Source organism: Sciurus vulgaris (genome assembly GCF_902686455.1).
Source record: "Sciurus vulgaris genome assembly, chromosome: 9".
NCBI classification, from domain to species: domain Eukaryota; kingdom Metazoa; phylum Chordata; class Mammalia; order Rodentia; family Sciuridae; genus Sciurus; species Sciurus vulgaris.
Window position 1 is genome coordinate 102,849,221 of NC_136469.1, and position 144,179 is coordinate 102,993,399.

General features: G+C 41.7%; 1 protein-coding gene across 4 annotated transcripts; it reads right to left on the reverse strand.

Annotated features, from left to right (window-relative positions):
- Positions 1-4,402: 4,402 nt before the first annotated feature.
- On the reverse strand, positions 4,403-83,966 carry KIT (KIT proto-oncogene, receptor tyrosine kinase). 4 transcript variants are annotated; one of them, XM_079153051.1, is made up of 21 exons: positions 83,809-83,966; positions 47,927-48,196; positions 44,831-45,112; positions 43,597-43,733; positions 38,862-39,030; positions 34,560-34,749; positions 32,397-32,512; positions 20,042-20,156; positions 18,196-18,377; positions 16,937-17,043; positions 16,719-16,845; positions 16,341-16,445; positions 16,146-16,256; positions 14,006-14,156; positions 12,027-12,118; positions 11,485-11,612; positions 10,309-10,431; positions 7,211-7,322; positions 6,993-7,092; positions 6,545-6,650; positions 4,403-5,396 (listed from the first exon to the last, which is right to left on the reverse strand). In XM_079153051.1, the coding sequence occupies exons 1-21, from the start codon at positions 83,870-83,872 to the stop codon at positions 5,268-5,270; spliced, it is 2,916 nt and encodes a 971-aa protein (XP_079009177.1). In that variant the 5' UTR covers positions 83,873-83,966; the 3' UTR covers positions 4,403-5,267. The 4 variants fall into 4 exon arrangements, with proteins under 4 accessions (XP_079009177.1, XP_079009175.1, XP_079009176.1 ...); XM_079153049.1 differs by having other exon boundaries at positions 18,184-18,377; XM_079153050.1 differs by having other exon boundaries at positions 38,862-39,033.
- Between the last annotated feature and the right edge of the window lie 60,213 nt (positions 83,967-144,179).

A 144,179-nucleotide genomic window follows, 5' to 3' on the forward strand; every position in this document is an offset into this window, starting at 1 on the left:
CTGGGATGGACGAGTGATGTCTCGCATGGACAGGGCAGTGGGAGGTGGCAGCATGAGACCAGGTATTTGACATCACTGAAATGCAGACTTGGATCTGGATACCAATTCTGGCTCTGTGTACTGCTAAGTCTTAATGAACTCTTGCAACCTCTTGGGCAATTTAATCTCAGCGTGTCTGGATAATTCAATATTTGAGCAAGTAAATGATACCAATGAAGCCAGTGACCCAAGAGCATCTGGGTATTTTGTTAATTAAGTCTGGATATAGTGGGGGTGGGAAAGAGCCAAAATAACTACAGTACACGGCAAAATCAATTGTAAGAGCAAAGGAACCACCAAGTATTGTGGGAATTCAGAGGCAACTTCCAATTGAGAGAATTTTGCTAGCTTTGAAAGACAGTTATTTAAGACAGCAGAAGTCAGAATGGAAGCAGAAGAGTGTGAGGCATACTTGCCGGTCAACAAGGGAAACCCAGAAAGAAGGTTGGAGCAAGAACACAGTCTTCGATTACGAGCTAAAATGCAGAATTTTAGTGAGAGCATAGAAAAAACTACAGCAAAAATCAAGATTCACAGCATTCTAGTGCAATGTTGTTTGCACATAGGAAAAAGACAATGACTAAATCAAATAGTAGATTGTAGAATTCTACTTGGTTATGCCAGTAAGGGAGTGCTGTGCTTTCTCTTTCCAATTTAATAAGCCTAATTTGCCATGATCAAAGTTACCATTTTTAAAATTTTTTACAGACTGCATTTTGATTCATTGTACACAAACGGGGAATATCATTGCATTTCTAGGGTTGTGCATGATGTAGATTCATACCATTCGTGTAATCATACATGTACATAGGGTAATGATGTCTCAGTCCACCATTTTTCATAACCCCCTCCCTCTCATTTCCCTCTATGTAATCTAAATTTCCTCTATTCTTCTCTCACCCCCCCATTCTACCTCCCCCATTATATATCATCATCCACTTATCAGAAAAAGCATTCAACCTTTGGTTTTTTGGGGACTGACTTATTTCACTCAGCATGATATTCTCCAATTCTATCCATTTATCGGCAAATGCCGTATTCTTCTTCTTTATGGCTGAATAATATTCCATTATGCATATACACCACAGTTTCTTTATCCATTCATCTGTTGAAGGACATCTAGATTAGTTCCACAATCTAGCTATTGTGAATTGAGCTGCTATAAACATTGTGTGTTACTGTAGTATGCTAATTTTAAGTCCTTTGAGTATAAACCAAGGAGTGGGAAAACTGGGTCAAAAGATGGGTCCATTCCAAGTTCTCTGAGGATTCTCCCCACTGCTTTCCAGAATGGCTGCACCAATTTGCAACTCTACCAGCAATGTACAAGTGTGACTTTCCCCCCACATCCATGCCAACATTTATTATTGTTTGTGTTCTTGATAATAGCCATTCTAATTGGAGTAAGATGAAATCTTAGAGTTGTCTTAATTTTCATTTGTCTAAAGCACTATTTATATACTAGGCACATGAACAAAGTGATCTTGACAGTTTGATATTAGCACCTCACGGTAGACATTACTATTATGGAACTGAGATTTCAAGAGCTAATCTGTCTGACATCACACAGCAGTAACGGTACAGACATGGCTGGAACCAGGATTTGAATAGTTTGAGCCTGGACATCAAGAGTCTGATAGTACTTTGCAATGAAAAGCTGGGTCAGTGAGTGAACAGTCCCAGACTCACTAAACTTATGGGCTTGTTGTATGCTTCTGACTCAAGATTTCATGCCCAAGAAAAAGACTGAATGACAGTGTAAACATCTGGAAAGAACTTCATTTTGTGATCAATTATCATTCATTCCTGTCTGCAATATAATGACAATTGTTTGACTGACATGTGGGTCAGTTTTCCACCGATTATTGATGTGTTCCTGGCTCCACAATCCCCTCCTGATTTGAAAAGTGGTGCTCATTAGTCACCTTTTACCCCTTCCCTTCAGGAGGCACTTTAGCAGCTGTGGATGTCACGATCGTAAAAGAAGTCAAGACTGATGGTGTTCATGTGCCTGCAACCCGTTCTTACAGGATTACATGGTCCAGGGTGGTCTTTTAAGCTTAAACTGGGAGAACTCTTATAGGTTCCAATGGTCTCAACAGTACCATCTGGCCCCACAGAATGGTCCAGTCACATGACAATGGCCAACTCAAGGCACCCACCTCTAAGTAAATGATGATTAAGATTTGGATATGAGGTGTCCCCCAAAAAGCTCATGTGTGAGGTAATGCAGGAAAGTTCAGAGGATTGATTATGAGAGCTATAACCTCATCAATGGGTTAATAATTTAAATGGGCTATTGGTTGGTAACTGTAGGCAGGTGGGGCATGGCTGGAGGAATAGGTCACTGGGGAGACATGGCCATGGGGAATTCTGTTTTCGCTCTGGTTCCTTTTGCCATGAGCTGAATACTTTTCCTCTGCCATGATGTTCTGCTTCTTCTTGGGCCCAGAGCAATGGAGCCACTCACTATTGAACTTCTAAAACTGTGAGGCCCAAATAAACCTTTCCTCCTCTAAATTTTCTTGCCATGTATTTTGGTCACAGTGATGAAAACCTAACACAGTGACATAACTTAACTCTGTTCCAGAAGCCAATAAGGACTGAGGTTTGAAAATGAATATCTCATGATGTCATAACTTGTCTTCAAAACCCAAGGCAAGCAGCATATGAAAGGCTTTCTCAGGATTCCTGATGTCGACCTGTATGTTACTTGACTGAGTTAATTCTTAGACCATCTCTTTGGAGGAAACTTGCCGGGTGCATTAGGTTGGATGTGAAATTGCTGTTATTTGACTGTTACTTTACTGATAAATGTGGTCATTTCCCATGAATCAACCTAATAATCATGGCTATGTGAAAAAATTCAAGATGTTTTCTACATTTGCTTTTCAATTTAAATACAGGCCCTAGGCGGTAGGAATAAAATGAAAAAAGGTAGCACGTACCAAAATTCTTAAATAAATGCCTATTCAATTTTCAATCACATAAGTCCTAGTGTGATCTGACCATCCTGCATGTGTTTAAATCCTCTGTCAGGCTGAATGCACTTTAAGAAATTAAAGAAAGAAATCATTTGATTCATATATTTACATTTTTATTAGAATTTTTCAGAACTGTCAACAATTGGACACATATCAGGAAATAAAACACATGAAACACCAACATCCATTAAACTTGCACCGCTTATGTATTTACACATAAAGTTACTGTATATATAAAAAATATTTTCAAGGACTCATGGGCTTGGGAATATTCAAGACATTATTGCTACATTTCCATATTTACAAAAAAAAGCCACAAAATAATTTCCAAACATTAAGCAACTGCAAAGAAACATCTGATGTAAAAAAAAAATTATAAAAATATAAACTTTCAAGAATATCCAAGACAAAACTCTTAATGAAGTGCCCTGAAGTACCTAGACATCTACAATTAACAACTACTTTTCTTACTATAATCAAAGTCAATGGGAACACAAAGGAAATGTCCAGACAAAATATGGCGAATGGCGACAATCTCTTACGTGACAACACAACCCCAAAACCTGTTAACTTTGGAAAGGTGCGAGAGCATAGAACTCCAGTGCAAATGGTCATTTCCAGCCTGATGGCCACACTTCTCTGAATGTAGTCTGAAGGCTGGACGAGGGGAACCGTGGACGTGAAGACCTGAACCTTGCAAGACAACACACCCATCTTGCCATGAACGCATTTAGCTCTTCTATGAGAGGGGGAAAGGTCGACTACAAGAATAGTATCCAGGTTATAGCCTAGAGGGTGAAATTTAAATACGTTTCAGTGAAACAGTAGCATTACATAATGTCTAAGCGACAGGTACAGTATGTCGAGTATGAACAGCAGAGTGCCTTACGTCGGGGTGGATTGCAAATAAACAGGTCCTTAAGCACCCTGCTTCTGATCAGCCTCTATGCCAGCTTCTGGCAAGCTACTCTAGACAACTTTGTACAGAGAAACAGGACCGATGAAGAAAGGCAAGTCATTCCTTGGGTACTGAAGGACCCTCTTGGACTCAGGGCAAAAATGCCCCCTTGTCTACACGCAAACACACAAGCACACGCATACACAGGTATGTAGATACTGGCCCGACGTCCAGGACGTGTCTGTAGAGGAGACTGAATCTTTTACTTCCTGCTACCTCAGAAGCCACACTAAGACAGCACTGCTCTCTCCCTCCTGCAGGAATCATGCTATGGCAAATCACTTTTCAAACAGCATCAAATCCATTGAGTACAATGCCATTCTGCAGCTAGGAGGCCTGTTCTGGAGATTAATCTGCAGAGCAAGTTCATCGGCTAAAAAGAGGTTTTGTTAAGACTGTGCTTGGCAGCTACATTCCCCCCCCCCCCCTTAACTAACAATCAAGCCAGTATTAACTGTTTCCTTCGAGCTTATATGGCTCTTAATCTATTTCTACACACAGTGGACACCACACCACACCAGGGTCGTATACAGACACTTAAACTCGTGGGTTCTCTCTCCAACGTGTGAATGTGTACAGCCGATAGATGAATATATACAAACGCTGGCTAGGGAGGAGGACTTGTCTCCAATTCAACTCCCTAATAGAAAACTCTATTTCAAAATCAGGTCAGTCATACAAAAGCTCATGTGGTGGTCCACAGCAGTGTCTTTATTCCTGTTTGGGGGGCGGGGGGCATTTTTCCATGGCCCAGGTCTTATTCTCAGCATGAAATACTATATTTCTCAAGCCCAGATGTTCCTGCTTGTGGCCTTTGTTCTAATGATGTTCTATTTTCTACCTAAAGGGTTTAGGCTGCAGTTTCTGATCCTGCATCTTATCGTTATGGATGGTTCCATAGGCCAAGTGTGACTATTTCTCTGTATTTAACAAACTATCAACCAGATTTTTGACCAGAATTAGAGAAGTATTGGGAAGAACTCTGGGCATCTAGCCCATTTCACCCTACCTTTCTTTAAATCGGATTTTCTTTGTTTATAGTAGGAGCTACTTTGCTATTGGGAATATATACAGTTCGAACCTTTGCAAAGGATGGTGGCTGATGACCCGAAAAAAAGAAAAAAAAAAAAAATCATCAGCCACTAAAGTGTGCTCATAGACAGGATGACAGTGGGGGCCCACTACCCTGGAAAAGGACGCAAGTAGAAGGAGAATAAAATAACCATCGTGGAAGCCAAAAGAATGGGGCTCGCTCCTGCAGGGCAGACCCCCTACGCTTGCTCTGCTCAGACATCTTCGTGCACAAGCAGGGGCTGGGTGGAAGAAGCACTGCTACCGACGGAATTGACCCTCACGGAATGGTCCACCACGGGGTGCTCTGGGTTGGGGTTGAAGTTTGCCAAATTGGAGTAAATCTGAGGAAAACAAGGCAATATAGCAGTCAATACAGCAGTCCCTGCCATGAACAAAGCAACCAAGGGCAGCTATGACTTCAAAGTCACCAGTAACAGACCAAGACTATTTAAAGGAGATGGTTTCCAAGAACTTGGTGGCTAATACCCAAATCATATTAACAAAACAAATAGGGGCTTCGATTTCCCCTCCTCTTTCCCAAGGAAATCATTTTACACAAGAAGTAGTGGAAGAACATAAGCAAGTCTAGCTCTTCTGATGGGAAACATCTGGGAACAAGCACTATCTAACCTATTAAAAAGGTTTACAAATCCCCATAGCCAACTGCGACCCGACTGCAGATGTAATTTGCTGAGAAGCCCATAGCTCTACCAGGGATCTTCTGTCAGGAATCAAAGCACTTGGGTGGAAAATGCTGTTTAATTTGAAATATGCTTTTGACACCCTGCAGAGCAAGCTTTAACCCAGAAGTATCACTGGCACGCTATTAGAAAAGATAGCTCCAAGCACAGAGCTCAGGGGAAAAAAAGCAGCTTCAAAAAAAACCTGGGTCAAATAAGAATCGCTAATTCTCCTTAAAAGGAGGAGAGGAAATAATGGATTTGAGTTTTTACCCCCTCTCCCAAAGTCACAGGGAGGGAGCTCCCAACTTCAAACAACTCTTCCTTCCTTCAATATGGCTTGTGGCATGACAGCTCTCCACCACTGTGGGCTATGTCTGCAATCACAAGCTGCTGCTTCTATGCCTTTATTCTAGTTGACATCACCCCAACCCTCCCCAAGGATGAATGGTCCGACATGAGAGGGAAACCATACTGATCTCGTGATCAACATCCGGCTGGAGAAGGAAGCACGGCAAATCTTTAAAGGAACTTCTACTTCCACAGTTCTGAGTACAGAGTCCTCTGCCCCTGTCCCCACCCCAGCCCCCGGCCCTGCCCCTCCTAGTCTCTCAACCTTCCCTGGCTCAGATCAGGGGGACTGGGCAGAAAGAACTGGTTTTCATTGTTTTCCTCATATTGCATGAAGTCCAGTTTCCAACTCAAGTCAAGGAGAGGTTGTGGGGAGGCTGGGCCTCAACCCCTGAACCTCAGGATGACATAGCTGGAACTGGGAGAACAGGGACTCTGCACCTGGCCAGTGGACTCACATGATTGGTGCTCTCTGAAATCTGCTTTTCAATGAGCTGAACGATCTGCTTGAACGTTGGCCTTTTCAGGGGATCAGCATCCCAACAAGTCTTCATTATGTCATACCTGCAAAACAAGGGACACTATCACTCCTGGATGCCCTTTACCTGTCTTCCAGGGTATGCCATATGACCACTTCTGTGAAAATCCCAGAGCTAACCCCCTGGACACAAGATGACATATGCAAACACTGTCTGTGTGAGATATTGTCAAAAATTCCCATATTTTGGGTGACAAGAGATTATGAAAAGAAACTACAGCAGTGACATTTGATCAGGGTGTCACAAAAGGAACCAAGTGACATTTCAAACTGTGCTAGTGTAAACCCTCAACATCTGAATTCCTGTCTCTAAAAAGAAAATGAAAAGGGGAAATATCATCTAAAAGGAAAAACTTCTTGACCCTTACATTTCAGCAGGGGCATGCTCAGGGCTGAGCATTCGAAAACCTTCCTTGATCATCTTGTAGAACTTGGAATCAACCGGCATTCCAGGGTAGGGGCTGCTTCCTGGAGCACAAACAGTTGGCAAATCACAATCATCAATACAAGTAAGCAGGACACTCATGAAATCCCAAGAAGATGCACTGAGTCTAATGATGGTGTTATTATCAAAGGCTGGTTTTACCTAAGGAGAAGAGCTCCCACAGGAAAATCCCATAGGACCAGACATCGCTTTCAAATGTGTACACACAGTTGAAGATGCTTTCAGGGGCCATCCACTTCACAGGCAGTCGGGCCTAGGAGGAAAGCACAACAGATTCAACCATGTTAATGAAGAAGCTCAAAAAAGCAGAAGAGGAAATACTCCTGCGGATGTTTCTCCCGAGGAAAGATGGGGATGAGAACCTGAGTACCATTGCATAAGCCCTTTGGCCTACATGACCTCAGATGATCCCCACAACCTGTGGAATGGGTGGCTCATGATCATATCATCCCCATTTTAAAGATGGGGACCTTGAGTCAGTACAGCACAGTGAGTGAGAGCACAGAAGTCAGACAGACAGGCATGGGTTCAAATCCTGCCTCCACCACTGGATTGCTCAGTTGCCCTTGAACATTTCCCTCACAATAATAGAAACATGGCTCCCCATAAGTAGGACTACATTTCCCAGACTGCTTTGCAACGACTTGTAGCCATGAGGCTTCCTTTTGGCCACTACATGATCAACTGTTGTGTGGTGATTTTAGAAAAGCCTCCTTAAATTACCGCGGGCCTCTTCCCTCTTCCTTCCAGTGTCACTTTCTCCACCCTGTCTTTTGGCTGTAATGGTTGGCTTTCTACCTAGTGGTTACCCTGGACGATGAAGATGGAGGGCTACACCCATGAATGGCCAAATGTAGAAAGAGAGAAGGATCGGTCCTGAGCATCTGGCCTGCAGTCTTCAGCTTTCTTTTGTTTTCTGTCATATGCAACCCAAACTATCCCTCACTAATACATTGGAAAAGTTATTTAAGTATTGAAAATTAAGCCTTAGAATCTCTTCTATAAAACAAAAAGAAATACTTCCAACTTTTTCCATGAATTGTCTTATGGTATAAAGAGATGATGTGGGTAAAAATGCGTAACCTTGTCTGACTCACTAATATTAAAAATAAAAATAAAAAAATTACCCAGCAGAGTGAGCACTCAATAGTGGCTTATGATGATTATGGCTATTCTAAGTTGGGGAGAGGCAGGTTCAGGGCTTAAATCCAACAGCTGGACTTCACATCCTGAATCCTCCCACTAACATCTAGCAAAATTTTCTATGACTGTTCCTCTCAGAGACTGGATTTCCGGATATTAATCTACCATAAAAAGCTAAATCAATCCTTCTCTTAATCCGTTTAGGATTGAAAACTGGGAAGATAGTTATTTCTAGTCTTAAAGTTATTTCAGTTGGCTAAAAAAAATTAAAAAATAAAAGACTTCTAATATCTCTCCCCAGATTTTGTGCTAAAGCTACAGAATGGGGCTCTTAACCTGAGATGGATAGTTACTTGAACTCAGGGGCCTATGTACCTAGAAGGTAAAAAAAAAAAAAAAAAAAAAAAAAAATTATATCCGATTTTCACTAACTTCTAAGTGAAGTCTAGCATTTTTTTAAAAAATTACAAATGAAGGCAGTAAAGCCCAGCAGCATTAGCAGTACCTGTGATTTGTCCACAAGCGTAATCACAGATATTTTCATATCCTTTTAGTGTTTACAAGAACTTCAAAACATTCACCACTTTGAAATTAGAGTAGTTTTAGAATATGTAGCTCTATGTGTATAACAGAAAACATATCCACTGATGTATCACAATTTACTTTTTAAAATTTGATAACTGAAATTCAGTGTAATGGCTTTCTTTGGTAATCTTCTGTACTTTATGTATTTAAAAGCGTATTCTAACAAGGGAGCTGTACACTTCACTAGACTCTGAAGGAGTCCATGGCATAAAAATGACTAAGAACTTCTAAAGTAATGGGAGAATTTTCAGAGAACTAGATATAGCAAGGAAATCTCAAATGACAATGACATAAATTTGAGGGGAGTAACATGTTGTGTTTCCTTGTTTTTAACTTACTTCATACATTATCTATACCGGGGAGCACGAGGAGAGCAATGTCAGTTATTGGTTAGTTAACTGACTCGGGCTGAAGTGTACAATCAAGAGGTCTGGTGGGACCTCACCCACCCCTGTCAATCATAATAACCAGCAATTAAGAAGCTGTGGCATAACTACTGTCACAATTACTTAGACTTAGTATTGAACCAGGAAGAAAAGTTGGTTTTCTGAGCTTTCCTAAGTGATGATGGCTGGCCTCTGGGGAGCTTTGTCAGAATGATGTGCTTGGGTCAGGGGATTAAACCCAGCCATACTTTTATAAAAATCAAGTCGAGCACAGCCTACCAACAGAGATGCTACAGTAATGAAGGAGAAATGTTACATTATGGTAAGGGACACAAAAATTTACCTCCAGGAATAAATCTGGACTTTGGAAACGGGCCTGGGAAAATAAGCATAGAAGAATATATATAAAGGAGGGTACGCTTTCCATACCAATGGGAGACAGCTCTGAAAATCAGGAGCTTAGATTTCAGCCTCTACTGACCAGTGTCATCTCAGATTTAAAAAAAAAAAAAATCACTTACTACTATGTACTGTGCCTTAGTTCCTCCAACTATTAAAAATGGAAAGACATCACATTCTAAGGGCATGGGTTCATTCTGAAGATATAATGAAAACTGGCAATGAAATAAAGTACTTTGAAAAATTTACTATGTTCTATAAACCAATTATTATTTATGAACCTACTTAATAGTCCTCTATTGATTATAAGATCCAACATTCTACACAGCTAATTCTGAACAGGATTTCAGATTGTAATCATTTTCACATAGCATGTCAATCTCTAAAAAAATTCTGCTGCTGTGACCTTCAGGTCTACATTTGCTACACTGGAGCAAAATCAAGTTCATTGCTATTCTCAGACTATAATGAAAATTAAGGTTATTTCTGTTTCCTTCACATGTCCCATAATTACACAATTAGAATTAGGAATTCTATTATCAAATGTTAGTAGTGTAATGTTCAACATTCCATGCAAATTTTGCTGAAGTACACTTAATTTGACTGCTAAAATGGATGATATTTCAAGGTAGAATTTGCATTATGAAAATCTTAGAAAACAATTTTTATTAAAACTTAAAACCAAAAATCCTTTGCAGGACCATCAGGCAGAGAATGGGTACTCACATTTCCTTTAACCACATAATTAGAATCATTCTTGATGTCTCTGGCTAGTCCAAAATCACAAATCTTTGTGATTCGACCATGAGTAAGGAGGATATTTCTGGCTGCCAAGTCTCTGTGAATACACTATTAGGTTGGGGGAGAAAAGAAAAACCATTAAAATTCATTTTAACTTTCAAAGAGTGAAAACTATTTTTGATACTAGAATGCTGCTTACATTATAAAACATCCAAAACTTTTGTTGTAAAGTATTTAGTGCACCAAAAATAAAAATCAAAATTATGCCTTGAATGTTCACATTTTTTATTCACATTATCAGCACCCTAATTACTATAATCACTTTCAAAACTAATTCTAATCAATGTCCCCCCCAGTACTGCTTTCATTCATAGGAAAATACATGGTAAGTAGTCAAGCTGTATCTTTTTTAAACTGAAAATTCATTTTGCATGCACCTTTTTGAATGTCCTCTCAACAACCTCCTAGAGTGTCTTTGCAAGTTCAATTTGAAAGATGTAAGGAATGGGGTCATTGTTTCAGCTATTCTATATCCTCTTTCAGTTTGATAAGTGTTTGGAAATGTTACCTGTGATACTTAAGGGTAGGAGTCATGACCTAATTCTCATCGGTCATTCTTATTTCTTAAGAGAATGTTTCTCACCCTTCCAGAATCCATGTTCCTTCTTTGGTTCCATCATTCTCTTCCCATCTCCATCTTTTCCAAATTTACTATTCTCTCTGACCTCTTATTCCTGATACCTCCTAAGCCACATATATAACATTGTGGGTCTACCTTCAATGAAACCCAATTATATGCTTCACCGAGCATAGCAACTATGAGGTACCTCCCCCTGCTTTTGCTGATATAATATTATCCTACTATTTTCTAGGAGCAAATCCTATATCCTAAAGCCAAAAGTTTTAAATGAATTCACTGCATATAAAAGAATATTCATGGAAAGCTCATTTAGACAGGTTTGCACTTTAAAGCTTATGAATTAGAACAGGAATTCCAAAGAGACAGCAGTTGGAACATGAAGAAACTAAATTTCCTCTGCATTTGGTTACCACACTTCAAAATGACACTCTGCATTCTAACTAGGGCTCTAAAATGCTCTCTTCTCAAAAGAAAGACAGAAAAAAAAAAGACTGACGCTTCCGAGAATCATTCCCACTTACATTCTTTGAGGCAAGGAAAGCCATGCCCTTTGCCACCTGGTAAGAAAAGCTCAGCAAGTCTTCCAGGTCGAGGGCAAGCTCATCATCTTCCATGATGGCAGGTGTCACCTCTCTTTCTATGTATGAGCCTGTTAGGAAGACAAGGATTTTCTCAGCAATTATAGACTTAAAGGTTGAGAACAGATAGTGGCAATGACAACACCAAAGTCTGGGGCCATCAGTGAGTGGATGTGAACTTGTAGGCAAATCACCTCCCCAGTATGGAGGAAAGATAGGTAGTGAATTACAAAGCCAATATTCAACAACCCTGGACGGGGTTACAAAATCCTTAGGATAGAAGATGGTGAAATCATTTAAAAAATCCTGTATATAGAGTAAGATGCTCAGATATGGAAATGCATGTTCTGTCCCCAGATACCCACTTATGAACTAGAACAGCACTGCCCGCTGGTTTTGCCACTACTGGCAATGATGTTATACTCCACAGTAGTATGACCTACCCTCTGCAAATAAAGTTGTTTGCTTTTGTGATAGGTACCCACCTATTCTTGCAGATCTCCTTTTGTCTGCTTTGGTTGGGACAACATAAGAAACTCCAGGCTTCATGTCCATGTACTCATTACTACTGTCATTGCTAGGAGAGACAAAGCACCGTCAGGTCATGACTGAACAGAGGGGGGAGCTTTTCTAGGGGAGCCATAGTGGGCAGGATTCCTCATTCATTTTGTTACATAATGGGCTGATTTTACTGGAGGAAAGCAACACAACACTTGAAGAGTAAAAATCATGTTCTCCAAGACCTAAGTTTTTAATCATCAATACAAGGGTACAATCCCCAGGAATTAGATGTCCTTTTGTGGGGACTTGACTTAGAAGTGTTCCATCTCTAGACCTGCTGGATTTAACAGGAAGCAGAGAGCCAAAAATATGATCTTATATTACTTCAAACTCTCTAAATTAGCACCCCCCCCCCCCCCGAGACACGATAAAGAACAAGAGCTTTGGAGACATGTTAGCGGGGAGATGGTTAACATATAGAGACTGATAGGAAAAGGTTTAAAAAAACCAAGTTTGGTTCAGATAAACACCAATAATTTGGATGATTTTCTGAACCATCTGGACCTCTTGAATCTGCAACATTTGGCTGGAGAGTCTTCAAGATTTCTAGTACTTCCTGCTTCTGATTAGCATAGAAACACCATGACAACAACCTCCTTCAGAGTGTGCTGGTGGCTCCAAACCCATATGGGATCCCAAAGCACAAAGAACATCACACAGGACTGAACAATTCAGGCCATTATTTCAGAAAGTTAAAAAATGTGTAAAGGATCAAGCTTTTAGAAATAAGGCGCAGTGGCTCATGTCTTCAAATAAAGAGAGCGTGCTCAGAAAAAACCAACGAAAGGTACTCTTACGGTATTTTTCTACCACTTAAGTTTACAGGACGGCAAACACAAAATAAAAAGCTTCACCTTTTCAACTCTAGCCATAGGTATAAAAAAATGGCTTTGAGGGGTACTCATCAATGAAAATATTTACCAAGGCCTGGTACCAGGTTCAGGAGGCGAAGTCTTACCATCTCAAAACATATGAGATAAAATATTTTATTTTCTTTGGGATTGAACCCAGGGCCTCTAAGGATGTGCTCTGTCATTGAGCTCTACCCCTAGACCCTGGAGTGAACTTTAAAAGGAGAGGTGAAATCCACACTTTGCTGTAGCAATACAAGGAAAGGGACTGGGCATGACTAGGATTGTCATTGGGCCCAGTGAATATAGATGTCTTGAGGGGAGGGTCTTAATAGTATTCAGAAAGGAAGAATTGGGGCGAGGGGGCAGTGGCAGTGCACGCTTCTACGCTGGTTACCAACAGATCCTGAGGTTCTTGGCACATCATTCAACTTCAGAATGGTGCTGCTGATGAAAGGGAAGAGAATGAGGTCCAGAACTTTTATAAATGTGCTCAAGCAGTTACGCTTCTTATAGCATGATGAATTAAGTGGGGAGTCAGTCAGATAGGGGTAATTCAGTGGTTGATGGCAAAAAGCCTTCACGTAGAGATGCATTCAGTGCTCTTTGCCTTCCTGTTAGAAGTTTTAAAGGACTTTACTATGACAACTTGACAGGTTCTAGCATTTTCCCTATAAACAGCCTTACACTGTAAAGATGCATACAGTACCAAGCTCAACAGTACAAATGGAAATACACAGGCAGGAACAGAACCATGAATAAAAGAAACAGGTACAGAAGCCACTCAGTTGTGTAGAATTTAGGCTTAGGGAAAAACCTAAAAAACGCATTAAAAAAAAAAAAATCAGCAAACACCTGTTTACCATGATTTGAATCCTCAGAAACACCATTTGAACTTCCTAAACAGTTCATCACATTTAAATAATTTAATAATTCTGATTTTGCACCTCCGAGTACCTGGTTTGTTTTTTAAAGAATCAGCCTTGATTGCAAACCCTAATGACCCACAAACTGCCTGTCCATAGCTGACTACTTATGCAAATCAGTCTTACCAGGAAGACTCCTTTGAATGTAGAAGATTCTTATAAAGTGCTGCGTCTACCTGATCTTCCTGCTTTGAACAAATAAACGAATCACGTTTTCTTCTCAAAAAATTCAAAAGATCACCATAGCAACAATATTCTGTAATGACCAGGGTGGGTCCTATAAGGATATAAGAAAAGATTAGAAACAGGTGATATATGATTTGATAATCCTGCCTCCTGTCAGAGTCTGACCATGGCCATGAACACCCAACTTCCATGGCTGAGCCTTCTTAGCCCCAATAAAATTCTATCTATTAACACGACTTATCAGGAAAGCAGGATACACGGACTGAAATGAAACAAGCAAGCCCCTTCCTACCTGAAATTCTAAGTGACAAGAGCGTCAGGAGCCAAGCAGGACTGCTGCTTTTGCAGATAGAAGTTACTGCTATCATGGAGCTTCCTACGTGAAGCCTTTGATTCATTTCTGTCTATGGCAGGGCTTCACTTACCCTCTGATACATTATTATGGAAATGAAGAGCCCAAACTGCAGCACAGTAGGAAAATCAACCACAAGGACCAGCCAGCTGAGATCAGACTGGAAAGTGGGTGAAAACCTGAAATGACCTGAGTTCTGAGCACAACTAGTAGGATAGAGTTTTGGTGTTATGGATGCTTAAAACTGCAGTACAGTTCTGAAGTTCAAAGGCAACTAATTACTTCATGTGGAAATTGTCTCAGGAACAATTCAAGATGCGGAGAAGCACCATTTGGGGGCTGTTTTAAGACAGTATCTAAAGCTATCAACCTTCCTGTAGATCTGTCCAGAGAACAGCTCATCCTACACTTGAGTTCCTTTAGACCAAAATGCCTTCTGCAAACATCATAGACTTCTCAGAGGCACCTCAATGAAGACTTCAGAATTGGAATTTTAATTTTAAAGAAGTGGCAAGCTTGCTTCTTTTGGTGTATATTTGAGAAATGGGAGGCTCGAGGGTCTATTCTAAATTTTGGTATGCACGTGAGCATTAACCCTTCATTGACTAAGCATGATCCAGCAATATATAAAGCTGGCAAGATAAGAAAAGCCTTCTGGTCAACATGAGATACTCAAAGGGTTACTATCAATGTAACATACATGACAATAACTGGTATATGTCCTGGACTATTCCTCCTCAGCCTGATAAAACTAAAATCTTTTTTAAAAAATTCATTTATTCATTCATCAATTTGGGTACTCATTTATCCTTGTGAAACAAATTCCCAAATATTTCTTTTTTTTTCACTCACATATAATATTCACACTATATGGAGTGTATTATAATTTGATACATGAATACAACATGTAGTGATCAGACCACGGTAATAATAAGCCAGATATGGGAAAGTAAATACCACATGTTCTCACTCATTTGTGGAAGCTAAAGAAGTTGATGGTTTAAAAACAGAGAGCAGGACAGAGGTCATTAGGGGCAGGGAGGAGGAGGGAGAGTAGAAAATGGGCAGCCAAATGCAGATGGAGGGAGAAGTGGTTCTAATGGCCAATAAGAATAATATTATGGCACTTCCAAATAAATGAATGGAATTGGAGAATATCTGCTAAGAGAAACAAGCCAATCCCAAAAAACCAAAGGCCGAATGTTTTCCCTAGTAAGTGGATGATGATATATAATGGGGGTAGGGGAGTGGGGAGTGAGAGAAAAATGGAGGAACCTTAGTTTACATAGAGGGAGATGAGAGGGAGGGGGTATGAAAAATGGTGGAATGAGACAGACATCATTACCCTACGTACATGTATGATTACACGAATGGTATGAATCTACATCATGCACAACCATAGTAATGAAATGATGCACCCCATTTGTGTACAATGAATCAAAACGCAGTCTGTAAAAAAATTTAAAAAAATAAATTGAAAAAAATAATACAGTGGGGCAACTATAGTCCACAGAGTGTAACTAGGGGAAGTCTGCAGGTTTCAACACATAAAAACGATAAAATCCATGTCCTAAGAATAAAACAAAACAAAATGTAGCAAGAGAAAAATAAAAATCTGGGTAAAAATCCTGCAAACAGTTTACGATCAAGTGTCATTAAAATCATGTTAAAATGTCTCTCACTTGATAACCTGACACACCATAAAAGGCAACTGGGACTCGGGCTCACCTCCGATGGTGCACGCTCCCAGGAGGTTCACGATGTTCATGTGGTTCCCGAGGTAGCTCAGGACCTTGAGTTCGGACATGAGGGCTTCCCGTTCCGTGAGGTGGGCACTTGCTAAAATCGGAAACATCTCGCTTCAGTAAACAACAAATTTGGCAAACTGGCATCGGGCGCTGGCAGTGCCCCGCGGGAACTTACGTTTAAGCATCTTCACAGCCACCGTCATGGCCGCATCCGACTTAATTAGGCCGTAGGCCGTGGCCTCCACCACCTTCCCAAAGGCGCCAGCACCCAAGGTCTTCCCTTCAGAAAGGAGGACGACAAGGTAAGTGGTGGCAGCGGGAAGAAAGGGACATTTGCAAATTTGCAAAATGGACACAGGAATTCGAAGACAAGTGTGCCCACACACGGGTCCCCACAGAGTTCTCTGTGCCACACCTACTCAGTTTCTGTGAAATATTACGGAGACACTTCTGGTTTCAGGTGAAATAAAACAAAGGAAGCCATTGAGTTCCCTAAAATAACTGTTACATGTACACAAAAGGGCTGCATGGAAAGCCCCTGCTTCATACTGACCAAAACTCAGCCTGTTTCTGGGAAACTCCCATTTGTGATCATAAGGAAGTTGTGTCGGGTCTATGTACACATAATTGTTTCCATTTATCTCCTCGACAACCTTCCACTGTACTTCATACATGGGTTTCTGCGGGGAGAAAGGGAAAGACATATCACCTTTTAATGATCAATGCCTCAGTTATTATAGCACTCAGGGGAGAGAACAAATCAATGGTTACCTGTAAATATTTGTAGGTTAGAATCATCACAATGATGCACATCATACCAGCTGTGATCACGAAACCAATCAGCAAGGGCGTGAACAACGTGTGGGGATGGGTTTGCTCTAAGGTGGAAGAGAAATGGGGATCATAAACTATTAGCCAGACAGGAGCACCTCACCTTCCCAGCTGACCCACCTCCTGTCTTACAGCCCATGCAGGGGACACAGCCATGAGTTTCAGATCCTCACCCTGGCCACATCAGACTCTCGCTATTCAAATGAATCGATAAAAATACAGGTTTAGCCAGTTTACTAAGAAGTTGAGATTTCTGCACCCCATGAATAATTTGATGTTGTTTTATCCATGAAAAGCAATATGTAAGTGGACTCTCTACTTCCAGTTGCTGCCTTGGACCACTTTAAAATGAAACTTCCTTTACAGGTGGCTTATATTTTCAACTTTTTGCTTTCTTGTCTTCTCCAAATTTTCTAAACTGTGTTTTTTGTGACCAAGAAAAAGTGTTTTACAAAGTGTCCTTTTCAGTTCTCTGTCTGAAAGAAATCAATAATGGAGAACAATGTAAGACTCTTTCCCTCATTACTCAAACCAGAGGAAACATAACTTTTTGGCACTACTCTTTGCCAACTCAAAAAAAAAAAAAAAAAAAATACCACTCCAAAAACCAAATCCTAAAATCTGAGGTTTCCAGTTTCTTTGTCTTCTTTTAACTTTATATGAATTCATCAATTTGTCTTCAAGCATTATTTAATTTATGTTAGAAGAGCTGGTCATCATGAGGCAATTGTGAAGAAATGGCTGGCTCACAAGATTATACGAAGGATCAAGTAAACATGATATAGTGTCTGGCAAAGTGTTGATTTATTTTAAATGAAATTTAAAATTTAAATTGCTCTAATTATGTTTGAGCATAAATATATTCCCCTATTTACTTTATAGCCCCTTCTAATGGAGACAATTATAAATATACAATTAGTAAGAGACAGGTATTCACACGCATGAGTGTGACACATGCACACACATAAAATATATACGATAAGGTGGATAAAATAACTCTGGTAAAAGCATAACCTTTATTAACAAGCTACTATGAGATGAAATTTGTCAGGTTTGATGACAGTATGGTGTGATGCAGGTATTATCAGAAATGACACGGTCAATGTTGGAATGGACTTAAAAAATCATGCTTGATATGGTAGACCGAGCCTAAATATCCCCTTAAATTGGATTAAAAAGAAATATACCTTTGTTGTTACCTTTAAATGCAAAGTTAAAATAGGCAGAACTCTTGCCCACATCGTTGTGAGCCTTACACTCCACTGTGCCGTTGTGCCGGAACGCACTAGAATCTATAGAGCTCTGAACCACGAGTTTTCCAAATGGCGGCACAGATGAGTTGTGAATCTGCACATCCACTGGTGGCACAGGAACAGAACATCTAGAGGCAAGAAAAACAACACAGGCTTATGCTGGGAGAACACACGGACACGTCAAACACCTTGCATCTGCCTTGTGTTTAAACAAAAGGATTCATCATCTGTAAAACTCCCTTTCATAGTCTTCAGAGTCTGAGGAGGGATGAGCACTTTTGTGGCCCAGGGAGATGGAAAGTACTGTAGAAGGGAAGAAAGAGGGAGCGGTTTTGGAGTTAGATGTGGGTTCAAATCCTGCCTTAAAAACGCCTATTCTGCTGGCTTCCCATGAGGAATATTTATTCTCCAGGACTCAGTTTCTGCAGCTGTAAAGATGATAACAACCCATCCTGGAGGGTTACTACAAGGTTAGAAATGAATTAGAGCAACTGCCATAGATCCTGGCAAACAACAACAGATCTTAGAAAGAAACAAATATTGAAAGGGTGTATGAGTGGCTGGAAAGGAGGAACAGAGAAGAGGAAAGCAAGAAATATCTAGAAAGACAAGGATAGGAAAGCCCTCAGAACTGCAGAAGCAAGGACCTGAGGTCAGGGTTTTACGTGGAGAAACACTATCCACCCTCTGGTGCTATTCCACCACCACTGGGCGGGAGCCTGCTCACAGTTAGACCCTGACTACACTATTTAAAATGCCCGGTCATTTCCCATTCCTTTCTTAACACTTACCTATGTTAGGTGTTTATCTTGTCCATTATCTCTCTCCACCCACTAGAATATAGACTCATAAACGAAGGGACCCCAGTAAGTTCTGTGCACTAGATTGGCACCACCTGGCACAGTTGGCTCTCCGTAAATATTTGCTGAATTGAAGGCAGCAATGACTGGGGTTGTTTCCACTGTGGGGATGCCTTCCAGGGACCCTGCACCTCTCTTATTATTGTCCCAAAGAAAATATTCCACTAAAGCTCATCCCCAAATGATAAGCCTAGGTAACCTCTTCTGACATGTTGTCATAAAGTGGTCTATTCCAGGAAAAATAAAATTTCCCCTCACATCCTAACTTATTCAGTTGTGATGTTAAACCGGGCTTTTAGAGCCAGAGCATAAAATAGCATTTGAAGGATAAAAACGGCAATGTTGACCCCATTTTCGCCTTCAGGTAGTGTGAAGGGACAATTTAAGGCTTAAGTGTGGACTGAGAGGGAGAAGCAGCACATTGCCAGATGTTCCCCTTTCAGGGGCTGGGCACCTAATCAAGGAGAAAACCTTCATAAAACCCGTCGCCTACAAATGCCATATGTATATTGTAATTGTGCGATCATTACTTTTTGGTAACTTGGCAATTAACTTCTGAGGTAATTTTTTCATGATAACTACAGTCACATTTACCACACACATTACCTCCTGTGTATAGAATGGAAATCTAATTACTCTGTCCTGGAAAATTGCTTTATCTACCTGCAGGCTAGAAATTGCATGATAAATCCAAAAAGATAACCACCAAAATAGAGAAGTCATTCAGTAATCATTTTTCAGCAAACAAAATTAATGTCTACAAGGAAAAATATAGCCATTATCCCCTCTAAACAGCCACTTGGATAGGGGGAAAAATAATCAAAACAAAGCATTTTTTCTTAAAATAAAAATCTGAACCCACATTTGATATTCAACTGAATTGTAGTCCTTCCCTTCTGCATTTTAATCAGTGCCCAAAATAATCATCTCACCTCTGCTCCGTTCCTGGACAAAAATACCAATCTATTGTGGGCTCTGGGAATCCTGCTGCCACACACTGGAGCATGCCATTCATGAGCCTGTCATAAGTCAGGATTTCTGGTTTTGCTGCAGGAAAAGAGAAGTGGCCATATGTCAGACTGCTGAAAAAAACCAGCAAGATATGCCCCCCTCTTTCTAATCCTTCAACCCTTTGGGGGGCTGCGAGGAGCCGAAGGGAACATGTTCAAAGGGAGAATCTGAATCAGTGAGTAGAAGCTACAGAGAAATGGACAGGAGGGTCCAGCCATGACTGTGCCCAGGCCCAGTAAGGACCATTCCCACCCGCCCTGCAGACATGGCGGTCTCCATGAAATCTCTGAAGCAGAGTTTGCAGGACCACCTGGCAGGTCTCTGCTTCCAGCCAGGGACAATCTGAAAGACGGCTTCTGGGCAGGACTCTAGGAGTCCCAACTGTTTTAAATGCAGAAATCCTGCTTAAAGGATTCTTGACAGTGGGATTTCAAGTTACTGTACCTGCCACAGGATTTCAAGTTATTATGGGAACTGGAATGGATGAGATTAGGAGTTGTTAACAGATACAGGATAACCCTACTCTCCTTTTAGGGGGCGAGAAAGGTGGTGCTGACAAAGAGTGGAAACGCCCTATTTATAAGGAAGAAAAAGCGTAGAAAGATAAAGTGTACTTTTAACTCCAAATCTTTATTTCGAATGCAAAATACAGAGAGAAAATTAGAAGAGAAAGCTAGCCCAAGAATTTTATTCAAACACATATCTAGAGTCTGGGTATAATCAGCAAAAATATAAATTGTACCAGCAGGAAGGCTCTAATTTGACACTTCTGTGTAACTACAATAATCAATGGATATTCAACAATTTCAAATTCTTGAAATTATTTCTGAAGTGAAAGGAAGATGAACTTATGCTTATTGGTTCTAAAGGCAATACGCTTGAAGGTGCCTAACCCTTTGAGAACAAGGCACCTCAACTGTGTTTGTCTTGAGGACATGGACGGTGCCCATCTGCACCCTTAAGAGGGTAGCACTGACTAGGCCAGATCTGAACACAGAACCATGAAGGCCAAGTGTGTGGTGTGGACAATCTGAATGTCAGCCCCCACTACCACCAGTTCTCTGCTCCCTATTAAGTTTCTGAATCTCCCTTCCAATTTCTGTTTCCTCGTGTGTAAAATGGGAATAATAGTGGTACCCACCTCACAGGGATGTTGAGACAAGACAAATGAGACTGTGCATACAAAGAACAAAGAATGACTCATAGAAAGGAGATGATGCATTCATTATTACTAATCCATCCTTTTCTAATCAAAGCACCTCCCCTCCTTGGCTAATCAAGTTTTCTACAGAGTAAGTTAACTGTGTCTGCCACTCTAAACACTCCCTTCAATGATCTGAAAATTGCTTCTTTAAGATGGTGAGATAATGTGTATGTGTTTTAACTAGGTGTATTGGGAATTCAATATTAATTATATTGCAACTGATAAAAGCAATAAATGTGCTGAGAAGACTGACAGATCAGAAGCTTAGCAAGTCTATCTCCCCAAAAGAAGGTAATACTGATAAAAGACAGCTTTGTAGAACAACCTCTCAGTTGCTCATCTCCTTGGAGGCAAAATGAGTTGGCAAGGATTGGAGTGTCCACATGCATGACACACCCACCTGTCACTCAGCCTGGTCCTGCTGATGGGCAGGCCATTTGGCAAATACACACAAAAGAACTACTCTCCAAAGCGATCTCAAGGTAGGAGCATCCTTGAGAGTTTGGATCCAATGCCAGCTTTCACAAATAGAGCAAGAAGACGAGCCATCATCTTGCAAAAGCATCCATCTGGCAAGTTTCATTTAATTATCATGGGCAACTGTGTGATCAGGCTGAAAAGTAGGACATAACACAAAAAAACCAGGGGGCTCTTAGGAGAATGCGACTTTGATGGAGACAACAGACATGCGGCGGGGTCTCTTCTGGACTTGGTTTAAGGGTCACCTCCTTTTCGAAACAACCTCCAACTCGCCAAAGCCAAGTTGGATGGTCTCTCTCCCCATTCCTGCACCAGACGCTTGCACAAGATCTTGGTCTGCTTCCTCCATCAGACTCCCACATTCTCAGGGGCAGGAACCACATCTTACTCGTTACACCTCTGATTCCTGGCCCAGGGACTGACCTCCCAGAGACACACACAGTAAGAGCAATTGCTGGAAACCACCCAAAGGTATTCAACTGTAGTCACGAGAAGGGACCTGGAAGAAGAGACTAATGGTGAACTCTTCTGGGCAGGGGAATTATTTCTACTCTTCTTTACAACAGACTGCTAAAACATAAGAACTCCTCACATATGCCTAGTCATGTGAATTTAAAAAAAAACAATTACACTGAGATTAATGATGTACAGGAAGCCCACATATAGATGGCAGAAGTAATTGGATAGGACTCAAATGGGAATCCAGTTCATAATACAGATCTACTTCCACCTACATTCATTTTGTCACTCATCCTACCTAATGCCTACAATGCCACAGGATAGACTTTCAGTGGAATTAAATATTAACTCAATAGAAAAAAAAGCTTTAAAAGTCTGAAAGGATACCTTAAAATGTTGACAATGATTATCTCTGTGTAGCAGGATATAGACAGTTTCTATTCTTTTGACTTATTTTCTAATTTTATTCTATAGTGAACATGTAGCCAAAAATGAACCTATAAAACATTTTTTAATTAAAAAATTGGAACAGCTCAAAATTACATAATCAATTAGATTTAGCTTGGTGACAAGTGCTCTAAGATCCAAGCCTCGTAGCATGACACCTGGTAGCAGTTATACAAGGGCCATGGCAGGTGATAGTGCGATCTGGCTGGCCTACTTGCTCCTGTATGCTGGTTAATTAGGTGGTTTTTTAAAGCTCCTATCCCAGGTGGATCATGACCTGAGGCTAGTTGAGCAGCTTTTGTCCTGTTAGGCCTCCCCGTGCTAAATCTTCAATGTGCATTAGACTTACTAAAAGAGGTTAAATGCAGATTCTTGGGTGCCGCCTCCAGACCTTCAGTAGGCTAAGGCTCTGACCCAGCCATGGGTTTTTTAAAAGAGCATCTTCAAGGAACCCTAACCAGGGCCAGGAACAGGGCGAGACAAGAGGAGAACGCCTGGTAAGGAATTGAGAAGGCACAGATCCCAAAGGTCTCCCCAAGTTGGCAACTGCCAGTGAGTGGCTCCTTAAATTCTACACCTCTCATCTCACCCTAGCCGTAGCCCTGTCCTGAGTGTTAGTGGTGTGACATCTCATTCTGAAAAAGCTTAATTACAAACTAGTCCAGTGTAGGCTGTAAACGGCAAGTTGCATTAGGAAAACGTCTAATGCATAAAGAATGAGCAAGGTAGAAATTTGATTCCTAAAAATGAAAATCTGGGCTCATCTGCATTTTGTAAATGCCTCAATGCACCGTGTAAGGCATTAAATATATATTTTGCCGTTAAAGATACATAACTCTCTGCAATTCTCCATGTTAAATCCGAGCTGTGGTTTCTTAGCTATTCTGCAATACCCAGTGTTCCAAATGACACATTCCCTAATTCCTCCCGAGTTGGAGGTTTAGATAAGCCTAAGAGGAGTATAAGTTACGTATTTCCAGTGGAGATTTAAAAAATAGCCTTTTCTCTTTTTCAGAGCATTGTGGACTTGAGTCATTCTGGTATCTTCGACAACAGCGATCAGCTTGTAGGCAGTTAACTACTGAGAGTTCTTTGCTTATGCAATTAAAGATCCTAAACATTCACTGGTTTACCCCACAGACTTCGTGATCTTAAAAAATATTCCTTTTTCCTACTATCAGGTCCATGTGGAAGGCAAGAACAAAATGAATTTTAAGAACATAGCACAGATACCAGGAGCTGGCAGCTGAGGGCTGGGTAGGGATGCTCACCCTGCGAAGTGGGGTGTGGGGAGGTCTCTTCTTCATTCATTTCCGTGTGGGGAAGCACTTTAAGTACAGCTCTTCTCTTGTCCAGTTCCACCTTAACCATCTCCTATTATACATGCACATTTGCTCTCACCAGATCATCAGCAAGACAAAGAACACAGACACAAGTCTCCAAATAATAAAAGACTAAATGAAGAGCGAGCTGAAGGACGAATTTCTGCTTCTACAATTCTAGGGCTGCTGGTGTTTAATGGCAATGCCGCAGTGCTTTTCAGAAATTTGTCACTATCCTGATTTTGGTCTGGCTGAAACCTACATTCCTGCCACAACACTGTTATAATAGAGGAATTTAAATCAGCTAAACTAGGAGTACAAAAATAACTCAAGCTAACTTTTTTACATACTAAAGGAAATATTAAACTGTTTAGAGAAAGTCCCCAGAATAGACTGCATTTCATACATTTTTAAGGATATCCAGAAATTGGTGTGTGGGCACTTTAACAAAAGTCCATTTAACAAACAAAGCAATTCAACTATGGTCTCCTGTACCCAGCTGTTTTTGAGAGAGTGGCTCTTGGAGGATTGCAAGTTCAAAGTCAGCTTCAGCAAATGAGCAAGGGCTAAGTAACTTAGCAAGACCCTGTGTCAGAATAAAAATCTAAAAAGTGCTGGGAATATGGCTCAGTGATTAGGTGCCCCTGGGTTTAATCTCCAGTACAAAAAAAAAAAAAGAAAGAAAGGAAGGAAGAAAGAAAGAAAAGAAGAGAAAGAGAAAAAGAAAAAGAAAAGAAGCAATGATCTCAAATAGGAGTCAGCCAACTTCCACCATTAAGGGTGAGGTGAGTGTGTTCAGGTCAGCTCTCTCTTGCACCAACTCAGCCCTGTGGCTGGAATATAAAAGTCGCTACAGACACTGCCTGAACAAACAGGCCTGGCCATGTTCCAATGAAACTTTACTTATGGACACTGAAGGATGAATTTTATTCAGGTCTCATGAAAGCTTGTGAGTTTTTCCCATTTCTTAAAAAAAAAAAATTAGTCAGTAGCCATCCGATACCAGGCATCAGGCTGAATCTGGCCTGCAGGCTTAGTCTGCCAATCCCTGTTCTAAACAAACACCAAAAAAATCTCCCCATCTCAAAATGAAGTTGAAAAATGATGACTCTCTACTCGGAGAAAGCCCTCCTGAGCCAGAATCATGGGATCCCACTGCCGTGTAACCCAGATTACCCAGGTACCCATAATAACACAACCCCTCGTGCTGCCAAGGAGTGCGGGCATGGGATCAAAGATATTTTTCTACTCTGTAAAAGTAGCTAATTCATTTTGCCACATAATTCAGAAGTGGAGGAGAAGGGTATTGACACAATGCCCATGGAAAAATTATGTATCTATTCTTGGATTAATTTAAATTTCCATTAAATTACAGGTAACCCCGCACACATTTATAAATGAAGGGGGCTAATTTGATATAAAAAGCACACCTGGCTCCACTGAAAAGGAAATTTCTACAGAGCAGAAGTCCCACAATATGAAAGTGGCTCCTCGTGCTCTCATGAGGAAAGTCCAAGGACAACTCAGCAGACTCTATGCAGTGACAAACCTAAGCCTGTTTCTCCACTTTTCTACCATATACATTAAAAAACAAATAAATAAGTAAAGCCACAAACTGGACAGCAAAGGACCTGAGAATCCGGGGGGCTACTTTCTTCTCTAAGAGGTTAGCTTTTAAACAGACCCCCCCCCCTCCCAATCAGCAACCCAACAAGACCAATTTTCTTAGGATATGAAGGAAAAGGAATGAGATCAGTGCTTGAGTAGGGCAAAACATTTAGTTTGTAGCTACTGGTGTTGAATTTCTTCACGATAGGAAAGAATGAAGTCCTCCGTTAAAAGTAGTTGTCGTGGGGCTGAGGCTCAGTGGTGGAGCATTTGCCTAGCATGTGTGAGACACTGGGTTTGATCCCAGCACCACATATAAACAAATAAAGGTATTGTGTCCATCTACAACTTAAAAAAAAAAAAAAAAAAAAAGGAGTTGCCATGTCTTTTTTCTTCCCCAATTTGAATGTCTAAAACCATTCTTGTATCCACAGAGATTTTTTTTTTTTCTTTTTTTTTTTTTTTGCTGTATTGGGGATTGAACTCAGGGCCTTGTGCTTGCAAGGCAAGCACTCTACCAGCTGAGCTATCTTCCCAGCCCCACAGAGATTTTTTTTATAAACAGAAATTAGTCACATCAGAAACAATGTTCATAATTCCTGACTTGAGAACAAAAATTCACTGCAAGTTCAAGAAGAGAAAAGAAAAACAGAGTTCAAACACTGTCTGACATCTCATATAAACACACATTACCTACAAAGAGATCACTGTGAAAAGACACGCAACTATTTTTCCATAAATTAGCTACCACACTAAGAAGATCTGAGAATTATTGTTTAAGTTAAAATGGTCCTAACTGTGCAGCTTTTGTACATATGTGGAAGACACAAGAGCATGAGAGATAATGACAGATGGTGACTTCACTAACTTCCAGGCACTTAGCAAGGTCACTCCTTCAAGATTAAACGAGATAATTATAAACGTTAAGCAATCGTCTGACAGGTTTCTTTTAAAAGTCAGTCACATCATTTCAGAAGCCCGCCTTACTCCATGATGTCTCCAAACCGCATCAGACACACACAAGAACCACAAAAAATCCTCACACTGAGACACCAAAAGGATGCGGTAGAAGGGCATTGTGTGTCATGGAAAGATATTCACAACATATCTGTAGTTCAACACCAAAAATTCAGGTTGTGAAGCAGTATGAGCTCATTTTTACCAAAAAGATAATAAAATGTAGATGCACTGAAAAAATATGTAACAAGGGATATTAAAGAATAAAATGTACATTAATTAGAAGTTAAGCTTAAAACTTGTTTTATTTTTGTTTGCTTCAATACATTTTTGTGTTTTTTTATGCTTCCTAATACTTTTCTAATAAGAAAAAATCATTTTGATTTAAAAACATATACCAATGTTCACCCAAACCAAGCTATGCTATGGTTCCGTGGTAGCCCCACAGTCTGTTCACAAAAGCAAGTAAGTAAGCCAGAGAGGAGTTCTACTAGCACCAGTCTTACTTAAAGGTTAAGAATTCTAATAATTTAATATAGGATTCTAATAGAATCTACCTAATGGGGGTAAACACTAAAAGGTAAAATCTCTCAAGGAGAAACCCAGAGAGAATGCGTTAACATTTTAAAATTTTAGTCTCTAACACAAGTATGGCTTGAACATCCATGTGTTTGGAAGATCTACTATTTTATAAAAATAAAAATAGAGGGATTAGGGTATAGTTCAGTGGTGGAGGGGCCTGGGTTTGATCCCTAGCACCAAAAAAATAAATAAAAAAAAATAAAAGAAATAGAAAGTTAAAAAGGGTTATGAGGTAGGAAGAGATACCCAGCTTCCAAAAGAGGTCAAGTTCTAGTAACTTTGCTCTGTTTTATGAGGATCTTCTCGAAGGGCATAGTGGTCCAAAGGCCCCAAATTGAGCAGTCCTTGAAGGTAAGCCGGCCATTAACGTTTCGGCTTGGGAAGCAGTCCCTGAGATTCCAGCCAGGTGGGCGACCCAGATGGCTGAAGGCTGGCAGGCAGTCCCAGGAATCTACATGGCTGGCTTGACAGGCCCACCTTCTCTTTTGGCAAATGGCGCCCTGGCCATGTGCTTTACTTGCGGATCATTGCGCTGCAGTGGCTTCTACCTAGAATTGGTTCCACCATCTGGAACCAGATTCAACCATGACCAAAAATACATAAACCCTGGAAGTGAGGTCCAAGGGGAACTCTCTCATCGAGAGACTTCATTCTGGGTGACTGACTGCTTTGGCTGATTTTGGTATACTGTAGGATCTATAAACAATCACCTAACACCAGGCAGGATGTTAATTATATGACACAGTGATTGAGAAATAATACGTTATTTAGCATGTCCTTAAATTGTATCTCAATCCCCCTTTAAACCACTCCATAAGTGGAATGACATCAGCGACTTCTGAGACTTAATGTGATGCAGTCCCGCGGTCCTTTGGGTTTCCAGTTTAGCTGACTGTAAAGCCAGCTCTTGTAAGCCCCGGATGAAAGCAGACCTTCGGTTCTCAATGTCGGCCTTCAGTCATCACCATCTGAGTTGGCAGTCTCCTCAACTGACTGGGGTTTAGCACTAACCAGTGTTCCTTCAAGCTTGGAGAGAGATCTCTTTGTGACCCTGAGATACCATTTAAATGCCACATAATTCAAAATACCAATTTGGAAATGCTATCAGATAATGCTTTGAAGTTTTTATTTTAAAGTTATAAGATCTCTTTTTTTTAAAAAAAATCACTCCAGAAGTTTAAAAAAATTGATGTATAATCATAATTTTTTTTCTATAATTACATATACTACTTTAGGACTCATATGAGTATTTGAGGTTAGAAGCCAAAATAAACTTACAAAACATTTGCTTCACTTTCTACCACTTGAGTCCACTATAAAGCTTGTTATTTATACAAGAAATTTGATGCAGAGGAGCCAATTAAGTTGACTTTAATATAAATTAAGATTGAAGTACAAACCTGGCCTTTTATTTGCCCTGGATCTGATTTAAAAAATCTTACTGTATGATATTTCTTGTAACCAAAGAGACTGTGGATTTCTAAATAAGTAGCACAGGCTAACTATAAAATCTTGATGTAGTTTTTTCTAACATCGATAGGAATTTGAGAAAGAGTAAAGCCTATTAAGTGCTTTGAGGTAAAGATTTAAAGTTTTTAGCATTCCATATTCCTCCTAATTTTCATTTGCAAAGTAAAGATTTAAAGTTTTTAGCATTCCATATTCCTCCTAATTTTCATTTGCAAAGGAAACAGATCACACTTTCACAAAAAGATATCATACATTTTAGAACTAGGAATTTGGTTCCAATATTCATCTTGGACAAGTGATTTTAAGAGTAATTACGGTAATGCAAATTCAATGCAAAGAATAACTGGCTTTTGTTTTACTTTGCTTTTTGAACTGGGGACTGAACCCAGGGGTACTTTACCACTGATCTACATCCCTAATCCTTCTTACTTTTTGAGACAGGGTCTCACTAAATTGCTTAGACTGGCTTTGAACTTGTGATCCTCCTGCCTCAACCTGTCCAGTCCCTGGGATTACAGGCATGAACCACCACACCTAGTTTGCTTTGTTTTTTAATGAAAACTCCCATCAGTTAATTTTCCATTGCAAGTTCTACTCAAAGATAGCAAATATATCCTAGCTCTTGGCCCTCAAAACCACCACGAGTGACATTGAGAGAGTTTACCAGGCCCATGTATATCATGGCTTGGTTAGAGAAATTTAAAACAGAATTAAAACATTCTCAAGCTTAACATGTTACGTATTTAATCATTTTCTTAACATGAATTATTTCAGTTCGGTAATTTAAAAGCCCTCCCCCCACCTCATATATACTTAATATATTAAAATCTATATAAGAAAATTTCAAAACAAATGTTTTTTTTCCCACCAACAAACATTTATTCATTTCAAATCAAGGATTTCCACTAACATTTCTCAACAGTGAATCTATTAAGCAATTATGCATCAGTGTCACTGAACAGCCTGAATTTCTGCAGTAACGCTGTGCATGTGTTATCTTGGTTTTTATTAATTCTAATGTTTGCAGAATGCAATTCCTTGTACCTTGGAGGCTAAGCTTATTTACAGAATAAGACATACAGTAGACCTACCTATGTAACGTCTCATCTAAAATGATGCCCAAATGGCTAAAAGTGTTCCAAGTTCTAAATTTTAAAACACATTTAGCTTTTGATTTCAAATAAAAAGTCCAATCTCATAACACTGTTAACTCTCTCTCTCTCTCTCTCTCTCTATATATATATATATATATATATATATTTTTTTTTTTAATCAAAAAAATTCACAAACAAATCAGCCAACCCTAAATGTAGAGTATTTGGGAAACGCCCCACCAGAGGGAGTTCACATTTGGAAGTCCAATATGCTAGCAAGTGAATGCCTTTAGTCAGCTTTGTGTCTGTAACAAGCTGACAGGAATGAAGAGACTTCCTGAAGAACTTAACCAGAGAGGGCAGAGCCTCCTTTGTTCTCATCTGTATCCCCAGGGTGATTCAGCAGGGTATTGGACACCCAGGCCCCAGAAGAGGAAAGGCCTCCTATGACCAGGGAGGGATTCTCTGGAAGGCTCAGGGCATATCTGATCTAGTTTCAGAGAGGTACAAGTTCATCAGAGAAAGTGATTTTAAAACTGATCTAGTCAGGTGGCAATTCAGCCTTGCAAGTAAAGTGGTAGCAATTCTGTCCTCCAGAAAAAAGTCAGAAATGTTCTGGGGTTACTATCTCAAGACCAAATGACAGATTGCTCTCTAGCAGATGGAAGCATGAAGAACACAGAAAGGAACCCATCTCAATGTCCCTCTGGCCTTGGTGCCAGGGAAAGGAGAAAGAACACAAAACAAAACTCCCAACTGCTGAGCTTCTCCATGAGAGTTCTGTGGGGCATGCCACACCCATGATCTGCTGTCTCTGGTTACCACAGGAGAAAGGAAGACCGAGAACATTTAGAAGTAGTGATTGGGCAAAGAAAATTTTTTTTATCTGTGGAATCTAATGAATAAAAAAGCTTATGCTTGTATTTTGTGTATCTCTGCTGTTTTATTTCACTTTTCTAGTCACTATTTTTACTGTATTTTGGAAGAAGTGAATTGGGAATTTGGGGGTGCAGAGCAATGAGTCACTTGCCATAGATGGGTTGAGAAGCTCTACTGCACTAGAGTGCTCCCCCCAAAAAAAGTTTTGAATGAACAGTATGCTTGTGAGAATACTGATTTGCCTACAGTCACCTCTTAGGTTAGTTGAATATTAAGATTTTTCAGCAGCAGATAATTTTGCCCCTGTGTGATATAGTAAGCTCCTTTGATTAACATCTGAATTAATCTAGAAACATTTGAACTGAGGGCCAATGAGATACCACATAATCAAAATTGTTCTGAGGAACTGAAATAATAATTAACATGTTTCCCTTGAAAAGGGCGAGTTCTGTGGTCAAACAAGTTTGGGATAATACACTCCACCCCAGAACCCCTCCAGGGGAGGCAGAATACACATCTGCACATTAAGGATTCTGGAGAGGCCCATAATTTTTTTTTTTTTAAATGTTGTTAATTATATGCATGTGACCTTCTTTATCTAAACCCAGATTAACATAGTATTAAGGAAACGCAATTTTGGAAATGCTGATATAGTAAGAAAATCTCTAGATTAGCAATCAAAAACCTGTCCAGAGTGTCACTCAGTACTCAGTAGCTGTTTTGTTCCGACATTTTTAAATGAATCGAGCTACCCACCCCATCTCCCAGGCTAAACTGCAGCACCACTTGACTTAATTATACAAAACACAGCAGGTAAGCTCCTTCAGGGCAAGGAAAGGGCTGGAAGCCTTTGTTTCCACAACCCCTCCTACAGCCCAACACACAGGAAGCACTCAGTCCAGTTGCTAAATTGTCTATAGGGAATGTTCTGTGGTCTAGCAATCCCTCAGACCCCAGAAGGGCCAATTCTGACATTCCTTTTCCTGGGCTACTCCCTGACTCTGGTGGGTATGGTATGGTATGGTAGGCACCAGTTCACCCTCCCCTGGGAATGCAAATTGAATCCCATGTAGAGTCAGGAGGAAGCCATGCACCTGGTAGAGGCTCCATCTGGGGCACACGCTCCCTTGGCCTGAACCCCTGTTCAGACATTTCTTGAAGATATGGCAGGTAGGAGGGGGTGGTGCCTCAGCAAGACAGTGTTGAGGTTCCCATGAACACAGTCGCCCTCCCTCAGAGACCACCTGCTTGCTACCTGCTCCCACAGGACCCACACATTACTCAGGAAGACCCCAGAGCTGGATCAATCAATACTGCATTGGTCTTAAGGGAGGACCATCTAAACACAAATCACATCAGAGCCTGGAAAGAGAAAGCTCTGCAACAAAGAAATCATGTCAGGGCTTGACGGCGTCTCTCTCCCACCTGACACCACAACCCAGCTCCCATTCAACATCTGGCTGCTATTCCAACAATCAATAATAACACGTTTTCCCTCGACTTGCTATTTTCAACTTGTATGGCTCCTGTTTACTTCAAAGGCAGCCCCCAGAGTTTGTGCCACTTGAACAAGGTCATGTGGTCAGTGAAAAGTAGGACAAGGAATTGGTTTTCTCTCCTAACCACCAAACCACGAGGTCTTTGTTAAGGTCAAAATTATCATGAAACATTATTTACATAGTACACAATGAGCTCAGTTCTGCAGCTGTTACAAACACGAGCCACAACATGCAATAAAAAATAAAAAGATAAGGAGCCCCCTTCTTGGACTTACTGTTCACATAAACATTAAATGTCATGGAAGCGTTGACATCAGAGTTGGACACAAGAAATGTGTACGTGCCTCCTTCCGTCCCTTTTAATCTGGTCAGGTGAAGTTCACTTACATATCTACAAGGGAAGGACAATAAATCAGTTCCTGGTTGGATGCCCACCTCCACCTCAGAGCGCATATCTTTTTCGGGTCTACCTGAGAACAGATGCCTGTTTGGGGTAAAATACAACTCATTTAATTCAGTATTAACAAAATCCACATTAATGAACACGTATACTTGACTTGGGACAAATGCCTGCTGTATGATAACACAGCACTGGAAAGGCCGTCTGAGCACCCAAGCAACCTCAGAGCCTGTGGCCTCTCTTTCTGTCCCTGGCTACTCTCCCAGCCATCTCTGCCCATGGTGCTTTCTCCAGTCTCCCATGGGTATCTTCAACTCACCTGCCCTGTTTGGCATTAACCCCACCCCCACATACCTGGCAAAACCTCAGATGGCTGGCATCTACCATCTTTATGCAGATGTGGCTGAGCCTTCCAGGCACCATCCACTCTACTGCCCAACCTTGATTCTTGCCACACTGTCATCTCCTGGTGCTCCTCCTGCCCCGCCAGACCTCATTTCCAGAATCTACTGTGATATTTGCTATTCCAGCTTCTGCTTTACTGGGGGGACACTAGATATGGTTGTGTAGACTGAACACTATACAATCCTCAGGCTAATTAACTGGCATGGGCTACCATGTGGACATATCACCCTGGGCTGTCCTGGACCAACTGGCCATCTGCAGTGGCCTTAATCAGACTCTCCTCTCACACAAAGGGTGACCTACTCAGAACCACTTGCTGCTGCTCACAACTTTCCAGTCTCTACCTCCAAGGCAGACTTCTCTGTCCGGCATCTTCCGCACAGAACTACTTCCAGGTCCCTACATCCCCTTTCTGTGGGTGCACCCAACGATGCCTAGGGCCTGCAACCTCTTCCTGGGGCCAGTCTCAAGCTCTTGAACCCACTGGGAGGCCAACAGGCTGGGGATATACAACTGCCCAGCATAGAGCTCCCTGAGGCCACCTGACCCACGTCCTTACTTGGCTCCTCCTCCAAGTCCTCAGCAGGTCTTTTGTTCCTTGCATGAGACCCCTGTATCTAGTTCTGTTTCTAGAGAACCTGTCCTAAGATACTTCCTACCTGGGTATTGCCAAGATTCGACTGTCAACCTCAAATTTAACAAACCCAAACTGACCTGGATTTTTCCCCAGAAAATTGACCTTCGTCCTCCTCTCCTTGCATAGTGTGGCCTCTCATCAGCCAACCTAAGAGCATCTTCAGGCCCTCCCTTCTTTTTCTTCCCACGCCATCTTCTGGACACCTCCCAAATCTATCTTCTTCCCTCCAACCCTCAGTCCACAGCCCAGGACCCTCTTACGTCTAGGAAAACACAACAACTCTACCCAGGCACTCTTTATTAGTCATTTGATCTTTGTCAAATTACTCCACCTCTTTGTACCCCAGCTTCCTCTTCCATAAAAATGGGGGAAATGAGAGTGTCTACTTATAAGGTTTGTGAAGACTAAAATTATCAAGTTAATAAATGTAAGGTACTTAGAACCTTGCCTGACCAAAAGAAAAAAACACAACAGGCACATACAACGTGAAGCATTATCATTGCTACTATTTTCATTATAATGTTTTGAAGATTAAATAAGAGGTCTTGATGTAAAAGCACTTGAGCTCACTACCTGGCCCAAACCTACTTAAAGATTCTTAGTTTCCTTAGAGTTTGAAGGAGTTGCGTAAAGGCATTAACTTTCCTCTTCCTCTGAAGAGTATTTATTTATTATATCCTGAAATTATTCTGGTCACTGTTTTGGGCTTTGCTGGGCTTCACTCAGAAGAGAGCTATGCTATGAGAGATACCTCTCCCCTTTTACAAATGAGAAGACCAGGTCAGAGGCCCTGCAGCGCATGCTCCAGACATAAGCAAAGTGGAATACCAGAGGACTCAGGAGGTCGCCCTGGACTTCCTTCCCTTGGACACCTCCAAACCCACCTTGTCCCTCTAACCTTAGTCCTGGGGTCTCTTCATACATTGAAGGTCACAGAAACAGGAGCTGGGAAGGACAGTGGAAGTGGGTGAGCCCCAGTCCAGGTCCTATTCTTACCTGATATTGCTTTCGTTCTCAGACTTGGGGTAATCTTCCCACTTGTTAGCGGTGGTCCTGTTCATGTATATCCACTGCTGGTGTTCTGGTTTGGGGAAGGCCTCATATTCAACAACCAGATCTACATTTTCTCCATCATTTACAAATATTGTAGAATTCATCATGGAGAAGATATTAATGAAGCCTCTATCTAATTATGATAGAATGAGACAAATCGTTATCCACCATTGTCCAAGAAGAAAACACAAGCCATCATAGAATTAAAAAGACTGGCTTCTGGAATTAACTAGCAATAAGCGAGACAATTTTAACTAGCCTTGGTCCATTTTACTTTACTCCTGTGAAACTGTTGTCTCAGGGTAAGAAGAAACATACACTGGAAATCCTGACTTCCCGAAGCAGTTCTTTAAAAGATCTGTCACCATCTGCAAAGGCTTCTTATTCCATTAGTCTCAATGATTTTTAGGTCAGTAGGTATTGGGGCTAAATACTTGGCCCAGACCCAGACCCTATAAATTTGTACATATGATAAAAAATACCATGATTGAAGAAAGAAAAAAGCCCTAATGTCTAAGAAAGATGATGAAAGAATGTCATTTTGTATTTGAAGAAAAATAAACTTAGGTCTCCTCAAATATCATACATCACTGATAAATCAAAGAACATTTTAATGAAGAATCAAAGCATCCTTTTAACTAAACCACAGTAATGATTCCTCTCAGACTTAGGAGGGTGTGGCAGGTTCTAGACTTTTGGGAAACAACAAAAACATCCTAAAAGACAAATTTGAACACATAAACATTTTTAAATGTCTATGTAGTAAAGTTAATTAAGGTAACAGGGAAAAGACATTAAAATACAGAAGGAAAAATGCTTGGCCAAACTAGTAATTAAAATACCATAGCACTTTTCCCTTATTAAAAATAGCAAAACTAATTTAAAATAAACTCAAGAATCTTGCGAGTGTGGCAAAAGTAGCACACTGACTCACACACTGTAAACTGGCACAGCTCTTTTAGAAAGCATTCAGCAATATAGATCTTTTAAAATTATCTATTTTTAAATCTAATCCTGTAATTTCCATTTGTGAAGTCTTCTTAAAGTGGGGTAGACAGACAGACACAAAAGAAGTGCTACTGATACTAGTTATAATAATTTTTGAAATGACAAAATAGAGAACTGGTTAAATAATGCAGCCTTAGAAATGGTTACATAAGAAAAAAGAACTTGAAAAAGAGCAATAAAATAATTGTCCATGTTATTTTTATAGTCACTATTTATGGACTGTTTATTATGTGCCAAGAGCTACCCTAAGTACTTTAGCAGACATTTTACTTAACAATCGTGCTGTTTAATCTGAAAATAATGCCAAGAACTGTAACCTCTAATTTATAGATAAAAAAATATAGATTTGGTAACTTCTAATTTATAGACAGAGTTGATGATAACCTCTAACTTATAGATGAAATAGATGGTTTATTTTTGGCTCAGGAGCTATGCAGCAGAGACTAGATTTGAACACAGGTCTGAAAGAAGTCGAGGCCAGTCTGACTACAGCATAGCCACTCTTATTTTAAGTGTGAGAATATAAATAAAATTGTATGTACTATTAAACTTTTTACATACCAAAATATTAGAACTACTTAAAAGATTTTGTTAAACTGCTATCAAGTTAATAGGATAATGTAAGAGATTTCATTTTATTCTTCTATTTACTTTTCAAAATTTAATTATAAAATTTAAAATCATTCATTAACTTTAGTGCTATCTGGGTAAATACACTGAGATATGCAAGAGGTTGTCACTGTCATTTTTACTGCTCTTTAGTTTCCTACAAGTTCAGAATAAAAAACACAAACTCTTCTTTGTTGTACCAATTTATAAAGGGTCTTTCAGGTAAGAATGGAAAATTATCCAAATAAAAACTGGAGAAAGATGGAAACCCTGACTTCATTCAGTTATTGAATTATAAATGATATACCTTGCTATTCTTTAAGCCAATTAAGGTTAATTTTATGGGACTAAAAGATTCATCTGCATGCTACATTAAATTTTTAGGTTCTCAAGGTCATAAATTCAAAAACAGTACACAATGTGCAAAATATTCAGATATTTCAGACAATATTTGCACTGAAATTATTTCTATCACGATGACCATATATAACATACTTTGTCCTCCTGAGCTTTCAGTGTGTTCAATATAGGGTTATGTCTTAAAAGTGAAACAGCTTCAAATATCCACAAAATGTTAAGAATGATTAAAACTTTACCTTGGTTGCTGTCACAAAAAGAATCAAAGAACTCCACTCGAATTGTTAGAACATCAAGTATAATCGTTTGCAAGTATTTATGCATTAAGAAATTGGTGATGCTTTAACATTTAATCAAGTGCAAACTCTATGCCTGATACTTCCATGAAACCTACTGCTGCTTTTCTTGTGCAGTGTGGGAGTTCACGGCTGTGTTTCTTAGAAGAGAAAATGTAGGTGGAACTGAAGTTAGGGTGCACTAGAAAGTTAACTAGTATAGCCCTCAACTCAAAACCAGGTCAGATTCAAGCTTCTCTAGCCACAAAACGAAAACAAAAAACCCATAACCATGTGGGATTATGGGTATGTTGATACGCTTCACAATAGTAACCTTTTTATTATCTGCATCTATTTTATATGTATCTATATTATATCCACATTATATGTATCCCTGTAACATCATGTATAATTTACTATATATAATTTAAGAAAATTATTTAAAAAACAAAAAAACACCCAGATCAGGATGGTCCCAAAGCCGCCTTCTCTTTACCATTCCACATTGGATCCCAATTCTATTCCCAATCCCTAAAAAATTACTTTTCTCTGTCTCTTCCTGTTCCCCTTCCACCATGATCCCTCCTGACACAATACAAAACCAGATTCAAATTTCACAGCCACAAGTCCTTCCAGTCACACATTTATAATTCTTGGAAATTGATGAATGGATTTTTAAAATCCGATTACATACAACAATATGCTCAAAACATCCTTACTAATTGCTTTCTGGAGCTGAAGCTGATATATCAACATACTCCCTAATCAACTTAGCAAATTAGTGCTTATGGAGTTTAATATTTTAAAAGCATAGCTTTCTATTCAAATTAATAAATGGTTCACAGTCACATTTAGGGACAAACTGGTATACTTTCTGTGTGCTAACTCTTCTATAATGGCAAGAAGTGTCTTTTCTGTATTCATTCTGGTGAGATACTTTCCACTAAAACATGGGCAGAAACACCAAAATCTTATGAGCTTATGATGGGGTGAATCAGAGCTCTATCACTGCTACATGAATTATTGAAGAAAATTTGGGGAGGGGGAGAAATATGGAAACAACTATTGCATTATTTCAAAATTGCTCATGATGATGAATTCCACACCCCACAAGTATTTAATTAAAGCCAAGCACTAAGAATATGATTGCATTAAGATAATTATTATTGTTCTCAGTAAATCAAAGTCACCAAGTAACTCTGGGGGTGGGGTGTATGCTAGGATGGAACTCAGGGTCTTCAGATGCTGGGCAAACGCTCTACCACTGACCTACATCCCCAGCCCCTAAACATCAAGCAACTTATTACGTTCTGCTCTCTTTAAGGAGATGCTTGGGAAACAAGTTTAGTGGGATTTCTAGAGCAGAGAGGACAAAGCTAAACCAACTGCGCATATCAGATAAGATGGGGTCAGGGCAGATGACCCTCTTCTAGTTGATTCTCTAGAACCAATGCCCCATGACCCAGTGGGCCTCCTTCCTGAAGGCTTATGCCATCCATCACCTTCAAGGTTGCTGACAGGCTGAGGTGAAGGGGAGCTCCAGGCAGGTGGTGCCCAACTCAGGCTGTACCACAAATGATCAAATGACAGGCAGAGGAACGCTACCGAAAGACTCAGAAATACTCCAGCCTCTGAGCATTTGTACTTTCTGATAAAAATAAAATCTACAGCCATTTCCAAACTCAAGTCATTCAGCAAAGACTAGAATTTTAGAAAAAGCTCAACTTATTCTTTGCCGGGGAAGGGAGGGTGGGTGGCACAGGGAATGACAGGTTTAAACTTCAGAGACAGACTTTTCTTCTGTGAAACTGGTGAAATTCACTTGTGTTGTAGTTGTAAGAGGCTACAGGGAGATTATTCATTCATTCATTCATTCAGTGATAATAAAATTCTAAGAATCTGTTCTTAGAATTCCATTTACATAAAAAGGAAACTATCTAGTAATTTCTTCTTTCACTATTGCCAGTAATTTATACATTCCCATAGAGATATTTACCTACTACTTTCAAGGTTGTTGTGACATTTGCTGATCCAAAAGTATTATTGGCATAACACATGAACATTCCAGAATCATTAACTCTTGCTGAGCTGATCGTCAACGTTTCCTGACGTTCATAATTGAAGTCACCCTGATGCCAGCTATTACGTTTTACCTGTGCTTTAGTCTGCTGGTTTCAGAAGGGGAGAAAAAAAAATCAAAGATTACCATATAATTTATATTCAGGATCTTTCCAAAATTAAAAATAGCAGCAATTAACTTCTTCATATTAGCATTCATTATACACTACTTAAGTAGGAATAATAAAGCATCATGACAAGACTGTCATTGGAACTCTTCACATCTTACAGGGTTATATTGAAAGATACTCATTATTAATGATTATGAAGAAACATGAAAATTCATTTCAAATTCCCTGCAGTATTAGAGTTTAAAAGTGACTATATAAGAACTATTACAGAATACTGATATTTCATAATGAGTCAGCATACTTATATCATATTAACATTTCCTGTTATCTTTTTCTGTTCTATTCCAATGATTGAAAGAAAAAACAATGGCATTAATAACATTCTAGTTTATTAACATTTATTATCTGCAGGAAAAAAAAATCAAAACGTGTACAACTAAGTTGGAAATTCATCCTGCAGTTCTTACCCAAAAGAATACTGGCAGGTACAGAAGATAGGTCTGAGAAACATAAGACACGAAGACCACGTGAGAGTCTTGAAGCATGAACTGGAGAGAAAGGGCTGTGAATTTACCCTTTTAGGATTATTATCTCACTCTTATTTGTCTACAGACAAGGAGACACTGAATGGATTTAAAATATCATGGAAAAACCATAGTAGAAACTACAGCAGCTCCTTGAAAAGATTAAAAAGAGTCAACTATCGCCAGGTGCGGTTGCGCACACCTGTAATCCCAGGAGCTCAGGAGGCTAAAGAAGGAGAATTCAAAGTCACTCTTGGCAACTTAGTGAGGCTCTAAGCAACTTGGTGAGACCCTGTCTCTAGATAAAATATAAAAGAAGGGTTGGGGATGTTGCTCTGTGGTTCAGCACCCTTGGATTCAATTCCTGGTACCAAAAAAAAAAAAAAAAAAAAAAAAAAAAAAGTGTCAATTACAGCTTTCTGTATTTTCCAAATTTTATGTCATGTGCACACATATTCCTCTTACAATGAAAATTCAAAAAACTGAAAAAAGAAAGTAAACAGGAGATGATATTGACATGAAATGAAATCAAGGGTGGTTCCCTAGCCAGGCTATGGCAGCCATAATAGAACACTGGACAGTGCTGCAAGTCAGGAGGATCCTTCCAGAAAATAGCCTGGCAGTACCCCTTGGAAAACTTCAGCAAATTTATCTCAAGGAAATAACAGATGTCAAAAGCTCCAAGATGCTGACTGCAGTTAAAACTCAAAAGAACCTAAATGACCTTTCAAATATGGGTAACAATAAAAATTATGACTATGTAGAAATGAGGATCTACTAGGATGCACAAAGAGATCTTTAATTGAAACTTAACCGTTTTAATTCTGTCTATATTTTCCAAAGGAAAATGTGATGTTTATTCAATCTGAGAAGTGGGTATGTGTGTTTATAAAATGAATAGTTTTTAAAAATTTTTCTAAAAGACAAATGTTTGTATTACTTAAAAAGCACAATTTGAATATACTTTAAAACTGCAGCCATATGTTGGTACATATGCATGCAGGAAGAGACAAAAGTAATATGAAGAAAATATATGGGCTATATTGCATTTTAAGGACTAGCCACCTGTGACTACTGTGTACTTGTAACATGGTAGACAAAACTGAATTATGCTTTGTGTATGTGTAAAACTTGTCCCAGATTTTGAGAACTGAGTATGAAAAAATAATGCAATATATTATTAATAACTTTTAATTATAGGATGAAATGATAACGTTTTAGATACACTGGGCCAAATAAGACATTTGATTAAAATGAATTTTAACTCTTTTTTTTTTTTTTTTTTTTTTTTTTTTGCGGTGCTGGGGATCGAACCCAGGGCCTCGTGCATGCAAGGCAAGCACTCTACCGACTGAGCTATCTCCCCAGCCCTCTTTTATTTCTTTTTGTAACATACCTACTTGAAAATTTGGAATTACTTGAGGCTCATAATACATTTTTATTACACAGCACTATACTCTACAAGCATGGGGTTGTGCCTATTTCTTTTTTAATTATACTTTTGAACTTTCTTCTTTAGTGCTAGATATTGAACCTAGAGCCTTGCATATACTAGGCAGGACCATACCTCCAGCCCAATTTGGAAATTTGTTTTACATTAATATTTAGCACACATAAAAGTTGACTGCTGATAGTAAATGGAAAGAAGAGAAATGTGCTTTGCTCTTAACTAAGCATGAGCTCCTCAGCAAGGCAAAGACACCACTAGTCCTAGCATTTCTTCCAAAGTGGCATGAAGAGACAAATTTATCTTTAAAGGCCTTTGCAGTTTAGAACACCATATAGATTTGAAATCGCCCCTTCTAAGAATTTCTTCTAAGAATTGGCAGAGTTTGGCCATTTCACTCCATCAGATCAATAACTAAAAAGATGCCACAGCAAAGTGAAGCCACATTTGCAAATGCCTTTCTCAAGTTCAAGTTCTAGATTGAACACACTAAGTTCTAGATTGAAAGAATCTTCTACCTGTTTCTTTCAAGGGCTTCAGAGTTCACAGTAGGAAGCCAAGCAGCAACACTGAATGGGTCAGTGCTCGATGGATAACTTGCAATATCCAGAAATCATAATTTAGGATACAGTCAAGCTCAGAATTGAAAGCAAGCAAAAATGCTAGAGTTTGGAAGGTTACCAAGATTAACAAGTGTTGAATAAACTCCAAGACTCTCTTATGCTTAAACAAATAATTTCAGCAACTTTAAACTATTTGTCCTAAATTTCATTGAGATAAACTTAATTCTAAAAGGTCAGGATCAAATATTATAGATTTTTGGAATAATTTGATAGTGCTAACAGCATTCCAAATTAAGCCAAAGGATATCAATCAAAGATTCATGGGTGAACCTTGGCAGACAGCCAGGAGCCCCATCTGCAAGTCACACATTACATATTGTTTGCATGTGATTTGGTTTTCTTTAACCCTTGGAGGTACACCCTGGGATTTCCCCAAGGAGCTCCCAACACTGAAGGCTTATCTACCAACGCCAGTGGATTAATTGGGAATGGCATGCAGGGCTCCTGGGAAAAATGGTTCTGAACAAAACCACCTGGGGCAATTTAATTTCTCATCTCAAAAAGGCTAATTTTCAAGTTACAGAGGCTCAAATGCACATACACACGGTCTAAATTGTTCTCTCATCTGACATCAAGGATTGTAGAAAGCCAATTAATACAGGATCAGGTTCTGTAAAGTTAGCCAAAAATCCATACATAAGCTATTATTTTTATTACATTATGTGATATGAAAACTAAAACTTGTTTCTCTGAGCCACTGGTTTGAAAGAACAAGTCTCTAATATAATCCATTGTCCAGGTCAATGGTAGGCTTTATTGAGCAAGATATCTATCACAGGTCTACATGAATACCATCAGAAAGTCTGCATTATGCTAATTACCATGGTTATGTTTTTGGCAAAGAATTCTTTAAACGGGCATGAAATTGCCAATGTTGAAAATAAGGCATGAGGAGGAGGGGGAGGAGAGAGGATAAAATATGGTGTTTCTTTTTTCCAATCTAATGCACACATGTGTAATGAGGAGAAACCACTGTGATGGTTAGTTAGCTAGATGGCCAAGATTACTCAAAAAATAGAAAGGAAAGAAAAAGCTACTGACAACGTGGTCAATGAGGATTTTAAAGCAGAATATTAGGGAAATTAAGACAGTTGAAAACCTTATTAGTAATATGAGTGATTAGGGATTAGAGGAAAACAACTTTAAATATATTGTCTGGAGATGTGGCTCAGTGGGAGAGACCTTGCCTAGCATGCATGAGGACTGGGTTCAAGCCCAGCACCACAAAAAAGCAACGAAACAAACAAAAACCTGGCTAAAATTTATGACATACCTAACACAATAACTGACATATAGCAGGCATTCAATATGCATCTGTTTAATGAATGAGAACCTAAACATGTCCAAATGTTTCAGATTAAAGGGAACCATTTTATTAATAGCAACTAAAACAAATAGAAAACCATTAGCAACTTCATCTCAGGTAATCAGCCTCAAAGGAGGAAATCAGACCCACACAAAAAGAAACCTGGCTCTCGAGTGATTAGGCCATTTTGTGGGTGAGCTTTCTGGTTCATATTTGAGACCATTTATTCTTTGAAACTATGGAAGGGAAACATTAGCAACTCCTATTTTAAGTAATCAGTCCTGCATAGTACAATAGCTTTAAATCAAGGTATTTATAAAGCTAACCACTCCTTTTCTTAAAAAAAAAAAAAAAAAAAAAAAATTCAAAAGTCAAAGAAACAACATTAATAATATGATACTGACGTTCTCTCCAAATAAATTTAGAATATGACTGTTACTTGTCACTAATAATAAATGTATATGCAGCAGTACATAAAGGGCAGATAAGCATCTGAACACACTCCCAGACAATTCCATGCCGGTGCATGCCGGTGGAGTCATGCCCAGGACACTCTTTTTTTTAAAAAAAAGAAAAAGAAAACCTTAACATCTCCCACACAGAACACTATATTGAGACGAATGAATGAAACAATTCACTCACCTGACTGTTGTCCTTCATCCACATTGAGCCCACAGAAGTGGACACATCTTTTATTGTGCATGTCACTGAAAACTCTTCCCCTTCCCTAAGAAGATAGTTTGTTTTGGACACAGACACAAGTGGTATAGCTTTGATGGCTGTAATAAAAAGAAATGTGGCCCTCAAATCAGCCTTTCTATTTTAGCATGAAATTTTAACTTGCCTTTTTTTTTCTCAAATGTGCACAGCTTTTTTGTTGTTGTTGTTATAATTTAAATTAAAAAATATGGCACTGACCTACCTATATTACATGCATATCTGAAGACATCAACAATTACATCATATATTCTTCAATAAATTCATTACTATTGAGTGAAAAACATAGGAATGTCTACTATGAGATTCTAATGCAACTGGAAAATGGTTTTTCAAAAGAGGAGCCCCCTGAGCATCGTACAGCACTTTTAATCTTGGCCTCTGACAAACTTCACGATTTCATGGGATGTGACTTACAAGTAATTATATTCTTTTAACCAAACAACATCTTTCCCACATATTATACAAATAATACCTTGCTTGCTTCTAAAAAAAAAAAAAAAAATCACGTTTTAAATAATCAAAGTTTCCTTCATTTCAAAGAGCATACTTTTTTAAAAGCATTAATAAGAACAACTCAACAGCTGAATCCCAACTAGTTTCGAATTAGGTAATCTCACATACAAAACCTAGAATATCTTCCAGCTTCTCAAATATTCTACAGAATGCCATAATAATAACAAAGTCCAGAGTCAACTGATACCTTCCTTCTCAGATCTGGAGTAGTTTGGGAATGCAGTAAAATTAATTGGCTAAAGAGAAAGTCAATTCACAATAGAAAAAAAATGAATCATTTGGAGGTTAATCTTTTTAAACAGTATAACTAAGTTTCCCACTAGGTTTCTCTTGGTATGAACACTCAGTGCAATTATATAGCTTTGGGATGACCTAAGCCCGTAGGTTTAATGACTATCCCAATGTGGTCTAAGTGCCAATCTATGGCAGACACACCATCTTAACTAGAAAATGTCACGGATGCGTCACTTAGGGCTGCCACTGTGAAGTGAGGTAGTCACAGCTGACATTAATTGGAAGCCGGGGGATCTAATGAAGGGCCCATGTCCTGATCACCTACACTATGGTGGAACAGTGAAAAGACAAGCCATCCTTAGGTGAACAGATTCTCAAGTGCCTAGAAAAATGAAGGAAGGCGCTATACCTGCCCTCACTTTCAGGATCAATCTATCCGACTGCACCAACTTGCCCTTCCAGGTGGCTGTGCAGCGGAAACAGAGTCGATGGTAGGCGCGCTTCACATTCCTGATTGTGATGCCAGCCTTGGGGTCAGGGACAAATATCAGGTCCTTGGGGAGAGGTTTCCCTTCACACTCCTTGAGGGAATAATCGGTCACCTCGGGGTCCGTCACTGGACAGCGGACCAGCGTATCATTGTCTTCTTTCCCATACAGGGGAAGGCCAACGAGGAAAAGCTTGTCAGGATCTATAAACATATCAAAAATTAGTATGAATTGTTGGTCACAGACTGAAAACATTCTTACAAGATCTAAAATGTTGGTTTTTGTGACAGCAATCCTTAGTGACCCCTTTTTCTGTGCAAACAAAAGCAAAATTTATTCAAACAGCACTAACAAGTAAGAGGCACTTAGGTTGGACCATGACATACTTCATCAATCTTCAAAATGTCTATGATTAGTACAACAGATCGAGCATCCCTTGCTTCGGACCAGGAGTGTTTCAGATTTCAGAGTTTTTTAGATTTTGGAATACGAGCAAAAGACTTTACCAGTTGAGCATTCCCAAAACAAAATACAAAAAATTTTGAGTGTCCCGTTGATGATCAAAAAGGTTCAGATTTCAGAGTATTTAGGATTTCAAATTTCCAGATAAGCGTTGACTCAACCTGTACCATTATCTGCATTTTATGGATAAGAAAACTCAGGTCTCTAGATAGCAACTCTCCTCAAGTGACACACCCTGGAAATTGCTGTGCAGAACTCAAAACCAAGTTGCCAAAATCTGAGTTCTTAAAATCCTGAGAATATTCCATTACAAGAGCTATTCCTTTCCTTCAACAGGTAATAGCCCGAGGAGCAGCAGCCAATAAATCAGTCAGGACTGGGGAAGGAAGGGCAGGGGAAGGTTCTCCCAAGCTGCCAGGTTTCAGAATGGTCCAGCTCCCAAAAAGGATCTAGAACTCTGGGCAGGCTATGCAGTCCAAATAACACATGGGCCTCAATATTCGTACTTCTCAAAAGAAGTGTGTAAACATAACTTCTGGAAGGTAAATAATTTCAAATGCACAAGTAGAGCTTACAAGTTTCATTACTGTCATTAAGATATTTTACTGCCCAGGCCAGGACATTTGTGAGCAGAAGGGGACACTGTTAATCATTCTGCCAGGACACAGGGGACAGTCGGGGAAGGGCTCCAGTAGCCAGGGACCTCACATAAGCAGAAACAAGTCTGTGTATTCTGTGGACACAATCCTGGCCACCCTGTACTCTGCAGATAAATGGGTAGATCAACAGATCACATTAAAAATAGGTTTTCAAGATGTTCTTTACATCTGCACACCAGGTGTCCCACAAAAATGAATTTGACATCTATTTTATCATTTAATTTTGAAGAAAAAAATTATTCAAAAAATGTCATGGTCACAACTATGATCTGAACTCAGCCGATTATTTTTCTGCCTACACTCTCTCTCGGTCATCAGCATCTAGCTCCTCCAACGATGCCCCACTTTTCTCCACTGCTGTGACATAGATAACTGAAGGATCCAATCATCTTCAATCTATAATTAAAGGCAGTTCTAAGTTATGGAGAATGACCTTCCTGTAAAGAAAGTGTGTGAGCCGTGTGGTGAGTGATTTGGCTAAGTCAGCATTTCCTCATATCCAGTTGTCTACTGGTCCTATTAATAAGTAGAACAATACTTCATTACCAGCTGGAACTTATGAGTACCTTCTCAAACATCACAGAAGAGCACATGGATTGGCTCAACAAGTATGGATCCGTATCCTGAAGCTTAGCTGTGGCTTCTCAGTAGACATTTCTTCTCAGCTCCCCACTCAGGAAAGGAGAGCTGATAAACTAAGCTGAGACATGGTCAATTTCCCAGCAATATTCCAAGCCAGCTTTATTATCTCTTGATGGAGCATGCCAGCATTTGTATAATTCTGTCTAACAATTCCCCAAGGAAGACAGAACTGATAATCTTATCCAAATACTGCAGTGAGAAACAGACTCTTCAGGTAGATCAGATTTCCCATCCATGACAAATGTATCCACTCTTTATCCACAATATCATGGATAAGGCCTTGTCCCTCAGGCCTGTTTTAAATGACAGTCCCAGTCTTGGTATGCCCAGGATCAGATCCAGGACTTTATTTCCCCTCCTGTAACTTGAGTTTGTCTCAACCTGCCCATAAATCTGTTTTTATACCAATCAAAAGATACAGCCCCACCCAGCAAACCTACTCTTAACAGGATAGTAAAAGTACAAATAGATGCATCACTGAATTCTTCACAGGAAAGGAGGTACAGAAACCCAACTGTCACCTTTCTTTTCCTTTTGCTAAGACATTATAATTTTTTAAAGGAACAACTTTACAAAGAACCTGTGACAGACAAGGGATGCTTAGTTGACCAAGTTGTTTTTCCAACACTTATTCTCTAGGAGTGGGCCAAATCTTTTGAAGTGCTGGTCTCAGCCTTAGAGGCCTTTGATTCCCCAAAGTGCTTTTACTAAATGATAGTATCTAGTATCTGAAGGCATTAAAATGTAGCTTTCCCAAAGGGTGTAATTTATTTTTCAGGGTTTACTTAGAGTATGGGGACAAATGGGCTAAACAATCTCATTAGGAAGAGTATCAAGCTTTGCAGATCTCCAGCTGGGGTCACATTCAAAGCCACCACGTATCAAGAAATGGGAGGAACCAGGGGAAAAAAAATATTTGTTTGAGGTTTTTGAGACCCAGCCAGCATATACCTAGGTGCAGTGGCTCATGCCTATAATCTCACTCCCAACTCGGGAACCTGAGGCAGGAGGTTTGCAAATTCCAGGCCACTCTGGGACCTTAGCAAGACCTTGTCTCAAAATTAAAAATAAAAAAAAAGGTTGGGGGAGCTGAGAGTGTAGCTCAATGGTAGAGGATACCTGGATTCAATCCCTAGTACGAGGAAAAAATATATCTTTTTTTTTAAGTACGGCTTAGTCATATATGTCATCTGAAATTAAGAACAGGATGTTAAGTTCCCTAAAATGAAGCATCAGAGAGAGCCAGGCATTTACCTTTAACAAACACATAAATGGAGCTGCTCAGGCCACCTCTGTTGATGCAGGTGTATTTGCCGGTGTTGGTGGCCTCGGCCTTCTCTCTGACCCATTCATTGTTCTTATTCTCACTCCTCTTATCCAGGGTCTCGAAGGTCCATTTGACAAACTCTGGATCGGTGCATAACAGCCTGATCCTGTCGCCAACGCTGACTATTAACTCTGATTGCGCTGGATCGATAGATGGTGGAGACAGTTCCCCTGGACTCACAGATGGTTGGGAAGAGCCTGCCAAGAAAAATAAGAATCATGTTGAGTATGATCTTCCTTGGCGAAATAAAACATTTCTTCCAATGCCGAGTTCCATCTTCTGTGCTCTCCACAATAAAAATAGGACAAAGCTGCCCTGCTATTTATGGCTAGAAAGGGAGTTCTGTCTAGAGGGTTTCTTAAGTTCATCTAGAAAGTTATTTTCTGCAACCCTCAATTAATCCTAAGGGTCACATTTGGTGTTCCAGCTTGCTGGATGCCACAGACTTCTTTGGGTTAAATACGCGACTGGGTCAGGTTTCCATTCTGATTAGTGGCCATTGCCATGGTGCTGACAGTCGGGTTAGAGACAACAAAAACAGTCTCACACTATGGTAATGAAAAGCCATCAGCAGATCACCCTTTTGGCAGAATGTACATGACAATGACATCTTTAGCTCTTCAGGCTTTGTGAATTCACTTATTTCTATATACCCTCTTACATGGCAACATTCACTAAAAGGAGAACTATTCAGAATCTCCAAACAAGGCAAAAAATGAGAATCCCATTTTTTAAAGTCAGACCATGGGAAGGTTGTGGGAGGTATTGGGTATGAACCTGATCAACCTAATGACTAGATATCCACTATCCAACCTAATGACAAATGTATCCACTCTTTATCCACAATATCATGGATAAGGCCTTGTCCCTCAGGCCTGTTTTAAATGACAGTCCCAGTCTTGGTATGCCCAGGACCAGATCCAGGACTTTATTTCCTGGCTTTAGGTTTCCTCGGGAGGAAACCCATCTAGTTTAATAAAGACGCAAACCTTAGAGTCTGAATATGAAACCTGAATCTTAGAAAATTTACAATAGACAATTCATTCATTCACGCATGCACGCATGCATCTATGTATTCGTATGTCTATTAATTAGGATCTGCAAAAGCGTCATGCTAAGTTGGGGAAAAGTACACGTCAGTGTGACACGTGGTCTTCACACACACTTCAGAGCTTAAAGAACAAACTGCTTAAGTGCCAGAGTAAGTAAAATACAGCTACAAGTTTAAGCTTTAAGATGAAGACAAAGGCCGGGTGTGGTGGTGCACACCTGTAATCCCAGCAGCTCCAGAGGCTGAGGCAGGAGGATTGTGGGTTCAACGTCAGCCTCAGCAACTTAACGAGGCCCTAAGCAACTCAAAGAAAAAAAAAGTGTGTGGGGGGGGGAGATAGCCCAGTTGGTAGAATGCTTGCCTCACAAGCACAAGGCCCTGGTTTCAAATCCCCAGCACCACCCAAAAAAAAACAAAGGACTAAGGATGTGGCTCAGTGGTTAAGCAACCCTGGGCTCAATCCATGGTACCAAAAAGTGGACTGGGCCCTGACTATATCAGAGGAGGCAAAGGAGGAGGAGGAGCTGGCTGGCAGTGAGGTTGGCACATGAGGCCTTTCAGGCTATAAGGAAACTGGCCTGGCTGGAAAACATGGTTTCTGTGGAGAGGGTGAGAGGTAAGGATAAGCAGGATGGAACCAGATCATCGAGAGCCTTGCACATCTGGGTGTGAGTACTTGGAATGACTCATTGTCGATTTTTCACCGGAAAGTGGCACGCGCAGCGAGATACCAGATCCAAGAAAAGAGCGAAAGTGACAAGAACCTACTGACAAATGAAAAATAAGAGGAGGAGAAGCAACCAGGGGAAGAACACGAGGTCACAGCTTATCATGATCATCTGCTGACAGGTGCAGAAGCAAAAGTCCCTGGGTGAGTGGGCTAGGGCAATACAAGTCAGAACTCCCTGGGGGCTTGCATCTCCTTCCCACCACGGCAGGAGTGGGGAGACAGGCACATGATCAGATGGGGACTGGGACGGGAGAACAGACGCCACCTGCACCTGCTAACAAGTGCATATATGGACTTCACTGCAGAGGGTGGCTTCCAACCTGAAGCTCAGATGATTGTGGCATAGAGAGGAGTTGTAGAGTTGAAAAAAAAAAGTTATCAGATTATCAAAGGAAACAAACAAACAAACAAAAACCCAAGCATCAATCTCTACCAACCAAGAGAGAGTAGGAAAGAACCATAAGAGATTTTCCAAAAGGAACCATGGCAAAGGAAGGAGAGAAGTTCCAGAGAAGTGGCATCAGAAAGTTTTAGGGCTGGGGGTTCCTCCCAGGCAGATGCCACAGCGAGGTTACAGGAAATGGGAAAAAAGTCCCCTGATTTGGTTACAAAGAGACCACAGGAAATACAAGAGTGCCCTGCAGCTGAGTGGGAATTTCTCTTGGCTCCAGGGCTGAAGTTGCAAAAGTAGACCTGGCTGTGGCCAAAGAAAGCCAAGAAGGTAAAGAGAGTAGGAGACCTACTCACATGTGAAAAGAGCAGGGACAGGGACCCACCAAAGGTGCTCCACAGAAAGGCCGACTGTCCCCGCAGGTGTGTGTACAGGTGACCAGTCTCCACTCCTGTTTGTTATCCTGACAAATACTTTACCCAGAGGCACAACCGTAGCCCCATTGTGTCAAGCAGAGGACACCCCAGATCAAAAGGCTCCCAAGCCACCGTGGTTTGCTGAAGGTAACAGTAAGGTCGATTATAATCATTAAATGTTATTAAGCACAAACAATGTGAGAGGTGCCACAGGGGACACCACCTGAGTGTGCAGGGCCTATGTCTACACAGAGCAGCCAGCTAAGGATGCGGGGTGTCTGGGATGATCTTCAGAGTTGCACAGAGCGGAGAAGAATGAAAATGGAGTGGACATGGTGCTGCACGCCTGTGATCCCAGCGGCTCGGGAGGCTGTGAGGCAGGAGGATCGAGAGATCAAAGCCAGCCTCAGCAATTTAGCGAGGCCCTAAGTAACTGAGACCCTGTCTCTAAATAAAATACAAAATAGGGCTGGGATGTGGCTCACTGGTCAAGTGCCGCAAGTTCAATCCCTGGTAACCTCCCCAGCAAAAAATGGGGCAGCAATAAATGCAGATGCTATTACTTCAATCAATTGTCCCTTTTTAAAAAGGAGGAGCTCTAAGTCAATACATCGGTATTAAATTATCAGTAGTAAATTCGATCCAACAACTCCAAAAGAATTTACACTACCATACACTTCAATCAGTTTGAACTTTTCATGAGTCCATGTTAAGGGCTTACAGAAATACATCTTAAATCAAGACGGCTGGCTTCTCTAGACTTTCCACGGCAAGGTCTGAGTCCTAGCTGTGGGACCTAAGGTGAGTCACTTGAACTCTCTGTCCAAGTTTTCACGCCTGGTGCACATAGAAAACAAGGATAAAAACACTCTCATTTCACAGAGGTCTTCTGAGAATCGACGAGGTGTGCCAGGAGCCTAAACAGGGTCAGCAAGTTTTTAGTAAGCAACCACGTGGAATATTTTAGCAGACTAAACAAAAGCACGGTCAAGGCAGGCACCCTGGTGGTGCCACCTACTAAGTGCGGGACCTGCAGGCAAGTCACTCAGTTCTGCCTCAGGCTCCTCACCTGCCAAGCGGGGACAGCATTTGTGAGGTTATAGTGCAGAGCACTTGGATCTGTCTTGGACACTCAGGAAACAACAAATGTCAGGCGCACTTATTGTGGAAAGAGAACTTCTTATCGCCCCTCCATGTCGGCCCCATCTTGCCCACTTCCTATTTAGGTGTACGGCTCCCACGGTGGCCCAGAGGGGCTCCTACCCGACTTCCCTCTGCAGCAGCACATCCCAGTCTTCCTTCCTCTGGAGTGTCCGTCACACATCCTGGGCCCCTTTCCATACTTGCTGTCCCGGCCCAGACAAGCCATGTGCCACCTCACAGGGAGAACACCCATCCTCAGTCACCTTCCTGCCACCCGACTCCACCTCCACCCACCTCATAGCCCGAGTCCTGTCAGCCCCAGACGCTCCCTTCTTAACCACTGTGCCCAGCCTCAAAGTTGACTGGCCTCCTGTAACTTGGAGCACTTTCCGGGGTTCCTTTCCAGCTGTTTTCCTCAACCCAGCTGGCCTGCCCCCAGGCTGACTGGCCAAGGATCCTGACAGCACTCTTCACTCCTTTGTCCTCTTCTGACCCTCTCTACCCCTAGGACACGCCTCTACCAGCCAGCTTCCGGTCACATGGAAAGCCCAGCTGAAGGTCAGGCTCTTGACAGGTGTACTTCCCTGACCCCTCCTGCTCAGGATAACCTGCCCTGACTCAATTCCACTGCGTGCTCGGCCCCATGACCTACTGGGCTTGCTCACCAGTGGGCTACATCCATATCTTACTCCTGCGCCCGATGCAAGGTCTCCGAGCCCACAGGTGAGCATCCAAACCGTACTCTCCCCTGGCACAGTCTCAAAAGCTTCCCCCACTTCAATTCCTGATCATATAAAAGACTGAAGGGAGGACAGGTTCCTGAACACCCAGTCCCTTTCACAGATGCCAGCGATCTGCTGCCCTGTCCCCAAAAGATGTCATATGTCAATTCTATGCATCACCAAGAAAAGAGCAGCTCATTTCATTGATTAAGTAGCTACAGACAAGTGCAAAACACAGGCCTACAAATGAGACCAGTGACTTGCTTTACTTCATTTTATAAAATAATTTAAAAATTAATAACCAACAAAGGCATTTGGGATTTTATTTTCAAAATAGATGATTTTTAAGTTCAACTCTTATTAGGGTGGGACTGTGGGTAATGTTTATTCTCTTGTTTCCAAACTATCTTGAATGTTGTTATAATGGCTTCACCAAAAAAAAAAAACCAGTACAGATTCACATTAAAGGAACATCTTTCAAAAAGGTATTATGACTGAGCTTTGAAACTACTCTGAAATGACACATTTTGAAGTGTGTCTGGTATACAGTAAGTTCTCAACAAATGTTTGTTGAATTGTGTTTTATCTACATCGGGACTTTTTGCAGTAGTAAATGTACTTCCTTAATTATGTTTGGCTAAAGTTGATATTAAGAACCGTTTTCTGTTCTCTCAACATATGTTAATTAACGAACCAAAAAGAAAATGATAGATGACAAAACTCAGCATTCTGGGGAACAACTCCTTTCATGAATACTAGGCTAGGAAATCCAGGTGCTATTCCTAAGTACTCATCCTGGGTACCTTGCTAAGTGCTGAGCCAAAAAGACAATACTTGCTTACAAAAACCATAAAGACAGTCCATCCACAAAGGAAGTACTTACGAGCCGCCAACAGTATCAGATTTTAACAACAGTACAAAGTAGAAGAAATATCACCACATCTTCTGCTCAAAGCTTCATAAGGTACTCTGGCTGTCTACACTGCTATTGGTATAAAATTTAACCACATCCAAAAGACTTGAAAACAGGGACTCAGACAGATACTTGTAAATCAATGTTCATAACAGTATTATTCATAATAGTCAAAAGGGGAAAACAATCGAACTGTTCATCAACAGATCAATGAATAAACAAAATGTGGCATATCCCTGCAATGGAATACTACTGAGCCATAAAAAGGAATGAAATGTGATACATATTACAACACAGAAGGACTGAAACCATTATGCCAAGTTAACTAAGCCAGGCCTAAAAGAACATGATTCTGCACAAACGAGGCACCTAGACTAGGATAACTCACAGAGACCGGAGGTAGAATTGAGGCCATCAGGAGCAAGAGGATGCCAAGTTAGTTTAATGAGTGGCATTTCTGTCTGGAATGATGAAAAAGTTCTAGAAGTAGCTAGAGTTGCACAACACTGTGAATAGAACCGATGTTACTGAACATTTAAAATGGCACATTTTATGTTATGTATATTTTATCTGAATTTTTTAAAAAACTACAATTTTTAAAAATTCAACAATTCAAGGCCCAGCTAGGGCCTAAACTTCACCAGCTGCCCTGCCTCTTTCTTATCTCTTCACTCTGACCTCCAGTTCGGCCTGGGAGTCCCCCTAAGGGTTATGTCAAATCTCATCATTGTGCATGGCCACACCTCTCCCACCTCACACACCTTTGGTGGAGCAGCAAGGGTGAAGCTCTTTTAACTCTGAGCCAAATGACCCGGTGGCTCTTGTTTTTAAGCCAGACTGATCAGGACCCAAAGCACTTAGAGCTCAGGCCGATTACCCTTATCTCTGCTCTGCTACTCACACCATCTGAGTCACTTGGTTTTAATCCCAAATCTGTTTATGGAAGTTGTGCTTGATGTATTATGAAGAAATGATATGTACAAAGTTCATCATATTATGAAAACTGATGCAAGATAAGTGTCTGCATATGTGGGCGGAGAGCTAATGATTCCTTGATAACGAAGAATGACTGTAAGAGGGGTTCCGTGAAAAAAGATCTGTTGAATTCAGTGGATGAAACCCTCGTAGAGAAGGGTTTCCGATTCACAGAAACCTAGGGGGACTCTGCATCCAGAAGTTTGCACAAGGACAACATTTAAAGAAATCAGAATTAGAAATTGCAGATCTTGCATCTTGGGTGTGGTATATGGCAAACATGGCAGCTGGGAACTCTCTTGGGACCTATCAATCAACCAAAGCTCAAAGAAGGCTTTGGCCCTCTATCTAAAGAAACGCCAGCTGTCCAGCTTTCATTTTTTAAGCAAAAATAAAATATTCAAGGCATACCTGAATTTTTTTTACAATGTGTCAATTAACGGACTAACTGAAAAGTCCAAACTGTAGTTCTGGACTGAGCCACAGTAGAGCGGAGGGACTTGCTGAGGGACCACAGGCGGGTCCTAGGCTCTGGAGTGAGTGGCGGTGGCCCAAGCTAAAGATCGAGGCCAGGTCTTTACATCCTTCACAAATGTCTACAGCTGTGAGGTCTGGATTTATAGCCGGGGCTAAAAGTAAGGAAGTCATTTCAAAACCTTTCCTCCTTTGAACACAAATATAAGGAACCAGGCAAAACAAGGGTGAGGAAGAAAACCCACGTGGAGAGGCCTATTCTGGTTTTAGGGAAGTAGAGCAGGAACTACTGTTGACCAAGGTAGAGAAGTTGGAGTTCAACTACTCCTGAGTTCATGTACTGTTTAACCACAATTCACAATAATAACAAATAAAAAAAAAAGCTAATGATGTGTATGTCATATTGTTTCTGACATACTTTTGTATCCCCATAGGAATACAGTGGATGAAAACCAAGATGGAAGGATTCTAGTAATTGCCCACAACACCCTGGAGGCTTTCAAAACAAAGAGATGATACTGGAAATAGAATAAAGATGGGAAGGGGGAATAGGAACTCGGTGAAATCCACCCCAGTCCTCAAAAACGCCCTTGCACGGGATCATCCACTCCAACTGAAGGAAAGCATTCATCCCAGGGCCCCGGAACAGTCCCCGTCCTAGTGGGGAGAGGTCTGTCCCTTACCCGCTCAAGTTTTTCCTGCAACACACACCAGTTGCATAATTGGAACGATTGCCGGAGACAGACAATGCGAATGAAATAGAAATATTAAGAGGTGACGAACATGTCACAGAACTCAAGGGAAGCAGCCATCCTGCTGCCAGAAGGACCGTGGAAGGCTCCAGGGGGCGAGGCCAGGAGAGCTGAGGCAGGGGCACTTTGCATGTGTGCTTGCGTGTGTATTCAAGCGGAGCGGCCAAGGTAGAATTCTCTAAGAATGAAGGGCGCAGCGATCCAGGAGAAAGCGGTCCCGAAGACCCCCTAGCCCCAGCCCCCATCGATGAACTTCCAGAATCCAAAGTAAGGTCTGCTTCTGAAGCATGATGCCTCAAGAGTGCCAGGCACACGGAAGATGCTCAGTAAGTGCACAGCCGAAGGAGGACTGCGGTAGGGAACGTAACCGCGCAGACGGGAAGGAGGGCTGACTAACCGCGGACTTATCTTGCTCGGCAGCGCTTCTCCAATCTAGGCTGTGAGCTCACGCCTTCTCTGGAAGGCCAATTCCACTTGGTGGCAGATCATACAAAGTAAGTGAAATCAAATGCACTTTCCAGGTGGGGAAACGTGCGCTTAAAAAAAAAAAAAAATTGGAACTACCTTACAACTACGAACTTCTAGGACCTCCCACAAGTTTGAAAATACCCCCATGTGCATCACACATGGATTCACTATTCTGCCATTTCCAAAGGATTTTCTGGATATGAGAGTGTTCAAGTCTATCTTAAATCCAGTAACACACAGACTAATATATACTTACCTGGGTAGAACTCATCATTGGATCTTTGTAGGTTTAGACATGAGATAAATAACAAGTAACTGATATAATCTGTCTTTTAAATGTTTCACTGCACTTTGGGACCTGAAAACACAATTATTTTGTACAATGCAAATTTCTGGTTAGCTTTTAAAAATTAAAGAATTTTTCTATCTGCATGCTAGGTTGTAGTACTCTACCTATCGGGTCCAGGATATTTAGTGATTGTACAAAATCCATTTCCATATTTGAGTCAGTTTAAGATTTCAAGTAGTAGCGAGACATTCTTTTGTAAAATGATCAGTCCTTTGAAAGTAGGTTTGAAATTCACAAAAGGCTTCTTTGCAGCATGATTTTTAAGAAAGCAGCTCCTTAAGTATATTTCAAGGTTGGTCTAAACATGATGAACCAATTCACAGAAGGGAACTCAAGGACAGAGAAATAAAACTAAATAAAGCAAAGCTCTGATGCCAGTAAATAATGGCAAACAAAGGTGGATCAGTAACAAACCCAACACTTCTGAAACATCTAGGTTGAAGAAGTGGTAACTACGCCCTGCCCTGTGGCCTGGGTGGGGCTGGGGGCTAAGAATACATAGCCCAGAGGGGGAGACAGACCACTGGATAATTACCATACAATGAAGCCATTGTAGGCAAAAACAGGACAGAGTACAGACATTCAGACTTAGGTTGGTATAGCTTCCAATTTTTCAACTTTTAAGATGGTGCAGTTAAAAACCATGCTTCAGATTTTGAATTTTGATCTTTCCCCAGGCTCACCAGTCTCTGGATATTCTCTCACATTGACTCAGTCACAGGAGGTCTTCCATATTACACTTTATTATCAAATAGGCTTTGTGTTAGATGACTTCCCCACTTATAAGCTCATGCAGTTTTCTAAGCACACTTAAGAGGCTAGGCTAAGCCAGGATGTTTAGTAGGTTCGGTGTATTAAATGCACTTGTGACTTCTAATATTTTCAACTTAGGATGGATTTGTCAGGACACAGCCCCATCATAAGTCAAAAAAGCATCCCCACTCAGGAGAACTGAGCTGGGAATCCAAGTGGGTGGGCAGGGGAAGAAGGGCTGGGAAAGAATTCCTAGAACTCTAACTGAAGAATATGTATGGCCTGCCAGACTGAGCGGTAGGAAAGAGGTTTATTAGACCAGGAGGGACACAAGAGCGAGTGTCACAGGAGAACCAGTGAAGTGAGTACAGAGCAGTCACAAAACCATAGAGAATTTCAGCAGCGCGGAGGGAGCAAGGGAAGACAGGACCACTGTGAGGCCTCCTGGGCTGTGGTACAGAGCTGAGTTCTGGGGAAGCAGGACTGGAGGGAGACAAGGTCTGCCAGAAGACAGGAGAAGAGCATAAATGAGTAATTGCAGGGACAGCAAGGTAGACAGTATTTACCGGTGAGTAGGGGCCTCCAGAGGGCCAGTCTTGGGCAGTGAAGAGCAAGGAGCAGGAAGGCACTCCAGTTTGGAGCTTCCACGATGGGAGATGGGGCCAAGAGATCAGACCTGGAAAAATGGATGTAGGAGCATCTGGATATGCGAGTGGCAGCTAAAAGTTCCTGAAAATTTGGGGTAGGGAGACGCCAGAGCCACACATATACTCTGGAATCTTCTAGCACACAGTGGGTAGTAACCTATGGCGTCCAGAGTCACCCAGGGAAGGAACGAAGTAGAAGGAACAGAGGTGGCACAGAAGGAAGTGGCAGAGGCCAAGGTGGCTACAGTAGGGAGAAAATGACAATTCAGCTGGTAACGAAGAACAAGTACAGTCCTCAGAAGATGGTGTAGAGGGCCTTCGAGATTGCCAATGGAACCTTAGAGGACATGGCAACAAGTGAGAAAGCAGGCAAGGACGGAGAACCAGCCCCCAAGTCTTCAAGGTGCAGCAGGCCACTGACGGAAAGGAGCAGGGGTCATCATTCCACTGACACCTCTCATTCTCAACCCCGGGAGCACGCTGCAATCACCAGCAGAGCCTAGCTACAAATGCTGGCATCCTAGCCTGACTGTGCTGAGCAAACCAGGCTCTCTAGGCACCAGGCTTGGGAGAAGGGAGGTGAGCTTGGCCCTGCAGCCGCAGGCTGGGGAGGCGGGAGCTTCAGGGGCCAGTGTCTGGGGAGGTGAAGAGGGGAAGGGAGAATTCTTGGGAGTCAATGACTATGAGGGACAGTGGCCAGTGGGAGAATGGAAGAGACTAGGTGTTCCCACTGGGTTCAGAAAGAGTTGGGAGAAAGAGTATCCAGAGAGGCAGGTGGCTTGGGAGAAGAAAGAAAGGAGGAATGGGGGGCAGGATCAGAGACAGAAGTGACTCAAACAGAAGGGTTCCTGAGCTGACCTGAGGCTCCTGGGCTGCTGCCTGACCTCAGGGGCTGTGAGATGCATGTGTTCATTTTGCTGGAAGTCACCAAAGGTAGGGAGAAAACACTATTATATGAGTCCCTTCCCATAGTATTTCAGAACTGCAGTGCGAAGGATCATGTGCATCTCACATTTCCAAGGGTATTTGAGGAAGTGGGGTTCCCAGGCTCCTCAATGCCGGAAGGGATGCACCACTGCAAAGAGAGGTGCCTGCTCTGATGAGGCAAGGTAAGGGCGCCCCATCCCACCTTCTGACCCTCTCCTCTGTGGGTGTTCAGCGGGTGGACCCACTGTGGTTTGGGCCCTTCCTGCCTCTGCTACTGAGAGCCGCTTCCTCCTCAGGGTCACACAGCTCCTCTATTATCTGCCTTAACCACATGAACAAACCCAGAACTAATAAATCACCTGTGCCGATCATACCTTTCCTGTAGCATTTGCATTTTCTGCTTTTCTGGTTCATTTTATGGTTCCTGGCAATCAGGCGACCTCATTCTCTACTACAAAGTATGTCCCCACTTGGGTTCCTCAACATGGCCTAGCTAGGAGCTCTCAATGGAACTCCCAACTCCTTCTTTCCACTGGGTCCCAACTCACAAGCGTGCCATCTGGTGGCCCCAAGAATATGCCCTTGAGCTGCTTCTGCTTCTTGAAAAACACAACCAAGATCAAAGAGATGTCAGATGTTCTGCTGCTTCTAAGGAAACTCACCAGGAGGACCAGGCTGCAGGGATTCAAGCTTCCACTGAGTGCTTTTTAAGTAACGGCATCTGCCAAAGCTTTTCTCAGGTTGGAGGACACGAGCGAAATGATTAAGTTTGGTGTTCACTAGACTGTATCTGTATATTTTAGAAAAAATGTGTAACTGCCTGTTTTTGCTTTCACATTCTTAGTGAAGGATGCAAATAGGGGGAAAATGTTGCCAGTGAGACAAATAAAAGTTCTGAGTTCTAAAGTCTTGAGCAAGTCAGCCTGGCTTTCCAGGCTTCCATTTCCTCATCTGAAAAATTAAAGAGGCAGTCTATAGACACCAAAAGTTCTAAAACTGAAAGACCTGCCACCAGATAGGTCATAGAAGAGTCAAGATATAGAAATTCCTTAAAAAGATCCAGGGCAGGACAAGGGAAGTACTCAAATTTTGTGGCAAGAGTAAATAGCAGTGATTCTTCTATGAGGTAAGTAACTGATCACCTACTTTGTTTTTAAATTACTGTTTGGACATAGAATAAGGACCTCTATATGGAATTTGGTTCTTGGCACTTATAATTTATAAAGTCAATAATATCCAGGGAGATGCCCATATCATTCCAGTCTCAAAAAAGGGTTCTTCTTAGCTAATTATTTTGTAGAATTTCTTCTAGATATGCTCACATTACCAGTACTGAAGGCTTTCATAAGACTACTTAATATATTCCCTGCTCACTCATCCTAAGAAAAATACAACCCAGGGTTTGAGGAAGCAGACTTCCCTTCCTGATCTTAGATAAAAATACCTCGAGAGGAAACCTCCCTAGGCCATTACCAAGTTGGTCTTTGGGGAGTTAGATAAGGTCTGGATTTGACAAGCATAGTGTGTGAGGATACATCCTTGAGCTGAAAGGAGGAACTTTCTCATTTCCAGTGGGTTTTTCCTGATAGTCCAGGGCAGCTCCTGTTGTAAATATGTAGACTTCCATGTTTTGAGTTCTGGAAAGCACTTGTTGAAATGTGCACCAGATAAGACGGCTAGAATCCAATAAACACCAGAGCAAGGCCCTTACCATCTGTGATGCTCACGGTGGGGTGGGGGTGGGGCACTCACTCCTTTCAACATTAACTTCCTTAACTTAAAGAACAACTAAGAACAAAGCAAAAGGGAACAGTACTCAAAGAGCGTGGCAAAAGGTCAGCCCCACTAGTAACAGGCCAGTTTGCCCTCTGAGGTGCATCAAGGACAAAGGAGGGGCTGGCCCCAAGCACATCCTCATGGATGCATGCTCCCGACAACTGGGTGCTGCCAACTCTCGCGAGATTCTGTGGTAGGCCCGGTCCAGAGCCCACTGCCTGCACTGCATGTTAGCACTGTCCTGGGCACCAAGCAGGTGCAGGGCACTCCGATGCTGACAGACTAATCCACCAACCCTTCCCTCCTATCAGGAAGTCTAGAATTCTGCAAAATGCCAATCCCTCTGGGCTTGGAGGGGAAAACTCTAGGAAATTAAAAAGTGAACACCCTGAACTTTTCTAATTCTTTGGCATCTAATTCTAAAGGTACCAAAGGCAACATCTAACTGAGGACCTAATTCAGTTATGTATATGTGTGTGTACATATAAAATGCATTTATACACACATATGGCAATGGGGCATTTGATAAATTTATTATGGCAAACTATTTTAACCATTTGTTAATTGTGCAGTTGAGTGGCAATAAGTACAGTTGTGTGACCATCGTTATTATCCATTTCCACGACATTTTATCATCCCAATCAGAAACACTATGCCCATTCTGTAATTCCTCCCTCTTACCCCTGGGTTACCATTTGTCCCCATGAATTCAATTTCTCTTGGTACCTCATATAAATGGAATCATTTTGCCATTTGTTGCTGTGCATCTCACTTATTTAATTCAGATAATGTGATCAAGGTTTCTCCATGTTGTATTATGTATCAGAACTTTCTTCCTCTTGAAGGCTGAATAATATTCCATTGCATTCATCCTGACAACTAGATCATTTCCCTGAAGCCTTTGTATTTTTGGTACTGGGGAGTGAATCCAGGGGTGCTTAACCACGGAGCCACATCCCCAACCCTATTTTGTATTTTATTTAGAGACCGGGTTCTCAATGAGTTACTTAGGGCCTCACTAAGTTGCTGAGGCTCGCTTTGAACTTGTAATCCTCCTGCCTCAGCTCCCTTAGCCACTGGGATTATAGGTGTGGGCCACCATGCCCGGCCCTGAGGCTATTTTTCAAACCCCATCTTCAACTATGATCTGCACTTCGGAACAGCCTTAGAGATTTTCTCTCTCTGAAAAATGCTGGGAATCACACTAATTTTCATCATAACAGGTAAATCAATATATTTTACTCCTGCATACCCTCTAAAATTCCACTTTGTCTTTAGAAATAAACTTAACTAAGATGTCATCTACATACAAAAAAATGTACCTATTTTAGGTGAAGAGTTTGATGCAGGTAACCACCACCACAAGCAAGGGCATAGAACATTTCCATAATTAGCGAAGTTCCCATGGGTTTCCTTGCAGTCAACAAACCCCCTCTTTAGCCAATATACTTGTGATTTCTATGATTATAGATTAGTCTTTTCTAGAATTTTCATACAAGTGGAAACATAATATATACTGTATTGTGTTTTAGCTTTTTCTACTCAACATAATGTAGTGTACTATTTTTTATTTGCCGGGTAGCATTCCATGATATGTCACAAGTTACTTATCTATTCACTGACTGATAAATATATGAATTATTTCCAGGTTGGAGCTATTATAAATAAAGGTGCCATAAATATTTTTGTGTAAGTCTTTGTGTGATATGTTTTCATTTATCTCTGATAAATACCTCGGGGTGAAATCGTTGGGTCTTATGCTCAGCATATGTTAAACCCTTCAAGATAACTCCAAACCTTTTAGGAAGGGTTGTACCATTTTACATTCTTAACAGCAATGTATGAGAGTAGCAGTACTTTTAATCCTAGGCACTCTAAGGAATGCATGGTGGTATCTCTCTTTTGTTTTAATTTATATTTCCCCAATGACTGATTATTTCTTCATATCTTTACTGATCATTCTATGTCTTCTGTAAAGTATCTATTCGCATCTTTTGTTCTGTTTTGTTTTTGTTATTAAGATGGGGTCTTGCTATGTCACCCAGGCTGGCCTTGAACCCCTGTGCTCAAGAGATCCTCCTGTACCAGGTTTCCAAATAGCTGAGTCTACAGGTGTATACCAATGTACCTGGTCTCTTTCCTAATTTTATAAAATTCCACTTTTAATGGGTTCGTCAGACCTTCACTCTATCCCACATTGAGTCAATATTTTTCCTTTTGCTTCCACTTTCAAAATTGTCATCATATAGCCACAGGGCTGGTTTAGGCCAGTAAAAACAAAAATACCAATAATTTTTCAGAAAGGAATTTTATCTGGGCCAGTTGCTGGCATTGATAACTGACTTCAGGCCAACCTGAATTGGTAGGGGAAGAACAGTTCACCTGCGGCTCTGGGAAACAGAAGCAGCAAATTCCCTCTCTTCATTTCAGAATACACGGAAACATTCAGGGAGCCCCTTTCAACTTGCCTTGGTGTTATCTTGCCAAAGAAGAGAATCTGTTTTCTAGGTGCTAGAGAGAGATTTCCCGGAAGACACTGCCTACGTTTTAGGGTCTGAGTTGAAACTTAAAGAGCTGAGGGGCTCACATGGGAGAAACTCAGAGCATCCCTCCCTGGCCCCAGGGGGAAGCAGGGAAGATGGCTCTCAGGTGCAGTGCTCTCAGAAAACCCAAGGCTGAGAGTTGTACAAAGGGTCTTAAAAGGAGCACAAAAAGGAGGAGCCCTCCTAGCAACTGACTCTCAAATGGCTCAGAAAGAATAATATGTATATAAGCAGACAAAGCAAATGTATCAAAATGTCAACAATTGTGTGGAGTCCTTTGTATATCTTGTAACTTTTAAGTTTGAAATTATCTCCAAAACAAAATCTTTGATGAATAAAGCAGATCCAGCTTGGTAACTTAATTCAGCTAAGTGCAGAGGCTGGAAATGATTCTGCTTCTCGAGCTTGGATGAGCAACTGAAGCAACTGGAATATAATGAAACAGGTGTGGGTTTGGAGCCAGACATGCTGGGATTCCAATCCAGGCAACTGTGAGGCTTTGGGGAAGTGAACTTGACCTCTCCAAGTCCATTGTGACATCTATAAATTGGGAGTAAAATGGTTCAGGATCATCTCTGAATAGTTCAATTCATCATTTCTAAATCCTTTAAGTACTTTACACTCCATAAACGTCCCTGTTGTTACCAGCACCACTGAGATTATTGCACGTAGCAGAAAAAGAGGCCAGAGGGTAAGGCCATGTGAAGTACCGGTGAAAGCATCAGAAAAACAGCCTCTGGGAGGTGTAAGGGGCAGGGAGGCAGAGGAGAGGAATGGGGTGTGTGGAATGAACTGAAGTGATGGAAAAATGGCATCTGATAATAAAATAATGGACACAGATAGCAAAACACAAAATTCTACAGCTTTATGCTACCGACACTCCTGGCCAGCTTAGCAGGTTGTATCTATTCTGACAATTCTTACAAAATCGTGTGCATGACATTTGTTCCCACACTTAAAGAGTTCCATTACACTGAATCAAGCGAGAGTTTATATAGGTATAAACACTCATATACTCATACTCATATAGAGTATGTTGAGCCCCCAATGTAAACATATGTGCATCCCAAAGAATTTGCAAAAATAAACAGACCACCAACCAGTTCCTGTAGCAAAAGCAAGATTCCCAAAGCACATGAACATCTTTACCCTCTAGGTCTTGAGATGCCTATCTTAAGAAAAATTTTTGAGTCTGCACTCTATGACAGTATTTTTTATAAATGACACAAAAGCATGTTATTGCCAATATTTACATTAAATATAAATTTCTTACTTTAGAGATGCCCACTTTGGAGCTGCTGCCTATGGAGGCAACTCCCAAACTTTCATCTTCTAGATAGGAAGGGAAGCCTTGCTTTAGCTAGGCCAAGGCAAACCGGGTTAACATAGGCGAAGGGGTCTGTCTCTATTAATGCTTCTGTGTGCGTGTATGGTACTGGGAATGGAACACAGGGGTGCTTAACCACCGAGCCACAACTCCAGCCCTTTTTCATATTTTATTTAGAGATAGGGTCTTGCTGAGTTGCTTAGGGCCTCACTAAGTTGGCGAGGCTGGCTTTGAACTCATGATCCTTCTATCTCAGCCTCCTGAGCCACTAGGATTACAGGGGCGTGGGGCGCGTGTCTGGTTACATCTCTATTCTTCCCTGGATTTGGAAGTGTGTGGGAATAAGCACAGCACCCCAACACTCACTTCTTTGAGGAAAGGAGGCAGTGGTTCCTGAAAGTCCCAGGAGAGATGGACAGCAGTCACATCCCTGAAAACGTCCCGTCGCCATCTTTACCATTCAGGCTGCTTGCTGGTTTCTGAGCCAGGTGTTAGGACCTTGTGACCATCTCTCCAAGAGTGAAGGATCTGTCCTTCTGTCATGGCCCTAGAATACTAATACTCAACAGCTTCCTTTCTGGGGTGCTCCACAGCCAGACCACTGTCCCCCTGCCAGGGACCCGCCTTTCCAGTGAAGGATTCCATGAGCCTTCCTAAAACTCATTAGGTGACACCTCTATCAAAACGACATTGACCAGGACCCATATTCTTAAAATAAAGGCGAGGATGACCCCTACTATTCATGCATCCCAAAACACACACTGAAGGCCTGCTCTGTGCTGGGCCCCAACAACAGTGAACAAAGCAAGGACTTCCCCACCCCCCATGCATGGAGTTTATATTTAGCTCCAGGGGGAGCCATAAACTAGTAATTATACAATTATATAATTACAATGCGATAAGTGTCAATAAGTCAGCAGCACAGTCAGAGCCGACCTGCCCTACCCACCCTGCAAGTCCAGGAGGACTGCTAAGGTCACTCAGGAGCTAGAGCTGAGGCACACAGGAGGCTAGGGAGAAGGGCAGTGCAGAAGAAGCTGGAACTTCTTTAAGGAGGCAAGGATGCTCTGAGAGCAAAGGATGAGGCAGGTGGTGGTGTGTGCAAAATGAAAACCGGTAGACTTCAGAGGGCACAATTTATTCCTAGGCAGACTCTGAAAGGTTTTGGTCAGAGTGGGTGACGATCACATACGTCCTTGTAAAATATCACCTCCAGAGGGGCCTTCCCATCCCCTCCCCCACTCCACACGTACACATTTCTGGAAGCCTCTGAGCTGGCCTATGGTACTGCAATTGTCTGTTTTCCTGTCTGGACTAACCGAAACTCCTATCTATCTTTCTTAGTCCGACAGAAAGAGAACTGAGAATTGTACCCTCGTCTGACCTTAAAGGAATTCAAGAGGCCAGGAGTCTGGCGCTGTGACAAAGTCCAGTAATTGTGACACCCTAGACCGGTGGTTCTCAAACATCAGGCTGAAGCAGACTTCTGCCAGGGGGCTTCTTAAAGGAGATTGCTGGGCTTGCTCCCAGCAATGCAGCAGGTCAGGGCAAGGGGTTTCTCTAGCAGGGGCCAGGAGCTTCTAACAAGGCTAGTCCAGGCACCTCCTGAAAACTGGTGACCCCTTGCCTCACAAGGCAGTCAGCTAGCAAAAGAAACCCAAACCCGGGGCATTAAGCAAGAAACTGTACCAGGATCTGTATCTTGGAACTCAAAGCAAACCTGCAAAAACAGATTTTCTTGAGTGAGCGAATCTGCCTGGCTTTTACACCTAGAAATCGGCCTCGCGCTGGGTCCCCCTGACGAGCCTTGGCAGCCAGTCGGGCACAGATTTCTCGAATCCCCGAGCTTTCAAAGTGGGAAATGTTGCAGAATGCACCAGTCACAGCTACAGGACTCCAGAATAGTGACACTGGGTGGCAAAGACAACTTCTGCAGCACATCAGACTGCAATCTGCTGCACCAGGCCTGAGGGCCCAGCACCCACATCCACAACCCAGGTTCATCCATGGGGGGCCTCTGAGCCCCCCACAGTGGGTGAAAAACACCCAGGAGAACAGGCGTGTCCTTGCACAGGCCGTGATCTTGCACAGGGCCCTGTCAAATACCAGGCATTTCTTGGTGCGTGGGCAGATACCATTCACCAATTTCCTAAATTGCTAATCAGATAATTGCTGCAATAGTTAATTCTGAAGCCATTCTACATTTGAATAAACAAAATAGAAAATAATTAGACCAAAACAATCGCACTGGTTTAAAAGCACACTAATGGACAAAATTGGTTTATTCAAATTTGTTTCAACATTCATCAGAACGCTTGCTGGTCAATTTGCTTAATGACTGCTCACTTTTCTCTTAATTTTTCTGGGGTGACATTCACTTAGAGCAATACATTAAGCCTGCTTCCCTTTTGCAAAGAATTCTTAATGAGCAGCCCCATGCGCAAAATGATCTCTTCTCAATCTCTTTGTAGAAAACAAGAGGAAACATTTGAAGATGATCTTTTTGTGTTTTCCAGAATTAAAAAAAAAAAAAAAGAAGACGACGTTTCAAATATGTCCATTGAGAAAGTTTACTGCTTCTTTACATGGTTTTAGAATAATGGGCATCCCTAAAAGTGTGGGGGGATACTAAAATTATAACCTTTCATTATGGTAATTAAAATCAGTGGGAAACTGGAAAAAACTCAAGTTGGAAGAAGGGAATTCAATATTTTTGGAAATCTAAATTAATATTATGTCAAGTCCTGGTAGTACTTTTTTTTCCATTGACTATAATTAGAGATATGCAAATTTTTCACTGGGGAAAAAAAGCTGAGAGGAAAATGCACCTAATTAAGTAATGATGTTATCTTTATTAGGTGGTATTAAAAGAATACATGTGGTTTAATGCTTTAAAAAAAAAACAAAAAAGAGCACTACCTCCTTCAGAACTCAAGGAATCTTATACCAAACAAATAATGGCAAAAGGGTGTAACTTCTTATAAATTTTGCTCAGAAACAAGGCTTAGCAATGAGCTTCCTGGTGATTGTATTGTTTCAACCTTATGTTTGCATAAACAGTAAGTTTAGAAAGCCAATGTCAAGATGCATAGTATTCATTTCCATACTAATCAGTTTCCAGATAGTTTACAACCACTAGCAACAAATTTTTAATAACTCAATTTTGAAAAAAAATCATTTTTTAAAGCAGCTACCAGTATCTTAATATTTCACTTTGGTCAAGCTTTGATAGACCCAAAGGTTAAACTGTCAGTATAGACTCTGGGAAGGTGGGAGCGTCTGCAGGGATGGGAGCACACTTGTTGAATCTCCTCAACCATAAAAAAATGGGCAAATAGAGCAGAATCAAAATTGAGAGAAAACATCTGTGACGACAGGAAGTGAAAAGGTATCCCAGGAACCCCACGCATGAAGGTAGAAACAAATTACCTGCGGCTACAAGGATTACCATCAGTTACTTCCTGGAAAGCTCAGAGATCCTTCTGAGAATGCCCAGAGACTGGGAAAGGACTTTGCAAGTTCCAATCTTACTAATGAAAACAGAGGGCACTGGGATGTGTTTATGTCTAATGTGCTGGAACATTCTGGAGTGGGGAAGGTCTGGGCCCTACAAACTAACAACCCAGCACAGAGCCCCTCCCCTGAGAAGAAATGCAGGGATGAAATCTAAGAAAAGTGCAACAGAGGCAAAAGGAAGAAAAGAAAGGTCTGGCTGGGTGGGAAGTTGGGGTAGGGACAAAAGACAATAAGGTCATAGGATTAGGAAGCAGAGTCCATATTTTACTGCTTTATGAAAATAATATCAGTGGATCACCATGATGCTAGAAAAGCCATACGGGCCCAATCCTCGCAAAAGTACAGGAAAACTTGGTGAAAATCAGAAAAGAATCACAGTTGAATTCCAAATAGTTATTTTTTTAATTTATTTTTTTAATTTTTACAGACTGCATTTTGATTCATTATACACAGATGGGGTACATCATTTCATTTCTATGGCTATGCACTATGTAGATTCATACCATTCGTGTAATCATACATGAGCATAGGGTAATGATGTCGGTCTCATTCCACCATTTTTCATAGCCCCTCCCTCTCATTTCCCTCTATGTAAACTAAAGTTCCTCCATTCTTCTCTCACCCCAACCCTTTCTCCCTCATTATATATCATCATCCACTTATCAGAGAAAACATTCAGCCTTTGGGTTTTGGGATTGGCTTATTTCACTCAACATGATATTCTCCAGTTCCGTTCATTTATAAAAACTAAGGAGCCAAATGATATCCCTGATTGGGACAATACAATCATGCCAGAAGGATGCAAAATAAAACTCCGACTAAATAGTTCAAGACAGGCAAAAAGAAATTAAGCAAATGAAAGAGACTATAAAAAATAACAAGTATCAGAATTTTAAAAACTCAAAGAAGTTGACTAGAGAACATATGGACATTTCAAAATGGAGGCAAAGATTAAGAAATAAAGGGAAATGAAAATAATTTCAGAAAGGAAGGATAAATAGAACATAAGAACAAAAGTGAACAGTGCCTTAAATGGACTAGAAGATGGGAAAGGTTATTTTTAAATTCAAACAAATTATAAAGGGACTAAAAGAATTTAAGAGAAAGTGACAGATAAAGAAGACAGGCAAAGAAGATCTAACACACACATAATGGGAGTTCCTAAACCAACACAGAACAGTATATGCTATTTAAGAAATATCCTTACTGTGGAAAAGGGAGAATAAAAAGAACACTTGAGATTTCATATTAAAGCAACATATCATGTCCCAGGCAGCGGGGGAGTTTAGGGGGAGCAGAGAATCAACCCAGAGCTGCCAGTACTACAAAACTACTGAATTTCAGGGTGAAAGGATTCCTTTGGGTATCCGGGCACACATACCAAGTCAAATATGCATGAAAACTCTGATTAGCATGAGACTTTGATAGCACTTTACAACAAAAGACATTAGAGTAAAATACTAGAGATAACTGAGAAAAGTTAAGATGGACGAAGGACTTTTTTCTAAATCAGTCACCCTGACCTTTAAGCATAAAAATGACAGGCAGGCAGCTGTGAATGTGTAATTCAGGAAAACACAAGCCATGGGTACCTCCTGAGGCATTTGCTAAAGGAAGACCTTCGGAAAGGAAGGGCAGATAGAACTGTCGAGCAGCACTAAGTACATATTTACCTGAGAACTAAGACTATATGATATATGCAACAACAGAGCAGTTTTGATGGGGCTACCACAAAAATGGGAAAGCAGCGAAGTTCTGAAAACAGCTGTGTTCACCTATTCATAGATTTAAGCTGGAATCAAGTAGCCAGTTCTTGAAATCCCCAGCTCAGGGGAGAAAAGATCAGGCCACCAACTAATTTAAATATTACAGCAGAAAGTCAATAGACGATAGTGCTGTATTAAGGTATCAGTATAAAGGGAAAAAAAAACACAAATTTTAGAACAAAAATACAAATTTTTGCAAATGTCCATAGGTATGTGGGGGTGGGGTGGGGAAGGGGAGAGAGAGATAATAGAACATACCATCTATGGAGGACTCTTGTTTAAAAAAAAAACTCAATATGATCAAACTTCTAAATCAACAATTTACAGGAAATGCAGGGAACAGAATATGTTAATCACCACAGAAATGCAATCAGCATAATTCAGACTGAAAAACCACAGAGAATACATCCATGGTTTCTTCAACAAAAATATGGGCTAAAGCCTACAGACAAGTAATGGCATCAAGGACATACCAATCAACTGCAGTGCATCTGTCTTTCTTGGTTTCTTTTATTAATGTATTTGTTTACAGTTTTGTATTTATTTTCCCTATAGGAAATGTGAATCCCAGATCCTCAATGACAGTAGAATTACATTGATTTGGAAGAATGTGATCTGACAGCATCATTATGTTTAGAAAAGGGAGTATTTTAGAGCTACATGCTGAAAACATTTACAGATGACATGCAGCCAGGCAATGGGAGGGTGGTGGGTCAAGGCAAAGCAGAAAGGCCGCCATGTTGGCAGTGCTGAAGCTGGAGTTGTGGCCACGAGGGTTCATGGCACTACTCTGCTTGAAATGCTCCCCTAATAAAAATACTGATTTTGATCTGGGCATAGTGGCACACATCTATAATCCCAGCAGTTCAGGAGGCTGAGACAGGAGGATGGCAAGTTCAAAGCAAGCCCCAGCAAAAGCGAGGCGCTAAGCAACTCAGGGAGACCCTGTCTCCAAATAAAATACAAAATGGGGCTGAGGATGTGGCTCAGTTGGTAATGTGCTCACCTCGCATGCACAAGGCCCTGGGTTCAATCCCCCGCACCACAAAAAATAAAATAAAATATAAAATAGGGCTGGGAATGTGGTTCAGTGGTCAAGTGCCCCTGAGTTCAATCCCTGGTACTCACACCTCTCCCAAAATAGAGATTTTAGAAAAGTTAACATGAGGTTCAGGTCCTTTGTGTTGAAACACAATGGCTGGTAATCGGTTTGCAAATTACCCAGAGAGTGGCTTAGAAATTACAGGCTCGGGCTGGGATTGTGGCTCAGTGGTAGAGCGCTTGCCTAGCATGTATGAGGCACTGGGTTTGATTCTCAGCACTGCATATAAATAAATAAAATAAAGGTTCATGACAACTAAAAAAAAAAATATTAAATCATAGGCTCCCTACTGCTTCTTAAAATTTGTTTACGCTCACCTACTCAACGGTAGCAAATTTAAACATCATCCATTTAAATATAGGCCCTGAAATCCTCACCCAAAACAACAGGTACTGACCAGTGATGATTACACTAGACAAAAGGGATTGTCAAACCTGGAGCAAGCACCAGACCGCATTAATTACTTAAGTTCCCATCTGTGCACCTCTGAAGCTGGTAGCTTCATCAAAATGTTTAAGTGACACCTGCCAAAGTCCCTTAGGACTCCTTGTCTATGCTCGCAACCAAAACTGTGGTCCCCGGGATGCTGTCTTGCCCTAACTCAAGGTGCTACCACTTTCTGTCCCTAGACAGCTTCTATCTTGGATTCCTTCCTAAGGACTGGAACTAAAACCACCAGAACAACAAGAGCTCTGTGCCCGAGAACTGACAGGGAAAACTTCCAGTCCTGAGTCCTTTAACAGTGTCAGTTCTTATCCTGGGAATCCGTCTTTAGAAACTAGAGCGCTTACCATTTCATGGGCCTCTTAAAGGCCATCCTAAGCCTAAGATGCAAAACTCAGATGTTGTTCCTTCTAATGTCCCCTTTTCGGCAGGCATCTCACCCAGAACAGTGACAGTACCGGGAGAGTTAAAACTCAGTGCAGATAGGACTGCAGGTGGCTAAAGTCAAAAGCCAAGTGCCATCAGCATACCACAGTGCCTACTGAAACCAATTTATTCACTTAACAAGATAAAGAGAAAAGAACTTTCTGTCCTTCAAGAGATTACAAAAGCACCCAGCTCAGACCCCTGACACATCTCTCTCAGCTGCCAAAAGCATTCAGGTACCTTCTGGAAACATGAAAAAAGTTTCCAAACCTCAGACTGGCAAAGCACCTCAGCACAGTGAGGCTCCCTCAAGTCCTGAAAGGGAGGACTTTCCTACTGCTTCAATCTAAGGCCTTTCACCAGAAACACCTGTGGAGCAAGATGCACTCTGAAGTCACTAAAGCTGAGTGGTCCAAGGCTGGGACAGCTGTCAGTCAATGCTCAGCTCTCCAGCAAGGGCAGGGCCTGTGGCACTAATGACAAGCATTCAGAAAGCTCCCACTGCTTCGCCCCTCCCTGTCTCCCCTCATCCCCAAATGGATCTCCTTTTTCTGCTCTCCTGGTTGCCTCTCTGGCCTGCCTCCTCCTCCCCCACGACCCAACCCCTCAACCCTTCTGAGCGACCTCTCCTTCCTCAGCTTTCCCCCTTCATTGACCACAATATGGGAGCTGAAATAAATCTGAATCAAACTGCTTTGTCTAAGGGACTCTCAACTTTCTCTGTTTTCCCCCCCTTTTCCTTTCTTGGCTCTAAGGTCTTGAAAGAAAGAAAGAAAGAAAGAAAGAAAGAAAAAAAGATCACTAAAGCATAAGCCCCAGGAGGAAGAAGGATTTGGGCCTGGCCTGTTCCCTGTTGTATCCCCACCCAATACATGTCAATTATCATGTGTGGATCTACCTACGGGCTCCTCACCGGGTCCAGCTAGAGACACCACAGAATGAAGCTGTCCGCGGGTTACATCTGCCATTGCAGGTGTCCTGTGCTCTGTGGAGGGAGTAGCCTGTATCCGCTCCCACAGTCGGCCTCCCTCTTTGAAAGGTAGTGGCTCTAAAACTGGAATGATCATTTTAAATAATATCCCCTGAAAATGCTGGAATGTAAATTAGGCAACACATTCAGATCTACCAAAAAAAAAAAAAAAAAACTCACAAATCCTTCCACATATGCTAGTTTATTTAAAAAAAAAATGGGGGTGGAGGAGTTCTCTTTTATCAAAATGAAGCTTTTGATTCAGCTAAAAACTCATCTACTATTTCCCCGTAATAGATACAGACTTTACCAAAATAGAGAAACATTTGAGTTATCTCAATTAGGCATTCTCATTGGCTATCTTAATGACCTATTTTAGATTTAAAATACTGGTTTAATTTAACAATGACAAAAAAGAAATCCTGGAAAACCAAGTCACGCAGTGTTTTAGCAGCCAACTAAATATCACCCATTTCTTAAATGGAAGATCTTTCCAAGGTACATCAGCCGTTAGCGGAGGAATCTACATTGTGAAAATTTGGATGGAAATGCATTTAAAATTACTTACAAGCTAAAAATTGTATTGCTTTACAAGTGCCCATATTGTCTTTATTCCAACTAAAATTCTCAAATTTTTTTTTAACAGCCTCATTTTCTTTTCAAACATTACTGGTCACACAGAATAACAGCCAACGCCACCAGCTACCTGCCACACCTCTAAAATCTCCAGTAAATACTATTTTCAGAAGCCAGTATCTACGATGGCATCCTGTCTATACAGACTTCCTTCCAATAAAGAGACATTTACTTTGGAAGTTCGTTGTGATGACACTCTTTGTTCTCAGCTCTGTCAAGCAATTCCTGTACCTAAGAGTATCCATAGGCTATTATATGCAAATTATCGGAAGTCCCAGTTTGTTTAGGAATTTTTTTTAACATCCTTTGAAATAACCTGAGTCACCTGGGACAACTCCAAATGAAGCTCGCTCTTTAGTCTCACTAAATAATTTAAAAACAAAAGTAAAGGAATCAGGTTTCTCCTCTTCTCTATTTCCTTTTTTTTTTTTTTTTCCTGTTTGGTCAAGAATAAGGCATTCCCAGACACTGTCATTGATTATACCCTTCCTTAGGGGACAGAACTCTGCCTGCCACAAACTCTCCTCCCAACACTGTTCTGGGGAGGGCAACCTCTAGGACCCCAACACCACCCCCTGATGCAGCACAGACTGGGGAACCAAGAGTGACATGCAAAGTATCCCAGTCCACACAGGACCCTTATCAAGGCTTGGGTGCTTTCCTGTCACTGTACTTGAACAAATGAATTGACATAAATAAGACTTTTAAAGCCTGCTACATATTACATTTATCATTTTATTAAAGATTTAAAAACCTATTAATAAAACAGAATCAGAGGTGATCTATCACCACTATCATGTATCAAGAACAGAAATTTTCTAATCTTGGCTAGGGCTGGGGATAGAAGGTGGAGCGTAATTAGTCTTGGACTTAAGAACGAGTCGGAACACATCCATACAGAATTTGCATTGTACATACAACATATGAAATCCCATGCAAAAGTGAGATGCATGCTTTTCCATTTTTTAAAGTTATGTCTCTGAATAAGCAACTACTCCACCAGATTACATTTACGAAAATCTCATCACATAAAGGCACTGAAGGAAATACCTCAGTTATTGAAAAATAAAAATCCAGGTGCTCTAAAAATTCCATCTCACCTTGCATAACACTCTCCACAAAGTCTTTCTCTGGGAGCCTTCCTGCTAACTCTCACCCTGTCTTCGAGCATCGCCTTGCCCCAATCCCATTCCACCCTTCAAGATTTATCTCAGGTCCCATAACCTCCTTTGAATCAGCCATTCCACTTAAGAAGGGAAACGTGTGTCCTCCAGGACAATGGTAATGAACAGGACCAGACTGTTGGCCAAATCTTATTACCGATTGTGTCACATTAGCATCTACCAAGCATTAATCCTCCCCTAGATCCTAGCCCATCTTAGACACCCCTGTGTGTTTTGATGAGACAGGTACAACCATGTCATCAACCAGAGGCTGCTGAATTGCAATTTCGTTTCTACCATCTTCCTCCACTGGATGCTGGCTGATCTAATGCAAGTCATTGAACAGAGACCATGAAATGACCAAAGGAAAAGGACAGATGGGAAGGAAGAGAGAATGGTAGGCAAACCACAGAGGGAATGACCCAGCCTTGAGCAATCAAGGGAAAAGACACAATGGCACATACTTCATCCTCCTCATCCTTAAAGACCGCCCCACCTGGACACAGCCTTGGGTTATCACGTGGTATTCACACCATTCTCCACTTAGCGCTGAACAATTGATCATGGATTTCTCTAGGCCTCAAACTTCCTTTTACTTCTACTACTTTGACACTCACTTGAAGCTACTGCAGTGCACAATTTATTCTGTGGTTAGACTCCCCACCCCAAAAGATCAATAACATATTTTTAGGCCCTAGGTTCTTTCTTGGCCATTTTCAATATAGCCAAAAATTGTGAGAGTTGACCTAGCATTTATGAGCCACAGAAGTGAGGGAAGAAAAACAGCTGGTTATCTTCTCATTTCCAAATTATTTAGGAAGGATCTCAGACAGGCCCTTGAAAGGTCACCAAACCAATTGAGTTGGGCAGGACCTCATGGTTTCAAAATGACAATTATTTGGCTTTCCTCATCTCTCAGCGAAGACCCTATAACCAGCACTAGTAATGTAATGCAATGAAATTATTTCCAACCCTTCCAATTAAAGAATTTTTTCTTAGGGGGAAGAGAAAAAACAAGACTTCTTTCAGCAACAGTTTACTTGCCTCTGCCCCACTCTTCCGTCAGCCACTAGAACTACTTGAAGATTGTCATTCCCTAAACCTTCTCTCCTGCACGCTTAATAAATTCCATTCCTTTGCGTTGTCTCCAAAAGACCTACTTTCCAAAGCTTTCATCAACTCTATGTCCTCCTTGACACCCAAATGTCCACTTTATTTTCTAAGAAAAACAAAATACCTTTTCAAAAAATGTCTCATGCAGAGAGAGAAATACAAGATCGCCTTCCCACTGTGCGTTTCTTTCCATGAACATGGTTCTTGCCTTCAAATGACTGGTACACACTTAATGTGTCATTATTTATAATCCTCAGATCTTACAGAGCGCCAGGTTCTGTGACTTTGGGGTTTTGTTTCTCACATGGACCTGACCCTAAGAGTTTCAATATGGATCCATATTGACCCTAAGACAATATGGATCTCCCATATTGTCTGATGAAATTACATCACTGGAGCCCATAAACGTTCAATGAACAAACCCAGCAGAGTCCAACAGTTCATTTCCTCCCAAGAATAGGCTGCCTGCTTCTTGGCTTTATCTCCACCTATTCCACAGCTCCCCATTACTCTGCCACCCATAACTCTGCTCCTTCCCCTCAGTCTCACCAGAGCCTGACACGTTGAAATACACCCAGCAAATGAGTCCATTATTTTCCTCGAGTTTCTTAGGTGGTCTCCCTTCTTTTCCAGAGCATGCACTTAACACCCAGACCCTCCATCAGACAGTGCAGAGCCTGACTGACAGTTATCCTGCCCAGGTCCCCACCAACCCAAAGCAATCAGCCTTGATGTACCCATCCTAAAAGAGCCCCCTCCAGAATTCTCTCTTAGACACATGTATGCCAATGCTCACTGCAGCATTATTCACAATCTAGTAGGTGGAACTAACCTGTGTCTATCAATGGATGAACACAGAGGCAAAATGTGGTATGAACTTATAGTGGAATACTATTCAGCCTTTAAAAAGAAGGAATTCTGACCTCACATCCCGGATGAATCTTGAGAACCCTGAAGAGCTTACACTAAGTTAAATAAACCAGTCAGAAAAAGATAACTACTGTATGATTTCACTTACACTAGGTTCATAGGAGAGCCAAATTCAGAGACAGAGAGTAACAGCAGGGGGTAGCGGGGGAGGAGGAGCTGTTCTTTAATGGGAACAGAGTTTCAGTTTTGCAAGAAAAAGCTTTCTGAGACAGGTTGCACAAGTGTGCAAATGTACCTAATGATACAGAACTCTACACTTAATGATACAGAACTCTACACTTTAAAATGGCTGAAAGATCAAATTTGGGGTTATGTGCATTTTACCAAAATTTCTAAAATTTAAAAAAAGAAAAAGAATCATCCTTTGTCTTGACTGCCTGCAGCAAGGGAGTGTCGCAAGTTTGGGGATAGTACTTGGCATTACACTCCCCAGCTAGAGTGTTCTTGACTACACAGAACAGCAGAGCAGGTGGCCATGAACCAGTGACCCTGGCTCCTGGGTCAAGTTCACCTTGGCATGGACTTCAAAGCCTTCTTCATAATCTGGACCAAATTCAATACTAAATATACCCTACTCCACCACTCCCATGGGCCAATCAGGAGTCGACCTTTCCAGCCTCTTCCCCTCCAATTCCTGAACCCGAGCCATCTCACCAAATCAAAGGTATGAAAACGCTTAAGGAAGACCTTGATGTGATTTGCTCTATGTTTCCGTGACTTTTTCCAGTTGAAGTTTCCACGATGGACACTCTACTCATTCTAAGATGCAGAAATTAATCTCCAATATTTTCTCCCACATGGACACTTATACAGATGCATGGTCTCTATTAACACCTGCCAAGACTTAATTTAAAATCCCATCCAAAGCCCTTGCCTCCTATGCCACCAAGCCTGTGTGCACCTGCCCCCCTAACTCCAGACCACACCTGCAGTCCCTGGAAAGATCCAGGCTCAAGAGTGATAAAGTTTCATTGAAATGAATTCAAAATGTTTACTGAGCATTTATTAGGCTCATATGCGGTTCAACTGCATATGACAGGACAGTCATTAAAGCAATATTTACCGGGCACCAATGTGTGCCTGGGCCAGTTCAGCTCAGTCTCTGCTCTCCTGGGAGAGTAGCCGAGGAAAAGCATCTCACTCTCGTAACGTCTTCAAAGCCACTGTGCATAAGGGAACAGGGTTCAGAACCCATCTGGAGAAAACAGTATTTACAGATTCACTCTCCCCAAAATTTTATTCCCATGCTCTCTATCACCTTTGATGGAAAGTTAGCTAAAAATATAAAGTTAGTACACATTATCGCTAACTCTGAACTCTGGAAAAGGTAGGTGTAAATTCCATCATAACATCAAAAAACAAACAACGCCCTATGCAACCCGATTTTATGCCATTTCCAAATGTTTTCTAAGAGACAAAGCTGAAAGAGGAACCTAAGATCATCAGCCTGACTGTGGAGTCTACCCACTTCCTCTACAATGAGCTCCAGGCCAAGCATGTCACCTGCAGAATCTCAGAGTCCCTGCAGGAGCCGGATGCCACCATCCCCATTTCACAGCTGAGAAAATGAAGCCTAAGCGGGGGAGGGGTTTAAGCATCTGGTCCCAGATTACCCAGCTGGCAAGTGGCAGAAACGGGATCGAAAACCCAGGCGGTCGATTTCAGAAACCAAGCTCTTAATTCTGATGCCACATGCTGTGAATAATAATTTAGCTTAAACCTTAGATTTTGCAAAACTGTTGAAAACCTAGGTGTCAAAGTATGCACTGGAAGATATCTGAGAAAAGTACGTCAAGACCAAAATGCAAGTTTGAAGGACAAAGCCTAAGATGAATGGGAAAATTATCAGGTACGAGTATTTTTGTTGGTGAAATCTTCTGAGATGTGTGGGAATTTTTCCGGGGGGGTGGGGGGGGGGGCAGGGAGTCTAAGATCTGTTCGATCTCTAAGAGACCAGTAAATGCCAACTGTTAACATCAAAAGCTATATATATAGGGCTGGGGAGATAGCTCAGTCAGTAGAGTCCTTGCCTTGCAAGCACAAGGCCCTGGGTTCGATCCCCAGCACCAAAAAAAAAAAAAGCTATATATATAAAACTCGACTGTTATATCAAAATTATATAAAATGCAAGACAAAAATTAAAAGTTTATTCCATTTTAAAAGCTGTCAGGTTAGTACTTATTAACACCAATATGGGAGGATCATAAAGGGAAATAATCAAACTCTATCTACTGGAGGAATTCATTCATTAGATGCAGCTCCCATTCCAGAATTTAGTGCCAGGCACCTTTATAAGAATCCTTCTCATCTTTAGGGCAGCCATATTAATAGAAGACACTGTTGCCATCTTGGAGATAAGAATTGCTTCTTCACAGATAATTATTAGGGCTAACATATATTTAGTATGTACTGTGAGCCACCACTCTAAAAGTTTTATATATAGCAACACACTTACTGGCACAGAGAGGTTAAGTAATTTATTCAAGTTACACAGCAAATAAGTAGCAAAACTAGGATAAAACAATGAAATTTAGAAAGGCTAAGCAACTTGCTCCAAGGCTCCAGCCCTGAGTCACCAGACTAATACAAGACAGGCTGCCCCTGCTCCTTCCTCTACTGGCATCTGCCTGGTCCTGCTTACACTCCCGAAGCCCCAGTGCAAAATGTCCAAGGGCTGGCAGTAGAAAACAAGAGTCTAAGGCAACCAGAAGAGTACAGGTCCTACTCTAAGGGGCCACTCATCATTTCTCAAAAAGAGAGAGAAATGGAAACCTTGAAAGAAATTCTCTAGATTGGTAAATATTGCCTCAATGTTGGTTTTTGTTTTTTTGTTTTTGTACTGGGTATTGGACCAGGGGCATCTTACTACTGAGCTACATCTCAGTCCTTTTTATTTTGAGATAGTGTCTCACTAAGTTGCTGAGGCTGGCCTCAAACTCGCGATCCTCCTATCTTAGCCTCCTAAATTGATGGAATTACAGGCATGTACCACCGCACCTGGCTATCTCAATGTTTTCTAGAAAATATCCCGTGAGCTAAACAAATATGCCCACAGGCTGTGGCTTAAAATTGCTCTTTACCTAGTGGAGTCTTAAGTCAAAAAATGAGCTGTATGATCATGTCCCAAAATGTCAGAAATCAAAGCCGCTAGTCCAAGCTCACTACAAGCCCTCTCTACTTTCAACAAAGATTTGCAATGGATTTACTTTCAATTCAAACTTTTACCTCTGCTAATTCCCTTCCAAGTCCCTCCTCACTCTGGATTTGCAGCCGTGAAAATATCTATTCGAGTTACTGAAACTGCATATGAAATTTAGCATATTTGGATTCCTGCAAATGTCTTTTAATCCCACTTTTGAAAAGTTACCACACATGAATGCAGCAAAATAAAGCACTTCCCACATCCTAGCCTGCCAAGTCTTAAACTAAATTCATTCTGCAGAAAATTCTGCTGCAGCGCCGACCGCTACTTCTAAGGGGTCCAGCACCGCGGTCCAGCTCTGCGAATTCCGCTCAGGACACCATGGCTCATTTGCCTCATTTCCTCCGGTCCTTCTTTAATCAGCTGGAGGAGACTTGAGGAAATGAGTCAAAATCCTAAGGGTAACTTCTAACGGCTGTCAACAACAGCAGCAAAATTCATCACCACAACAACATCTGTACATAAACGTGCTGCAAGGGAAGCCCAGAAAATACCTGGCACACTCCTGGTGAGAACTTCTGGGAGAAGAAGAAAGGCAACGAGTGGTAAATTGTCATTTTATCTCATCATGCTCATTCAGGGTAAACAACAGTGGTATCAGCCATTATTGGGGGCTTTTTCTTTCACAAGTATGCACGAGTATATAACACTACAAGCATTTTTATTTTGGGAGTGGGGGATGGATTTCAACTGACTAAATCATTTTAGAGATAGCATATTTTCCATTCTGAGGGACCCTAACTAAAATGGATCAGTTAACACCTAAAGCTCTCAAATCACAGGGTCAAACACCTCCCCTGCTGGGAGCTATAAATGAACCCTCCCTGAGTAAATATTTCCCTTAAAATGAGAACACTAACTCAAACGCTACAGGACAGGTAATCCCAGGTTTTCTTCAGAACTGGTCATCCTGTATTCCCAGAACGTCTAACAACACCTGGTATATAGTAAGCACTCATTAAATATGTTGGCGTGAGTCTTAGTTTACAACAGATTCTGGCAAGCCGTGTAAATGGATATGCAGTCTGGCATATGGAGCTGATCTCAGACTCCTCCACCGATGGATTATTTTAGGCAAACTGACTTATCCTCAGTCAGTTTCTCCAGTTGTAAAATAGTAGGGCCAGTAATGGTACTACCTCCTGGGCTTGAGCAGACCAGAAACAGCAGGCAAAGCTGTCTGCACAGGGCACGGGGCACAGTTTCCAATCACAGAGCAACAACTAGGTACAATGCATGGGTAATATAACATTTAAAGCACATCAGAAAGCATGCTGCAAAAACACAGCATCGATGATTTATAAAGAAAAAAAAAATCATGTGGATGGATGGGAAAGACAAAAACAGGGAGAAGTAAATTGTCTGGATCCCTTTACAAAATGACATTATGGCTAGCAGGAAAATAATCCAGAATGCCTTACGCCCAGGTGGGAGGATGACTACAGCTCACACCTGCAGGAACAGCCTGATTCACTAGTGCCTGCAGGTTCATCCTGTTAGGCGCTGAGAGCTGTAAATTTGATGGGGGTGGGGAGGAAGGGAGGTTACTACCGAGTTGGCACCTCCAAGCCCTCTAAGGACAATGTAGGAGGGCTGGGGTTATAGCTCAGTAAAGCGCTTGCCTAGCACATGTGAAGAACTGGGTTCAATCCTCAACACATTTAAAAAAAAATAAGTAAATAAAATAAAGGTATTATGTTCACCTACAACTAAAAAAATAATTTTAGAAAAAAAGAACAATGTAGGAGTTTGTGGGAAATGAAAGCAGGCAGTGTAAAATCTCAATTCTCTGCTTAGCCAGAGACAGAGCCCTAGGATGCCCCCATAGGGCCAAGTCATCCCTGTGACCAAGAGAGGCAGGGACTTTCACAGAAGCAGGAAGCGATCAGGGAACCAGTTGAGAAAGAATGCCAAGTCTATACTCGTAACAGTGGAAGAGCATTCTGGACGGGAAAGCGCCTTCATGACAGGAAACCTTGCAGTAGTATTCTTGAGGATACTGAACTTGCCTGAATTTAAATGACTTGCCCAAGGGCACAAGACCAGTGAAAGGCAGAGAAAAGAAGACAAGAACTGGAGGGGCAGCACAAGCCCCTTAGCTATGCCACTGCTGTGCCCAAGGAGACGGACCTTAAAATTCCCTTTGCCAGCAGGGCAGGGTGGCCCAGGCCAGTAATCCCAATGGCTCTGGAGGCTGAGGCAGGAGGATCTCGAGTTCAAAGTCAACCTCAGCAACTTAGCGAGCCCCTAAGCAACTCAGTGAGACCCTGTCTTAACATCAAAAATAAGAAAAGGGCTGGTGATGTGGCTCAGAGATTAAATGCCCCGGAGTTCAATCCCGGGTATCAAAAAAAAAAAAAAAAAAAAAAAAAAATCACTTTGCCAAAAAGCTATTGGATAGAGTAGGCTATGTTTAGCCGAGGAAGAAAACCAAAGATCCACTTAATGTTTTAAAAGGTAACCATTCAGTATGATTTTTCTGATGTCCCATTACCACTAGGGTCTAGTTCACATTCCTTTAATGAAATTAAAAGGACAAGGCAAAAAATAGACCATAGGGGGTCATTTTAAGGTAAACAATCAAATTCACCAAGGAATCCATACACTCACTGGTGACCCTTGGTGATCCCTCTTAAGGCGCAGGGGTCCAGATGCAAGGCCTCTCTTCCCCCACAGGGAAGCCCTCTCCTTGCCTTGCGAGAGAGCGGGGCGGGAAGTGGGTCTTGAGACTTGAGGGAGAAACTGACCGGTATTCTACTCACAACAGGTCATTGCGACAGGGGTTGATTGCAGTGTAGACTGACTTTCTATCCTTTAATATCATCGGGGTAACATTAAACGTTTTTATTTTATTTGTTTTTAAATGACCTGGGAGATAACAGGGCTTCAGGGACTAGTCAAGCAACCCGCACACGCGCGTGCCACCAGCGACACCTGGAAAAATGGGAAGAGAGGCAGGAATCTGACTAAGGGGCTTTCGGAGCCTGCAGATCCTCCTCCACCTTCAGATCCAAGTTCCCGCGCGGATATAACTGGATTTTCCTAACAGTTTGAAGAACCAAGTGAAATATGCAGGAAGTTCCACTCCATCTCCCACCCCCCACCTCAGGCAGCCCTGAGTACAGCAATCACGTGGGAGGGGGTGTCGTGAATCTCAGAATTTCCGAAGAAATCAGGCACCTGCGTTTAGTGAGCGCACACCGAGACCAGGGGCTTTCAGACCGGTCGGGCTAGTACCGCGCTCTGGCTGGGCGCGCCACGGAGCTGGGGTCTGGGGACTCGAGAGTCCCCACGCTCTGTGCCTGTCTCCTCGGAGGAGCAGTCGGCCAACGCAGCCTCCAGCCGCTCCTCGGCGCGTGGCAGAAACAAAACGACACCGCTGCAGAAAGGGACCAGCCTCCAGAGCAGGGTTTATAAAAGCAAAAAGTCTGCAACCTAGCGGCTGCTCGCCACACGCCCAGCCCAAGTTGTCCCATTCCCCGCCACCTCCAGGCTCGCGGTCCCGCCCCAGAGCAGCACGCCGCTCTTCCCTGGTAAATTTATAGCCGAGCGCCGGGAAGCGCCGCAGCCTTCGACTTGTCTCCACCGGTGGCGCCGTGCGCAAGCAGGGGCGGCAGCGGGTCAGTCCCCTGTTCTGTGCACAAAGAGCGCCGGCGGTTGGAAAGCAGCAACCGCATAGCAAAGAAAAGGCTCTCCAACTTTGCCCTCGGTGCGCGGGAGGAGCTCCGGGCCGGTCCTACGGTGCGCTGGTCAAACACACGCAACTTTTAACAAAAGGAAGCTGCGGCCGCGCCTTGCGCTGCGAGATAACGCGCTCGGTGCGAACCCCTGAACCGCCCCCCTCTGCCACCCGCGCACCGTCGGCACAAAAGCAACCCCAAACTCGTCCGCAGCCTGCAGCCTCGCTCACGCCTATGCCCCTCCGTTGCTCCCACTCGGTCAAGAGCCCCAGCTCAGCGCCCCACAACCAGCAGCAGCAGCAGCAGGGGACTCCTCGCCCAGGTGAGCGAGGTAAGGCGCAGGAGAGTCCAGGGTCCACCTAGAATCTTCCTGGAGACAAGAACGCACGGGTACCGAAAGGCCGGCAGCCACCTCTCTGGACGCACCCCGGCGTGTTCAATCCCTCCGAGACACAGTGGTGCCCTCCGGGGGGTCGCGGCCCAGATGTCCCCGAGCTCTCCCACCTGTCTGGATGTGGAGGAGAAGCAGGACACAGAGAAAATCCCAGGCGCCGCCAGCGCCTCTCATCGCGGTGGTTGCGCTGGGATCGGAGCTCTGTTCCACGTTCCAGCTCGAGCCCAAGTGCACCAAGCGCGGCAAAGCCGAGCCCCCAGAGCCGCGAGCGCGGAGCAGCAGCCCCTCCTCCAGCGCCCTCCCCCTGCGCGCCGGCCACGCCCCTCCTCGGCTCCCCTCCTCGGCTCCCCTCCCTCCCCGCCTGGGTCCTGCTCCCTCCAGGCGGCGTCTGCCCTCTGCTCTTTTGATGTGCTAATCCCGAGGGGCTGTGCCCTCCGGGGTGGGGAGGACCCGCGCGCTCACGACCCCTACGTCCCTGCGTCTTCTCTACCTATCATCCCCTGTGAAGTGGTTCGCCCGCCAGAGGTGGCTCGGGTCAAGGGCGGTGTTGCCAGCGCGCTTTGTGAAGCCGGGCACCCCGCGCGCATTAGGGCGAGGGCCCGCCACCTGGCAGGTGCTCCCTAGACAATAAAGGTTGGCCACCCGCCCCTCGAGTACTCTGGGGAGGGAGGAGGCTGGACGCCGTTGGTGGTGGAGGTGGCGCGAGGACGGGAATTAGGGAACGAGGGTTTAGGAAATGGGGTTCCAACATTCTCCTCCATTCCAATTAGTCGAGGTGGTCCAAGCGTGGCACCTGGCACCGCGGCAAAAGGCTGAGCCGGGGTTTAGGTAATTCTTTATGCTCAGTTTCTCCACCTGCTCCCTAACCTGTAAGAACACAGTTGATTTCTATTGGTCGGGATGGCCTCCGCCCAACAAGCTCCTGCCCAGACTTCTGGAGACCGGGCGGTGGAGTTGGGAGGGGCGTCTTGTGAAGTTTCCACTGAAAGCCCTGGTTTTTAAGTCAGTTTACTTCTGGGCGCCTTTCTTTTTCTTTTCTTTATTTTTTATTTTTATTTTTTCCATTCTCTCCTGTACGGTTTCTCTGACTCCGTATCAGATGACAGTTACAGACCTGGGGAATCCTGCGTTCCTTTTGGCTGCTTTAGTTCAGAAACAGAAGTAAAGAGACTCTCTCAAGCCAAGCTTTACCGCCTAGGAGGTGCTTTACACACTTGCTCATGCTGGCACCCCTCAAGTTGAAGGGAATAACAGTATCTGTGTAGGAGTTTATAGTTCTTCCTTACCCTCTTATTAATGCTTCCAACAACAGTTTTGTGGAATAGGCAGAGCAGATATGCTTATTAGCCTAAAGGAGGCCCAAGATCACATAGCTAACAAGGGGAGGATCCCAAGTTGGAACCTTCATTTTAAGATCTATTCAGGGTATGTTAAGCTTTGCCTGTACATTCTGATAAAACAATAAAACATCCCCCTAGAGAGTTTAAGAAAGGAAAAATAAAAAGGGAGATGCTCATCAGAAAAAATGGAATAACTTAGTTTCTTAAAAGTATCACCCAAAATGTATAATTTCCTAGCTCTTCCACTCTGTTCAATATTAAAAACAGACCTTTTAGGTATTGATAGGATCTAAGCTGGATTAAGAAAAATGATTTTTAAAGCTAATCACTTAAACTTTTTCAGTACTAAAGAATGATCGAATGATCAATGTGTATCATTGTCTCTCCTTAAATGTGTTGACTTTATTCATTCAACATGTTCAAGTACTGTGCAGCAAGGAGGAGGTAGGCACCTGGGGACTATTATTAATAGACAGATATGGGCCCTGCCCTCACAGTCCTGAGTCCAAGATGGAAACCTACACCCAAATGCACTACAAAATGGTTCAAGTCATACAGCTGTGGGGGATCCTCAGACCACACCTGTTTCTTAGGATGACAGGGTTAAAGATACCAAAGAAATTGTAAGTTTCTGGAATCTTGATTTATTTCTAAAATCCATTTTGTAGGAAGAAAAAAATCACTGAGTTAAAATATCAACATTATACCAGAGAGAGAGAGAAATTACAATTTTCTTCTTCAATCAACTGATATTGGAGAGGATAACATCTTCAGAAGAGTGGGTGAAAAGAAACCATATTGCAATTTAATTCTAGGCAAGAAACTTCTATCAGGAAAAATAAAAAAGCAGAATAGGGAATTATAGAATGCTGGGCTGTCACTCCTATTTATCATGCCGCAACATTTATTGAGCAACCAGGTGGGCACCAAGACCTACCAAAATGAATAAGACTAAGTCCCAGCATAGGGAAATTCACATTCTGATGGGGAAAACAGACACCCAAATAAGAAACTATAATATCTGCTAACAGAGTATGTGTTCAGTCAGTACACACCAAATTAACCATATTGGCTAGAAGAATATTGAAATCCTTTTGTACTGATATTTAAAAAACTATCCCCAAGCCCTTTCTATGTGCTCCCCAACCCCAACCCACTCTTGAGATACCTCAAGTCTGTTTAGATCCAACAATTACAGGCTTAATGCTGAGCACAGCAGACAGCCTCCAGTACCTGTACTTTTAGGGTTGTTAGCTATTTTAATAATACTCCTTGCCTAGTCTGTATTAAAGAAGTTGTGTATAAGGTGCTATTAGTGCAGTGCTATGGGAAAGAACCTTGTTATATATAGATCAGCACTGTCCAACAGAGCATTTGCAATGGTGGAAATGTTTTCCATCTAGGTAAGATATATTGATCAGTCCTACACTGTATTCTGTGATACTCCTCTTGACCCATGCATTGTACCTTATATATTCTATTGTTTTCATAATCCTTTTAGTGAAGACTCTTGACTGCATCTTGTCAAGCAAAGAAACCTAGAATTTGTTGGCTCCTATACCTGGAAAGCGCAGGAATGATTATGTTTCAGACTTTCCTAGACCCAAGAATTCAAAGTTATCAGGAGTTGAAGAGTGGGGTGAGTGCGTGTGTGTGTCTCTATCTCCATCCTTCACCAAACTTTCCTGTGTTGCTTTGCTGTCCTTGTGTGCATTCAGGCAGCTCCAGGCTTGTGGCTCAGAGTAACAATGGAAGCAAAGCTTTCCTACCCCTAGAAACATCTTCAATTAAAGTACTGAAACAGTCTTACTGGCTTGACTGAAGTCATGTGCCCATGCAGAACTACTCACTGAGTGATGAATATAGTAAGCCAGGTCTGGGCTACATGCCCACCCCAGGGGAGTACAGGTTAAAGGTCCACTTCACCCATACCATGTGGTCTAAGATCGGGAGAAAGAGAAATAGAGGTCCTTTCACCAGAAGAAGCAGCAAAGATGCTACACAAATAGAGAAGGTGATGTTTACTATAGTCTCACACATTCAAAATCTCAGCTTGAAAAAACATTTATTATATTTCTGACTGTAAAAATTAAGATGCTAATTGTAGGACTTTGGAAAATATCAAAGATTATTAAGAACAAGACAGAAAGCACCCGAGATATAAATACTGAAATGTTCTTTCCAATTTCTTTTCTCCACACAAATGTAAGAAATTTTTGCTCTATATAATGTAAGAGCTTACTCTTTGCTAGTTTTTAACCCATATTTTTTACTAATGACATGAGCATTGTCCCATGTCTATGAAACATGAGTTACAATGGCGGTATAATGTTCAATTGTATGGATGTACCATATTTCTGGATGTCTACTCATTTCTCTGTTGATTTCTTTTTTTGTTTTTTTTTTCACTATCATAAATTATTTGGTGATAAGCATCCTGGTTGAATAAAACTTGCCTGCCTATTTACTTAGAATGGATTGCTAGAGGTGAAATTCCTACACTGAAGGTGAAATTTCCACATCCTTTCCATCTTACTTTGCTATTTAGTACTCCTTGTTTTGTCAGTGATCATCTGAAAGTCTTCTGTTCATGAAGTTAAAATGAATATATGATTCTCGTTGTAAGACCTCATGATAACCACTTCTTGGTTTGTGAGCAGAAAGAGATAATGTATGGTCTCCATTCAAGCTTTTATTTGGTTTTTATTGAACACCTTCTATGGGCCAGATGTACTCCATTAAGTGCCTGGAATGCTACCCTTGTAGAATTTACAGAGAAAGAGGAGGGACACATAAAAGAGCAAAGATTGCATTGTTCCAAGTTCTCTAACAGCGATGCACAGGGTACTTTTTGAACCTAGAGTAGTACCAGACAACGTGCAGTGGTCTCATGAGGCTTCCGCAAAGAGGTGGCAACTGGATTCTGAAGTATCAGGTGGAAGGGAAGGGAAAGCAGAACAGTGGAGGTACCCATGGAAATGGCTAGGGACAAGAGACCCCCTGAGGAACCTGAAGAGGAGTAGTGTGTCACAGGTAGGGACAGGGGCTTGGGGAAGAAGGTTGAGGCCACAGAGGCAAGAACCTTTATGTGCCAAGAAATGTGAACTTCATCCTTGGACAGTGAAGAATCACTAAGGACAATCCCAATGAGCTGATGCCAAATGGTATAAGATTTATATTTTGGAAAGATGGTGGGGAAGCTCACTGAAGGAGAAGTTGAAAGGGGCAAAACTTGAGGGAGGCAGAAAATGGTAAGGAGGCCAAAGCAGTGATCCACAACCCCCACACTCCCCACAAGACGTGGAGGTAGGTTGGGAGTGGGAGGCCAAGGACTTGGAGTTGAGATGCTCATGGATCTGCACAGGGTCAGGCCATAGAGAGGTGGCTGCAGCCTCATTTCAAGGCAAGTGTGTTACAGATGTCACCTCCTTGGGGAATCCCCACATGTGGGGGTCAGGCAGTTAAATAAGATTTACAGAAAGTCATTTTTGGGCCAGGCTCCTGTATGGGGCCAAACAGACCAGACTAAAAATCAAAATGGAGTTACTTGTGGTAAAGTTCCATGTCCCCAAGTTGAAACTAAGGTGCTCATGTGATCTATCTAGAAAAAGAGTAGAGACATGACTTGCCAAATTTCCCATACAGACGAGTTTCAATCAGGGTGATAATGAAATGCCCTCTGTCTTAATCCTTAGCACAGAAAAATAACGAACTAATCTGATATTAAGCAGTCAGTTATTTTTCTGTGTTCTGTCTTCCTGTTTTACCTTGCAAGGGAAGAAACTCTGAAATGACCACTCTGGGATTTTTTATATTATTTTATTTGTTTTGTTTTTGTTTACTTCATCCCTTTTCTGTCTGTAAAACCAAACCTCCTCTTCCTTGGCTTATTGGAACACTTATTCTATTTTATGGACTTAAATGTTGCCTGATACCGTTGGAAAGTAAACCAAGTAAGATCTATAAGTTGGCACAGAATAGTGGCATACCAATAATTGCAACAACTCAGGAGGCTGAGGCAGCAGGACCACAAGTTTGAGACTAGCCTGGGCAACTTAGTGAGATCCTGTCTCAAAATAAAAAATAAATAAAAAAATGAGCTGGAGATGTAGCTCAATGGTAGAGAGCTGGGTTCAATCACCAGTACAAAAATAAATAAATAAATAGGCACGAGGCCCAGGGTTCAATTCCTAGGATCAAACAAACAAAAAAACCCAACAATGTGAAGGCTTGCCATTACTCCAGACTCTGTACATTCATTCATTTGATCCTTACCATATCTCTACCATATTGCAGAGAAAACTGAGGCACACGGAAATTATGAAGCTTTCACAAAATTTAAAACAGGATTAGAACACTTAGCAGGCTGACTTCGAAGTCCCTGTGCTTAGTTATCATGACCTCTCACTTCCCTTGTTGAACTTAGAGGTCTTTGGTGAATTTAAACATGGGCTTTCCTACCCTACACTCAGAGTCTGTGGGACCAGAATTTAGACTACATTAGAAATAAAATTTTAAAAATGGACCCAAGGATTTATTCCTTGAAAAACTGTTCAGTGTTATGGGGAAGGAGGCCCGGAGGCCAGAGGGGAAATCAAGGAGTCCTGAGCCACCCTGAGATGGAGGCACCAGAAGAGGGAGACCTTGAAGACCTGGAGGGAGAGGAGGTTTAAAAAGGAGACATCTAAAGCAAAGAATGTTAGGAAACAGAGGGGACAAGTCTAGTGAGAAATGGGGAAAGTGTGTAGGGTCTATTTACAAGCTCTACAGTCACTCATGGACACTTAAAATATGGTACTGAAAGATTGCTTTGTCACAGGCATCATTGGGGGATGCTTCCCAAGAATGTCCTCCAGCAGGGCAGGACATTCACAATTTCTTATTGTGAAAAATAAGAGCAGGCCCTCCAGTCTAAACCCATGTTGCCTCCCAGAATTAGAAGTCTTTCTAAACTTTCAGAGTCTCGTTCGGAGTTCCATAAATCCCCCTGGCACATGGTTCAGACACCTCTTCAGTCATACATCTTTCTTGGACTCATATCAGAATTATTTGTAACCTTGTCAGAATCTCTCCACTGAATAATAAATTCTTTGAGGAAACTACACTATAACTCAACCAAGGGTCTCTCTGCAGGTCTTGAGCCCAAAAAAGTCATGCACCCAGTAGGCACCACATGTTTGCAAAACTGAATTACTGAAAAAATTATGCATCTGGGTGCTTTATTTTTAGATTTTTTTTTTTTTTTTTAAATTTTGTCAGGAGTTGTTTTGGCCCCAGGAAATCAATGTCTTTTTTTGTTGCTATTATTATTACTATAAATTCTTACAATTCAAATTTGTGGTAATCTCATAGTGAACTCCATGACCTTTTCATCTTTTTTCATTTTCTTTTGGGTCTGATAAAGAAGTCACATTGTATCGCTGGAGGAGTAAGAAAGACTACAAGTCTCCATTTGAGCAAATACCAGGAGTAAATATATGTATAGCACAAGAAAGAGTAGAGATAAGTCAGGTTTCCTGATTGGTGGGACCAAGTTTGTAATCTTTGTGTGGTTCTTAAAAATTTGCAACTAAATGATCTCAGATTAGGGCCCACCCTTTATCCTTGACTGATAAACAGTATTTCCAGAATGGAAAGCTAGCAACACGACCTCCGACTTAGTTACACCTGTGCTGGACCATAAACCATTTCCAGCCACAGAAGAGACCCTGGTCCTTGCTTGTCTCCCAGGCCTCCAGTGGTTTAAATGCCTCTGGCCATGGCATCTGTGGCCCTGGGGAGGGGAGAGCAAGAGAAGGAAATAAATGGAGGAAGAACTCTCAAATGTTTGCTTTTTAAAAACATATCTGATGTTGTGAGTTGGGTGTAGGCTGGTGATTGTATGATTTATCATCCACACTGACACTTCTGGAAGCGAAAAGCAACAGTAGGCAGAAACTCAGCTTTCCAGGATGAAAGGGCTTCCTGAGCATACGGGGGAATAGTGACCCCTCTCCTGCTACCCATTGCAATTAGGAATGAGCTCTTTTCTATCCTTGGGACCCTTAGGAAAGAACCACTTTAGAGATGGGGTTGTAGGGCTGAGTGCTCCTGACCTCAGCTTGGAGGAGAACTTGGAGGGAAAGTGTATGTGAGAACCCCAGAGCGTATAAAGACATCAATAGTGTTGCACATTAAAAATAAAATAATCTCTGGCCCAAAGTATCATCATCGTCATTATAATAATAATCATTATATATTATTATTTGTGGCATAATTACCATAACTACCCACCTGTCTATTGTACATGCCTTTAGGGCTTATTTATGGATCATAACCATGTCAGGATATAATACTAGTGAGTGTTATTTGAGTAATTATGAGATTTCATGTACTGATCCAAGAGCCTGTATTATGGCATTTCTCCTTCAAACAACCCTTTGAGGTGAGTCTATTATTAGGCCCATCTTGCAGATAAGGAAAGGAAGGCAAGGATAGGTCAGATCATTCACTTCAGGTCAGCTGGTTAGCAAGGGGTGGAGGCAGGCGTAGAGCTGGGCACCCCAAATGAACTTGCACTTTGGTTGCATTTCAATACTGTACTAAGTTTCCAACTTAACCAAATGTTCAGAACAAAAGAGTAGAAATTATTTTTACCTGTCCCTGTAATCTCCAGTCTCTTATGCTAGATAAAAATTCAAAACTTACTACAAACCATTTTAAAAAATGGTGAAGGAAATGGAAGGATTTGAACCCGGACAGAATATTTGATCATTTTTAAGTAATAGTTCTCTTTTTAAGATGTGATAATAGCATCGTGTTAGTATGAACAATAGTCCTTACAGTTTAGGGATGTACTGTATTTACGATGAGACGTTGTGGTGTCTGAGATTCACTTCAAAACATTCCAGAGGGAGGTGGGGGAGATGGAGAAGGGAGGGGTGGAGCCATATGGATGAACTAAGGGTGGGGGTGGGTGTTGAAGCTGGGTGGTGAAACAGAGAGGTCTATTACACTATTGTAGATGTTTAACTTTTTCTATGAGAAACAGTTTTAAAAAATTGTTTGTGGTATTTAACCAATACAGAAAACCATGGGAATGACAGGGTCATAGGCAGCACAATCTATGGCCGGCTCTGTCTTTGACAAGCTTGAACCTGGCCCATGTCCCCCAGACGCTCTGGGCCCAGTGTCTTCCTGTCTGAAAATGAAGTTTGACCCTAATAGTCTCCGAGGTTCCATCCAGCTGTAAAACTTTATGATCTCTGATCTGGGGCAATAGTTAAAGGAGAAAGAAATGTCCACCAACTCTTTGCTCTGGTCAGGAGAGGAGCTGTCAAAGTCATCAAACACAAAGCCACTCCTACTACTGTCTTTTTTTTCTTTCTTTCTTTCTTTCTTTTTTTTTTTTTTTTTTCCTGGTACGAGGGATTGAACCCAAGAGTTCTTTACCATTGAGCTACACCCCCAGCCCTTTGTATATTTTAATTTGATACAGGGTCTTGCTAAGTTGCTTAAGGCTTCACTAAGTTATTGAGGCTGGCCTTGAACTTGGCACCTTCCTGCTTCTGAGTTGCTGGGATTACAGGTGTGCACCACCATGCCCAGCCCTGCTTCTGTCTTTATTCCTCTTTGTGCACAGCACATCTGGCTTTCACTCCTGTCCCTCCCTTGCTACCTGACCTTGGGCACTTAATTTAACATCTCTGCACCTCCATTTCCTCATCTGTAAAATGGGGTGAGGATAAGGTCAAATGCACCTCCTTGGACTGTAATGACAAGTATGTGAGTTACTCAAGTGTGAGACCTGTGCCCGGCACACACCGAGCACACAATAGATGACAGACACATCTTTTACCATCCCCATTTGAGAGCTATTAAAACTAATTGTGACTCAGTGAGGAGAAGTGATTTAGCCCCAATCTATCTGTTTTAATAAACAGTGGAGGAGACATTTAAGCACAAGTTTCTGACCATAAATCCAGCACTGCTTCCACTCAAATTGCCCTCTAAGGGCATTATTATGAAAAATAGCAAATGATGAAAGATTATACTAGACAACAATCTAGGAGGGGCAGGTAGTAGCCAAAGACTCCAGCAGTCATCAGAAAATAAGTTAACGTTTGTTATTAACACAAAAACTTAGTCTTAGTTGCAGACTACTGCCCCTGGGTCTCGGAGCCAGCCAGCCTCTCTCCCAGACAGCCTGGAGCCCGGCACTGAGCCGTTGGAGAGTGCTGGGTGGCCGGAAGGTAAATTACACTAGCCAGCAAGAGCCAGGCCAGCCCAGAGAAGGGGATGGGACTCCAGTGTTCTTTTGTTTGCACACTGAGAAGCTTCCTAACCATGTACACTGGTCCCCTTAGGAAGAACTGGCTTTTCCAAGCAAGGTGACCTCAGGTGACCAGGAATTATTTTTCAAAACATAGCTTATGTTGAATAATCTTTCCAGCATCTCTACTGCTGTCAGCATCTCCTCTTTTCTGCAGCCTTAATCCATCCCCTCAAGATTATTTTTATGAATACTTTTTGAAATGCTAGCTGTCAGAGAAATAAGAGTGATCTCTGTTGGCTCACATAAAATTTAAAGATGTGTTGTTAAAGGCGAAGAGGAGGGGGTCACAGAATAAGGTGTAGGATGATTCAAATGAAGTTAGATGTTAGGTTAAATCCTACAAAGTTGTGGATAATTTGACTGGTTTACAAAAAAAAAAAAAAAAAAGAAGAAGAAGAAGAAGGAAAAGAAAGCAATTTTATGATTCTACCTAGTTAAAAACAAAAACAAAACAAAACAAAACAAAAACTCTAAAAGGACATGCACCAAACTTAATTGTTCATCTTTGGCTAGGAGAGTAAAATTGGGAATGGGGGGGTTGTGTAGGGAAGCTCACTTCTCTGTTTCTGTGCTGTTTGAACTTATATTCAATTATGTCATTGCTTATATCATTTAAAACTTACTTTTATCATTTAAAAAAACACTTATATTTTAAAAATAAAATGAAAGAATGGACATTTTTTTAAGCTGTCTGTTTTATCTCAACTCCCTAAGGTTTCCCTCCCAGTAATGGGAACAAAGCCCTTAAAGCTGTTCTCTGTTCCCAAACAGAGAGTAAAAGAGTAAATTGAGCCTGATAGCCAGATAGTGCTCAAACAGTAGGATTACCAGAAACTATTGACCAGAATCTACAGCCTGTTGTAAAACATTGTGAAACATGTTGTCAGCAAACCCAGACCCCCTTTGAAATTTCCTTTGTTCCCCCTTTTCCCCCTTTCATGTGTGACCCCTCCCGATGTGTGGTTTCTGCCTTTATAAACCTACAAGATTTTCTGCTAGGGACTCGACTCCTGGAGTTGGGTCCCAGCGCGCTGGAATAAACACCTCTTGCGGTTTGCATCAAGTGACGCCTCCTGCGGTTGATTGGGGTTGCCGTCCATCCATGGGACAGAGTTGGGGTTTCCTTTTTGGGGGGCCTTACATTTGGGGGCTCGCCCGGGATAAGATGGCCCCCCCTCATCCGCGGAGTCGACCTTGGAGGTAAGAAGGGGTACCCCGAAGTTGTCTGTCTTTGTCTTGTGTTTTGCTAGTTGGTCTGGTTCTGTGAGCGCGCTTTCGGTTTCGGTGGCAGCCGTTCGGTGACTCGTGAGAGTGGCCGAACAGTGGCCGGCAGACGTGCCTGGGGGGCCACAGGTTGCAGCCCTGGGGGACGCCCTAAGGGTGGAAGGAGAGCCAGGGACGCCTGGTGGTCTCCGTCGGTAAGGGCACTGATGGGGTTCAATTGGTGGATCAGAGATTGGCGCCCGTCTGTATCTGGTTCTGGTTCTGTTGTGTTTGTGGCGGACAAGGTGGAGGAAGGGTTGGAACAACTGGGGGGTTCTCGGCCCGGGCTACTCTCGGGTGGACCCCAAAGGTTCCTTCTCTGGACTTCCCCTCCCAACAGCCCTGAAGGGTAACTTAGCAAAGTAGCTTCAGTCTCAAAAGTAATGAAAAATAAGGTCTCATAATTTTAACATCCAACCTGTCCTGATGAGGTGGCTAAAATGCCTTAGACACAGAGTTTCTGTTAAAACCTGTTAGATCCTTCCAGATCTCAGTCAAGGCTTACATTGAAATATAAATAAAAGAAGCCTAAAGGCTCAGTAGGAGACCGGTCTCAAACCCAGGGAAAGAAAAGGTAAAAAGAGTCTTTAAAACTCCAGCAAAGTAAATGCTATATTTTTAATTATATGTTTTTTTGAGCTCATGATTTTTTGATCAGTTCTATTTTTTATTCAACTAGAGTTTTTGAACATCTGTTACACTGCAATGGAGATTCACCTATAAAGTTACAAGGGCTTAATTTTGTGTTATTTGTATGTTGTGCTGTCTGATGTCATGTTTTGTCTGTATCAAAACTGAGCGCTCCTAAAATTAAAATTTAAAAATGGATCCAGATACTTTTAATTCACGTGATTTAAAAAAGGTTCAAATTGGGTAAACTAATAAAAGTAAAATGTCTTTGAAAATAACTTGCAAGTCTCTAGGTGGTCAAGCTAATAAAATATTGATGTTAATAAAATGTCTAATATCAATTGTTTCTAGGACTTTTCTTCAACAGGGAAGAGACAGCAAATACTGTTCAGGACACTTGTCTGATATCTTGGTTTTTTACAGAATAAGTGAATTAGAGTTAACATGTATGGGATTACTCTAATGTGTTTGTAGAGACATCTGATTAATTTACAAAGTTAAAATGCTAATTGTTAAATAACATCGAGTACTTTTAACTCATTAAATTCCATGGGGTATCATACTTAAACATTATTGGTGTTTTCATAGGTTGGTAAATAAAAGGGTTTAAACTTGCTTTGTGTCATCACTAAACTAAAAACAAGGTTACTAAGAGTTATGTCCTAACAAGTGCACTTCTATATACAAAGGGTCCAAAAAGTTTCAACTGTGTTTCAATTAGAGTACTATAAACAACAGAATATTTAATCTTATTAAAATAGAGTAATTTATCTAAATTCAGAAATTTCATAAGAGTTGTTTCAGAATGTGAACAAAAAGGGGTCAACAAATAGGAAAGAGAAAATAAAAGGTTCTGGGTATGGAAATATATTTAGTAAAAGGAAAAAGGAAATGTTTCTGGGTAAGAAAGTGCTTGTGTGATGAAATCCATGAGGGTCTAAGTAAGTGCTAAGAAAGTCTGTGTAAGTAAAGGGCAAGTTTCAACAAGTTTGTGTGTAACTAAGTTGGTTATATGTATGTGAGACAGCTAAAACTATTGAAGGTTTTTCCTAAGGTGAAATACTAACGTTCTGATATAAACCAAAGTTTAATCTATATGGTAGAATGACATGGTAAAATGACAAGGATTTGAAACACTAATTTACTCTTAACTTTGTGTCTATTAAGTTTATTCTTTGGAACAATTAGTCTTAAAAATTAGGGGTTTATACAATTATGGTTAAACAACTGTTAGATTATTGTATTATGTTACAGAGTCTACATTTTTCTTTAAAAACTCAATTTGGTAAGATAAAAGTGTCAAGGTATTTGTGAAATGGTCACTATTTGTATATTAAATGTGTTCATATTTTTCAGGACCACAAGTTTTTAAAGCAAGGAATTTATTAAGCTCTGCTATCCTCCAGATTAAACTTGTCTGTAATGGTAATCTTAAATTTATAAAGAGTAAATTTTATTGGGGATTTATTTCTATCATTTAATGTTCTATTATAGGACCTGCTATCAATAGGGTATGTGTAAAATTTGTTACTTTTTACACTGAGATAAAGAATTTCAAATGTAAATGTATTTCTAAACATTAGAGTCTGATTTGTTTAAAGGTTAATGTTGTGAAATATGAAAGAAACATGAAAACATTTTGCCACTTAATCACACAAAAGGAAAGTTAAAAGCTCTCTCAGCCTTTCTTTGATTCATGTTTTAGATACTATGTTAAATTGTGTTAATTATAAAGTTTATATAGGCTCAGGAAACAGTATATGTAAACTACTTAATGATATTTAAGGAAGAAGCAAAGATCAACATCAGAATTAGAACACTTAAGATCTGTAAAGAGCCCTGCCTTACCTGAGATAAGGCTCTGCCTCCCACCTTACTGCATGTTAGAGTGACTCCAAAATAAGCCAGACTTCAGCTTATTTAAAGTTATAGTCAAAAGATTGGTTCTTGTTGTAAAAGTACTGTGATCTCAAATAGGGGATAGAATGTAGTTCTCAATCAAAATTCAAGATAGCTATTATACAAGCTGAATATATTTTTACTCTTGCTAATTTCATTTTGTAAAACTGTTAATGTTTTGCAGAAGTAGCTGCTCCAAGAATAAACAACCTAGGTAACTTGTGATAATAAGCCATCACCTATAGAATAGATAGTGGTAACTTCCAGTACTAATGCAGACTCCAGTTAGATAAAAGGGTAAATAACTGTAAAGTTATGGGCATTAAAGTTAAAGCCCATTACTCTTAATTTATGACTGGTGAGACTGGCTTGCTGGATAATTAAGATCCAACTTAGAAATTGGAGTTAAATACAGAGGTCAAGAAAAGTCCATATTTGGGTCTTGCCCTCAACGTTAGCCTGAACCCAGGGAGTAAGAGAACTTCTCTAAGGAGCGTTGCAACTCTGGGTCACACAACCTCCTGATCAAGGAGATTGTTGAGACTAGAGGATGAAAAATTATCCAGTGCATCTGCTGCAGAGGAGGGTCATGGAAAAGGGGAAACATCCCTTGATGTTTCTAAAGGAAGTCACCTCATCAAGAGACCCTGCCTAATCAAAGTCACTGGTGGAGCTAAGGAGCCGCTCTTAAGTTCTGTATGAGTGACCCCTGTGGGAACTCAGCTGACTCTTTAACAAGACAGAAACCAGGTCAATTTGACGAGCTTGATCTTAGATACCCAGCAAAACAGTTAAAACCAAAATATAGCCATTCTTGGGCATTTAAAGGAAATAATAATTAAATGTAACTTAAGATGTACACTTGTATTAGCCCACTAGAATAAAGGCTGGAAGCTACAAATGAAAGAAAGATTCTTCAGCAAATGTGCCTGATAACTATCAAGAGAAACTGCCAGAGTCAGAAGTTTTTAGTCAGTTTAAGACCTTCCTAAGCTACACAGGTAGACTTAATCTATGTTTGCTAGTATGATTATCTATTCCTAAGTAACAGAAGTATAGAGATCTCTAGTAAACACAGGTTATACCAATAAAGGGATATTTTACAAAATCAGATGACATTAAGTAGCTTAACTATATTTTCTGGGGACATCTATGACAATGTTAAAGTCCCCAAATAAAGGCCTTGTTCTCTCCAGCCTTTGCTAGGCCTAGTTATGGGAACAATTTCTCAGTTCTTCCACATCCTGGTGAGAGATTAACTTCTGCCATTTTCATGATACTCAGTGGCATGTTTCAGATGCTGCAACATTTACTTTGTGCTAATCTCATTTCAGTACTCATGTCTTTTTGTTCTTCTATCATAGAAGCAGCCGCCCCCAGATGACTTTACAACCTGCTCTTCCCCAACCAGGCTTCTTCCTGGGACCCCTTGTTGACCCGATTTTTAGAAAAGGAACTCCAAGCTGCTTGCCCCACGCCACCCACTTCCAGCTCGAAGAAGCTAGAGCGGTCATCGACCTCCTTCCCCAGCAGCGTGGAGTTCCTGAGATTAGAGGGGGGAATGAAGCCAGAATTGGGAACAGGTAGTTAGTGTAGAAATAGGGGATCGGGTCAAATCGAGGAAATGGCCATAAAATCATCTGCCTCTGGAAGTTGGAGACTGCCCCTGGAAGAATGGAATGTCAAGGATCTCCGGAGCCCATTGATTACCAAATTTACCTGCCTTTATCAAGGACTGTTTATCAAGGACTGCAAACAAGGGGCTGCTAATTGATGGCCCGCCCCCTGGGCTCTTGCCTGCCTGAAATCACCTAGTCACCTTCATCAGGGAAAGAGTAAGTGCTGTACAGGTACTAATGCTTAGGCAACAATACCAGTCCCTCCGCCAAGGAAATAGCTTTGGAGAAGAGTATATAGAGACAGAAGTTCCATGATTAGAACTTACCAGAAAAGAAAATGGGGAAATGAAAGAATGGACATTTTTTTAAGCTGTCTGTTTTATCTCAACTCCCTAAGGTTTCCCTCCCAGTAATGGGAACAAAGCCCTTAAAGCTGTTCTCTGTTCCCAAACAGAGAGTAAAAGAGTAAATTGAGCCTGATAGCCAGATAGTGCTCAAACAGTAGGATTACCAGAAACTATTGACCAGAATCTACAGCCTGTTGTAAAACATTGTGAAACATGTTGTCAGCAAACCCAGACCCCCTTTGAAATTTCCTTTGTTCCCCCTTTTCCCCCTTTCATGTGTGACCCCTCCCGATGTGTGGTTTCTGCCTTTATAAACCTACAAGATTTTCTGCTAGGGACTCGACTCCTGGAGTTGGGTCCCAGCGCGCTGGAATAAACACCTCTTGCGGTTTGCATCAAGTGACGCCTCCTGCGGTTGATTGGGGTTGCCGTCCATCCATGGGACAGAGTTGGGGTTTCCTTTTTGGGGGGCCTTACAAAAATAAGATGCCATTTGCCAAATTTGGCTACATCGAGTTTTCTGGAATGAACTTAGCAATGAATAAGTATTTAGGTCATATTCAATGCCCCAGCCTCAAGTGTTCTTGCATGTATGAGGACTCTTCACTTCAGATGTCACCCGCTATCAGGTTCCCACCTGTTATTTTTCTCAGTATGACTATTGAGAAGGGGAGAGTAGAGGGGGTAGCTCCATTTTTTTTTTTTTTTTTCAGGCAGGATGGTTCATCAGGGTTTTTCTTACTTTCTTAGTGGATATTAATTGTACATAGCAATGGAATATCTCCATTCATGCACTTGGCATACATCCATCAATTCATCCACCCCTCTTCCAACTCCACATCTTTTTACCCCTCTTCCCATTGTCCCCTTACCTTCATTGTCCCTAGTAATCACTATTTTTACTTTCAGGTCAACATTTTTATATTTCCACATATGAGGAAGGACAGTTGGTACTTGTCTTTCTGTATCTGATTTATTTAACTTGACACACTATCCTTCAATTTTGTTCCTTTTGTTGCAAATGACAGGATTTCATTCCTCTTTATGGTTGAATAATATTCCATTGGGTACATATGCACCGTCTTTCTCCATTTGTCTGCTGTTGGACACTGAGGCTGACTCCACATCTGTTAATGTGAATAGTGCTGCGATATTGCTAACCCCTAAAGACTGGGCTATAGGCCCTCAGATGTGTTTCAGTTGTCCCCTGTATACCCACTGATACACCTTCTGGGTCTGAACACCTCTCCCACTGATTTGGAATCTCCTATTGACTTGTTTAGATCTCTCAGCCTCCTGCCTTCCTCCATGACAAACAACCGGAAAATAAACACAGTGTCTCTACATGTGATCTCGCTGGCGGGCACTGTCCAGCATAATAGAGCTCATCAACATTCATTAAATGAAAGAAAGCTTCCATGCTTGGGGGAGGGGGATCTTTTTCATAAATTGTTCATTTTATCTTAAAAAAATACATGCCATGGTTAGAGCAACGACCAAACAAAGCTTTAAAGAATTACTCGTGTAATGGTTCAAGGGCAATGAGCTAAAAGCAAATCAGAAACTTCTTCATGTTTTGTTCAAAGCCCACTAACACTTCAACATGTATTAAATGTTAATCAGCAGCTCTCTGGGTCAGTGGGTTAAGTAATAGCTGTGGTAGAAGGTGAGAGGTGAAGAAATACACGGAAATTACATTCAGGGATGGCTTGGATCACCAGAGCGCAACTCGTATAATAGCATGCAAGTGATTTCGCCCACGTTATCTTTTTTCCTTTGGCTCATACAACAAGCCTAGTACAGGGACAACAGTCTCTTTGCTCAGCCATCTGTGGAGCCTGGTAAAATTTGGGAAATACTAGGAAGTATCAAAGTGTTGGTATTGGGTCGCCTTCCTCTCCTTAGTGAAAGAAAAAAAGAAAATCACTACATTTAATGAAACTGTTTGGGAGTTGATTATAGTTTTTTGAATCATGCTCTCCCTACTCCTTGCATTTGACCATTTTTCTGTACGTTCTCACAAAGGCCAAGAAAAAGAACAAAGGTTTTGTGAGCACAAAATTGCTGCTTTTTTACCAACAGTACAAAATAAAAATGATAGCCGATCTTTTCGGAGCACTTATTATGTGCCAGGTACATTCTTAGTCATTGGTTGAGGCAGGGGAGTATTTTGTCCCCCAGAGGACATTTGGCAATGCCTGGACATTTTAACCAGGAAGAAGGGAGTGTGGGGAGGAGATACTGGCATTGAGTGTTAAATATCCAACAATGCATTGGACAGCCTCCCTGTTATTGTTTAGCTACGAGGGGCCCTCAAAAGCTCCTGTGTCAATGCAGAAATAATCAGAGGTTAAATGATTGGATTATGAGAGCTGTAACCTCATCAGTTCATCCTAGTTTGAATGGATAATGGGTGGTAACTGTATGCAGGTGGGGTATGGCTGGAGGAGGTAGGTCATTGCGGAGGTACCCTGGAAGAGTTTATCTTCTCTCTCTCTTTCCTGGCCACCATGAACGTGAACAAAGCAGCTCTTCTCCACCTCGCCCTTCCACCATGATCTTCTGTCTCAACTTGGCCCCAGAGCAAAGGGAGTCAGACCATCATGGACTGAACCTTTGAAACCACGAAACAAAATAAATTTTTCCTCCTCTAAGTTGTCCTTGTCAGATATTTTGGTCTCAGAGACAAAAAGCTGAGTAATACACTCCCACAACAAAGAATTGTCCAGCCCAAAATGTCAATAGTGCTGAAGTGGATAAATCCTGATTTTGATGAATTATCTCACTTAGAATTAAAGATTATTGTCTCCATTTTAGATTTAGTTTAGGAAACTGAGGCATAGATACCTCAGATCTCTAGTAAATAGCAGACGAGTTTTCCAGTCCTCTGGAGGTCTTAGCCTTGACTTTGGTATATTGGTGGGTAAGGACAGATCATTGTGGAGTAAGCTGTGAATTTTATGATTAAATAACAGAGAATCATTGCTGTAGGGTCCTAGTGTCCATCACTGTCACCCTCAGGAACTTGAAGGCAGATGACTTCAGCTCCCATGTTAATGCAAGAATAATCAAAAGTAAAATGATTGAATTGTGAGAGCTGTAACTTAATCAATCCATCCTAGTTTGAATTGACTAACTGGGTGGTAGCAGTAGGCAGGTGGGGTGTGGGTAGAGATGGTTATAGATGTGACTGTAGGCAAATGGGGTGTGACTACCTTCATTCAAAATGTGAGTTCTTGGGCTGGGGACTACCTCAGTTTGTGGAGTGCTTGCCTGTTGAGCACAAGGCCCTAGGTTCAATCCCCAGCACTGAAAAAAAAAAAAAAAAAAAAGGCAAAAATGTGAGGTCTTTGGGGAATAAATAATAAAATGGAAGTTGTACATTAAAATAAAACATGATCCTCCTGCTTCAGACTCCCAAGTCACTGGGATCACAGGCGTGCACCATTTAAATGAACTGGGCACTTCCCACTTTAAAGTCATAAGCATGAGTATTATTACCCACTACCTCACATATTTATTGAATCACTGATTTGTGGATTCCCCACAAGTAAGTATTCTCTTTTTTAAAATAAGAATGTCACTTCTGTGAGCGTAACAACTGCTCTTTGCCATCATTCCAAGTAAAACATTCTGCAACTGTATTTTTATTAATATAATATCGCTATATAATTAGGAATAATAATATTTAATAAATATATTCATAAAGGAGTTTGTGAGTAGTTCTCCAGAATAACAAAAATATTAGCAAAATAATGAAATGCTGAATTCAGCCTTTTCTCATCTTTGAATTTTTCTGCAGCCATGTATATTGGTGGCAGAATATGTCCTAAGTTATGTGAAATTCATGAAATAGCCTTATAGTCCTTATCGGCTGTCATTTTCCATATTTATAGGAATTGAACATTTAAGTATGTTTCTACCAGTGCAGGGCAGTAATAGCAGACCCAGCAATGAGACATTCCACATGGCTGTAATTGTATTTTATGCAGAAGGTCTCCCTTTTCCCTTCAAAGTCCCCAAAGGACTGTCATTGGTAGACTTTACTGAAAATCATCCATTTTCCATGAGTCCAAAATAGGAACCATATATAACAGACCAATGTAAAACATACCAGAAATACTCATGTGTGTGTGTGTGTGTGTGTGTGTCTCCTTCCCACTGGGTTATGCTTCTTTTGCATTTCTACTTCTTGGTTATAATCAGAATTCTTGCTTATTGACTTGTCACCACGTTTGACTTAATAGTTTCCATTCCATGTGTCTCAAGATACGCTCAGCTTTCTGCAGCAAAAGACAACGGCCATGTAGAGAATCGTTCAGCACCCCCAAACTGTACATAAAACTGCTGTTTCCTCTTCAATGTCCGAACTTTGCTGCATGGCTCATGAAGTACTGCAAAACTACTTAGACTACAGTGAAAGAGAAAGAAAAGAAAAAGAGGAGGCCCTATAAATTCATAAAATTGGTGGTGGGGGAAATCCTTAAATAATTGAACTGTGGTTATTGTTTTAGTTTTACTTTTTAATGAAGGAGCATATTTGAATAAAATAATACCTATTACTTATTTAAAAAAATAATTCGATGTACTTAGAGTGCTGTTACTTAAATCTAACCTTAAATTAACATTAAATCGTGACTGAACAAAATATAAATTAATAGATATTTCACTTTTAAGGTAGAAGATAATGACGAATCCAAGTAAGAAACCTCAACATAACTTTGCCCCTCCCTTCCCTCCCCGTCCCCGTCATACCCTCCTCCCCAGCCCCACGCTGCATACTGTTGGGAGTTATTTTTCTAAATGACAATTCTGATGCCTCCGTCAAAAACCTTCAGTGACTCACTATGACCTAAAAGGAATGTTCCAGTGCCTTAGCAGGACCTCAGACCCTCCAGACTGGGCTGTAACTTGGCTTTCTATCCTCATTTCTTGCCAGTTCTCCCTCCTTTTTATTTATCTCATCACCCAGGAAGCTGTAACTGCTGTCACAGCAGGCCCCAGACAGGGATGCTGTTGTTAGACCCCTTTCCCAAGTGCTCCCAGTTGCTTTATCAACCCACCCAACCTTCCAGGCCCATATTCTCCCCCTGTTTCCATACCACATTGTTTCTTTCTCAACAAAAATCTCCTTAAAAACACCCAAAGGGTATTTTAGTCACTGGTATAGGTATCTGTCACATGCTGTAGTTCTGGGATCAATTTTTTTCTCTTATAACGGGATCATGCCCATCACTGAGGATCAAGTGTGAGGTGCTAAGCAACTCAGTGAGACCCCGCCTCTAAATAAAATATAAAATAGGGCTGGGGAAGTGGCTCAGTGACTGAGTGCCCCTGAGTTCAATCCCCAGTCTCCACCCCCAAGAAAAAGAATATTTGATTTAATTGGGTTGGACATAACTTTCCTATGTTCATATATGAATACACAACCAGTATAACTCCACATCATGTTCAATCACAAGAAAAGGATCCTAATAGAATAAGTTGCACTCTATGTATGTATAATATGTCAAAATACACTTTGCTGTCACGTATATCTAAAAAGAACAAAATTTTAAAAAGAACATTTGATTTGCAATTAGTGGTCCCAGGAGAGGAGTGTGCTTTTACTTACCTTGGGAAGCTGAGAATAATAGGGACACTGGCCACCCTTGGCATCTGGCACATATTGAAGTAAGTTAGGTGGAAGTGGTGTGAAAGGTACATCTGTCTAGGTCAGTCCCTCCAATAACTGTGACACTGGATTAATGCACAAACAGATCTGTGTCAGTGCAAGAGCATCCCAAACACATGTCCTTCTACCTTAATGCCCCACCTTGAGCCTTAAGATGCTTCTGAAAAATATGAAAACATTTTCCCACTTTCTGTTTTCTCCCCAAAGCCACTTCCTTTCAGAAATTCCAGCCAGACAATAATTATTATATTGGTACAAGGATTTGGGACTCCATGCCATACAATTTTCATTATAACTCGCATAAACCTGGCAATTTAGTAATGTCATTGCTCTTGCTGAAACTTCACAGAACCAGCGGGACAAACATTCAGCCTAAATAAGACCCACTTGGGTAAATTCACTTTGGAATTTGTAAACATAGAAATTTCAGTTCTTTGGGTCCTTTCTGAAGAAGCAGCCAGCACATTCCTTCAGTCCTGTGTTCTTTTGTCTCCTCCTTAAGGACCCCTATGACCTGAGAAAGGAAGAACAGAAATGGCTTTCCTGAATCAAAAATGAAGAAGAGACTAGCAGCCCCCAAGGATGCCAGTCAAACATGGGCCTCCATAAAGAGCCGTGCTCTTAGATGCAATCTAAAGAACCAAGCAACCTGAGAGCAGGAGGTGACCTGGGGACAAGAGTCAACAGCTTCACCATCTCCAGGCGCCACGCTGGAAACATCAATGGTTGAGCAGACTGGTAGGTGAGCGGGAGACTCCTGTAGGTATATGAAGACGTGTGGCCCTTCTGAAAGGAACAAATGCCAGGTAAGACTTACTGGGTAAAAGTGAGAAGCCCAGTATCGCCCAGGATTTCCAACTTTTCAAGGGAAGATTTGTGTGTGTGTGTGAAATCTCCCTATCTGGAACTTAATATAAATTTGTTTTCATATACCATGCGGATGGACTCAGGTAAAATCAGTCTCTTGGTTGAATGTCTTGGGGTCACCAGTTTGCAATCCTAGTTGTTTACCCCATCTATACTAGGCAAGTGCTCTCCCACTGAGCCTCATTCCTAGTCCCCCACTTCCTTTATTTTACAGATGGCAAAACCCAAGATGAGACTGATTTCATACAGCTGGATGGACGCAAGATGACTAGAAGCCAAGTCCTCTGATTGCCAATCCCTTACAATCATATACCCCAGATTAGACATTCCAATCCATGACAATTGGAATATAACCACCATATCAGCCTGGAGGACTTTTGCCTTGTTCGGATCATAGGTCCCAGACTCACTTGAGTTTGAAGACAACAGGATAACAGATCCATTTCAGGTATCCGTGGTGTTCCTACAACCCTCTGGAACTGGACCAGTACTTCCCTAATATGGATGATCATCAGATACACCCAAGGAGCTTTATAGGGAATAGATATCCAGGTTCCAGCCTAGAGCTAAACTACTGGAAACTCCAGAGACATGTATATTTGAAATAAGTTCCCAGTAACTGGGCAGGGTGGTGTATACCTGCAGGCCCAGCTACTGGGAAGGATGAGGGAGGAGTCCTGGAGTTGAGGACTAGCCCAAGCATGTAGTGAGATCCCGTCTCAAAACAAACAAATAGACAAGCAAACACTCAGCAATGATTCTGAAGCTCTAGGGAGTCAGTGTGGACCAAAAATTACAAATGCCAATCCAAGGTAGTGGTCCTTCAATGTGGAATACCGCTACTGTTTCGGCAAGCAACTATATGTCAACTTTTCCACGTTTTTTAAAAATAGTTTTTAGTTGTAGATGGTCTTTTATTTAACCTACTATTTTTATGTGGTGCCAAGGATCAAACCCAGTGCCTCACATGTGCTATGCAAGCACTCTTACCACTGAGCTACAGCTCCGGCCCTAATTTTTTCACATTTTAAAAACTATCCTTTTCCAATTTCCTATAGTATTATTTTCTCAAACTTTCAAGGAAAAATAAAACAGGATCAAACTACTGTGGTAAAACTTCTGGTTTTCAATAATACTGCTGGAGCTAGATATTTTTATTCAGGAATGAACTGAACAGCTGCAAAGAACTACTTAATTAAATCATGAATGATAAATTCCTCATAAATTACACTTAAACATTTTATAATTTTCGTAGTTCTTGGTTTTTACTATAAGCTGTAAACATTTAAGTGGAAGCTATGAATTAGATTTCAAAATAGATGAGTAATTTTAGACTATGACATCCATTTTCATAGCATTCCAGTTTATTTTAAGGGACAATTAGTAGCACTTATAAAAATGTATCTAATTGCTAGTCTAAATCAAACTCAGCAGTTCTGGATGTTTTTACCCTCATCAAGCCTATTTTTTCCCCATGGTGACCAAAACAAACGAATAGAGGCAAAAAAATAAAATTCTAGAAGCAAAATGCTTACAATAAACTTAATTATCATTTTGAAATTGGCCCAGATTTACTTGAGCCAAATTCATTTCTAGGTCTCATAAGTCACTTCTTATTTTGACCCTATTACCCACATGGCCAGAGTATTTTCAGATCAAATGTAGGTTGACCCACTTCAGAGCAAGCAGTCACAAACTGTTGCTTATACTGTTTGGGAGCTTCACTTGTTTTCAAATGTCCATATTAAAACAAGTGATGATGGTGATGGTGATGATAGTGTTGGTGATGATGAAGTTGGTGTTGGTGGTGATGGTGGTGTTGGTGGTGTTGGTGATGATGGTGTTGGTGGTGGTGATGGTGGTGATGGTAGTGACGGTAGTGGTGATGGTGTTGGTGGTGATGATGGTGGTGATGGTGTTGGTGGTGTTGGTGATGATGGTCTTGGTGGTGATGGTGGTTATGGTAGTGACGGTAGTGGTGATGGTGGTGGTGATGATGGTGGTGATGGTGTTGGTGATGGTGGTGGTGGTGATGTTGGTGGTGTTGGTAATGATGGTGGTGTTGGTGATGTTGGTGTTGGTGGTGATGATGGTGTTGGTGGTGCTGTTGGTGTTGGTGGTGATGGTGGTATTGGTGGGGATGATGGTGAGGATGGTAATGATGATGGAGATATGGTGCTGCTGCCAACTCTTCCTCAACCGTTGGAATGTGCACTTTGACTTGTCTTGCCTATGCACTAGTTGCCAATTTTCAAAGCATATGGTCTAGGAATAGATTTAAGGATTGTCTTTACATAGTTTCCTCTTTTCTTGTTTTTAAATTGGAGGTGTGGTGATTTTGAATAATTATGAATTGAGTTAGCTTGATTCTGAGAGGGAGAAATCAATTTAGCTTCTTACTCCAGGTCCAGAATTGAACAACAGAGAAGATCTCAATGGCAAGTAATTTCTATTCCAGCCACTACCTACTGCATCACTTGCAAGAACTTTAAACAAATTTCTGAAAGACTCATCAGGCCTTGTGCCATCTCAGTCTTGCACAAATGTTTTCTGAGTTCTTCATTTCTGATGGATTTTGGGTGGAAATCTGTATTTACTTAGCTTAAAAACCCCCAACTATTATTTTTGGGATGATTGTAATGGAGTAGGATTCCGTCAACACAACCTGTCAGAAAAAGCGAATGGAGGCCGGGGTGCAATTCAGTGGTGGGGTGTGTGCTCAGCATGCCTAAGGCTCTGGGTTAGACCCCAGCACAAAAGGCAGAAAAAAGGAAGGAAGGGAGGAAGGAGGGAGAGGAAGGAAAAAAGAAGAGAAGGGGCGGGGAGGGAAGGGAAGGGAAGGAGAGGAAAGGAAAGAAAGAGAAAAAGCAAATGGAAGAACTTATCCTTGCAACAGGGTAGCTGGACCCAGGCTCAGCTCACTGCGCCATGTAACATGAAGGCCGGATATGGCTACAACTTCTGACTTTTCAGGAAAAGTTAGCATTGGGATTTTTATTTGAAATCTCCCAATTTTTAAATATTGGCAAATGATTTAAGCAGTTTATAACATGAATCAGGTTAAACAATACACTTCTGTGGGACACTTTTAGCTGACGGGCTGCAAACTCTGTGAGAACCACGGCTCTGTGGGTTTACAGTCACAGCAATAAATCAATTTAGAGCTTTCACCCCGGGTAGCCTTTATGTAACCACAATACATACATAATGCCTGCTATATGCCGAGCACCGTGCAGATACGGAGATGCGGCAGCGATCACAACACACAAAATGAAACTCCCATTTGTATGCATGGAATTCACAAAGGACGAGACGAGAAACCCGAGGAATTGGATGGGGAAAATCCTCAAAGAAATTTACAAGTAGATGATTTTGACACTTGAGCATGTCATACCGAGTTTGATAAAATTAAAACTTGAAAAGCAAATGACTTCACAGAAAGCGCAGCCATGTTTAAAACCCCCATCAGAAGAAAGTGTTGGTTCATTCAACAAATATTTGTTGAGTCCCTAACTTTGTGCCAAGTTCCTTGCTAGACAGAAAAGATACAACTGTGAACCAGAAACACTGATTTCAGCCTGCTGCACTCCCGTGTGGAAAGCAGATAATAAATCAGAAAAAGAGAAAGATAAATAAAAACAACAGCAAATGAAAATGCTATGAGAAAGACTGAAATAGAGATTAATGATAAGAACAAGAAATCTCATTTTTGAGTTTTTTCCTCCTGGTATTAGGGATTAAACCCAAGGACGTTCTATCACTGAACTATATAGCCCCAGCACATTTTAGTTGTATTTTGAGACAGGGTCTCACTAAGTTGCTGAGGCTGACCTCAAATTTGTGATCCTCTAGCCTCAGCCTCCTGAGTTGCTAGGATTACAGGAGTGTACCATCATGCCTAGAAAGAAGTCTCCTGTAAGTAGGATTATCAGGAAAGTTCTCCCTGGGGAAGTGATATTTAAGTTGAGGTGTAAAGTGCAAGGAGAGAGACCACTGGAAAGAAAGGAATGGGAAGGTGAGAGATTTCTAGATACAATAGCATGTGCAAGGACCCTCAGGCCTGAAAGAGTTTTCTTAAGGATGAGAAGCCTAGTGAGGTTAAAGGATAATGTGTTGAGCCTGGAGGGACATGCAGGGGCCAGCCATGCAGGGCTGCATAGAGAGTACACTGGGGTTTACCCTAAGCACAAGGGAAGTTACTATAGAGTTTTAATCAAGGGATTGACTTGGGCTAATTCACACTTTTTGAAAATCACCTGGCTGTTAGGTGTACCGAACGCATACAAGAGTCAGGCAAGATGTGGTTGACCGCCCTAGGGTGGTGGCATTAGAGATGGTGAGAAGGGCATAGGTATATTTCAGACACATTTTGTTCAGGGGGTTTCCCCTCAAGTCCTATGACTCTCCGTTTGCTTGTTCTTCATTTTTTTTTCTAGGAAATAAGAATCACAAGGTTGAAAGTCAACTCTTCCTTCTGATATGAAAAGTCAGTGCAGGAAACGGACCATCGACTCCAGCCTAGTAATAACGTCTCTGTGAACTGACTTCCACTGAGCTTGAGTCCACAAAGATAAAAGTCAGGGGCCTGATCCTGTCTGTTTAAGTATCTCCCTTAATGCCAGAACCTTGAGTCACCGGGACTGCTTTGCATTCTTAAAGATATGAATAGTGTGATGGTCCTTCTTATCAAAATATTTTGAACATTTGTTCTATTGCTTATTGGAAAATTAAAAAAAAAAAAAAAGAAAGAAAATCTGACAGTGTAGTTGCCGAGGAAATTTGACTGTGACCCTTAACCCTCCAAAACCTAGCGAGGAGTTAGTTTTGGAGAAAGTTTGAGTCCAAAGACTGACGTGCTCTGTGACTTGGGATTCCTGTGGGTTGGTTATGTTTTCTCTCTCTGCGGCAGGACACCAGGGAAGCCAGCCTGGGCCCTGTGCAGCAGTGTCCCTAACAGGCTGGGCCTGAAAATTATGCACCTTTGAAAAGGAAAACCAAAGGAAACATCCTCAGATGCTTTTTCAACTTGCTGGAGAGGGAGGAACAAGACGAGGAGAGAGGAGACTGAGGTGAAAGCCCTCCTCCTGGAGGCTGGCCTCTGCAGGCGGAATGTCCTCCTAAATCCTCTCCACGCCTCCCACTCAAACAGGGTAGGCCCAGCCTGACTCTGATGACTCACATCTTCTGCAACCCTTCCCAGCGTGGTTTGCCACTGGGACAGGCAGGAAAAAGACCCTGGGGACATGGGGACAAAGCAGCAGATCTATAAGGGTTGGAGTGTCTAGAAGTTGTCCAAGTTCTAAACTTGCCGTGTGGAAGAAGATTGATGAAAAATTCATCCGAAGTGTGGCAAGACCAGGCTCGCTCGGCGCCCTACATTTCACCTTGAAGGAAGTCCAGGCTTCGACACCAGGCCCCTCAGCTGATCCTGGAGCCATTTTTCTCAAATGTCTCCTTCATCCAGTCCTACCTCAAACTAAAGGAGACACCATCCTCTTTGACTACCCGGTTATAATTGTAAATGATTAAATTCTTAATCCAGGGAATCGGTACTAGCAAAGGATTAACTTAGAAACAGATAAAACGGTTTTTGTACGACTTCAGGAATTCAGTTTGTTTGTTGTCTTGGGGACCCTGTGAGGTCTGACGCACAGACCTCTTGCCTTGATGTTGCCTGGTGGATATTATGGGGTGTAAGAGTAATACAATAACTTGTAGAACACCTAGGAGATGTTACATGGTGTCCTGAGGGATTCGCTTCATTGTGCCATTTAGTTCTCGCCGTGTCCCTGTGAGGTCACCACATGTCGCCGTGTACCTGGGTGTCTCACCTAGGGAGTTTTGCTTTAAGTTGAGTGCTCTTAGCATCTCCTCTCACATCCCAACCCTGAATGCCCGTCTCTGGCGTGGCTCTTGGTCTTATATCATGGTGCGTGTTCCTGTGAGGTTCTTCCCTTTCCTTTCCAACGCACATCATAAACATCTGGGTTTGGTCAAAAGGATGAGAAGGCAAGGGATTGGAAAATAGCGTTAACCACTTTTGGACTTGCCACACATGGTAATTCTATGCTGAGAATTCTACATTGACTATCTTTTTGAAATCAGGCAGAAGAGTCAGGTTGGAAGGACAGGGAGACGGACCCCTGGGTAACTTCCTAGGCAGTAGAGCACAAACAGCACCTGCAGATTGTTGCTAAGAAACTTATAAAATGGTTATTTTAAAACAAGGACCTTCATGACGGGGGTCCATGCCTCTCAAAGAAGGAAAAATGCCTGACTGATGTTTGATTGGACCAACACCTGCATGAATACCCTGCAGACACTGAATGCCTTACCTAGTTGGGCAGGGAGCTGACTCCCTTAAACCTGTAGATCTATATAAACCCCCAGACAAGAGCCACTCTTCGAGATCCCTCTCTTGGGACCCCTCCCTCTTTGGGAGCTCTGCTTTCTATTACTCTAATAAATCCTGTTACTTTGCTCTCAGCCTTGTGTCCGGGGATTTTATTCTCCAAATTCATGAGATGAAGAACCAACCCCATGCTCCATGCTACACTTTTAGACTTTACTAGAATGCTAAGAAATAAATACGATTATTTCCCCTAGTCAAGAGATGAAGGTGTCGAGAGATGCCAGGTTGAGTGACCTGCCCCACCACATGGGGAGAAGGGATTTGAAGTCAAGCTTACCTGGGCAAGCTCTGAGCCTCTGATGTATGTCACCCAGGAGGATGCTTGCTATCTATTTTCTCTCTGGTCTTTACTTAATAAGTAAGGAGGGCAAGCTGCTATAGGGGATGTCATGGGATTCTCCCAATCCCTGCTACATGACTGGGTCATGCACTCCCCCAACTTCTGGGAGTGTGGGTCACATCATCTCCAAGTGATGGTCTCGTGATGAGACAGCCACCTTGACCCACCTCCTACCTCTCCCCTGGGAAACTCACATATAAGGACTAGCTGATGTGGGGGTATGGAAACCTTGCCTCTCACCCTAACTTGAGCCAACTCTGAGGGCCCCTGGGCCTTGCTGCCTTTCCATGAACCCTCAACTGGTCCTTCTATCCAATCCTGCGTGCCTTTTGCTCCCAAAGGTGTCTATCCTAGAGCATGCGTAATGATGGTCCTGTGCACATCTGTCCACCCCCAAGTCTCTTTCTTCAGGAACTCAGCATTCGACAGCTGCTCGGAGTCCCAGCATCCTCTTCCACGCCCACCCCACCAAGCACCTGTTCGTCGTGTGCACAGTGGTAGATGTTTGGTAGAGGTTCCCCGGTGAAGCCTCTAAGCACGTAGAATATTGCTGTGCCACCTCCCAGGTGTCGAGGGCAAAGCTGAGAGAAGTGAGTTGTTTGATGTCACAAAGTCAATAAGAAGATGAGCCTGGTTTCTGAATACCAAAACGTAGATGGTGTGGTAGGTTAAATAATGATCCCTTGAAGAGGTCTATGTCCTTTTCCTCGGAAATTGTGAATGTGTGAACGTGACAAATTACCTGTGTGTCTTAGTTAAAGGTATTGAGACGGGGAGACAGCCTGGATTGTTCACAAGGGCCCAGTGCAAACATGGGCTTTCTAAGAGCGAGCAGGAGAGTTGGTCAGGGGAGAGGAGAAGACAGAAGTGGAGGTAGGAGTCATTGACAGCCATCAGCCAGGGGACAAAGGCAGCCTCTGGAAGCTGGAAAAGGCAAAGAAAGAGATTCTCCACTAGAGCATCCAGAAGGAATGGTGCTCTGCTAATCCATTTAGATTTCTAACCTCCTGAATTGTGAAATCTTCAGTCCATGTTGTTTTAAGCCATTGTTGGTGGCCATTTGTTAAAGCAAAAGAGGAAACTAATACAGGTCCTCTCTTTCCAATCTCCGTGACTTATCCTTTTGCATCTGTGCTGTGACACTCTTCCCTCATCCCTGTGGAGTAATATGTGAGTTGCTCTTCTTCGGTCTGTGGGACCCCGGGGAGACTCCTCCCCTGCACTGCCCTCTCTCCAGTGAAGTTAGCCAGCGTCTGCCCAGTGTTTTGAACACGACCTTGCTCAGGACAGAGTTGAGGAAACAGGAGGGGAACTCTTCTGTGTTAGGCAACTTTCCATTTCTACAACTAATATCAGAGATAAACCAATTTAAAAAGAGGAAAGGTTTATTTTGTCTCACAGTTTGGAGGCATGATGGAAACAGAAGCAATTCAGGTCTGTCAGAATGGAAAATAGCATTTCCCAAGTCCCTACTTGGTGTTTCTAGTCAGTTGGCTCCACTGCTTTTGGGCCTGTGGTGAGGCAGCTCAGCATGTCAGGAGCCCATTATCCTCATGACTAGATGCAAAAAAGAGTGGAAGAGACCACAATCTCCCTTACATTTTTAAAAAAGTTTTTGTCACTATGGGTTGAACCCAGGGACATTCTACAACTGAGCTACTTCCCCAGTACTTTTTATTTTTTATTTTGAGACAGAGTCTCTCTAAGTTTCCCAGGTTGGCCTTGAACCTGAGATCCTCTTGCCTCAGCCTCCCAAGTTGCTAGGATTCCAGGCGTGTGCCACCGTACCCTGCTCACAATCTTCTTTGAGGGCAACAGGGACCATCATTCCTTTCGAGGTCAAAGACTTTCATCACTACTGAGTTAATTAGGTTTTGATTTTCTTAGGTTTGGGATGTGGGTGAAAAGAGAAGCAATCCAGGCCTGTAGAGAGGAAACAGCATATACTGATTCCATATTTGGTGTCTATGTGAGCCCTATTTTACCAGAGAGAAAAATTAAGGCCTTGACCCAGGATCACAAGGTTAAAAGTGGCAGAGGTGACATTCACACCCATGAGAGTCTCAGATTAAAACCCCTATGTGCTCTACAGACTAGCCTTAGTAGAAAACAGAGGTTTTGAGAATGATGGAGTTGTGACTACTCTTTTCCCAGTAAGAGGTCCGAATTCACAAATCGCCATGCCAGTGTGGTCTGTTAATCTGTGCTCTCCCCTGCTCCAAACTCACCTTCTGTTCTAAGAGGACCCTGCAGGGTCCCTGTACACTTAGGCCGCCCTGTACTGGCCATCAGTTCTCACTTCCCTAGAACCTAAACACTTCTCTTCTCCTGCCAAGTGGCTCTGTCTCCTGAAGTCTCAGGAGCACTTCCAGATTCAAGCATCCCCAGACACTGAATGACATTCCAAACCTGTGCAGCCATTCTGCTTCTTCTCAAACTCCTAAAACCATGGTCTTTTCTTCTCATTTGTTTCTAAAACAACGACTGTTCTCCCAAGAAATGCCGATACGTTAAATTACAGAATTATACAGTTGTCTGTGTCAATGGAGAAGGCCCATTTAACAGATGAAAAAACTGAGGCCCAAGGTTACACAGTTCATTCAGTGGCTAAGTATACTTGAGTCTGCCAGAGAACTCCATATATGGTTCTACATTTTCAGTAACAAGTCATTTCCGTTACTTATGATGGTTTGACTAATGATTTTTTGACTTTATGATGGTACAGAAGTGATATGCTTTCAATAGCAACTGTACTTTGATGTGCATTAATCATATGCTAATGGTGAGGACCCATTCTGCTTTGTACTGAAAGTTACTATTTCCAATAAATTATGATATAGCCAATACCTTATTATAAAGTAGGCTTTGCATTAGACAATTTTGCCTGACTGTAGGTTAATGTTAGTGTTCTGAGCATGCTCCAGGTAGGCTGGGCTAAGCTAGAATGCTCAGTAGGTTAGGTATATTAAGTGCACTTAAAATTTTTTTTAAGTTGTAGATGGGTATAATACCTTTATTTTGTTTATTCATCTTTATGTGGTGCTGAGGATTGAACCCAGTGCCTCATGCATGCCAGGCAAGAGCTATACCACTGAGCCACAACCCCAGCCCTTAAGTGATATTTTCAATTTATGATGATCTTATCAGGATGTAATACCACCCTAACCTGCGGAGCACCTGTATTGATAGGGCATATCTATTGATAAAGAGCCCAGACTGCCCGGGGCTCAAAGCTGGCTTCTGCTACCTGCTGGCTGTATACCTTATACAAGTCTCCTAACATCTCTATGGCTTATCTGTAAACTGGGAATAATAGAGCCACCAGTTTAAGGGCAATGTCAGAATTAAATGGTTTAATAGGTGTAGGTTGACAAGTGTTTAGCTATACATTATTATTTCATCCAATGGACTGAATTTTAATGGAAGAGAATTACCAAAGCTTTTTTTTTTTTTTTTTTTTTTTTTGGCAGTGCCGGGTGCTCATCCCTGGTCCTTTTTATTTTTTCATTTTGAGATCATATCTTGCAAAGTTGCCCAGGCTGACCTTGAACTTGTGATTGAACTTGTGATCCTCCTGCCTCAGGCTCCTGATTAGAGGTGTGTGCCACTGCACCTGGCTTATCAAAACTTTTCTAACGTGGCTTGAGAAACTACCAGACATAGGTGGGCTTTGTGACAGAGGGGATAAGAGCAGCACTGAACTGGATGAGCAGAGTCATGTTCTGGCTCCTTCCAGCTTTAAGACTTTGGAAGTTACTTCACTTCTTTGTATTTCAGCGTCCTCATCTCTAAAATGGGGGAAATGAGAGTATTAACAGCTCAGAATCGTTGGGGAAATGAAGTGACATAATCTAAGTGAAGCATTTGGTATACAACTTAGTAATAGTATTAGTTATAGGCTTAGTATTATTATTAGTTATATTATTATATTATTAGTATTAGTATTATTATTAGTTATAGGCTTAGTATTTATTAGTTCTTATACAGAAAAAATAATTTGCTCTCCATTTATTTAGTAAGTCACGCAGAATCACTTAGTATATATACAGCTCTGCATTTACAGAATGATTTGCAATCGCTGCATGATTTAAGCAATTAATATGTATTGTTCAAAATAGCCCTAGGAAGTTATCTGAGTTATCTGAGGTTCTCTGTATTTATGATAAGTCTTGAAAACTCAAGGTCACACAGGGAGTTGATGATAGAAATTTAAAAAAGAAATTTGCAGTCACCCATTTCTGTTGCTTAATCCCTTGGGCCTTCTTCTTTTTTGTCCCTTCTTGATTACTTTTCACCATTACAAATAAACAGTGCTTGTGCATGAAATGCATGAATGGTGCATGAATTGACCCCACAAGTTCTTTGCGGGGCTCAGTCCAGAAATCCCCAAACCCGCTTGCCTCCTTACTAAGAGGAGAATTTGGTTCAAGTAGAAACTGGGAGCATAAGGTGGGTTGGATGTTCTGATCTGCAACTGAAGGACAAGATGAGCAGCAGGGTAAAACCCAGAAAGTTAGGATAAAGGACAGGAATCTGAAAATGCTTCTAAAAGTGCAAAAGACAGTGACCCCGGGAGAAGAGGTCAAAGGGAGTTGATGACTTTGACAAAAGATTGTGCCTATCTGGAGAAACACAGTATTAGTCTCCAAATTACAAGCTGTGTGTCCTAATTGCTCTGTGCCTGTGCTCCAAGCCCACACCTTCCCAAGGACAGTCACCTGGCAGGGTAGCCAGCCACAGGGAAGTTTCTGGAAGCCAAGCAGCAGGAGAAAACAAAAGACACTCTAACCAACACCCACCTCACTTGCAGGTCCCTGAGGGACTTCAGGGTGGCCCAGTAATCCAGCCCCTGAATGACACCACCTCATTAGTGCTGGAGGGGTCACTGCACAGGTAAGTGCAGTCAATAGGAATCAGGTGCAACCACTTATAGCCTGAAATCCCTGCTCGCCTTTCCAGCCGATGAGTCCATTTCCCCCACTAATGAAGGTCCCACAGACAAAAGGCTGGCTAGAACTTCCTTGAATACAATTGTTCTGAACCAAAAAAACCCCAGACAGACAGCTAGGTAAAAATTCGTCTGAGTATGTGTTTGCAAAGTAGAAGCAAACTCCGTTGCTTTGAATGTAACAGGGGATCTGGCTTTTACAAAAAACTCCCCTCCTGGGGCAAATGAGTTAGGTTCTGAGGGTTTTGTTGTTGCGTTGTTTTATTTGGAAAGAAAGAAATTTGCCTCTTGTTTCTTGAAGTAAAATTTAACCTGCAAGTGTTCAGCTTTTTAAAATGCTTCTAACAAAAACAGTGAATAATTGTTGCAAAACAGTATCAATTGGTAAAGGCCCTCCTATTGGCTTCTGACCTAAAAGCAAGGCCCTACTGGTATAGGCCCCATGCGACTTTTTTATTAAACAGATTTATTTACATAACATAGTGAGCAGAGTTTCAGGAAACTCACTCCAAGGACACCTTTCATACCAACTAAAGCAAGGAATTTGGAAGGAAGTACAAGGGGCCCCAGGATTTTGCAGAGAAATTGCAAAGACCTGATTATGAAATAGCCCTCCTGTATGACTTTGGAGATTTGAAACCAATTTGACCTCATTTCTCTCCTTCCATGAATGAAATTGCTCATTACCAACTGAATAGGATTGAAGTCCCATACATAAAACATTGTCCCCTTTTACCACATTTCCAAGAACATGACTTCCTTTTGCTGGGATTACTTAGGAAAATGGGCTCCTTGTCCACATACTCAACCCACCAAACTGAACACCAGTCCTAAGAAAGGATGGCCTAACTGGGAACGGTGGCACATGCCTCTAATCCCAGTGGCTCAAGAGGCTGAGGCAGGAGGATCAGGAGTTCAAAGCCAGCCTCAGCAAAAGTGAGGCATTAAGCAACTCAGTGAGACCCTGTCTCTAAATAAAATACAAAGTAGGGGTGGGGATGTGGCTCAGTGGTTAAGTGCCCTGGGTTCAATCCCTGGCGCATGCACACACAAAAAGAGGATGGTCTGCCTGTGCTGGACATGGACCCTCAACAACCAGGTATTTCTCAGGCCAAAAGCAGAGCAGCAGGTATTCTAAAATATCAAAGCCCTTTGTTTGAATACCCAGTGTTCCCATTTAAAATTTAAGAGACATCAGCAAAGAGCATCCTGGCATGTCTTAACAGTTGCCAAGGGATGAAGGGTGATTAGACAGATGCTGGTACCCAGCTGTTCTCGGATTCCACCGAGGTCAGAACAAGAAAAATGTGTTCTATCCGTGGGATGGGGTGAGCAGAGTGCTAATTTAGACCTGAGAATAGGAAGCACTGAGGGCCTAGAAACTTGGTGAAGATTCTCAGTACCTACCACATCAATAAATGCTCAGATCGATGGGTGGATGCTTGAGGTTGTGGAATCTTCTGTCTTAGTTAAGTTCACCCCCAAACATATCCCGATGACATGTGATCTAAATGAGCAGTCATGCTCATTAATTCTTGAGATCCCTAAGGGGTTACAATCTGACAAATATTTTATTGAGAGTGGCCACTGTGCCAGACACTGAGAATTCCTCTGAGGAGCTCCAGGTTAGTGGAAGAGAAAGATACTTAAACACGGAGTCCTACTGACTAAGGAGGCATTTAGGAGGGGAAGCTATATAGAATTAATGGGGAGTATGAAAGTCAGCTTCCAAATTCTATCTGTAGATTGACTACATGCATTTATTGACACTTCTTATTAATTCATTTGGTCATCAAATATTTATTGATTGCTATATCCAGGCATGTTCTAGGATGTGATAGTCCATACAACGACACACTCCCTGCCTTTCTTGGGAAGAAAGCAGACAAAAATAAGTATGTAGGGCTGGGGAGATAGCTCAGTTGGTAGAGTGCTTGCCTTGCAAGCACAAAGCCCTGGGTTCGATCTCCAGCATCCCCCCCCCCCCCAAAAAAAAGTATGTAATGGGTCAGGTGGTGGTAAGTATTGTGGGGAGAAATAAAGTAAGATAAATGATATACAGAGAGTGATAATAGGGTATTGATTTATACAGACTGATCAGAGACAGTCAGCACAATCAGGTGACATTTGAGCAGGTAAGACATTTGAGAAGTCAGAAGCTGGTCATGCTGCCCTATGGGAGTGAACATTCCCCAAGAGGGACTACCAAGTGCAAAGGCCCTGAGGTTGAGTGCACTGAGAGTGTTTCTGTATGGCAAGGAAGCCACAGTGGGCAGATCAGAGTCGAAAGGGTGAGAGTGAAAGGGAATGAGGTCAATGACACAGTAGAACCAGGCCTTCCAGTACCTTTTATATGGAGGAGATGGAGAAACCACTGGAGATATTTGAGCAGGGGAGTGGCAGGATATGACTCATGTTTTCAAAAGACAACTCTGGCTGCTGGGTAGAGAAGTAACTATTGGGGGGACAGGACGGCAGGAGCCAGACCAATGAGGAGGTCTTGCTAGTAATGTGGCGAGGGATGTTGCTGTCCTGGGCTTGGGAGAGAGGAGTGGGGTGATGGAGCGACAGGATTTTTGATTTATTTTGATGATAAAATTGGCAAAATTTTCCGTGGATTGGATCTAGGTTATGGAAGGAGGGCGTGGGGGAGGCAATGAGAGCATCTGAACTCCCCGTCTCGGGTCCTAACCCACCGGAAGAAAGGAAGCGCTATTTCCTGAGCTGGGGAAGGCTGTGGCCCCGGAGGAGGGACGTAGGGACTCTGTTCTGGACAAGTTAAGTATGTGGTGCCTGCTTGACATCCAAGTGCAAATGTCAAGCCAGCAGCACATGACACCGCCCGGAGGGGAGGTCAGGTGAAGACCAGGCTGGCAGCGCACGCTGAGCAATGACGGACGTCGGGTTAATGTGCAATGTCATGGGGATGGCCAGGCTGTAAGTAGATGTGGCAAAAAAGAGGTGGCCCAAGCCTGGGTCTGTGACCTGCCAGCACGTGATGATCAAGAGGAGAGTCGATTCTCCTGGTTCCAAAAGGCAAAAGCATAGCAACAGGATGCTGGGCTCAGCCGTGGATGAGTACTATTTTCCATGGTCACAATTGTCTAACTTGCAAAATGGTGATTTAACCAAAAATTGTCTGAGTTATCATATTAAGTGAAAGGAAGAAGGAAGAACAGGCATGTGTGAGGGAATAAAAGTGACACATTTTCGTCTGCCAAATAGGAATATAAAATCTAAAACTTATCAATAAAATAGAAGTATAAAGATGTACCTAGAAAAACAGAGGTAAATGCCAGGAGAAGAGCCATCCCTGACTTTGGAAGATTGGACTTACCTTTTGACTTTGTGGTGGTGCAAAAGTGATCTGCATTCATAGAAACCGTACTTCGGGGAATTTTGAATTCTGATCTTTTTCCAGGCAACACTATGCGCAGGCACCGCAGCTCCTCCAGTGGTCTCAAGAGCATGAGGAAAACAGCCAGTGCTTCATGGCACACGGTGACACTCAGCGACAGTGCTTGGTAGACCAGGTGTATTAAATGCAGTTTCCACTTAGGATGTGTTTGACTCCGAACATCCCATCATAAACCAAGGAGCATCATTTAGCTACCATGCAGAGTCACCCACACCTTATAATTTGTATTTCGCAGCACATATGTGTGCCCACGTAGTTTGTCCTTACAGAACAGTGGAAATGCTACTCAAAAGTAGTCTGCTCTTTTTATTTATTTTGGGACACGTAGTACAGGAGATTGAACCCAGCGGCCCTTAACCACTCAGTCACATCCCCAGCCCTTTTTATTTTTGACTTTAAGATAGGGTCTCGCTAAGTTGCGTAGGGCCTTGCTAAGTTGCTGAGGCTGGCCTGGGACTTTCAGTCCTCCTGCCTCGGCCTCCGGAGCCACTGAGATTACAGGTGTGCACCACCGCACCCAGCTATTTTTATTTATTTTTTAATGTGCACTCTTCCCACCCGTGTTATCTACCTTTGATTTTACTGACAGGAAGGAAGAACAAAAACGAAAAGGTGCCTCACCCCATTTTTCTCGTTCATTTCATTTCATGCCTTCATTTTCAGTACCAGTGACTGGTGGCAAACGGGGTCAGCAATACGTAAGGAAGGAGATGTGATAAAGGGACCTGGGCACTGAGTTTCAGAGAATGTCTTTGCCTCCTTTTTGTGTTCCAGGTAGCCTCTGTCTCCATGGAGAGTGTGGCCTCTCGGGCAGTCCACAGCCTGTCTATGCAGTTGTATGTATGATATACGCTTAACTCTGTCCTCCTCCTGAGCCTCACTCACCACTGGTGCCTCATGGATCTACCAGATTCCGTGCTTGTAGGGGCACCATGTGGGGTTGGCTGCAGGGAACAGCAGAGGACAGGCCTGGTGTATACATCACCTCTGCTTTTGCCAAGCACTGTTGTTCCCTTGGACTTCACTTAAAATACTAATTCAAAGCTAAAATTATTCAGGATTTCTGGACTGTAGCGGCCAAGCACTAAACCACACCTGAGGCCCTCCTGAGCAAGGGGACCTGAGCGACCGCAGAAGCTGTCCCTACTGGAGGAGCCTCATTAACACCCAGCATTCCAACGTCAAGAGGGCCTGGAAATTTTTGTTTTTGTTTTGCTTTCTAGCTTCTTCAGGACATGTGGAAACTAGGAGGTGACCAACGTTGATTTTGAATAGTGATCTAAATATGCAGCGGATCCTCACTTCCTTTCCTTTCCCCTTCTAGGTTTCTCTCTCTCTTGACCTTCTTTCCTCCTCTCATGAGCTCTTTCCAAAAGGAATGCTCATTTCAAACCAATCACGCGCTCTTTCGATAAACCACATTCCTTTCTGCCTTCTACCTGTTTGTTCATAACGTGCCTCTGCCTCGTTCCGTTCAGGCTGCTATCACAAAATACCACAGGCTGTGTGGCTTATAAACAACAGAGGTCTGCTTCTCACCATTCTGGAAGCTGCCAAGTTCAACAGGGAGGAGTCAGCAGCCTTGGGGCTGGCGTGGGCTTGCTCTTCAGAGAAGTTCTCTTCTCACTGAAACCCTCTTGGCAGAAAGGACGAAGATCTCTGGGGGTCTTTTGAAAAAGGGCATTAATTCCTCAAGACTTAATCGCCTTCCAAAGGTCTCATCTCCTAACACTATCACCTGGGGGGTGCAGGTTTCAACCAATGAATTTCAGGGGACACAAACATTCAGACCATAGCATCCTCTTTGCTAGTCTAAGTCTGCTCCCTCACCCCTTTCCTCAAAAAATAACCGCTCTTGTCATCACTTCTGAGACCGATTTCCAAAAAGATCTTTTCAGAACCTTGACAGTGACTCACACTGTAGCAGCCCCTCCCAGAACTGGAAAAACACGCCTCCATCCAGCGTGCTGGGTAATCACTCTGGCTTTGTTTTTTTTTTTTTTTTTTTTTTTTTGTACTGGGGATTGAACTCGGGGGCACTCAACCACTGAGCCACATCCCCGACCCTATTTTGTACTTTATTTAGAGACAGGGTCTCACTGAGTTGCTTAGCACCTTGTCTTTGCTGAGGTTGGCTTTGAATTTGAGATCCTCCTGCCTCAGCCTCCCAAGCTGCTGGGATTACAGGCGTGCGCCACCACGCCAGCTGTTTTGTTGCTGTTTGCTGTGTTGTTCTCATCTCTTCAACTAGATTATAATCTTTGACTCCCAGGACTCTCTTATTTCTTTGGTCTCCTTCACAGTTCCTATTACTGCTGTGTGCACCCCATTGGATCAATGATCGATTAAGCAAATGAATGAATGAAAGTGTGAATGAGTAAATGAATCAGAAACCACAGGATGGAAGTCAGAAAATCTGAGTCTATACAATGGCTTTTCTGGACATCGTATTTAACAAGCTGTGAATACACCTCTGGTCTTTTTTCCATTTATTAATTTGAAACATTTTAGGTCATTTCACTTTGTCCACAACAAATTGCATTATTATCAGTATGCTTAGAATTTCTCAGGAGAGAAGAACGGTAGTAAATGCAATAATTTTACCATACCCACGGTGAGGACATGGAAATCATATTTAAAAATTTCATTATTTTTTATTTAGTATTATATCCTAATGCAAACAATAATCACCTATTCTAAACAAGTGTAAGTATATGATACTGAACCTTGAAAATATCTTGGACAATAAAAATAAAGTCGGGGCTCATGACATAGCACTAATTTCACTGATTTTTGGTGCTTAATATAGTTCTCCAAGTCTATGCCTTACATTGTACCTTGATTTTAACAACTGACTCAAAGACAAAAATGAGTATAAATTTAGGTAGACTGTCTAAAGTGTTTTGAACATGACAAAAAATACTAAGTTCGTAGAAAAATTGCTCTTTCTGTTAACTTTCAAAAGAGATAGATGACTCCCTGAAATGCCTCATTCAAGTGTGAAGCTTTGATGGAGTGTTTGAGTTAGGTCTTCTTCCCTGTTGACTCCAGTCCCCAAACACAGTCCCCTTCAATCTGTCTGAGCAATGGCAATCCATCCCTGCAATGAACCCTCCAGGACAGATCCTAGCATGAATGCACATGGGAAATGGAGAAGGAGACCCTTACGTTATCTGGGACCAGGTGTCCTTGTGGAACTAGTACATGCATTTTTAACTCATAATTAAGGGACACTGGAGGTCCAGAGGTTAATTGACTTGCCGTAGGTCATACAGCCAGTAAGTGGATGTGTCTGAGCCCCAGCCCTCCATCTGTGAGACCAGTGGGGTCTCTACTGTCTAGCACTTGTCTTTCATTTAAGGAGCGAATTGGAGCCGTTTTGTAGGTTATTTGAGCCCTCAAAGGTTTTTAGAAGACCTCTTCATTTATTCTTTGCATTTACCAATTTTTATCCTAAATACAAAGCAGGCCACCAGAAATATTAAGAAGTGAAATAGAAAAAGAAAAAAGATGCCAATTTACCCAACTGCCACTCTTTTCTATTTATTCACACAGCCAGATGGGGAAACTGAGGTAAAAAAAATCCTCTTGCTTCATATTTAATAGGGAAATGGGGGCAAAGGGTCTGTGGCAGAGACTACTAGTTGTTCACAAAGTGTCTTTCTTCACCTTCCCTAAGACACAACTGACTACGTTTTCCATTCTCACTTGTGACCATGTAACTGAGTTCTAGACGATGAGAGAAGTGGAAGTGATGTTGTTTCTTCTGGTCTAGTTTATAATCTTGGAAGCTAGATGCTGAGGTAGCAAAAATGCCATCCTCCTGGCTCCTGAATAACTGAAGGTTTCCCTACCCCACGCTTCCAAGACCTAGAACCACTCCATATGTCATGCAAGCAAGAAATAACCTTCTGCGGTGTTGAGCCGTAACCCATTTGAGTCTATTTATTATTGCAGCCCATCCTAGCCTATCCTAACTAATACGAGTCCAGAGAGTTCCTTCTCCCATACCCAAGCAATATGGTCTTGTTCCTAAGCATAGTGTTTATGCACAACTAGAGACTCCAAACAGATGGTAAATAGGTTGGGGGAGCAAGGAGTAAGAGGGCAGCACTTGAGGATTTTGGTCTTGGATATCTAGTGATTTATTCACTGAATTTCACAGAGTAAATGTTGGTGTGCTCCACCCCAAGTGAGATGGGAAACGTAGTTCAGTTGTGTCTTAGGGAAGGTGAAGAAAGATGTTTTAGTGAATGGCCACCAAGTTTATTCAAAGAGGAAGGTGAAGAATAAGTTGTCCAAGGTCACTTTCCATTCTAAGAGATGAATCTAAGTTTCAGTATTAGAATTAAATGTAGAAAAGAGTAGGATTTTGTAAGGCTAACAATCTGCTTTGAACGTGGCTCCATGTTGATAATTTTGCACTCCCATCTCCTGGAACTTTTGCTGGACTTCTTATTAGGCATTTTGACTATCATCCTTGAATACTGCTGACGGTTGTCAAGTTTAAATATTTCTCTAGCTCCTCACTTTAGTCAGACTATGCAAAGGGGGATAAATATGACCAAAGGTATTCTCAAATTTAGATAGGAGGAATACTATTTTATGGTTATAAAAATGGGCCAGCCTTAGCAAAAAGTGAGGTGCTAAGCAACTCAGTGAGACCCTGTCTCTAAATAAAATATTAAAAAGGGCTGGGAGGTGGCTCAATGGTTAAGTGCCTCTGGGTTTAAAAAAAAATTTCTTGGACCAATAAGTCTGGGAAATAGTCGAACAGACATAACCCAGTTGAACAGATATTCAGCCCACCCCATGTTCATAACCAGTGATTTTCAATTGATATTTTCCATAAGAAATATCAATTACAGGAGATTGAACCCAGGGGCCCTCTTCTACTGAGCTACATCCCAGCCTTTTTTAAATTTTGAGACATGGTCTTGCTAAATTGCTGAGGCTGACCTCAAACTTGAGATCCTCCTACCTCAGCCTCTCAAGTTGCTGGGATTACAGCACGTATCACTGCCCTGACTACTGGGTAGTTTTCTTGTGGAGTATTCAGAGGTTTGCTTTGGTTCCAAAATGAATACTCAGTTAATGTTACAAATCCAAAATTTAATTTTTTTCCTTTAACTTCATCTTTGCAAGTGTTTTATTCTATTTTGTGAAACTAGCACTTTTGTCATTTACAAAATATTACAAGAATTTGTCACATAAAAACAATGTATAGAATATCTGTGTGTGTTTGGGAGCACAGAAAGAAAAAGAAATATCAATTACAATCATTTTGTGATTTTTTTGTCTTTGCTAAAATTTTCTTGCCAAAAAATGAGGCAGGATTCTTACCTATTCTCATTAGCTATATGGCTTATCCAAGATCCCTCTTTCCTGGTTCACATGGAAGTTCTTTTTCACTATCTTTTTTTTTTAATTTATTTTTATTGTAAACAAATGGGATACATGTTGTTTCTGTTTGTACATGGAGTAACAGCATACCATTTGCATAATCATACATTTACATAGAGTAATGATGTTTGATTCATTCTGTTATTTTTTCCTCCCCCCCCACCTCTCTTTTCCCTCTGTATAGTCCCTCCTTCCTCCATTCTTGCCCCCCTCCCACCCCCCATTATGTGTCATCATTTGCTTATCAGTGAGATCATTCGTCTTTTGGATTTTTGAGATTGGCTTATCTCACTTAGCATGATAGTCTCCAATTTCATCCATTTGCCTGCAAATGCCATAATTTTATTATTCTTTATAGCTGAGTAATATTCCATTGTATATATATATACCACAGTTTCTTTATCCATTCATCAATTGAAGGACATCTAGGTTGGTTCCACAGTCTGGCTATTTCACTATCCTTTCTTTATTCACATCCAGCTTGTTTATTGTCCAGAAAATTTTCAGGTTGACCCCCAACTTGCACAGTGAGGTCAGTCGGTTGAAAGCCCAGCAGTCAGCTGACCCCCTTCATAGAGGACATTCAGGAATGATCTGTTATTTCTCACGGAGGCATCATGCACATTCAACACCATCTCAGTAATCAGTAGATGATGGATGTAGTCTTTTCAGTTACCTGTTTATTTTTTCAGAGTAGTTATATTAAAACTGCATTTTTCTTTATCTGATGGAAAGATTCTTTACTATAGGACTTCTCAGAGTCTCTAAGATGCTGACTTGAAATCTAAATCCTCAATGGAGAATACAGCATGCAATATTCCTAAGTTTATCCGGCCATGGAGAATGAATGTTCTTTGGAATACATCTTGAGAAATACTGGGTATAAGTTAACTTTCTTTGCTTTGGATCAGGGCAGGAGTAGAGATGCTTCTGACTGCCCCCGCCCCATCTTCCATCGCTCCGTCTTCCACCACAGCCTCCTTCCCAAGCCTTGCCTGGTCTGCTTCTCTTGGCAGTTCTGGGGAACTAGAGTTGTTGATAGAATTTAGCACACATCCACTCGGTCTAATCTCACCTCTGTTTTAGGTTACTCATAACTACATTGACTCGGTAGTCATGACATCGATTAAACTATTTTTGTTTAACACCAAATTGTTTGTATGGTCAAATATTCAGTCCATATACATGTGTTTATGGAAGAGAATCAAGATTGCACTAGAAAAATCTGGGGTGACTGCTTGTCACATCATAGATCCCCAAGCCTTGGCCCGCCCACCTTCGTCTTCTCTACCCCTGGTACCACTTCTCCTTCTTTCTTTACTGTCAGAAGCAACGTTTTCTCCATTTTTACTGGGATGACATTTTTTCTGCGTGGTGCTGGTGGTCCAACCCAGGGCCTCGGGCATGCTAAGCACATGCTTGGGCAGTGAGCTACGCACCCAGCCTAGATGATGTCAAATCTGTAGTCCTCAATTTTCTTCCTTCATATTAGAACATACCGAGGTTTTCCTCTTGCCCTTCTCTTGTTTCCCTCCTTTAGTGGGAAAACGTCTCCTTATCCCTTTGCAGGGGTGAGTTTCTCATCTGGGCTTCTGACTCCCTCCTCTCCCTGGCCGGGGGGACTGTTCACCCAGTAGCAACTCTTCTATTTGCACCTTCAGCCTCTTCTCTTCCACTTACGGTCGTTGTCTTAGCTCAAGCTGCTGCATATAGCAAAATGCATACACCGAGTGGCTTAGACACGTGACATTTGTCTCCTCTGGTTCTGGAGGCTGGGAACACCAAGACTGAGGTGCCAGCAGATTTGGCGTCCAGTGAGGGCTCACTTCTTAGCTTGCAGATGGACTGTTTTCTGGCTGTGTCTGCACGTGGTGGGAAGAGAGAGCTGTCTGATGTCTCTTACAAGAGTACTCATCCCATCCCAAGAGAACTCTAAGGACTTAATCAACTCTCAAAGATCCTGCCTCCTAGTAACATTAGGGGTCAGTGCTTTGACATAATTTGGAAGAGGATAAAATTGTGTTCACAGCAGTCATAGTAAACCATCTTTGAAAAAATAAACTTCAGCTGGGTGGGGTGATCAGCTGTAATCCCAGTGGCTCGGGAGGCTGAGGCAGGAGGATTGGGAGTTCAGTCAGCCTCAGCAACAGCAAGGTGCTAAGCAACTCAGTGAGACCCTGTCTCTAAATAAAATATTAAACAGGACTAGGGAGATGGCTCAGTGGTTGAGTGCCCCTGAGTTCAATCCCTGGTACCAAAAAAAAAAAAAAAGAAACGAACTTCAAACACCAAACTTTTCTGAAGAGTAGTCTATACTCTCTCTGTTCCCTCTTTTACATCTGTCAGTCACTTCTCATTTTGTGCCTGTCCTTCCTGTCTGTTAGCCTGGTAGTCACCAGAACTTTCTGAATGTCAGATCCAGCTACTAGTGTTAATAACAATTAATTGCATTGCTTGGGAAGGTCAGTGTGTTAAGCTTACATGCACTATCTCATTTAATCCTCACAATCTTCCAAAAACAGGCTGGACTTAATAATGGAAAGTCACAGCCCAGAGGTCACACAATGATCCCTGGAAGGAGAAATGCTTACTGCTATTATTTGTCTACTTAATCAGTTTAAATTTCAGTTCTTTCCCTTATTATTCGTGCTCTGACATTGCACATCTTGTGACCACTCTTGGCCTCCATTTCCTTTCTGCAAAATGAGAATGAAAAGAAAAACTTGTCTCTAAGGATGCTGAGAGTAGCAAAAGCAGTCATCACGTGTACACCCACACAGGGCCTGACACATAGTAGGCACTCAAAATACATTGATCCTCCAATTCGACTCCATTCATAATATTCCCTTCACTATTCATGGGAAAACACCAACATCAGGCCACCATAGAAATGACAAGTTTTCAATGACAGCGAGACAGATCTTGGAGCATGAATTGCATGTAATCAGGTTGAGGCTAACCAGGCTGGCATTTTTCAGCCTGGCCTCCTGAAAGCATTACTTAACATCTTGCAGTCTTGGAGCAGGTGGGTTTAACCTGCTTTCTATAACCCAGAATTTTTATTTATTCTCACTTTTTTCTGACCTCATTTCCTTCTTGTGATACAAGCCAGAAGCAATTTCTCTTAAGCTTCATGCATTTCTGAGGAAGAAAATATATATATATTTTTTATCTTAAGTGGCCAGGAGTGTAACAGTCTCAACCACAGGCATATATACCCTGCCACATGTGTCCCCTGACCCTGATCACACAATTGTCCACAAGAAACCAAGTCTTTCCATTATTCCAAATAGTCTCAGTCTCTCTGGGTTGAGAAAGACATCCTTCCCCATGGCAGGTTCTCAAGTCCTCTCTCTGGGCTGCTTACCCCAGCACTGTGCACTAATCCCACGGGAGATCTAAATTTAGCCCACCCAGGTGCTTTGCTTGGAATGCAATATTCTCAATTTGATTAAAGAGCTAATACTTAAAATGTGTGTGTTTCACATAAAATTTCAGATCTATCAAAACTGAGTCCCTGGACTTGACAATTTACCGTAGACTAGGGTCGAATACCTGCTCTCCATGCAATCCCCTTCCTTCCTTGCTCTCTTTCCAATACTGAGAAACAAGGTCTCACCCAATGATGCCACTGTTCTTTGTAGGCTTGGGGATCTGCAACCCTTGCTCTGGTCCCCGACAGGTTAAGGAGTTTTTAAACCATGCTCCGCCCTGGGGCAGAAGGCATGTGCCCCCCTGGAATAGGAGGAACCCACCATGTTCACACTCTCATGCTCCTCTCTGCTCTATTATCAGCTTTTGGCTCTGTCCTCGGCTCTTTGCAGGCCCCTTTACCTTCTGCAGGATCACCCACCTTCATCCCCTTCATTTTCCCACAAGAAGCCTTCATGTTGTCGATGTCCACAAACGTAGCCCTACCTTCCAACTGGATGCCTCTAGCCCTCACCATGAGTCAGTCAAAAGGAGCCTTGATAACAGAAGCTTCTAGAAACACTCACCAAGGCCTTCATTCAAAGGGTTTGGAGAAGGGCTTCAATTCAATTCATATTTATTCAACTTCATAAATGCATCGAGGAGTGCTACCCATGAACACCAAAGCCCGGAAGGTGCTGGAAGAAGGTGTGTGCCCCCTCTAGCTTGGGAAGGCTCTTCCACCATAAATCCTGAACCTGTGCTCAGTTCAATGTCATTTTGTCTGGTAAGAAGTGTTGAGATAGGAGAAGATAGGAGGAAATCAAGAAGTCTAAAATGTTAGAGGGACTTCAAACTTCAGATAATTTAATTTCCTTTATTTACTTAGGCAAAACGTTCCTTTCTGGCAGGGGTGTTTTCCTCTGTAAATGAACTGCAAAACATGCCCTTGTGAGCTTAAAGATCAGCCAGAGAGGACGAAAGCTTTAGAAAACTTGTAGCACTGTAGTGAGGCCTCTGCAGACGTGCACCAATACACTGGTCCACGTGTGTATGCACACACTTTGTGCCTGGGTGGGTAGATAAGAAGTAGGGGTGTGGAATGTGTATTAGTGAGTTCTCAGGTATTTAAGGGTTGTGAAACAGTTTAAGTCAAAAGGCTTCGTCTTCTATAACATAGCAATAAAGTCAATGTCTGAATGATTGCATTTATGTATTTAGGAATCCATTTTAAGTAGCCTCCTTTGGCTTTCCAGAAATATCTCATCATGAAGACTATTCACCTGATAGGTTGCCACATCCAGAGAAAACAAAAACCGGAAGAAGGCTTTATGATTTTCACTGCCTGGAAAGTGTGTGCTTTCGGGCTCATCAGTTTTATGCAGATAGGACTCATGAGCCTGCCATGAATGATATTTTTCCTGTTGTGCGACATGCTGGCAGGTCCTGAGTCTTGATCTCATTACATCATGGATCCACGAAACCATCTATTTGAAACCGTCTATTGTGTGGTCTCAGAAATTGCTTGCAGGAAAAACTGCCACTGGAATGCCAATTTGCACGTTCTTGTTCCTCCCTCCTGACTCCAGCTTTGAAGAGGGGACCGTTGGAGGGATGGATCCTTGTTTCTGGTAGAAAACATAGAGGGTTCCTGGCTGCTGTCCCCCTCTACGCCCCGCTTCTTTTGGATTCGGTTTGCCCAGCCCAGTGGTACTCAGTAGTTTACTTGATAAACACTTCAGGGCAGAATTTGGCATGTCCTTTTCTTGTTCGCAATGGCCTCTCGTCCCCTCTACAGACTCCTCTCTAATCTCTCTTGTGCCAACCTTTCCTCTTCTGGGAATCCTTCTTTGACCCACCTCCCTACACCCATCAGAGCTGGCTACTCCCCTTCCTGTTCTCCTAGATATTTAATATGAATGATGCTCTGTGGCTGTCCCAGTGTTAAGGCATTATGCTCAGAACTGGGGGCCCTCAGTCAGCAAGACAGGGTCCTCTGACCTCTGGGATGCTTGGTATCCTGAGAAACGCGCTTAGAAAACAAACAAATCATCTATATAAATGGCAGGACAAGTGCAATCATAGAGGACTTTGAAGAAACTCGAAGATTCACAAGTGAGTCAGGAGAGGTGAGGGTGAGGCAGGATCAGGCAATGTAGAAGCTGTCCTGAAGGATAGATAGGCGTTTCTACAGCAGACAAGAGGGAAACTGCTCTGAGCAAAAATTGCTCCATCATGCTCTTTTACTGAACACTTCCTATGCACCTGGCATCATTCCAGGCCTGCTCTCCATGGAGCTTACTTTCTAATAAGGAAAGATAAACACAAATTTTATATATATATATATATATATATATATATATATGTATATACACACACACACACACACACACACACACACACACACATATACACACATGTGTGTATATATATACACACCCCTATATGGACTAGCATGTGTAAAGATCCCAAGGCCTGAAACAGTGAGATGTGTTTGGAAAACAGCAAGATTTGTGGCTGGAGTGTATGAATCAGGGAGGTGCGTGATGGAAAGAGGTCTGAATTCCTCCTGCGGTACAGCTCTTACAGCTGACAACTCATAACTGCTGAGGACCTCAGGAAATTGGGAAGATCACAGCAGGCTTCTAACTGGAAAACGCCCCTGCTCATTTCACTTAGACTTGATGCTGGGCTCTCAGTTCTGGATTCAGAGAAGGATCATCTTACCTGAACTTTCCTACAGTGCCGTTCCTACCATTAATTCAAGACTTGGTCTCAAAGCAGAAGACAAGTGCGGCAGGGAGTCCGCCTGAGGCTGACTGCCATGTTTTACCTTTTGTCCTTCATTTCAAGTCTCACGGGGCATCTGAATGTCTAGGATTTAATAACATGAGTTTTTAAGGCTCCTCATTTTCCCCTGTTCTCGGAGCGCATGCTGGTCCCGACCTCTGCTCCGTCTATGTTATCAGGAGCAATTGGAAGATTTAAAGCAGCAGAATAGCAAGACCAGATTTGAAGAATACAGCTTGGGCACAGGGAGGGCAGAGGGCTGGGGCATGGCGGATAGCACACAGCCGGGAGACCACTGGAAGGACATCGCGACTGTTCAAATGAGAAATGATGCCTGTCCAGTTGAAAGAAGTGGCAGAAGACCTGGGAAGAAAAATAATAGATTTAAGAGCTCTTTGGAAGGTAAAATCAATAGGATCTTGTGATCTTCTGGATGCGAGGTCTAAGAAAAGAGAGGTGTCAAAGATAACTTCTAGGTTTGGGCTTGAGGGACTGCATGGGGTGGTAATGCCATTAACAGGATCAGGAAATTAAGGGGAAGACAGGTTGTGGAGAGAGAAGGCTTTGACAAGTTCACTTGGGCCCATGTTGAGTTTGAAATTCCTACTGAGTATCTAGTAAGAATTTGTGTATGGGAAGTCAAGGGAACTAATTAATGTTTACAAACATGTGCCAAGCACCAAGCTAGGTGCCTTCAATATGTGCTCTCATTTTAAAACTGGAGAAGTAGCTATTCCTCAGTTTATTTCACACATGACACAAGTGGGATTCATGGATGTTGAGTGATCTGCCTGAGTTCACTAGCTAGAACGCAAAGATGCTGGGCTCTAACTCAGCTTCAATGATTCCATAATTCTGGAGCTAAACGACATGTCTAACTTCAAGATAAATATTTGCCAGTCATCAATACCTAGATGTAGCTATACCTTAGTGCTTTTCTTATTGGCCTTTTTAAAAAATATTTTTTAGTTCTAGAGGGACACGATACCTTTATTTTATTTGTTTATATGTGAGGCCGAGGATCGAACCCAGTGCCTCACACATGCTAGGTGAGTGCTCTACCACTGAGCCACACCAAGCCTTTTATTAGCTTTTTGACTATGAGAAAATAAGCTCCCTTTAACGGAGGATCTGTTTGTGTTCTTCCTTGCATAATCGAGCAGGCAATACATCATGAGCGGATGATCTTCCGCCAACTCAAACCCTGGCGAGGCTTGTTTTCCCTGCCTGGTTCTTGCTTCTCTGTCATTGTCATCAGGAGCTGACATGCTCTCCTTCTAACCAGACTCTTTCTCTGTTCGCACTGAGTTCATTATTCCATGCCAACACTATTGAGCTCTTACTGCATGCATTGCTTTACCGCGTTCGTAGCTTTAAAGACTCTGTATTAATTTCCTAGGGCTGCTCCAACAAATTGCAATATTTGGTGGCTTCAATTCACAGAAATTTATTTTCCCACAGTCCTGGAGTAATCTGAAATCAGGGTGTCGGCAGGGCTGTTTCTTTCTGAGGCTCCAAGGAAAATTTGGCTCATGCTTGTTTTAGGTTCTGGCGGCTGCTGGTGATTCCTGACATTCCTTGGTTTGTAGGTGAAGCACTCCAGTCTCTAACTCTGTCCTCACGTGAATTTCCTTCTCTGTCTCTGAATTGCAAATCTCTCCCTTTCCTTCCTCTTAAAAGAATACCAATCATTGTATGTAGGGCCAACCCTAAATTCAGGATGATCCTATCTCAAGAGCCCTAGCTCTATTGTATATATGTAAAGACCCTTATTCCATATAAGCCTTTTTTTTTTTTTTTTTTTTTTGGTACTGGGGATTGAACTTGGGGTGCTTAACCATTGAGTCAAAACCCCAGTGGGGTTTTTTTTTTTGTATTGTATTTTAAAAAAAGACAGAGTCTTGCTGAGTTGCCTATAGACTCACTAAGTTGCTGAGCCTGACTTTAAATGTGAGCCTCCTGTCTCAGCCTCTTGACTTGCTGGGATTACAGGCATGCACTGTCATGCCTGGCCCCAAATGGTCATATTCCAAGGTTCTGGGTAGATGTACATTTTAGGAAATACAAGTCGACCCACTATAGACTCATGACTACTTCTTTAGACAGTCTGAGCTCCAGAGGCACAGAAAGGAAGAAGAACGTGTCCAGAGTCCCTGTAGAGGAGAGCAGAACCAGGATTCAAATACATTCTGCAAATCTACAAGGACTGTCTTTAACTGCTTTGCTCTTCTTCTTCCATATACACCTCTGAACTTTCTTCTGGATTTGAATAGAGCTTCTCCATCTGGTTTTCTCTAGGTATCTCCACTGGGCATTTAAAGGGTGGTCTTCAAGGGATGGTGCTCTTCCTTTGCTGTTGGCTCAGGAGAATGTGTCCTCCTGCTTAAAACGGGTTGAGGCAGGGAAGCAGACCCTGGAAGGAAGAATGTGAGGCCAGAGCGGGTGGGGTGGGATTGTGGCTCCCCTCAAATTATGACAGAGAGACAGCCACTACTTTGGCCCACAAATCATGGCAGCCCTGTGAAGAATATTCTGGCAGCCACAGATGGCCTGTTCTCAGTTTCTAGGTTACTGGACCCAGTTGCCAGTGATTGGGCGTGGCTCCTCACAGATAACAAATGGGAGCCTATTGTTCTGTTAGTGTCATGGAAACCATTGCATATCAGAAGTGACTCCTCTTCTAGCCTGGAAAATCTTCTTCCTGTGACGTTACTGAGCACACATGGTGTGAAGGGCTCCGGTGTAGGATCACCAAGCAGCATGCAATGCTCTGACCTCTTTTGTGTGCTCTGTCATGCCAGAAGGCTGAGTAGCCAGGTGCTCTTCCTTTGCACAGAGGTCCTGCAACCCTGAACTAAGCAAAGACATTCCGACCACCACCCTCTCCCAACCATTTCCCATCCTCAGCAACTGCGAGCTGGAAGCCATTTTTTCACTGTCCAAGACTCACCATTTCATTACATCTCTAAACTCCTGCATCTGAGCCTGGCAACAATTTTTCTTTAAAGCTATTTGAGATTAACTAGGTCTTGCAAAGGTTATTTTGTGGAGAGAAAATTTGGAATTTTCTATCACAGTTAACCTGGCTCATTCATATCACTCCATCCTTGGCTGGTTTGGTTGTCTCCTCCGAATCTTGAATCCTATGTTTAGAGCCATTCTGAGGATGGCAAGTATGATTATTTAGGTGCATAGTTTTACAGTTGTAGATTAAATGCCAATCTAGAAAACCTTTAAAAAGCAGTGCACGAAAGTAGTGTTTATAATTTTTTTTTTTTTTTTTTTTGGTAAGAAAGGGAGATATCACTGTGTGTGTGCATCTGCTTGTATTTTCAAAAAATGAACTAAGGTAGAATAAACAAACAATCCAGCAAACCTAAGAAAAATTGCTCTTCCAGGGGAATTGAGGGAATAAGGTGAAGGAGACAGACTGGAAACTTGACTTTTCTGAATGTGCCTTATCATATGGTCTGGTGTTGGAACGATGTAGATGTTTTAGATTTATTTAAATGTTAAGGAATCACCTCCCGGTACCTCAAAAAACAAAACAAAACCCTAAAAGAAATGGACCTGACTCTGTGTCAAGTTGGTGGCTAATCACACAGAGTAGAGAATTATTCAGGTAGGGTGACCAGCCCTACTGGCTTACCTGGAGTCCAGGTTTTAGTTTTGATCTGGGTAAACCTCTCAGTCCTGAGCAAATCAGGGCAATTAGTCACCCTATCAGGTGATTATAGAATCCTCATTTTGATTATACATCCCCAGTGAGATGTGTTCTAAAGGCAAATAATAAAATAATGATATTTTTCTATATTTTATAATATTTAGTAGATTTAGTGTTTTATTGGGCACATTGTTATTTTGAAACCATTCTATTAAACCTGTGGTATAAATATACTCTGTGCAAGGTAAATAAATAAGTAATTATATTAAGGTATTTAAGAACCAAGACTTCAATATATTAGAAAAAAAGATAAAATCAAAGAAGTGGTGGAAATCTTGTAATACCAGCATGAACTCGTGATCTGACATGTACCCCCTATCTCTGCCCACTGAAAAGCTTGGAATTAAGATGACCCAGGAGCAATGAACACCTCCAGTCCTTGGTTTATAACCTCTAAACACCTATTCCCCTTTAAAAGGACTCAAAGCTCCTTAGAGAAATGAATTATTTTAGATTTGGGGCAAGAAATGTACAAGATGAACCTGCACTATCTCATTGTTCCCAAAGCAAGGAAATAATTGAAGACTGAAAATCTTGACAAAAACACACTGGATTCATCCTGAAGTGTTTTCCACTGGCCTGAGATAGGCAATTTGAGCATCAAAAGAAATAATGATTGCCATAGATTGAAAACACTAAATATATAAAAATTACAAGCTCATGTGAAGCAAACAATCAAAACCAAATTTCTCTGGTAATTCCCTAGGGCAACAAATCATTATTTTGAAAATAAAGGTACAGACTCAACAATTTGTTTTTCTGCTTTTCCTGTATAAACTTCAGTTCAGAGAAACCAACTTGTTGATAGAAAAAAGTTCTCCTTTTTAAATAGAAGAATTATAGCTACTAAATTCCGAAGGAATAATTGAATTAGAACACCATCGTTTTGGAATCTCTAATAACAGATCTAAGCAGTAAGTGTTTATTTATAGGTGCTGAAACCATAAAGTAAAAAGTTAATAGGGAGCTTTATCTTGGATGGATCAGGTTAATATCACCTGAGCCCACTGATCAATTTTTTTTAATTGAAAGAATCTCAAACACGCAGAAAAGTTGCAAGTGCAATATAATAATGTCTTTTTGCTCATTGATAGTAATTTGTCCACATAATATTCCATCAATCTAAACATCTTAGTGTATATTCCCCACAAACAAGAACATAATTCTATTTTCACACTATAACTATCTAAATTGGGAAATTAACATTTTATATATTATTGTCAATATCTAAGAAAGGTCTTAGTTTTTTTCTACTTACAAACCAACAAATTAGCCTATCAGGGTTTTATGGATGCTGGCAGAAGTCATGAGACTCCTGGGTCAGAGACAAAGGACTTTAATATTCATTGCACAGCAAGTAGCATGAACAGGGTATCTGTGTCAGTTCCTGTCTTAGTTCATTTTCTGCTGCTTTAACAGAATACCTAAGACTGATAGTTCATAAAGGAAAGTTTATTTTGGCTCAGAGCTGCAGAGCCTGGCAAGTCAAAGAGCATGGTGCCTCCTGCTGCTGTGACTCATGGTGGGAAGCAGAAGGGCAAATGGGTATGTACAGCAAAACCAGGGTGTCCTTGCTTTATAATAACCTCCTCTCACAAGAAATGCATGGATCCCTCTAATGACATCATCACCCATTAAAATATAATTACCTCTTAAAAGCCCTACCACCTCTCAACACTGTGGCATTGGGGACCCAATTTCAATAAAAGTTTTGGAGGGAATAAACCACATTCAAATTGAAGTGATTTCCCTTGCCTCCAGATTTCATGGGGGAAACGTGGCGTCATGGTTTATATATGAGGTGTCCCCAAAAGTTCATGTATGAGAGGTTGCAAGAAAGTTCAGAGGTGAAATGATTGAGTTATGAAAGTCTTAACTTAATCAGTGCATTAATCCATTGATAGGGATTAACTGTAACTAGTAACTGTAGGCAGGTAGAATGTGGCTGGAGGAGGTGGGTCCCTGGGGGCATGCCTTTGGGGTTTATATTTTGTCAGTAATGAGAGACTCTCTCTATATATATACTTCCTGGTGCCTTGTCCTGAGCTGCTTTTCTCTACCAGGCTCTTCTGCCGTGATGTTCTGCCTTACCTTGAGCCCTGGGGATGGCCATCTATGGACTGAGACCTCTGAAAACATGAGCCCCAAATAACCTTTTTCTCCTCTAAAATTGTTCTCATCAGGTGTTTAGGTCACAGCAATAAAAAGCTGACTAAAATACATGGATAGGTACAGATCTTCACACACACACACACACACACACACACACACACACACACACACACACACATTTGCCTTACATGGGAGGAACCCTGTGTTTAAAGAACCCGTGTTTTATAGTGGGTCATAGGTATACCTGCTTTTTTTGTTCTGGACAGAAAAAGACACTATCCTTATCTTTAAAGGCTGGGTGCCAACTACCCTTTGCTCCAGAAGACTCTATCTCAAGCTTCCAAGGCTGTTTGCTGTTCAGGCATTCCTGCAAGGCCGGTCTGGAACAAAGGGCCATGTATACCTCAGTTTGCAAAATGTGCATAAGTGTGTGAAATCCATGGACAATTGTTAATACTGCAGTATTGGTAGCAATTTTTTAAATTTCAAGCTTCCTGAAGGAAGTCATATCTCATGAGAGCCAATATGGTTACCTGGCAGGTATTTGGGGGTAGGAGATACAGAAAGAGAGTGTTGCACATGGATAAAGAAATGGATAAAGAAAAGTCTGTGACCATGGAAATCCTCAGAACGTGGCATGGCTCCAGCAGAGAGAACGGGGGAATTGGGGAAGAGGTGGGGGCTTCAGCTGATGTCTTGAAGGGTCTTGTAAGCCAGAAGATGCCAATGGAACTTGGTCCTAAGTCCTTGAAATGGCTTAAGCTGGAGAGTGACGTGATCAAATGTATGCTTTAAAAAGGCCACTTGGGCTGCAGCTGCAAGTGGACTGGCCTCAGACCAAGGTTAATTTTTTCCAGTTGGTTTCCTGTAATCAGGTTCAGGAAGACAGGGATGTACTGAAATTCTGCCACGTGATAATTGGGACTGTCCTTGAAGATGAACAGAATTGGGGCCAAGCTCACTGCCTCTCCCCCATCCCTGGAATTTTGATCCAGGTGCTCTGATGAATGCCAAAGGCAAACTTGAGGGAGGAAGAGGAAATGATTATTCCTTGTACTGCAGGTCAATTCACTGCAGATCCATTTTCTTGAATGATTAGCCTGCTTTCGAATAAATTTGCTTTGTTTATCAATTCACCTGTTTCTTTGGACTCTGCACAATGTTTACATTAATTTCTTATGGATGGAATTACTTTTAGCAGATGTTACAGATGTCCACGGAATATTAGTTGATGAATTTTAAATTTTACTTTGGTCCAGTTTTCATTTTAACTTAGTCTTCTTTTAGTCTGTTTGATTCTTGTGACCAGCCCATTCAATTTGTGCTCAGTTTATTACAGATCTTTCTCCAAATTGGGTCAATGACTTTGAGGAAGGAGACTGTCTTTCAGATTAAAATAGGTGTATTTTGGATGACAGGGACCTATGAAGAGTAGGTTTCTTTCTCCCAATACATTTCTTTCCAGTTGGCTGCATTTTATATATCTCCTAATGCACAACTTTGTTAATCAACTAGTCCAAATAAATGTTTTACTTCTATTTCAAGCACTTGAGAAGGGATTAGTGTCTGAAATGTGAGTCACCAACAAAATTGAAATTCGGTTGAGATGGACTGGCGGTCGGTTGCAAAAATGTTGGTATAAACTGGCTGTAGCACGACTGTCACTGAAGCTAAACCCCAATTTTAATGGTAAGCAGGCAATCCTTAAAGGCATTTGAAACCATTTCATATAAGGTAATTGCTATTACATTTAAAAAATTAATTGCATTTCCTTTCATTTTGATTCTTCTAGTAGAGAGAATTGAGTTAATTATACTCATTGTTTCATAAAAGATTGTCATCATTGACCCATAAGGGTCCCCTCTTATTTTATTTTATATATTCCCCCTTCATCTGCAATCTCTACTTCTTTTCTCTGCCTCCCTGGGATTCATTTTAATGCCTTTGCTGCATGTCCTTAAAATGCACCTACTCTTGCAGTAGCGCTGTGTACCTATTTTTTAAATTGACACACATGAAGTGATATGTGAATTGCCTTCTGTTTTTTTTTCCTATCTTGTGAGCATCTATCCATGTTGCTGTTTGTACATTTGGCCCTTTGCACTGCACTGCTGCTTAGGATCACATGGGATACACCGAGTCCATTTTATTATCCTTCCCTTAGCAGGGAAACCCTAGGTTTTCTCCAGCTCTCCTTCTCTCCTCTACCATGACTATTTTTCATATGCACATTCTTAAACATACCTCCTTACAGAGGGATGAGATAATTTCTCTGGGGTATACATCTGGAAGAGGGATTACTACATCATGGGCACATATTCATGTAATGTCATCCAGTATTCCCATCTTGTTTTCTGAATGGCTAACGGGTCTACCCGATTACCAGGAGGATGAGGGCCATTAGGTAAATTTAAAGGAGAGCCCAAAGACTTGGTAATCAAGGGAAATAATATTTTAGTTAATTTTTTGTAAATGAAAATCAATGCAAAAATCCATGATGAACAAAAATTTTCAAAAGAGAAAATGATTCAGCAAAGGGATACAGGAAGCTTTTGGAGGTGTTTATTACCTTGATGATGGTGATATGAATATGAGTGTATACATGTGTCCAAACTCACCAATAGCATGCATTAACTAGATGCGATGTTTCTGTATTCCAATTACACCTCGTTAAAACTGGAAAACAATACTTAAAAATAAAGAGAACATTCAACCTTTTTCTTGCACGAGTCTCAGATCCCTCATCGGAAAAGAAGAACTTCGTCCTCCAGCAGCTAGGAATGGTGCTGAGATAGTCCATTATACTGAGCAATAGCGTACTCAATATCACCTCCATTCAGCCGTCCTGTGGTTCCTCAGACTCAGCACGGTCCCTCCCGTTACAGAAAACTCCAAAAGACTCACTAGAGCCCTCGTCTCCACTTACTGTTTTCTATTTTCTTCTCAATATATTCCTAATAGAATTCCATTCCCACTGCCCAGCTGACACTCCCCTGCAGATACCCAGTGTTTCCCGCGGGCTTGAATTCAGTCTTGACTACTGTCATCTTACCTAATGCTTTCAGCAGAACTGAAGCTCCTCTGGAATCAGTGCCAACTCCTAGTTCTGTGACTCCAAGCACTTCTCAGTTCTTCCATTTTTGTGGGTACCTCCTCCACTCAACCTCTAAATGTAGGTACTCCTGGGGCCTATAGCTAGGCCTTCTCCTTTCCTTCTCTACTTTATGTTATGGTTTATATATGAGGTGTCCCCAAAAGTTCATGTGTGAGACAATGCAAGAATATTCCCAGGTGAAATGATTGAGTTATGAGAGCCTCAACCAATTAGTGAATTAATTACCCCAGAGGGATTAACTCAGTGGCAACTGTAGGGTGGTAGGATATAACTGGAGGAGGTGGGTCATTGAGCATTTGCCTTGGCGTATATATTTGGTGAGCTGAGCTTAGTTTCTCTCTGTGTTCTGATCATCATGTGAGCTTCTTCCCTCCACCACACTCTTCCACCATGATGTTCTGCCTCACCTTGAGCCCTGAGGATTGGGTTGGCTATCTGTGGACTGAGACTTCTGAAACTGTGAGCCCCCAAATACACTTTTCCTTCTTTTAATTTGTTCTCATTCAGTCCTTTGGTCACAGCATCAAGAAAGCTGACTAAAACAAATTTGTCCCTAGATCTCATTCAATCCTATGGTCTTAAGTAACACTTTGATGCATTATGTCCTTTCTTCTCAAGTCGTCTCACTCATCCCCACATTTTGAGCTATTTCCTTGGCTTATAACATCTCTCACTCCCGCCCACCCCTATTTTTTGCATGTCTGACTCCTTTATGTCATTCAGATATCATTTTAAATGTCACCTTCTCAGAGAGGCCTACTCTGGCCATCCAATTTAAAGTAGCTACTCCCACTTTAACACATCACACCATTTTAACTCTGTGCATAGCACTAATCATTTTATGATTGTGTGGTCACTTATTTATTTTCTTTCTCTCTACCAGTGAGAATATAAATCCTCATGATTGTACAGGCTTCACCTGTCTTGTTAGGTAATCAACAAGTAAATTAATGAATTTTACTTAACACACTTTGGCATACGCATATGGTTCGATGTTGTGAGCATGCTACTTAGATGAAGCAATATGTAATCAGATCTAAGGCTGCTGGCATTTCACCAGGAATGCAAGGTCAAGGGAGGATCAGCAAGCATTCTAATTTGGAATTCCATATGCTAGCCCCTAGAGCAGCAGTGTCCAACAGAAATATAATGTAAGTCACATATTTAATATTAAATTTGCTAGCAGCGATTTTTTAAAAAAAGTTTAAAAACAGATGAAATCATTTTTTAGTATATTTTATTTAACCCAAATCTGTACAAAATATTATTTTGACATATAACCAATATCAAATTATTAATGAAATGTTCTGTGATATTTTTGGCATTGCTTTGTTCTAAGTCTTTGAGTTTGGATATGCAACTTATAGAACACCTTGATTTGACTGAGTTGAAAGCAAGCTCAATGGCCACACATGGCCAGTGGCTACCATATTGGTGAGTATGGCTCTAGAGAATGTGCTGTAAGTGCTTCCCTTAGCTAGAGCTTGTGCAGCATTTGAGGTTGTGTGATTAGCTTAGTGAAAGTGACATTTCTTTTTGTTAGTGAAATGATGACTTTAGGGATTGAAAATTGAAAATGGGCTTTCCTTGGTGAAATTAAAGGTGCTAAACAAATGTGAATTGGCTAAAATATTTTAGAGATGCATTTTACTCTAGCGTGCACAGGGTATAAGAATTAGGAGTCCTGCATTCTCAGGGATGATACTTGAAGTTAAATCTCTAAGTGGCCCCACGTCCAGCCACTGGTTTTGGAGGATGCTATGGTTTGGATACAGTTTGAGTGTGTCCTCCAAGCGTTCGTGTGTTGGAAGCTGGGTCTCCATTGTGGCAATATTGAGGTGGTGGAACCTTTAAGAGATGGTGTCTAAGGGGAGGTTATAGGTCATTGGGAGAATGCCCTCAGAAGGGATTAATAAAGTTCTCATGGGATCCAGTCTCTCCCTGACTTCCTGTCTCACCTTTTGGTATCTCTCACACACACTCCCACCATGATACCATCTACCATGATGCGACACAACCAAGAAGGCTCTCAACAAGCTGACACCATGCTAGTTGGACTGCTAGCATCCCAAACTACAAACCAGATAAACCTCTTTAGAAAATATATTACCAGCTAATGCAGAGGATTTATAATTGCCTAGTGCCATTTTGAAGGTTAGCAGAATCGTGCCTCTGAAATGTGATTCTGACAATAGTGGTCTGAACACACAAAGCACCCAAAGGGACAGAGAGTTGCCATTTCATCTAAGGGATGGGACAGGAAGTGGTATGTGCTTTCTGGTTGATGGATTTTTCTTTAATAAATGCTCTAAGTTTGGTAGACTAATTTTTCCCTGAGGCCTGATACCATTGGGGTAGCATGACCAGAGAAAGGCTAACTCTCACTTGCTTGGAGCTCCTTCGGTCGTCATGGGTTAGCAAACTGAACTCGAGCTGCAGATGACCCAGTGGGCGTCGGGGAGTTCACAGCATCCCCCGTTCTCATGGCCAACCTCTTCTTACCCTTCAACTCTCAGCGGAAGCTGGACCTCCTCCCCAGGAAGCCTTCAGCTTCCTTCGCCCTCAGCTCCTGTTGCTCCTTTTACAAAGCTCTTCTGCATCCTCACGGTTCTTATGCATGTATGTATGTATATTATATTATAATTACATTTATGTATGTGTCCCTCCCTGGACTGTTAACTTCTCCAAGGACGAGTTCCTATGTTTTCATCTTGGCATAGCTAGTGAACGCAAATCAATGCTTTGCTCTCAATATGCATTTGGTAATCATTTGCTGGATGAATGAACTAATGAACCACAGAATATATTCCATTTAATGCCAAAGAAATGCTCAACATGAGATGGAGCAATGAGAT

Excerpts from the sequence above, each read along its gene's own strand:
- KIT (XM_079153048.1), bottom strand. The coding sequence starts at position 83,872 with ATGAGAGGCGCTGGCGGCGCCTGGGATTTTCTCTGTGTCCTGCTTCTC. Across the intron at positions 7,323-10,308 it reads ATTATGTGGTTAAAGGAAAT|GCCCGACTGCCTGTGAAGTG; the intron begins GTGAGTACCCAT and ends CTTTCCTCCTAG. Across the intron at positions 5,397-6,544 it reads TTTCAGAGAGCACCAATCAT|ATTTACTCCAATTTGGCAAA; the intron begins GTGAGTCCACTG and ends TGTTTTCCTCAG.